The 106,895-nt window shown below is 39.0% G+C and overlaps 9 protein-coding genes and 1 long non-coding RNA gene across 23 annotated transcripts; 6 read left to right on the top strand and 4 right to left on the bottom strand.

Annotated features, from left to right (window-relative positions):
* The first annotated feature begins 1,744 nt into the window (after positions 1–1,744).
* On the top strand, positions 1,745–4,415 carry LOC135616566 (serine/threonine-protein kinase RIPK-like). Its single transcript, XM_065115887.1, has 5 exons — positions 1,745–2,213; positions 2,340–2,475; positions 3,052–3,188; positions 3,528–3,651; positions 3,738–4,415. Exons 1-5 carry the CDS (start codon positions 1,839–1,841, stop codon positions 4,289–4,291), a joined length of 1,326 nt encoding a protein of 441 aa, XP_064971959.1. The 5' UTR covers positions 1,745–1,838; the 3' UTR covers positions 4,292–4,415.
* A 6,276-nt stretch (positions 4,416–10,691) lies between these two features.
* Positions 10,692–14,635, top strand: LOC135616565 (probable GTP diphosphokinase RSH2, chloroplastic). The gene is made up of 6 exons (XM_065115886.1): positions 10,692–11,706; positions 11,834–12,019; positions 12,823–13,283; positions 13,426–13,584; positions 13,656–14,010; positions 14,088–14,635. The coding sequence occupies exons 1-6, from the start codon at positions 10,969–10,971 to the stop codon at positions 14,364–14,366; spliced, it is 2,178 nt and encodes a 725-aa protein (XP_064971958.1). The 5' UTR covers positions 10,692–10,968; the 3' UTR covers positions 14,367–14,635.
* A 3,617-nt stretch (positions 14,636–18,252) lies between these two features.
* On the top strand, positions 18,253–25,637 carry LOC108953320 (uncharacterized). The gene is made up of 3 exons (XR_010488389.1): positions 18,253–19,038; positions 19,738–24,275; positions 25,508–25,637. It is a non-coding gene; the product is annotated as an uncharacterized LOC108953320 (long non-coding RNA).
* A 1-nt stretch (position 25,638) lies between these two features.
* Positions 25,639–27,508, bottom strand: LOC135616564 (growth-regulating factor 1-like). 2 transcript variants are annotated; one of them, XM_065115885.1, is made up of 4 exons: positions 26,928–27,508; positions 26,452–26,839; positions 25,990–26,393; positions 25,639–25,866 (listed from the first exon to the last, which is right to left on the bottom strand). In XM_065115885.1, the coding sequence occupies exons 1-4, from the start codon at positions 27,205–27,207 to the stop codon at positions 25,856–25,858; spliced, it is 1,083 nt and encodes a 360-aa protein (XP_064971957.1). In that variant the 5' UTR covers positions 27,208–27,508; the 3' UTR covers positions 25,639–25,855. The 2 variants fall into 2 exon arrangements, with proteins under 2 accessions (XP_064971957.1, XP_064971956.1); XM_065115884.1 differs by having other exon boundaries at positions 25,640–26,393.
* Positions 27,509–30,338: 2,830 nt separating this feature from the next.
* On the bottom strand, positions 30,339–58,562 carry LOC135585304 (uncharacterized). Of its 10 annotated transcripts, XM_065115876.1 has the most exons (20): positions 58,406–58,515; positions 58,239–58,283; positions 53,016–53,315; positions 49,321–49,506; positions 48,989–49,072; positions 47,658–47,717; positions 47,481–47,525; positions 46,236–46,441; positions 43,787–44,233; positions 42,584–42,710; positions 42,272–42,469; positions 42,050–42,139; positions 40,840–40,902; positions 40,023–40,097; positions 39,884–39,934; positions 39,003–39,080; positions 36,511–36,645; positions 33,522–33,629; positions 31,241–31,306; positions 30,339–30,615 (listed from the first exon to the last, which is right to left on the bottom strand). In XM_065115876.1, exons 3-20 carry the CDS (start codon positions 53,313–53,315, stop codon positions 30,547–30,549), a joined length of 2,388 nt encoding a protein of 795 aa, XP_064971948.1. In that variant the 5' UTR covers positions 58,239–58,283; positions 58,406–58,515; the 3' UTR covers positions 30,339–30,546. The 10 variants fall into 10 exon arrangements, with proteins under 10 accessions (XP_064971948.1, XP_064971946.1, XP_064971950.1 ...); XM_065115874.1 differs by lacking the exon at positions 58,239–58,283 and having other exon boundaries at positions 58,406–58,562; XM_065115878.1 differs by lacking the exon at positions 58,239–58,283 and having other exon boundaries at positions 46,236–46,435; positions 58,406–58,562.
* A 2,270-nt stretch (positions 58,563–60,832) lies between these two features.
* LOC103990853 (12-oxophytodienoate reductase 7) lies at positions 60,833–66,113 on the top strand. Its single transcript, XM_009410136.3, has 5 exons — positions 60,833–60,992; positions 61,234–61,374; positions 61,875–62,005; positions 63,203–63,388; positions 65,156–66,113. Exons 1-5 carry the CDS (start codon positions 60,931–60,933, stop codon positions 65,809–65,811), a joined length of 1,176 nt encoding a protein of 391 aa, XP_009408411.2. The 5' UTR covers positions 60,833–60,930; the 3' UTR covers positions 65,812–66,113.
* A 1,129-nt stretch (positions 66,114–67,242) lies between these two features.
* Positions 67,243–68,820, top strand: LOC103991139 (clathrin coat assembly protein AP180-like). The gene has a single exon (XM_009410498.2). It carries the CDS (start codon positions 67,243–67,245, stop codon positions 68,818–68,820), a length of 1,578 nt encoding a protein of 525 aa, XP_009408773.2.
* A 4,304-nt stretch (positions 68,821–73,124) lies between these two features.
* Positions 73,125–82,185, top strand: LOC103990855 (LRR receptor-like serine/threonine-protein kinase ER1). Of its 4 annotated transcripts, none has more exons than XM_009410137.3 (27): positions 73,125–73,732; positions 74,700–74,838; positions 74,993–75,064; positions 75,236–75,307; positions 75,550–75,621; positions 75,718–75,789; positions 75,863–75,934; positions 76,080–76,151; positions 76,234–76,305; positions 76,389–76,457; positions 76,595–76,666; positions 76,831–76,902; positions 77,366–77,437; positions 77,516–77,587; positions 77,665–77,736; positions 77,816–77,887; positions 78,494–78,565; positions 78,655–78,726; positions 78,795–78,866; positions 78,951–79,022; positions 79,129–79,197; positions 79,284–79,355; positions 79,553–79,626; positions 79,824–79,952; positions 80,256–80,603; positions 80,938–81,308; positions 81,602–82,185. In XM_009410137.3, the coding sequence occupies exons 1-27, from the start codon at positions 73,654–73,656 to the stop codon at positions 81,968–81,970; spliced, it is 2,943 nt and encodes a 980-aa protein (XP_009408412.1). In that variant the 5' UTR covers positions 73,125–73,653; the 3' UTR covers positions 81,971–82,185. The 4 variants fall into 4 exon arrangements, with proteins under 4 accessions (XP_009408412.1, XP_018684790.1, XP_018684789.1 ...); XM_018829245.2 differs by having other exon boundaries at positions 79,821–79,952; XM_018829244.2 differs by having other exon boundaries at positions 73,126–73,732; positions 80,929–81,308.
* Positions 82,186–82,627: 442 nt separating this feature from the next.
* Positions 82,628–92,901, bottom strand: LOC103990856 (uncharacterized). Its single transcript, XM_009410138.3, has 4 exons — positions 92,569–92,901; positions 91,125–91,277; positions 83,343–83,518; positions 82,628–83,141 (listed from the first exon to the last, which is right to left on the bottom strand). Exons 1-4 carry the CDS (start codon positions 92,722–92,724, stop codon positions 83,048–83,050), a joined length of 579 nt encoding a protein of 192 aa, XP_009408413.2. The 5' UTR covers positions 92,725–92,901; the 3' UTR covers positions 82,628–83,047.
* Positions 92,902–98,091: 5,190 nt separating this feature from the next.
* LOC135616563 (cytokinin dehydrogenase 11-like) lies at positions 98,092–101,151 on the bottom strand. Its single transcript, XM_065115872.1, has 4 exons — positions 100,390–101,151; positions 99,979–100,254; positions 99,258–99,520; positions 98,092–99,058 (listed from the first exon to the last, which is right to left on the bottom strand). The coding sequence occupies exons 1-4, from the start codon at positions 101,092–101,094 to the stop codon at positions 98,719–98,721; spliced, it is 1,584 nt and encodes a 527-aa protein (XP_064971944.1). The 5' UTR covers positions 101,095–101,151; the 3' UTR covers positions 98,092–98,718.
* Between the last annotated feature and the right edge of the window lie 5,744 nt (positions 101,152–106,895).

Here is a 106,895-nt window from a genome sequence, read left to right as displayed (position 1 = left end):
CGGGCGGCATTTCTTATCCCTTGCCCAAGAAAGAAGTACGGGCAACTTCCATGAGCTACACGTTGTCTGGTGCACCATCACACGACAAGGGTAGGAATTGGAGGACGTAATATTTGTATTTCAAAATCGACGTATCCTCATCAATCATTTTGGCGTCCAGTTATGATTGACAGTGAATAAGATACGCTGGGCCAAACACATGTACTCAATAAAATTCAACCAATTGTTATATCTGATTGATCTCGGTTATCGTTAAAAAAATATTTATGAGTATCAGCACAGCTCAATCTTATCCTAAAGCATAAGATCGTCGAGATGACTCTCCTAATGATTAGGGTGAGAAATTCAATAATGAGTTATTCAGAGTGGTTCCAATGTAATCTTTGAATGTTTAAGATCGTTTTAGGGCTAAGCTAGGGTAGGCTTCGGTCTCTTGGGGGTTTTGCACTAAAGGTTGAAGTCGAGGATATTCCGATCCGATCCTTTCAACGGTCAAAATAATTTTCTGAAGTAGTAGAAATAGTGAGGATTTATGAGTCTAGGGTCTAGTTTTTTTTCAAGCATCGAGGATTAATTTTTATACCTAGGAAGTAGAGGAGAGATCATGGTTGATGGGCAACTGATCCGTATATCCTTCATTCTATGGCTCCCTTTTATGTGGATGACTGATTCGTATGACCCCTTGTGATATGTTGTTAGCAAAGAATGATAGAAGGGACATCATCTGTCAGCTATGATAGTTGACCAGGTTAAATCGAATGGCTCTTTGCAAGCTCCCCCCTGCAGCAGCACAGCAGACGAAGGGGCGGCATCGATCATTCCAATCGCCCGAGGACCACTACCCTTGGTGGTTGGCTCATATCGCTTTCCGTGGGTTACGATCTATGATGGTCAATGGGTTGTTGCCTTACTATTCATCGTGAGGGATGACTTGGATCTTATGTCATCTACATCAGCTCCTCGATGGTGATCTATTGACGAGTTGTGACTTGCACCGAAATATTCTCCCATCACTAATGTAAATAGGCACAAAACAAATACAAAGTTTTCAATTCTTCCGTTTCTAAATGACAAGAAACTGGTCATATTAGATTTCCTCCTCGATTATGAGGACGATGAACGTAATCTAAATCCAAAATTTTTGGCCTCAGCCAAACGGTGACGAGGACAAAGCCGTAGAATCTCGTCATTCTTACGTCCTCGCTGCCGTATGAACAACCAGATAAGGGGACCGGAGGAGGTAAGATTGAGACGGCGATGACTACTGCGTCGGGACGATTCAAATTAAGCATCGGCGAGCGATCACCTCGGATCACATCTTGTAACATTTGTCAAGATGTCATAAGGTCAGACAGTATCTGTAGAAACCGGGCACCTTGAGAAAGTCGAAGCTACATGGTTTTCTTGCTTGCCATCTCAGACATCAGCTTCCCTTTTACTTGTAGTATGTTGCCAATCCGAAGTCATGTCAGCAAGATTGCTTTACTGGGGGCGATCCACCACACAAAACCAGAAGCAGAGAGGAAGCCCTGCAAGTACAGGTTCAAACGTGCGCCAATATAAAAAACAGGGTAGAGGAAGAGGGCGAGCCCCCCAAAGCATACCATTCCAACCGCTTTCGGAGGTTTCCCTAAGACTTTCCAGACCATTGACCAAATCAAGGGACAGTTCTGTCATTTCACGTCATCGATAATGGCCACAACTGCTCTTTATAATGATACCAAGAGATCCAATGCGAGGATAGGACTGAACGTTCTCTTCTTCTGCTTCTTCCTTCTTCCGTCTCCGCGTCACGTTCATCGCCTTCATCACGATCCAGCTGAAATCCCTTCTCCAAGATGCCCGAGAACTCGTGGATGTTTTTCTTCTCAAGCTGCTGCGGGAAGGGCAGCGACAGCTCCGCAACGCTGCCCGGGAAGGCACAGTGCAGTTCAGGTTCCCCGGGGGGGTTGTCGTCCTCCGACACAAGCAACTCGTTCTCGCAGGAGGACCTGTCGTTGACGCTTGCGGGGTCGAACCTGCACGCCTTCACCATCGCGGAGCTGAGAGCCGTCACCAGGAACTTCTCCATGACCAACTTCATCGGATCGGGCGGGTTCGGCCCGGTCTACAAGGGATTCATTGACGACAAGCTGCGGCCGGGGCTCAAGGCGCAGCAGGTGGCGGTGAAGTCCCTGGACTTGGACGGCCAGCAGGGCCACAGGGAGTGGCTGGTGAGAGAACAAGCGCCATGGCTTTTGGCCCTCTTTAGTTACACAATTTAGCTCAAGGGTTGATTGGGGTTTTCCGAGGTTCCTCTGTTCCTGACCCTCTTCTTCCCGTTGCTGTTGCGATTGCAGGCGGAGGTGATCTTTCTTGGGCAACTACGCCACCCTCATCTCGTTAAACTGATCGGGTACTGCTGCGAAGACGAACACAGGATGCTCGTTTACGAGTTTGTGCCTCGAGGAAGCTTGGAAAACCATCTCTTCAAGAGTAAGTCCAATTTGCTATTAGCTCGAAGATTAGATGTTTCTTTCCCTTTCTTTCGTGTTTTTAATTGCTAGATTAGTCAACTAATAAGTAGTCATCAGAGGGCAGTACGTGTGAGTTTGGCTTTTGAGATGAGTTGCAGGTAGATTGTCGCTCTAACCAAAGCCTATCCGTATCTCATGCAATTACTGGCCCCCCCCAATCCCCTCATATTATATATAATACGTCACAAGCACTACGGCTTCTTCCTTTATTGCCACCTTATTAAATACTTCACTGATCTGATATCACATCAGTCATGACCGAAGTACTTCGGGACGCATAGTGACTCATAAATCTAACCATACAAATGCTTTCTTGCTACGGTGGTCTCGTAGACAAATGCAAATTTTGCAAGCAATATGAAATTAGTTTCTTAGGATGAGCATCGACTCTGTCACCGTTGTCGTGCTTGAGACTCTTCGCTTGGAGCCATCTGGAATGGTTCCATCGACTTGCAACGCTTTTGACTTTTCTAAACCCAGTTTAGATGATGAAGCGAATGAAAGATTAAGCTGTTTCTGGTCTGCATATGGGCAGGGTTGGTTTCTTCGTTGCCGTGGTCAACACGGTTAAAGATAGCAGTCGGAGCCGCCAAGGGGTTGGCCTTCCTCCATGAAGCGGAGAAGCCGGTCATCTACCGCGATTTCAAAGCGTCAAACATACTCATCGACACGGTAAGTTTCTTCTCCCATCTACGTTATATCAGTATGCATTTGAGTCAGTCCGTTGACCACACTCACACGCAGCACAGTCAACTTACCAGCAAAGGTACTTTGACGTTGTACATGAGACCGGCAACCTCTCTAAGTCTGGTCACACTTGATGTTGGAAGTAGAACTACGCTTTGCTTGTGTGAAGCGAATGAGCATGATGAATTCGCCACTGCTTGTATCACCGTTGACTACGGCCTTCCCCCTCTGATCTCTTGTCCTTCCTCGGTTGCATTGTCACTTGCAAGCTTGCTTCGTTTGGTTGTTCATGAGCTTGATGGAAGCGTTTACTTCGACCCACAGGATCACACGGCGAAGCTGGCGGATTTTGGGCTCGCAAAGGATGGTCCCCAAGGGGACAACACTCACGTGACCACACGTGTCATGGGTACCCATGGGTATGCGGCGCCCGAGTACGTGTTGACCGGTAAGACTTCCTCCATTTCCAATTCGGTGTCTTAAGGTCGAATGGCACGATGGCAGCTGACTCACCGGCGATTCCATCCAACGCAGGTCATCTCACGGCGAAGAGCGACGTGTACAGCTTCGGGGTGGTGTTGCTGGAACTGCTTGCAGGGAGACGATGCGTCGACAAGAACCGACCCAACAGGCAGAAGAACCTCGTCGACTGGGCTCGGCCTTACCTCACCAACGCCGACAAGCTCCGGCGAGTCATGGACCCCGGCCTCGACGGACTCTACTCCACCAAAGGAGCCCAGAAGGCCGCGGCGATTGCCTACAAATGCTTGAGCCACAACCCCAAGTCGAGGCCGGAGATGAGAACCGTCGTGGAGATGTTGGAGCCGCTTCTCAACCTCAACGACGTCCCCTTCGGTGGTGCCTTCGTGTACGTCGCTCCAAAGGAGGAAGAGGAGGAGAAGGAGAAGGAGAAGGAGAAGGTGGAGATCCAAGAGAAGAATCACAACAATCACGACGAGAGACACAAGCAACGATTCCCCAACTCAGTGATCCATTCCGAGGTCTCCCTGCACAAGGATGGCAAGAGTTTGTACAGGAACTCCCACTTCCGGAAATCGCAGAGGCAGAACCAGGAACGTGGAGCATGAGCTGACACATACAACGTTAGTGCAATCATACTGTACATAGTCTACAGTGAACAGATACCGAATTGTGTTTGTTTGTGGAATTATTTCTTCAAATAATGTGAAATTTGAAGGAGGTTTTGATATAGATTCTTCTTTTTCTTTTTTTTTTCTTTTTCTTTTGTGATGATTATTATTCAGTACGTATACTCGAGAACTAATCATCCATCAGCTTGCAAATTGAATGGCTCCACATTGAACAACTCATGTTGAGCATTTTGTCTCTTTTGCTCAGAAGAACAACAAAAAAACAAGTTCGAGAAGACAGTATAAATCATTAGAACCCTAAGGCAGCAGGAGCGCAGATAAATCCTTGTGGTTTTATTTCCTTGTTCTACAGTCGGTTCACGTTGTTGGATTATGGGATTTACGATTACCAGATCAAAATCTTTATCATGTGTTTGTCACTCTTTATTTTTATCTTATATTTAATTAAAGGTATTTATGTAACAGTTCTTCTTTCGTACTTACGTCATACACTAAGATTTTTCGTTCAAATGTCAAATCTATGTCGATCTAGAATCAATTGGTCACGAGAAAAGTGAGAGGGGGAAGACAGTCGTAGGTGGGGATACTAGCGTTTGCTGTCTCTGCCCACGTTTTCATCGATGCATGTACATTTATAGAGACTTGCCAAAACTCCTGCACCGGGGAGCATGCGTCAAATTCCAACCTCAGGAACGAGGACCTGTGGTCGCTATCTTAGGTGGAGGAAGGATGAAGAAGAAGAAGAAGAAGAAGAAGGTAAGAGAGCAATGCTGTTCCCATGGCAGATTTGAACCTCTGCAAACCAAAATTAGACTTGAGAAAGGTACGTCAGCGTCACGCATGGCCTGCCCCACATATATTTACTGCATCACGTCCGTCGTGGAGAAATGCATTCGATTAGTGGTCAGTCTAGAGAAATATGATTTGTAGTTGTCACCCATTCAATGGTTTTCTGCCTTATTAGGTAGTACGATCACGTCATATGAAAGCTCACGTTTCTCTTACCGAATGGTGAGCGAGAGAGAGAGAGAGAGAGAGAGAGTGAGTGAGTTGTAGACCTCCAAGTTATCTCATCCTACTTATCCTTTTCCCTCGATGATTTCCAAGGCATGAAAAAGGAGTTTCATATAATTCTTATTATCTTATCCTTTTCCTTAGATGATTTCCGAGGCATGAAAAGGAAGTTTCATATAATTCTTATTATCTTAAGTCCATGCACAATAAGGTTTGATTAGATATCTAACTGCTCTTGTGTTTTCAGCGTGGACTTTGTACCCTAGAGAGACATCTTGTTATTGAGTTGTCTTGATGATTATTCAATTTCTCATATATTTGTTGTTGATTTTGTTTATTATTAAACTCGTATGTGTAATTATTCGGTTTCTCCCAACTCTAAAAATATTATTCAAAATAATTTTTAAATCAAGCAAGAGATCGAGCCTAAAATCAAGTGGATGACAAACTTAATTTTCAATGATAAGATGATTGTATCAAAAATTAGATATCAAACCAGAGAATTGGTTGATGTGTTAAAGAATGGATTTTACACTAAGAGTTTAAATATTACGTTGAAAGGTTGAATATCATGAAAAAATTGATTAGACGATATAACGAAAGATAGGGTGATATATTGAATGATCAGATGAAATACTAAAAGATCAGACAACATACCAAAAAATTAATAATATGCCAAAAGCTTGTCGGATGAGTTATTGATTTTTAAAGTCATGATCGAGGTGATCTATGGGCCAACTTAAAGCTCAAGCTTACAATAGCCTTTGGGCTTAAGTCTACACTAGAATTAGACCCATTAGAAGGCAAAGCAAGTGGCCTAATAATGGCTTGGGTAGTGGCACACTAAGCCCAAGCAATGATATTTACTTATTAACAACCACTTTACTCGCAACTCTTACTGGCACTCAATATTTGGTATATCATGTTTCCAATATATGCTTTACTAGAACATAAATTCAAACCCTCCTTTTAGTATCAATAAGATCATAATATAATTTGATCATATGCACATCAACTCAATATAAAATCTCGAAGGAATGCTTTGCCCATATTATAGAATATTCTTCATGGTGAAACCCATAAAGTTACAGTAATCAATGTTAGTTATTGTTTATTCGAAACTATTATTTTTCATCCTAGGATTAACTAAAGTATAAGAGGGATCTCGTCAAAACTTGATCTTCATATAAATCATTCATCAAGCAAACACTCGATCCTCTCATTAAACCACATCGAATTTCCTACGCAAAAGAATTCAAATAGAGTTGGAATAATATGAACTTCACGAGTATCCATCAAATCAGAATTAATTCATTTCTTATATATGCAAAAAAAAATCCAATTACATAAAAAAAAATTCTTCAAGGAGAAATTAAAGAAAGATCTTTAGGTGAATTATGATTCTTAAAAGTGGATTTGGAGTTAGAATCATCTTAAGAAGAAATGACAAACTTAATCTTCATGGATGGATCGAGAAGTTACTACTTCAACGAGAAGTTTTCTTTTCGATGAATTATACGACATGTGATATAGGAAAAGTATTACAGTGTAATCCTCCAAAAATGATAAAACTAATTATATTATTGTTTTTAATTGAAAGCTACGAATTATTGAATTATATATGTATTAGTTTATAAGACAGACAATGTATTTTTTTCTTAGGAAAAGTAAATTACCACATTGTTTATAAAATGCAAAACCGATAACATGATGCGATTTTATGGCACGAGTTCTCCATCCAAGTGGTGGAGCTCAAATGTTTTCTTCTTCTTAAAGCTCCAAGGCAAATAAATTCAATCATAGCATCTCCATCAACCAGTATTACAAAACGTCTAATCAATAAGTTAGGAATAGAAAATTAGAAGTCAATTAGAATAACCATTAGCATATTAAGAGGCAACAGCAAGTGGCTTCTGACTCATATGAGAAGGCCATCACCAGAAGCTAAGCAATATTAAGGAATGATCAAAAGTTGTCCTTATCATACTATTAAACTATATATGACGTTTAAGCATGCTTGGGAGCTAAGTATCAATGGAACCTATCTATAAGATAACACATGATGTACTTGCAACATGTTGTTAGATACCTTGAAGCTACCACATCAGTAAGGACTACAGCGTCCTCTGTGGATATTTTGACCTAGTAATATATATCGATGTTGACTCTGTTGGATATAACGTAGATCGCAAAGCCTCAAATGAAATATGCTAATTAATTTCTTATCTTTTCGGTCATCCAACAATCAAAGATGTTTACTGACTTGTGACACGAACTCTGAAAGGACGCCATGGCGTTGAGGCTTATGTCGCGGAGAGGACGACATGAGACATATATTAGAGTAAATAAATGAAATATTAAAAGATGTATGAGTCATTGATTTTTGAAAATCATGATCGACGTGATTCATGGACTAATTTACATCATTGTTAAGCTAAATTAGAGCCCAAGCTTATAGTAATCATCAGACTTAGGTTTAGGTCACAATTGAGTCCATACCAAGCATGTGGCGTAACGATGTCTTAGGTAGTGGTATCATCATGTCCAAGCAATGATATCACCTAAATTAATCGATAATACTATTTTGTGTTACTAACAATGACGATAGTAATACCATCTAGAGTGGTGGTAGTACAATCTAATATTTAAAAATTATGATGTTGGTATCACTAGTGCCTAGAATAGTAGCATCAAAAGTTACGATGATAGTATCGTCTAATACTAACAATAGTACCATTCGTATTATAAAATTTTTAAAGATTTAAATTTTGAGTCTATTTTTGAAGTCTTTTGGGATATATAAGCTCGTGAGTTAATATGAGTGTCATTTTTCATTTTTCATCTTGGAAACTATTATTTTTCATCTTGGGATTAATGTGAGTGTTAAAAGAATCTCATCGAAAACCCTATCCGATCTCAATCTTCATACAAGTCATTCATCAAACGAACAATTGATCCTCCCATTCGATCACATCAAACTTTCTATGTAGACGGACTCGAACCGAGTTGGAATAATATGAACTCCACCTAATTAAAATCAATTTATTTATTATAAATACAAAAAATCCAATTCATCAAGTGAACACTCAATCCTCTCGTTCAACTATATCGGACTTTCTACGTGGATGGACTCGAACTAAGTTGGAGCAATACAAATTTCATCAATATCCATCTAACCAAAATCAATTCGTAGATAAATACAAAAAAAAATCCAATGACATAAAATATGAGTGTTTTGAAGAAATTATGGAGAAATTAAAGGAAAATCTTTAAGTGAATTATGATTCTTAAAGTCGATTTGGAGTTAGAATAATCTATAGTGTAATCCTTGGAAAATGATAAAACTAATGATATTATTGTTTTTAATTGACAACTACGAATTATTGAATTATATATATACGTATAAGGTTATAAGACAAATGTATTTTTTCTTAAGAAAAGTTAAATACCACATTGTTTATAAAATGCAAAAACGACACCATGATGCGAAGTTCTCCAAGTGGTGGAGCTCAAATGTTTTCTTTCTTCTTAAGCTCCAAGGCAAATAAATTCAATCATAGCATCTCCATCAACCAAACAAAGTATTACAAAACGCCCAATCAATAAGTTAGGAATAGAACATTAGAAGTCAATTAGAATAACCATTAGCATATTAAGAGGCAACAACAAATGGCTTCTGACTCATGAGAAGGCCATCAAGGAATGATCAAAAGCTTTCCTTATCATACTATTAAACGAGATATGACGTTTAGAGCATGCTTGGGAGCTAAATATCTATCGAATCTATCTATACGATAGCACATGATGTACTTACAACATGTTGTTTGATAGCTACCACATCAGTCAGGACTGTAGCGTCTTCTGTGCATATTTTGACCTAGTAATATATATCAATGTTGACTCTCTTGGATATAACGTAGATCACAAAACCTCAAGCGAAATATGCTAATTAATTTCTTCGTCATATCTCTTATCTTTTCCATCATCTAACAAGCATAGATGTATGTCGACTATGACTCGAAATTAGGCATTGTGCCGAGTGCTGATGCGTGCTAAAAGGACGATGCCATGGTCGAGGTTTGAGAGTGAGATATAGCGGGAGGTGAAAGATATAGAGGAGGAAGGAGTAAGAAAGAAGCTTAACTCTATGGCGATGTTTGATGGCAGTTCTTTTTCATTAATTAATTTTAATTTAAAATCATGATTATTTTTACATATTAGCAATGACTAATATCGAAATTTATCTAAAGTACCGTGTCGAGTATATATTAATTGATATTGAAGATCAAATTTTTAGAATAGAAAGTCTTGATTTAAGTACTCCGCGACACATGTCAATAGCAAAATTTGACACTAATAATAATTAATTTAGTTATTAATATATATGATATAAAAAAAACAACGTAACTTACAATATTAATATAATTTTTAAAAATTAATATTTATTCGAGTGGTTTTTTATTTTTGAAACAATTAAAATGGGAAAAAAATGTCACCAACCGACGATGTCCGAGGGGGTTTGACCACGAGCGCCGGGGCGGGCGGCACGTGCCGGCCGAGGGGGTCGGCATGGAAGACGGAGCACGTAACTGTGGCTACACGACAGCCTCCACGTGTGCGGACTCCCGTTGCTTGCTTCCGACGCGTGCTCGCTTCTCATGGCTCGTGGGAAACGCCGTCGCCCGTGCCACCATCCGTCCCCGTTACCCGTTAACCGGACCGTCTTTGCCGTCCCTTTGACCGATATACCCTTCCTTGCATCAACAACGTCCTTCTAATTAACCACCGTCATCGCACGCGCTTATCCAACCATGCTGTCGATATGATCGATCGTGTTAGGCAAATGCCAGCTTTTGTAGATATCCAATCATGTTCCTAAATTTTTATTCCAAGAAATAGTCAACATCGGGACCCCACATAGTTGACAAACTGTCACATCTAACTCCTTTATTTTCTTCCACGAGAAAAATATTATGATATGATTTTTTTTCAACAAATATTAAGAAAACAGTCGAATAGATCCCACCGTTGACCCATCCAAAAAGAGGAAAATTGGCTAAAACACTCTTAACAGATATATCTATTTATTTAGTTATGATAAATGAGCGAACCACCTTAAATGATCTGTTAACGTGTTTACCGGTTAAACTAATTAATATTTTTTTTAAAAAAAAAATATATATATATATATTCGTGCTGTACTAATTCCTAATTAAGGCGAAGAAGAGGTAATGACGCAACCTTATTATTGCATTTGAAGGGTAATTCGGTCATTTTACCGTTCGATGACCAGTGGCGTTGAACTGTGCTTATCACGGATACCCGCGCGTGACAGATTCTTCTTCTCAGGCACAAGAAATCGACGAATCATCCCCGCCTCTTTTGACTCCTCGCTTATTTCTTTCCTCCTTTCTGCGTCCCTCCGCCTGCAAACCAGGGTATCTTTGATCTCTCTATATTTAGGTCTCCCATTTCGCCCATCTCCCGATCCCAACCCCGCTGCCTCCTTCCCCACCGAAACCCTTATTTCTCCGCCCAATTCTCGCCGGAATTTGGCTTCCCGATCTCCAATTCGAGGCATAGAAAGGCGGAAAGGAAGGGTTTTGGAAAACAGGTAGCTTTTTTTATCCAAAGGCTCCATGTCCGTGCCGACGATCGCCCTCTACGCGAGCCCTCCCACCGGCGTCTGCTCGACCGCCCACCACTCCTGCCAGATCGCCGTCTCCCATGGCTCCACCGATTTCGACCTCAACCCCCGGGCCTCCGCCTCCTCCGCCTCCGCTCCCTCTTCCTCCTCCTCCGCTGTCTCCCAGAAGACGATCGTCGGTGGCCTGTCCCTCATCTTCTCGTCCCCCGCCGCTGCCGCTGCCACGCGCCACGTCTCATCTTCGTGCTTCGCTGGCGGTGACGAGATTGGATCTTTCCGGCATGATAGGTCGGACGAGCTCGGAAGCTCGTATTCCTATTCGTCATCGCCCTTCAAGTGCCGAGAACACAGCCCCGTCTCGGTGTTCCAGGGCCCGGTGTCGTGCAGCGGGAGCGGCTCTTCCAAAAGCCCGCCTTCGGTGAGAACTTCACGGGAGTGGAGGGGAGGTGATTGGAGGACGGGAAAAGATCGGCTCTTTAAGGGGTTCATTCGGAACGCGCTCAATCCATGCCTGGATTATAATCCCGCGAGCTTACCTATGCCGAGCGGCAGCACATTCTGTGACGAAGTGTTTCCTTTTGGTTTGGATGAGCGTTTGATCGACATGGCGCCTGCCTGTCAGCCGCACTCCAAAGAATTGCTCGTCGGGGCTCAGTCAAGGCACAAAATTTTTTATGAGGACATCGTTGTCAAGGCTTTTCATGAAGCCGAAAAGGCTCACAGGGGGCAGGTGACTATAAATTTTCTAGCTTCAGTGAATTGAATTGTCACAACAATAATCCTGATATGTGAGTTTTCTGAGTATAAATTTGAAATAAGTTTTCGGTTGATCTGAATCTTCTTGTTCTTTATGATAGATGAGGGCAAGTGGAGATCCATATCTTCAGCACTGTGTCGAGACGGCAGTATTGTTGGCGAAGGTCGGAGCCAATGCTACTGTAGTTGCTGCAGGGCTCCTACACGATACATTAGATGATTCTTTCTTTGATTATGATCATATTTTTCATATGTTTGGAGCTGGAGTTGCTGATCTAGTTGAAGGGGTATGTTCTTCTTCTACATTTAGATGACGCTTACCATCTATAATATTTGTTTGCTTATGAAGCTATTTTTAGTTGTAGGCGTATTCTTTTATGTGTCAAAGCATCATTATACAAGTCAGGTTGAATTGTTCTTATACATATACTTATTTGTGATGGTGATATCTTTGTTTAATCTGTCATTCAATATCTTCATTAGTCAAATGCTAGTAGAAGTTTATATAAAAAACTTTGCTATGTCAATCTGCTGGCCTTGCATTCCTTCCTGCTTAACTCTATGATGCAGTGTTGATATGTTTGGAATAAGAATTTTCAACGGAATCTTGATTATTAGTCTAGTTATTTGATAGTTAGTCAGTAAAGTTTATTAATCCAACATAAGCATTGCAATTAACCTAGCTCTCATATTTTTTGTTATTGCAAATATAAGTTTGGTTGAAGCTTGTATGACCTTGTATTGCATTCTATATGAATGTGGTGAGATATTGAAAAAAATTCAACTCCAATCAGAGAGTCAAAATTGTTCATATACATACTGTTGTTGTAGATGAAAAGGATGGCTCAAGTATTAAAAGAGAGGTGAAATTAATACCATATACTGATTATCCATGCATATAGATGTAAAGTGATAAATTGGGGGAAACAAAATGATATGCTGCGGTCATGTTTGTATATTCATAGAACACTGCATCAATAATTTTTTCATCAAAATATGTTAGCTTGTTGATGACAAAGTGAATCATGAGATGGCTTGTACAAGTTGCAACAGAAGGCTAGATAACAAGTGACCTCTTCTATTCTTGCAGGTCTCTAAATTAAGCCACTTGAGCAAGCTTGCTCGTGATAGTAACACCGCTAGCAGAACTGTTGAGGCAGATCGTTTGCACACGATGTTTCTCGCAATGGCAGATGCTAGGGCAGTGCTTGTAAAGCTAGCAGACAGACTTCATAACATGATGACTTTGGAGGCATTACCCATGGTCAAACAACAGAGATTTGCAAAGGAGACCCTGGAGATCTTTTCTCCCCTAGCTAGTAGATTAGGAATCTCAACTTGGAAGGAACAGTTAGAGAACTTGTGCTTCAAACATCTTTATCCAGAACAGCACAAAGATTTGTCTTTGCAGCTTCTAAATTCCTTTGATGAAGCACTGGTTGCTTCTGCCATACAGAAATTAGGAAAAGCTCTGACAGATGAAGGTGTTTCCTATCATTTCCTGTCTGGGAGGCATAAAAGCTTGTACAGCATTTACTCCAAAATGCTAAAGTATGCCATTCAAATCTCTACTTATCATTCTTTTACAAGTAGATTTAGGTATCTACAAAAATTTTGTTGATGTACCAATAGTTTTATGCCACCTCTATATTTAAACATGGATCAAATCTAACTTAGTATTGCATATTTCCAGGAAGAAGTTAAACATGGATCAAATCCACGACATCCATGGTTTACGTTTAATAGTTGAGAAGGAGGAAGATTGTTACAGAGCCCTGGACATTGTTCATCGAGTATGGCCCGAAGTTATTGGAAGATTTAAGGACTACATTACTCATCCCAAATTTAATGGGTGAGTTACTGATGATAATAAACTAGTTAGTAATCTTGGTATCTTAACTTGATGCTATGCGTTACTTCCAGGTATCAGTCAATGCACACTGTTGTACTGAGTGAAGGGATGCTTCCTCTGGAGGTCCAAATTCGAACAAAAGAAATGCATTTGCAGGCCGAATATGGTTTTGCTGCCCATTGGAGGTATAAAGAAGGAAACAGTAGGCACTCCTCATTTGTACTTCAAATGGTGGAATGGGCGAGATGGGTCTTGACTTGGCATTGCGAGACAATGAATAATGAACAGTGCAGAACGTCTGGGGACACAAACTTGATCAGGCCACCATGCCCGTTTCCTTCTCATGCCAATGACTGCCCTTATTCCTACACTCAGCAGTGTGGCCATGATGGACCCATTTATGTCATAATGCTGGAAAACGATAAGGTGAGTTTCTCTTTTGGTTCCATCTCCCAAACCAACAGCTTGTTGATAACTAACCCGGTGTTTATGCTTGATTCCAGATGTCAGTGCAGGAGTTCCCCGCGGAGTCCACCGTTTTCGACTTGATGGAAAGTGTCAAAGAAGGTAGCTCAAGTGTATCCCCTTTCAGATTCCCTGTAAAGTTAGATTTAAGGCCGAGACTGAACCATGAGCCGGTGAGCGACCCGAGTCAAAAGCTCAAGATGGGGGATGTGGTGGAGCTGATGCCGGCCCTCCCCGGCAAGTCACTGACGGAGTATAGGGAAGAAATACAGCGGATGTATGAACGAGGACTGACACTCTCTAGCCGGCATGGCTAAGGAAAAAGATCATCCTGAAGCTTAAGGATTCGTTATTACTGCAACCTGTTGTATGATTTGATTTATTTGTTGTAAATATGAACTAATTGAATACAAAGCTTAAGGCCATTGGGGTTGTGGACATGTGGGTCAATGGGGATTGCGTGTGGAGACGCTTACTTGCAAGGGAAGCGATTAGTCGCTTGTGCTCAACATGTAATGCGTTGTGGGTGTTGTTGTTGCGAACCTTTGGCATCACTCAAGCAATTGCATTATAGTATCTTCCTTCACATCCTTTTCATACATGTGGTGTTTTGACTTGTTGGTTTGCTTTAGCAAGTGGTCCTCTGCAAACTTGTGGTGTTTGTATCATGACGACTTCATTGGAATTTTTGGTGGCTGGAATCAATTTTGTGGTCTGTGTGTCAATGATCGATTCGGTAGTGAATGAGATGTTGATTTGTGCTTCACTACAATCAGCTGAGCTGGACGAGAAATGTTCCCGTTGATTTTACATGCTGGAGTACAGTGTATCTGTTCTTGGATTGACACAGTCGCAGGGTATGTGGTTTGGTGTCTCGTCTTTGACAAGTGGACGCATCGTTTCCGTGTGTTCAAAGGCATACTAATAGAATATTTGACAGCTGCTTCATTGTCAAAGAACATCTTTAATGGGCATTTGATCGTCAACATATCGTATCCAAATTGTCTGTGAAGTAGTCACATAACAGGCCATTCCGAATTGTTTACCCTTATCTATCTTTAAAGGTGGTTGTTTTTGCTTTGCGTGTCTTCCATCTTGATTTGATACATTTTGTGGGTGACTATTAAACTTCCTTTTTTTACTTAAGAGGAAAGAAGGTATAGTAAGAGAGATTAGACAAATAAATTAGAGAGAGAGAGAGAGAGAGAGAGAGAGAGAGAGAGGACTTTCAAAGATTTAAAAGGAGGATTTGCAGATTTTAGGGTGAAAATAGTACATCAAGTTTTAGTATTGTAATGCATTATACAATACAAGTTATTTCGTTCATTCATTATATAAATTATTTTGCTGAAAAATATTGCGATGAAGTTTCTTAAAACTTTAGGCCTAGAGGGAGAGGAGGATAGGAGAGGAAGCAAAAGCTCTAGCATATAAACTATTGAAGCCCTCCTATTTATAGAGATCCATTGTCAACTTAACCCTAATGGATCATCCCCTATTGGGTATTGGATCTTCATCTAACTATCTAAGCCTCTTAGATTAGTGGATCTCTATCCAAGAATCTCTTATGAGCTCTTATTGGATCTCATCCATGGGATCCAATAATTCAGAGGCTTATTGAATATCCAATAAGATAGGGGCTTTGGTTGATCTCTCATATCTGAACCTATACTCATCGCAATACCTACCATATGCATGTGACCCTCTAGGCCCAATATCAAGCTTGCCGTGAGTCATACCTATCAAAACTCCTTCTGGCTCAATGAATTATTATCTTCATAATAATTCACTCGACTCATTGACTACGGACGTACTAGACCACTACGCCGCAGTTCCTAGATGATACAGGAGAATTCAATCCATTAGACCTATCTATCCTCAGTTACTATGTACCTATACTCTTTCATCTATCTAATATCCCAGAGATCGTATACCGTGCTATCAGACCCATATGGTTTTTACTCGAGTCTCGCTCTAATCAGATTCTCCCAGAGAACTCATTCTTTCTCAATCCGAATGACCTTAGTAATGGATTTGTTTGAGCAAGAACATATGAGACATTCCTTTTATGACACCGAGAGTGGATGATCCTTTATCGACACTCAATAGCCCTCGTAAGGTTGACTACCACTCCCGATGACTAGTTGTGCTAGATCTGGGACATCCAAACCTATAAGTCTGGTATCAAAAAGTGGATCACTCATATAGGACATCCTTGGTATTTCAAGTATGAGGACCAGATACACCACTGGGACTACAGAATCGATGTTTGACAATAAGGCATCATCAACCATTCAGCATTCCGTAAGCGGATCAATCAGTGAACTCATTCCTCAATGAGCACTTGTATTGTATCCCTAGTGTTCCCACACGAGCAACTATGAGACTAGCTGCATCTATCATATGGACAGGTATACAACACACCACTCTATCCGGTTATATCAATGTTTCTCTCGAGTAATCTATGATTGGGATTATTTAGGATCTGTGTATAAAGGTGAATCGATCTCATTATCATGGTCTCATCATGATTCGATTGTCATTGCACAGATCCAAAGACATCACCATATATATATATATATATATAAAGTGATAAATGCCAAAATATAATAAGCAAAAAGACTGCATGTCAAGTCACACGTGATATCACTCACGTGATTGGCTTGCATGACACATATGACTAGCAATTGGTTCTTCCGGCGTTTCGTCTGATCCTTCGGCACATAGTTCTCTTCTTTGGCGTATTGCCCAATTAGCATATTGTCTTCTCGCAACATATGATCTCCTTAGTGTAATGTCCAAACTTCTTGGCACGATGCCCGAATTTAGGGACTGAAGCCTTCTGCCAACACGTCGACCGATCCTCCGGCCCGACGTCCAATCTTTTGACATGTTTGCTCCGGCCCAATGTTTGATTCCTCCTACTTTAATCGATTTACCTTTTCTGATTGAAGCTAGTCATGTGTCACTCAAACACACATTAGATAACAAACACATCAATTGATTTCATCATCAAAATCCGAGATTCAACAATAAAGTCATCGCTTTCTTACGTAATTAATCAGTGTCCTCATTGGTTGTCATGTCGTGCCATGTCGCCGTACTCATGTGTGACTGTTCTCACCACACACGAGTTTCTCATGGGCAGAATGCCTCCGCAACCATGCGGTGTCGATTAAGTGTCCCCGACAGTCATCCCACTATATAAGTATGCCCACACGTCCACTCGATCACGACTGTTCTTGTCTGCTACCCAACCGTTAGGAACCGTGGCCTTCGACATCCAACAAAGACTATCATATAAGCATTACTATAGTTGCTAGTCAAAGGCGACGCTGTGGTCATTTCAAGTAGCGTCACTATTGCAATTGTTTTTGACCAAGGTAGGCCGACTACTACAAGGTTATTGCACATAAGTAACAATGCATGCAATCGTTATCGGTTGTTGCACCTTACCATGCTTTCACCCTGTACAATAGCACCTATACGTAATTGTTGCTCGTGATTGAGCTAACAATACAATATTATTGTCGATAACAAACTATAATCAAACACGAGAATCTCACATCGTTTGCAAGCAGGTGATAAAATGGACTAGATAAAAAAGTAGATTGATAATATAGATAGATCGTTTAAGTATTGTAAATCAAAATTGAATAACATTTTTTCGCAAGTGAATTATGCTAATAAATAAATTTAAGATATTTAATTCAAAATATAACTCCGCATAAAAATAATAATTATGCTCCTATTATATAGAAAACCTTAATGTTAAAAGTTGAAATCAAGGATGTATCAAATTACCTTTTATGATATTTAGAAAATATTTATCTGATCTACAAATGCACCATCATCCAATTTGAAAATCATAATGATATCAATCTATTAAAAAAATCAAAAAAAAATTTCCTCTTTTTAATTTTTTAATAATTATAAATTTTTAATAAAATTTTGTCGAGATAAAAAAAATGTAATCTCTCAATAATATCACGTCACATCGTATTATATTATATTATATTTTTTTATTTATTTATATACTAGTGTAAAAAGGTATAAAATAATTAATTAAAAAAGTTTCTCCTATCAAAATTATTTATTAATTTTTTTTATCATAATTAAAAAAATTAAATGATAACCATAATTAAAATTTAATTCTATATATAATATACTTAGCCACGGAATCTAACAATACTTCCCAGTCACATCTCCAATTCTCTTTAGTCTCTCCGATTGCTCCCATCCCTCTTCATGTGAGCGACACAGAAAGACAGATCGGGGAGCTACTATTCACCTTTGACCGGCGGCGACCGCCACCGATGACCACAAATCTTGACGCTGGCCGGAAACTTCCTATGGAGCTTCGATCTCTGGCCATGGCCCTGCTCCTTGCGTTCCTCCTCCTCTCCCAAGTCGCCTCCGTGGCCGTGTCCTTCACTTCTCCGTCCCCCTCTCCGTCGCCGGCACCTGCCTCGCACCGTACGCTGCCTAAGCAGTTGGACCGGGACCTCGACGGCGTGCCGCGCCGGCCCCCGGGGATTCCCTCCCTGCGCGCGCCGCCTGATCTGATGAAGCACGGACACCACCAAGGCAGAAATCCGGTGCCGGCGAGCACTGGGAAGCCGAAGCTTAATTATGGGGAAAAGATCGGGCTGGCGTTTGCTGGCGTCGCCGCCGGGTTGCAGGTGGCGCTGGGGGGTGTCCTCGTTCTCAAAAGATGGCAGTTGAAGAAAGTGGAGCGCGATGATCGAGGAACGGCGGTCTCTTCCTCCAACCCTCATCCTTGATTCGCCTACCTCTTCAAAATGATGATCTTTTCCCTCCCCAAATGAAAAAGGTTAAATCGAAGCTCTTCCCGTTTAATGTGCAATGGACGAAATCTGGATTGTTAAGTGGGTACAAGGCAGAATGCGGATGTTGCTTACTCGAAGATGACTGAGCATTCCATGATCCGTGGATGGATCCGATCAAACCTCATCCTGTACAAATAGGGTAAATTCGATTTACGATTTCCCTGCTTTTTGTTGCTATAGTTATTTTTTCCCCTGTAATGTTGGCTGTACAAAAACCAGCGTGTGAACTTTCTTTCTTTCTTCCCTTTGTTGATAACATCTTCTTCTAATTCCATTAATCCGCATATTGTGGTAATTATTCCTGTCTTTTTATAAACTCAGTCTCTTGTATTAATTGGAGTAGAATTATTTTTCATTCTTTTTTCGTGTTTCAGTTCAGCACTTTCTTTTACCATTCCAGTAGTTGTATAAGAGTTGTGAGTTTGAAGTTTATTTATTTGACATTCATTATGATAGTTATTCTGATCATAGTCTTGCAAACACTGCAAGAATATAAGATTGAGATCCAGTATTATCAATATTGTGATACTGTTAATAGCCATTACATGATAATATGCAGATATACTAGGTGAACTTAACATTAAATGTGAAATTCTTATCAGACTTGGTGTCCTATATAAAATATGAGACTCTACTGCTAAGAAGACTTACGTACAGATATAATTTGCAATTTCTTGGTGAACTTAGTATTTAATATGAAATGATTCACAGAATTTAAATGTAATGTAAAACAGCAGCTTGTCCAGACCTGCATTTATAGGGCACAAAAATCACTCGCCGGTGGTGATGTTTGTCTATGATTGGCTACTTAAAAGTTTATTATTATGCAAATGTCCAGCAAGCAAACAGGGCCTTTGACTCCAACATGCAAGGAAGAAGAACTGCCTTTCCGGGAAAGGGAAAGGGGTTGACGAGGCTGACCAAGCATAGGTTCTGGGCAGTCGAATATAATTGCTGGGCGACTCAAGGCAAAAATTGGGGCTTCGATGGGCTTGTGACCAAGGATCAGCAGCCAATATGCACCAATTGCAGGTTGATATCTTTGTGAATGCTTATTGTAGTTTGTATAGAATTTGATCAAGTTTTGTCAACATTTGACAAGTTAATTGGATAAACTTAATTAAAATTGTGATAAGACTTATCCGGCTCGATTTTTCTATTTTGAATTAGTCTTAACTTATCTGAAACTCATGAAAGGGGATTCTTAAACAACTGTAAAGCAGGGAAATTTTCTTGAAGAGGAGGTAAGCACATGCCTTTAACTTTATTCAAGAAGTATTACCAAGTGGCAACATCTTATACCATGTGGATTTTTAGGGTGGAACATTACTTTGACTGCATCAAGACCCTTGAAAAAAAAAAATTTCACTCGACCAGGTACCGGAATGGAATATCAGATAGCTTTTGAAAAATTAAATAATATGCTTGTACAAATTCCTCAAGAATCCCTATTTGGAATTTTTGTAGGTTGTAAGCCTTACCCATAAACTGAAGTACCATGTGATAATCCAGTGTCTCTTCAAAGCTTTCTTGTAAGCTAATGTTGCTAAGAAAAATTCCAATAATGATGATTGCTGAGATAATTAATCCCTAGGCTCAACATTTTTGAACTCAGGTTGGTTAGGAATCTCGGAGTTCAAATGTCTTGAATATTTCCCAAATCCCTACTAAAACTTCAAACTTGCATCATGAGACTAGTTGAGATGATTTATGTACAAGTTGTCCGACAAAAATATTTGTAGCCAGTTATTCTCAGCCTTTACAAAATTGTTTTGTGCCTATATTGTCTATATATCTCATATCTAAGGATTGAGGAATGGCATTGGCACAAGAAATTGTAATGATTCTAACATTATTTTCGAAGATTCTAAACCTCTCCTTTGATGCTTTTAACAATGTATGTGTCCACCTCTCTTATTGCTGAAGCTCTTTGGGTAATCGACTCGGAAAAAATTATCTTTGGTGTCCTCTTAGGATGTCCAAACCCTACTTTTTATCTTAGAGGAAGCTTTGGGAGTGGAAAGTGAAGGATTAAAGTTGATGTTATGGTATATAAATGAGTTTTTCAATTGAAAAGTGAAAAAGAAGGGATGCCTAGCAATTTGTTTTTCAGTGGGTTCCTTTTAAGTTGAATTTTATGATTGTAGAGGACGTTTCTTTTTTTAACACGTGACAAACTAAAGGTCGGTTTATAGTTGTACGTGCCTCACTTAAGTAAACCTCTTGGATTGTATGGTCAATAAGATAAAAAAAGCTGATACATGGTTTGATTTATTTGATTTGTAAAAAATCCAGAGATCCTTTTAGATATTGATTTTAATATGATATTTGGATCAATAAGTCTTATTTTGATCATTGTGCCTTGGGCGATCCTGGTAACATTAGATATATTGATATGTCTAGAGGTCAGTCCATTTGAGATTGCATTGAGACTATACTTATAGATCAAAATCATAGCATCTCCCACCAAAGGTGACTATGATATCATGGCCAAACTAGTTCAAAAGTGTACTTTTGTAGTCATACCTTCGAATGATACTGCCCGTACTGGGCGGTATCAACCTGGCTGCGACGAGAGAAGAAAAAGCATTAAGGGAGAAGAGGGAGAAGGCGCTCGAAGAAGAGGGAGAATCGGGAGAACCTCGATGCTTTCCGATCTGACGTCGCCCTCCCTTGACGATCCTGATCCAGGAGGTAACGGAGAGGCGACGGCTCGGCTTCTTCTTCGCCGAAGGCCGAAGATGTCTGCGGCCTTCAACGTCTTCGCCAAACACCGCAAATGAGGAGAAGACCGCACTCTTCTCCTCGTCTAACACGATAAGGAGAAGAAAAGGAGGCGATGTCGTTGAGGCAACATACGCCTCCTTTTTTTTTATTATTATTATATTATATATATGTGTGTGTGTTTTATATTTATTATATTATATGTGTGTGTGTGTCTTCGTCGAAGATGTCTGCGACCTTCGACGTCTTCGCCGAACGCCACAAATGAGGAGAAGACCGTGTTCTTCTCCTTGTCTGACATGATGAGGAGAAGAAAAGGAGGCGATGTTGTTGAGGCAACGTACGCCTCCTTTTTCTATATTTATTATATTATATATATATGTGTGTGTGTGTTTTATATTTATTATATTATATATGTGTGTGTGTAGCAGTACACCCTAGCATACCACTCCGTATGCTCGTACCGTACCGTACCGAGCAAAGCTCGATACGTTGGTCGATACGAAATTACAAACCTTGAGTCATACTCCTTTGCTAATTATTTGAATTGGGGACAAGGCTGGTGATTATTTTTCAGAGGCATAAATTGATTAATTGTTCTGATTTTATTCCTTTCCTTGATCTGAAGCGTGCATAGTATGTTTTGATACTTAGCCCATCCCATTCTAGATGTTCCCTTTGACTTGTCCTCTGCAGAGAAATTCTTTTTCATCTGTTATTAGGTGGTGCTATGGAAAGCTATTACAAGAAGCTTGGGTGCTATATACTTGATATAAGAACACAGCTGGTTTGAAATCTCAAAAATCAGCAACTTCCAACTTTCCTTCATGATCTATATTTTTGTCCTGTTTTAAATTTTGTGACTCGGAGGTGAAGCCTGAGGATAAACATAAATTTGCACTTGCAGAGGGCTCCAAGTTGAAGATGAGGATCCTGATTCTTGCCTTTTAAGAACAGTATTTTTATAATTAGTTTAATGCTTTTATTACTTTTAGTTTTTCCAACAGTGCATCGCATGATTTTCTGTTTTATTTTTGGTAATTCCTTTGGAAGGTCAAATAAGTAATGTTGGGTCCGGTAAGAGCCTTCATTGGCAAGTCATTTTCCTGTTAGTTCAAACTCAGTTTAGGCTCCATCCTATGATCAGGGCAGTTATATTTTTCAGTTATGATTGTTTGTTGAACAATAAGGCATTTGTCAGAATTTTAATTTGAAAATGAAGTTGGCTAGTAGTGATAGGAAGCTACATGACGAATTGATATTTTGCTTGTTTAGAAGTTTGAATTCTAGTGTGATTTGGAAGTTGGTACAAGGTTCTATTTGTTAGGTATGTCTTCGAAATAAGATATATGTTATCTTTCGAAATTATTTGTGTTTCTAATCTTTGTTTTCCTGCTGCTTCTGTCTCTCTTTCTCTCTTTTATTTTCTTCTTCCTTTGCTGTAATAGCAAAGCTGCTGGTTTACCTCTCTTGGTAGTGATTTTGTTTTTATCCGCTAGAGCTGTTGCTATCTTTTAATTTGTAGCTTGAGAACAGCCAGATCTGATCCGGATAATTTTATATCTGTCACCTCTAGCATATTTGTTTACACTGTACTCATATGGACATATGTAAAATGTGCTCCATCAATGCAGCATCACTCTCTTTCCCTGTATTTCTTTCCTGTTAAAACTTTCGTAGCTGCAAAAGTATCAGGAGTCTTCAAAACATTTTTGTATGAATTGACAATTGATATCAAGGTGGTTAGTGCTTTATAACATGATTACATTTGGAATAAATACTTCTTAAGGCAACTAAGTACTGTGCTTCTTGGAGCATGATGTTGGACAACAAATATTTGAGCACTTGGTTCAGCAAATAGATGGGTGTCTCCATGGGGATTTCTTGGTCTTTTGAAGTGACTAAAGTGTCATGATATCACTATAGATATGGCAACTTCTAAAGGTTTCCTAATTTTACATGCTTAAGGTAGACTGAATATAGAGATTATCCTTTGAGTTAAAGAGGCTGATAAATAAAAATTAAAAGGGCACTTCAGGAAGTCTATTTAGAAGCTGAGTGCTGGATGCTACCAAGCAATTTTGGTGAACCATGCTCAATACTGTGCAGTAATGAAGATCTGTGTTTATGATTCACTTGGCAGATTCATGATTGTTTAGATCTTTTCATTTGTTCCATCTTTTTTGCTTTACTGTCTTATTGCTAATTATTGTGTATAAGATGCATTTTAAGCCATTAGGTGTGGTTTAAGAGGTCTTGGAGCTAACTGTTGGAGATACTATTGCTTTACTCCATTAGCTTGAATTTCCAGTGATGATAAGGAAATTGAACAACCAAGTTCATATGTGGTGAGTCACACAGATACACATCTCCATGAAGGGTTCCAATGGCTTGGATATGCCATCAGTAATCAGGACACGCATATGAACTGTGGTCCAAATTGCAGTCCAAGTGCAGTAAGAATCATGTCAGAGCTATAGCAGCAGTCTTTACAAATCTGTGTTCTTGTTGGGACCGCTGTAATGGTAAAAGGGACCAAGCCTGAGCTGGACATTGGAAGCATCCAAATGTTGCTGAGTGGCCACTGGGTGCAGTTTTAGCTGCTAGTGAAGAACATTAGGTGTATCCATCTCTGGGTTACATTTTCCCCTGGTACTCTCTGTTTTGATCAGTTCCAGCTTGTCTTTATTTATTTGAGGTGGAACTGCCGAAGTAATATGTAGGATCATTTGCACAACTGAGCTTAAACCCAAGAAAATAATAACATATACTATGAAAACTACTTACAAACCAACAGTGATCATTGACAGCTTTAGATATGTATGAATAGATGCTTAAGTTAATACCTACTCAGGTCTGCCAATTCAATATCTGGGATGAAAGGAGTGGGAGAAGGGATTCTTTGAGGCTTTAGATCTCATTTTCCTTTTAAGCTTTTGGTTACAAGACAAAGCAATTGTTGGATATGAAAGAAAGACTATGAATATGCCCTTCTCCAGACTTACATTGGCCAAAATTATATGTTATGGTGATCAATGTTAATTTTTAAGATTTTGTTTCATTATGATTCATTGATTCTTTGTATCTTTTATGATTTACTAGCATTTAGACCACAGGATTGATCTGTCATATTAAGATTGTGGAATCACATGGTTTAACAATCTTTGTATCTGTTGTTACCTTGAAATAGCAATATCACTGTGTTATTACTTGGTAATAGTAACAATTAGTCTAAACAATGGGTATCACTGTGTTATTGCCTTGAAATAGCAATATCATTGTATTCTGCTGTCAAGTGATTGCAGCTGCTATAGGTGTAGTACATAAAGGTCTAGACACTGGTGACAAAGCTGGGATCAGTCAGTCTACACTGTCTAGAATTTAAATGCTGAAACCAGAAACATCTGTAGTGTTGTAACTTTTATGGTAGTTGTCCAGTATAAAGTTCTCAAAAATATTCCACTCTGGATGCCATATTGAGCAAGACAACACCATATACAATGAACTTTTGCATGTCACATCAGCAAACTAGTCATCTCCTACTTTTCCAATTATTACTGACTGATGTGTATTTTATCAGCCTAAGTTCTTAGTCTTGGCATGGTGTAATAGATCTTGCTCACCAAGAATTACTCGTAAAGCTGCTTGTGGAAAAAAAAATAAATTGTGCAAATTCTACATGATCCTGTGGATTATACTCTTTAGTGATTTTTACTAGAGCATGTTATGCCTTATTCAAATAACTTCATTTGGATTGGAATATTTGTCGAATGTACTATATAATAGTGCAGTAAGCATAGTTTATCTTTGTCTATTTTTTGTTAGATGTATGCTGACTTCATTTTGACCCATAAGCAACTCACAGATTTGGCTTCTTTCTCCAGCAAAATAGATCCCATCCCATGTTGGTAGCCTATTCAGAAATATGGATGGACAGCAGGGTTTATTGACTCCAAAATGAGTACCTGCGAATTAGTTCCAACCGGAGTTCATAGTGATCACAGTTTATGCAAGCTTGAAAGTGACAGATGAAGTTCTATAGCGTTCTCAGTCGGCTGCCTCTTTGGTTCTTCATATAGTTGAAGAAGCTGTTCTAAGGATACATCGTAGACAAACCAAAGACGCCGTAGTAATTAATATTTATGGATCAAACACGAAACAGTGATCAGAACACAAGAAACATGGTGCTTTGATGAGCTCTTGAGATACCCAACTTGCAGGACGAGGGGCTATCAGGTCCATTCTGCAACACAGTGAATTTAAAAAGAGTGATGATGATGATGATGATGGTAAGAGAGGCAAATGACTCGAAGAACAATGATACGACGGATAGAAGAACAGTTTTAGCAGTGGCAAGTGCGTGCACCTCTGTTGAATCCAGATTTGAAGGCCGGGAAGTCATGATAGGCCACTGGGATGGAGATGGAAAGCTGGGTCTTGGAATGATCTGCCTTGGAATCCAAGCACAAGGTGTTGCTCGTCGTAGGCCGCTCATCCAAGAAATGGAGAAGGGGCTTCTGTTTGGCCTCCACTGTTGCAGGTTTCTCCAGCTTGAGGTCAGTACCCAAAACGAAGCAATGTTGTGGTTTTTCTTCCCTTGGAAGATCTATTCTGGAGTGGGAGGAAGTGCTTTGCTGAGGAACGAAGGCCATGTGTCCTTTTCCAACCAAAGAATTCATTCCCAGCGGCCTAAATCGCGAAGAATTCTTCCTTTCACCTCCTGCAGCTTCTGAGAAGTGTTCATCAACGCTCTTCATTCCGTGCTGGTACCTGTCGTTGCAGTTGTTAGAGACATACTGAGTGAAGAGAGAGAGGAGCGAGTGCAAACCTGTAGGCATTGTCAGCTGAGTTGTAGGTTGGTGTGTTATGCTGAGATTTTGAAGAGGGACACGTCTGGAAACTGGAAACTTCTGGTGCCGGGACAGGGAGATGATAAGGATGGTGATGACAGGGGGTATTGGAGGTGGAGGATTTGGTGGTGGTGGAGGAGAAGGAGGAAGGCGGCTGGGCAGTGGTGGAGAGGTTGTCGGCCAAAGACATCTCGACTGGCTTTCTTGAGCGGTTCTTGCCTCTGTGCATGTGCTTCTCACAGTACTTGGAGCCTGGGAAGGCCTCCTTAGAGCACCTCCACTTCTTCCCATCTGTTCTTCTGCACCTCCCTGGTTCTGTATCCTCTCCTTCCCTGCCAACGCCCAGTCGAACTCTGCCCCAACACACTGCCACAGACACACACAGATCCCTTCCATTTTCTACATGAATATAAGCCTGAAAACCAAAAAGGAAAGCGAAGCATAAGAAGCTCACAGTGAAGGTGGGGAGGGTAGGCTACTGTTGGTGAGATCATGGTGGTGGGTTCCAACAAGAAGCTCCTCCTGATCCGAAGGCTGAGATCCCAAGGGTTGGGGATGCCCGAGACCATGTATCTGTAGAAGAGTCTCTGCTGCTCCAGCTCCTGCCATTGAGATGGAGTGAAGGGGTAACTACTGCTCATGCCACTCATGATCACAGGAAACCTAACAGAAGCTTCAAGAGATGGTTCCCGCAGGCCGAGTCTTTCATATTGGGGTTGCAACGGCGGATGCATGAAGCATGCGGAGGAGACATGAGCTGCATTGCATTCCCATGCATGTCATCTGGGCGCAGAGCGCCATAAGTTGGATGCAGGTGGTGTCAGAGACCTGTGTGTGTGTGTCACTGCCAATTGTCGATGGTGATGTTGTCAGAAGGATGCATGTGAGATGCTGGCACGCAACCTGGGGACAGAGGTCTCTTCCCTTTCTTACTAGTAAGACTGCTGCAGGTGTAGGTGTGGCCAGAGAGCAGAGCTCTTCTGTGTCTCTATCACTGGAGCAAGCTGCTGTCCTCTGCACCCTCTTTAGCTGCTGTCTCTACCAGCTTCGTCAAAAATTCACAAACAAATTGGCTGTAGTGAGATTGAAACGTGGAGGATCAAATGCAACAGTGCGAGGATGACTGAGAGAGAACAAGGGGAGTTTGGGAAAACAAGCCTTAAAAAGATCACTCCCGTTGCCTACTGCTGTGGTTTTCGGTTATCTTCTTGTCATTGTCATGCCCAGGCAAAATAGAGAAGAGACAAGAAGACAGATGAAAGACGGATAAGATAGAAGAGAGATGGATTCGATCGTGTTGGTAGCCCACCATGATCGGCATGAGAGAGAAGTCATTGGCGTGGATTGGCGTGGCTATGGTGCAGGGATGAGTTTAAATATCGGGTTAAATCCACAGCCTTTTCCTCTACTCGATAATGACTGTGGTCGACTTTGATCGGTGAATTAATTAACCAAATTAGTTCGTTATTTGTGATGGGGTATCATATGATCGATCCCTTCATCTATTTCATGTATACCTCGTACGTTTCTTCGCGTTTCGAACGGAAAATTAATAGAACCTCTTCCTCCTCTTCCAAGAAAATTACGTCCCTTGTTCGATTGTCTTTTGTGGTGGATGATTTAGATCGTCAATCATTTTTTGAGATTTATGTTGAGAATTATAAATTTATAAAAAAAATTATATTGAGAACATATCCAACAAAATCTTTCGATGCTTAAGTTAGTAAATATATCTAAAGGATTCAATCGAATATTTCTTATTATGAGATGATAGGGCTTTTTACACTATGCTGAACAAAAGTGAGACTCAAAGATGTAGTTAGATATCGAGGGTGGCTACATGTATCATTCGGTCATTAATTTAATTCATTGAATTTAAGAATCACGAGGCTATGGTTATATTTGTCCCCCATTATGCTTTAACATACAAAATAGGATTGAGATACAATGGAGCTCTTTTGAGCCATTGACCCTGTTTAAATAAAAAAATAATTATTGTTTGATTCAACTATGTCTTGATTGTTAGAATGCCATTTTGGGTCAACTCGATTGTGCTATTTTGGACCGATTATGTTATATTGACATCAAAAATAGTATTTCGGGATCACACTAGTATCGAAGATTACGTTTTAGGTTTATTCAGCTACGCTTGTGTCTAAGATAACGCTTTGAATCAATTTGATTATGTTCATATTAAAAATAGTGTTTTGGATCGATTCAATCGTTTTGGCATAAAAAATAGTGTTGTTTTGGGTTGATTCGATTGTATCGGTGTCGAAGATTAATGCTTGGACCCATTCCACCATATTAGCGTTGAAAAATAAAGTTTTAGACCGATTTGACTGTACTGTATCAAGGTTGGTTCCTCTCCCTCGAAGGATCAGTCATCTTTGTGGGTTCTCATGCCGCACAACCACAAGCACGTCATATCAATGGCTGCATCAGATCAGATGAGATATGATACCTACCATGCCATAACAATTACTTGTATGTGGCCCAATCGAGGAGCTGAATCATCTTTAGCCTATGAGATATTATCTCACTTTGTTAATTCAAATAAATTATTAGGTAATCGAATGGTTTAACAGTGGTATCGCAAGGGTCAGTCAGCCCTTGTAAATAGAATCATCCCTTCAATCATTCTCCCCCCGCCTTCTGATGGTTTTGCAGCATTTAGATTTATTGAGCATTTAGATTTATTCTCCCCCTCTCCATCAATCATTCTCCCCCCGCCTTCAATCAACTCAGAGGCCAACTTAGTGAACCATTCATTCTCTAGATGAGAGAATTCCTCCCGGATGAAGGTCATAATAATATATAATGATAGATCAGAGTCTCCAGCATGAATTCCTCTCGGATGCTTTGGATGAGAGGAGACCGACTGCACATAAGATACTGTGTCGTTTGATTTCTCGCTTGTTCTCCAATTACGGTGCATAGATTCTACTACATCGAGGGGAGGGGGCGTTCGACAAAGCTCATCTGATGCTTAACTTAATAAATCGATTCGAACGAATACCGAACCTATTAAGAATGAATAATAATATTATAAGAGTTTTAGATATACCAGTTTCAATAACTCTCCTAGTAAGTGAAAGGCAATCAAATCGCCTACAACATTATTTGTTCTTCCCTCTATCAACAAGTAAAACGTGCTCCCCAAGAACAAAGTTAACCCATTTATATGGTACTTTTTCTTACAACAGAGTCTTAATATTAATCGACTTATTTTATTTATATCATCTTAAATAACATTTTAATTATTTTATCATTTATAAAAGCTACACTTAATTGTTCTCAAATAAAAATTTTAAACATCCATGTTTGTTCTCTCGTTTATACTTCGCTAATTCTTTTACATGTTTTCGAACATCTATACAATAATAATCGCCATGCTCGATTACAAAATTGACGACAAGGATAACATAAAACAATTAACCCTTCAATCACATAATCTTTTACTCTCGAGACTAATATCTTCGTTAATTTTTCATTTCACCTCGAATAATAGATGGAAAAAAAAATTACTTTGAACTTTGTTTACACAACACTAGTTGTTTGTCCATCTTTTACTCTATGACTTCATCTTTTTTGTTAGTTAATATCACTCGATTACATTTTATATAATCAATCTTTGTTGAACTCAATATATAAAACTTAAAACCTTTAATTACTACAATTTGTCTCCATAACTCGAATTTAGAATTTTATCTTAACATCGATTAAAATAATATCACAAATATCATATATCATGAGGTCTTCCACATTTACATCCACACACATCCATCTTCCTATCTAAAGCAACAACAATCTGAATGATGTCGCTATCTAATAAAAATTCCTGAGTGTATCTATCTCAATCAGATCAACTAAACTAGTGTTATACTGCAAAGTACTTTTAAAAATAGAAACAGCATTTTATGCCCAAAATCAACAGTTACTTTACAACAGAAAGAGTAAGATAAATAAATTTTGATAATGACCTTCTTGGGAACAAGATTACATATGTGAAACGGGAAAATTACATGAATTCTTTCGCCATATTTCCTTCTTCACTTCAGCCAACAAAATCTCTAATCCTTCTGGTAAAAGGAGAGAACAAAGTCCGTATGTACAGAGAAGAGTTGGGTATCCACAAAAAGCTGATCCAACAAGTCGAAGGAAAAAAAAAACAAATACAATGATCAAACACAATTTGACCAATTCAATACACCATGATGGAGTTAAAAGAGTCTAGCTTTATACATTTTATCCTAAATTCTTAAGCATGTCCGTAATGATCAGATTCAAATACCAACAAAAATTATAACAGGAACACATTTAAGCAAATAACCAATTCAATACTCCATGATGGAGTTAAATGTCTAGCTTCATACATTATTTCCTAAATTTTAAGCATGTACGTAATGATCAGATTCAAATACATAATAAGGTATTGATTTGGTCTAGCTTAATACATTATATCCTAAATTCTTATGCATGTCCGTGATGATCAGATTCAAACACATCAAGCAAACTGAGTATATCAACAAAACCATGTAAAATTAACAGTTGGAAATTTAAAGACAAACTTGACTAGATGAAACAATTTCTCTCGTGCAAATGTGCAAAGGAACCAATTTTAATGCAAATGATCAATGATTGATGATGATGGATTAGAAGCCATGGAATGCAAAATAATATTTTTAAATTAACCACAAAGGAACTTATTATATTAGCAAAACCAAACACTCTCCAGTGCAAAGGAATAAGATGTCCAATGTGTACCTTCATAAAAGACCTGTCCCTATATGGAAAAGAATCAATATAACTGTCTTTCAGCAGCACCGAAACCTAGATATTTAGCACAAAACAAAAGTAGGTTAGGACTTGTGCCACTAATGAAACAACAATTTGAGTACAACATGAAGAACCTTTAACTAATTTAAAACAACAAAATAAGTAGTAAAAGGTTCCGAGTTGCCCTTAATTTTTCAGCCTGCAACTAGAAATCTACTTCTTATCTTATTTGCAATGGATTTGGTTTGGAAATATGGCCAAGAGGCAAGGCAGGGGCCTGCAATGATCGGTGTTAGGATCAACAAAAGATTTGACATTCTTCTGCTCATTTAACTCAACATATTCTGTTCCAAGCCAACGCATGATAATAGTAACAGCTCCACCACATAAATTAGTGGAACAGTATATATATATATATATATATACCGAACGGTATAACGAGCGGTATACTGCTCGGTATACAGTACCGTATCATACCAAGAGAGTGTCGAAACTTCAGTACGATACGATATTTCAATCCTTGGTACTAAGTACTAACCAAGAATTGAAATATCATGCCGTACCGGAGTTTCAACATTCGCTCGGTACGGTACGATACTACATATACCGCTCGATGTGTGTGTGTATATATATATATATATATATTTATAAAAGGTGACGTTGCTGGGGCAACGTGACGTCACCTCGCTTATATATATATATATATATATATATATATATATATATATATATATATATATATATATATATATATATATATATCAAGGTTTGCCATACCGGACTGTACCGCCCGGTACGGGCGGTACGTACCGGTCCGACAGACCAGTGGTACGCGGACCGCACTGTACCGTACCGACACTGTAGCGATACTGTAGCACACTGTAGCGCTACTGTAGCACACTGTAGCTACACTGTAGCTGGGTGTACCGCTCGGTACACCTGTGTGTACCGCTCGGTACACCGTACCGTACCGGTACCGAGCCCGGGTCGAAACACCGGTACGGTACGATACGGCGAACCTTGATATATATATATATATATATATATATATATATATATATATATATATATATATATATATATATATATATATATATATATATATATATATATATATATATATATATTCCGTCCTATTCGGTAACGGGCAATCCGTGTATTAGTCAGCTGACGGACCGGTACATACCACCCGGTACGGGCGATATTATTTGAAACTGTATACCTTGGTACTAACTACTAAACAAGTGTAGCATTGGCACACTGGCATGCCAGGTCCGCTATATAGATCAGTATGTCCAGCACTGGAATCCTTGTTGACAATGGTTTATCAGTAAATCCACAAGAATAAGAGCATAAGTAAATCTGAAAAACATGTTTTGTACAGTTCAGCTAGTTCTACGATGAATTCTTAGAACTATAACAAAAGAAAATAACAGACGTATACTTCATGTGACCATGCCACTTATGAGTTGGTAATATTATCACTTAAAAAACCTTATCACACTAGCAGAAATAAACAAAGTCATGACTCATGAAGAGGGTTTAAGTTCCAACTCAATGAGATAAACACCATAGCAAAGTTGACCCAGCTAACAGTCCTTTGTTTGAGACACTACTTGGTAGGCCTAAAACAGATCAAATCAAAAGCAACAGGCTGAGTGAGATATTTGACTGAGATTAACAAGTTCATATAACTAAACAATGTCTACAAAGAGCATAGGATACAAAACAATGTAAAGGTCTGAAATTATCTTTGGGTCTGATATGGTGAAGAAACTGAAAAGATATTCCTGCAACTATCTGCATGCAAAAAATTAAAGTCTCCCAAGTCCTATTCTTAATATATGGGTTAAGCCTCATTTGAAAGAAAAAATGAACTACTAAAGAACTAAATGTGAAGAGAATTTTATTTATCAATTATCAAACATTGCTTTACACCCTGTGACTCCCATGTTTAATGCATGAGAGTCTACCAAATAATCTGTGTCACATGGGAAGAGAGGTTATGCTTTGGCTGGTTTTCCACACTTGGTGGGAAGAAGCCATTATAGAAAGTTCATATAACCCTTGACTCTGGATGGTGGTCATGCATCTGAAAGGCATCTTAGATATAGTTGTTTCAACATAGCAGTTGCTTTTGAACTTTCCAACAAATTCAGGTTATCATAAAAGGTCCCAACATCATAATAAAGATCTTGGAAACTGAAAAGAAAGAACATCATAATCTATCTTTTAGCAGAAAAGCCAAATGTCAGACTCAAAAACAAACCTTGTCATTGTTGCATTGCACATTTGTGATCGTATGGGATCGCAGATTGGAGCAAAAAGAGTCTAGATACGATCTGAGAATTGCCAAGAAACCTTTAGCGGCTTCAATCTGTAAACACAAGAAAAAAAATTAATACGCATTTCAAAAAATTCTTAGTACCATGGTTTGCAGTACCGGTCCGTACCGCCCGGTACGGGCGGTACGTATCGGTCCGTCAGACTTCCGGTACGCGGACCATATGTTACCGTTCCGACACTGTAGCAGTACTGCGGCACGCCTGAATATACCGCTCGGTACACCTGGGTGTACCGAGCGGTATACCGTACTGTACCGGTACCGAGCCCAGGTCGAAACTCCGGTACGGTACGGTATTGCGAACCTTGCTTAGTACTATAAAAAGATTTATATGTGAAGAAAAAATTAACCTTCTGAGTGTCAATAAGAATTATGCATATTTTACAAGAAAAACATAATAAGAATGCAAAACAGTGCCATGATTAAGTAACTTCAAAACAGTGTTTGCAGTTCTGGGTACCAGTACTAAACTGGTCAGGCATTGGAACAGTATGGGTTCATACCGATTTACCAAGTGTTGGTACACTGGTGAATTCTGGATTTTGAGAAATACATTAAACTATTACCAGAAATCTAGGAATAACCACGTTTATCCTTATTTTCTCCCCTTTTTTAGTTATATACAATCAAATTAGACAGCTATAAATTGATTTAGATCTATAAAATTATAAATAAGATGTAAAACAAATAACAGGCTACCAAAAAACACGCTGCCATGACTAAATTATGTGTTAATGGAATAATAATAAACACTTAATTAGTCATTATTAATCTAGCAACAAAAAACACACTGCAATGAGGACTAAATTACCACTAACTAACCCTTAATTATAGGTTAATGGAATAATCAAATTAGCCATTCATTTCTTAATCTACCAACATTAAACATACTAGAGCAAGCCCATAATTACCTCTAGCTAACCCTTAATTATATGTAAATGGAAAAATAAACCCTTGATTCATGGATAATTTCCTAATTAAGCAAGAATAAACATGCTACAATTAGCCCTTAATTAGGTGTACATTGAAGAATAATATCTTAAGTATGAATATACATGCTCCAATGACCCCTTAATTACCTCTAATTAGCCTTCATTAAGTGTATATGAAAGAATAAGACCTTCATTATCCCTTAATTGCCTAATCACACAAGAATAAACATTTATGAAACCTAATTACATGAAATATCAGGGATCAAATTTCAGATTAACTTGATCTCAAGACAAGTAGGATCATATCATGAGATTTAAGCCTCTTTGAATGCAAACCAACCTTCCCTAATTCACACAAGAATAAACATTTATGAAACCTAATTACATGAAATATCAGGGATCAAATTTCAGATTAACTTGATCTCAAGACAAGTAGGATCATATCATGAGATTTAAGCCTCTTTGAATGCAAACCAACCTTCCCTAATTGTTTTTTTAAGGCAATCAGAGAAGATCTAAACCTTTCGCCCAAGAAAACAAGAGATTGAGGTTGAGAATGAGATTGCGAAAGAGAGTGAGGGTGAAATAGGAGAGGAGGGTGAAAGGGGTGTATTTAAACAAATAAAGAGGGGCTCCAGCGGTCGGATGGATTTAAATGACACAAATTTGGCTGTTACCATCACCTACAGGTCAGTACTAATCAAATTTTGACTGGGTATTGCTGGTAAAGCATATGTATTACCCAGTACATCTCAAATACCGACTGGTATGTTTGTACCAGCCTTGAACCAACTAATATGTCACTGGTCTGAGAACTGATCAGTGGTCAGATCGGTGAATACAGAACCTACCACACTGAACTGGTCGAACTTACGAACCTTGCTTCAAAATAATCTTCATCATAGTGAAACTCCCATGTCAAGATTGGATTATTTGCTATGCCATTCAAGCATGCTGCGAAATTAGATTGCACAATACCAGGCTAAAGACCTTGACAATTATGAAAATAAAATTTCTCAAAGCAAAACCAAGTTCAGTACAGACTGTTGAGCAGACTATATCTAGTTTACACTCAAGAAAATTATTGTTCTACCTGAATTAGAATGAAAAATCTTGATTTCAAGTTAAAGTTATTGAGTTATAGATATAAAACTATAAAAATTTCTTACTTTGTCCTCATGAAACAAACATAAGCTAATTTTTTTTGGTTCCAATAATAAGTTCATAGAACTAATTCAGCAAATTCTGACCTCCCTTTAGTGATGATGGATAAATTGTGTGTAGGACCGGAATCTCGCTTGACATAGAACACAAGGCAGATGTGGAGAACTGTTTTGTAAGTCCTAAATAAAGACAAGGTAAATGTAGAAAACTGCAAATGAAATTCTCTTTAATGGAGTAAGGTATGACATGAGGATGCAAGATTCAGTCAAGAACTGACTTAACATCAAATCCCCAAGAATTGTTGTTAATCACTGTTTAAAGCTTCTCCAAAATGGAGAAGATTTAGTGCTTGGACTGGTATTTGTGCAAATACTGTAAATGGAATCACATCTCATCTGTCACAGAAGTTAGCATATCCTGGATTTCCTAAGCTTTTCTTTTTTTAGTTACCATTTTTGAAAAATATCAAAAAATCACAACAAAAAAATTGAGTTGCATAAATTAGAAGTACTGTAGGAATAGAAATATTATGAAATAAATTTGATCATCGTAACTCCATTGAAAGATAGCAGTGGTTTTGCTACTACCCTTCGGATAACAAATTTCAATCACGTTAACTTTTTTTTAAGAAAATTAGCAAAAATCAAAATTTCAGTATAAACTACACTTAAGAATGCAAACTATGGCACAGCTCAACATAATAGAATTTTTTTTTATAAATAATGTATCTACTTGGTTCATTAGCTTCCATAGCGAAACACTTGCACAAAGTTCAGAAAGAAGGAATAAAGGATACATGAGCTAGGATTAGAGCTTGCCTGTACATCAGTGCACTCATAAACCGGCCTTCTTCTAGCTAGGTAGCTTTCACCAACAAGTTTTGCATAGTATGGACTTAGAAATGAGAATAATTCTTTATGTTGTGGCAATTGTGGCATTGAGGGCAATTTAACCTACATGGTCCAATTTGATGATGATTATGAGAAATAAAAAGTAGACAAAGAACATTAGAAATTCAACTTCAACAAAACAACTAAACAAGAACAGAAACCAAAATCCAATATATTTCAGAAAGAAATTACAACTAGCAAATATTTGAGAGATCATCTGTAATTATAAAGTAACAAGAAAAATATCTTGTACAAAATTGCCATATGCAAAAACCCTCATGTTTATTATGTGATGTCAATAGTCATTATACATATCCAAGTCATGTATGTACTATATATTAACTCTAATATTAAGCAACAGAGGAACATATTAACCACAAGTTAAATCATGACCACAATTATGAGCTTGTCAGGGATCATCAAACTAGTTCAGATTTGTTAGCAAATCTCAAAACTGTTCATTTATTCATTATCTCAAAAACTACAAACACCTCAGCTGTGTACAAACTACAAACCAAGATAACTAAACTGCTTCTCCAAAGGCATTATTAGGCAACACAAATGTACGCCTATATAGCATGAACATAGCAGTCTATCATGTCATACCGGACAAATGATACAGATACAAGTTGGACTCAGTCTGCAAAATTGTTCTTAGGATCTACTTGGGATGTTACAACCAATCTTGGTGGCATGGATAAGATAGAATTGACAAAATAGAATCGCCAAAACAATATTTCAACAAAATAGTAAAAGATATCAAAACTGGAGAAAATGTAATATTCTAAAGAATTTAATTACCTTCATGTTTTACAAAATTTCTTACTTCCCAAAAGGGCATCAAATCAAAATTGTAAATTATAAAAAAATCAGGGCATAATTATCATATCATACAATGATATCAATGTAGTAAATAACTTATAAATATGTCATACAAAAGATTCAAACTTATTCACATAACCTATAAATATATTGAATGGATCCCATTATAGCCCCAACTGTTTCAAATTACCATGAAAGTGAAAGTGTCAGGTAATTGCAAATAAAAAAAATGTGTCAGTTAGTGCAAACAAAAGTAACCTTCATGCAACCATATTGCCACGTACTTTAAAAATAATCTCATGACATTTTTATTTTTCATTATCTATCACAGAATACGTATTTCCTTAACAAGTGTAGGCTACATATCGTCCTCTCTTCTTTCATGATATTCTTTCTTCTTCACTTTATCAATGATGGGTGAACAATGCAATCATACTTTAAAATGTACTGACATACTGGTCTAACCGAGAAACAATACCAGCCCAAACCTCGGTGTAGCTCTCAGTATACCTTTCATTCTTTTCAGTGATACCGGATGGTGTATGCCACTTTACTGCTCAATATCTCGACGCTATATCAGTCTGATAAGTTGTCAAACGTGATTCTTGGAATTTAAAACCTTAAGTATAATATTAGTTGTGACAATATCTACTATGGCAACAATCCGGTTGCTTTAAATAATAAACAAAATAGCAGCAGTGACTGTCCCAAACTCCCAATCATAGGATAGGTTTCTTTTTGCCCTTTCTTCCTCTATTTCCCTCTTCTTATCCTTCCTTCCCATGCACTCTTCTTTAACTCTCTTAGGTTCTCAAATTGTTTGACCAAAATTGGCCAACTCCAGTCAAGATCAATTAACTCTTAACGGATTTGAAATTTTTTTAAGGCCAAAAAATTAGTCAAAATTGGATAGGTTTTAGGTAATGCCAATATGAATGGGGCATATTGTATCGGAACAGACTTGTCAATACATAATACCAATCAAGATTTTAATACCAATCCACAACCGGTATCAGGCATGCACAGTATTAATATACCAAGTGTTATTTAGCTGACCAGTACTGACTTATATAGTCTGGCACCATTTTTAGTTGGACTGACTGATTCGTACACATCGGTATGTATCAATTCAACCGGCTCAACTGATATTTAGAGTTTTGAACTAATATCACTGGAAAATGGATTAAGTCACCTTAGGCTACCAAATTATTGGAGTGTCTAGCAATGAATTTTGTCAATTTGATAAATTAAAGATTTAATAAAGATTACTATCCAAAGACTGTACAACCATTTCTCAAGAAGTTGGGAATGAAATTCTACATGGCAGAAAGAAATAACTTTAATACATAAAAAGAATGACAGATAACAGCCAACAGTGTAAGATGGGATGTTGCCTGATTTATCAGACAACTTCAACTACAAAATTCTGCAAATAAACTAATAAAAAGTCAAGACACAATGATCAGCAATATTATTTGCCGTAAGCATTCGAGTTGTAGAGGAAGAAGATCAAGGCAAAGAAACACTAATGTATTGATGCTAAGCTGATGACCAACACATGCGTAATAACAATAGACATTCGAAGTTGCCTTGCCTACCTGGTTCTTGTCAGCATCAACAAGTATGACATTAGCCAACTTTGATTGTATGTCAGCTGTTTTGTTCTTTATTCCCACCTGCAAATGCACAAAATTTCCAAGAGAAATAAAAGTAAGCTTTAAAAAAACTACAAATGACAAAAGGAACTAGGAGATGGATCAAAGATGCAAATGAAGTCTTTCAACTTGGTTGATGGTCTTTTTTTTGTTGGGTTACATCATTCAACTTTGTGACTGATCTGTAATGTATTAGATCTCCTTCATTTTCCTTGTCCCATAATAGACAGAATTTTGTATTTGTTTATCTTAATAATGGATTATCTTAAGCATCCATCTCACAAAGATACACAGGTTGGTTTCATAGACCTACGCTGATGAAGAATATTAATCCAGAATAACTTAAGACCGACAGGTTATTGTAAATTCCTCCTGAGATTTGCCAGCAAGGAGTTATATCAAAGATTCCAAATTGTCATCCAAACAATCTATAAACAAATCAAGCCAATTTTTGCATAGATAAACAATAGTTACTTGAGTGATTTTAAATGAGTATTTTTGATAAAACAATGATGGTGTTGAAACTTGAAACAGAAAACCTTGACTACGGCTTTTAAACAATTTCAAGCTACATGTTTGTCAATATAATGCATCTCAGTAGTCTTCTTCTGAAATTCATTAAGCTAGATGTCAGAGCAGACCACACAGACACAAAGGGAACCAAACTAAATCATATGAATCTTCAAGAAGACTGAAGATTTGGTTAACTACAAAAATGACAGTTCTAAGGACTCCTGCAATTGACAGTCTTTTATGTCACTGCATGAAGATAAAATCAGATATTACAAGTTCAATAAATGGAGTTGTGGTATATAGAAACTTACAATGTATGGTACTGGTGCATCCACAAAGTCCAGCATATCATTTGGCAAAACCTAATTTTCCAGATATAAGCACACCGAATGTACAATTGCATGTAAAACCCTTTTATTGCAGTAGGTTAAAATTATTGAGGTTACATACTGGCATTAGTAGGCTATGCCACTGATAGGGGCGTATCAGCGGAACTACTGATAAAACTGAAGCTGATAAAACACCCTGCACATCAAATGTTGATTTAATAAATTGTAGAAATATCAGCCTTCACACTTGGAAGAGAATGCAAAGATTACTAACCAACAATTATCATTTATTTCATCGAACTTATGGCAAAAGCATGCCTATAGGCAATTCATGATCAATCTTGAGAAGATAAGGAACAATGTAGTCCCCAAATTCATTCGCTAGAATTACAAAAGATCACTAGCATGAACTTGGACATCCTCCAGCATATATGGATGCCTCCAACGATGCCACAATCATGATAAGATTATAAGGGATTCTTTATTTTAGAATTATTTAGTGTAAACCAAGGTTCGCAATACCGTACCGTACCGGTATTTCGACCTGGGCTCGGTACCGGTACGGTATACCGAGCGGTACACCCGGTTGTACCGAGTACTGTAGCATTGCTACAGTGCTACAGTAAGTGCTACAGTGCTCGGACCGGTAACAGTCGGTCCGCGTACCGAAAATCTGTCGGACCGGTACATACCGCCCGTACCGGGCGGTACAGCTCGGTATGACAAACCCTGGTGTAAACAAACAATTATGTTACCTGCTTTACATATCAATGCTGCAATAATATGTAATCATGATGAGATCAAGAATTCTGAATATAGGATAATAACACTAGACTAAATAAGGGGAAGTTAGGGACACTAAATTTACATTATTTAGAACAACATCTTGCGCAAAAACAAGAATCGTAAAATAAAAGAAGAAAGGAAATGCACCTTACCAAGTTTGAGCAAATGACAACGATTTGTTTCTCTAAAAGTGCACCAGCAAGCATCACCAGTATCTGACAAGTGGAAAACAAAACAAGGACGTAGATGCAATGATCCAGTGTTACGTGTAGAGAATTCTCAAAAGGCACGAATATGATAACAACACATCCATATATCTGGGTTTTGGTCTCTAAGGAGACAGCTAGATCAAGTGCATTGTTTGTGGTGTCAAGAGGTCAGGGCTTCCAGTCTCACAGCTACCAAAATATACATCTATAGACTTTTACCATTAGCGGATGAGCAGTACACTTAAAGCCTAGGCACCAATTCGCACATGATTATCTGCAGCTATAATTTCTGCAATTCATCACAGAACTAATGCACTACGAATACTCGCAGCACACATGCATCAAGTGCCCACCTTACGGCACCTCCCTCCATCTCTTATTCTCCCCTCTTCTATCTGTCTCTCTCTCCCCTTCCCTCCTGCTCCACCTACTCCCCCCTCCTCCTCCCCTCTTCTCTCACTCTCTTACTCTCTCCCTCTCTGGTCCAAGTGATACTGACTGGTACCAAAGCTATAATGAGGTAAGAAACGTCAGACCATACAGGTACCATACTGATTCAACAACAGACTGGTTTTAGTACTGTATCAAGACATTAATCTATGCTAAGATAAGGCATAGGGAAAGGCTACCATTTATTAACCATCAAGATTTTTAACCATTTTCAGTATTGCATCAAGATTTTAACCATCATTTATATTTAGGGTTTTAGGTAAAGGCTACCATTTTTGAGAAACTTTTGGGGTCATATTCTTAGTGAAAGCTCCTCACCAACATTGTCTGTTGATGAAGGCCCATAGGCCAAACTATGTAAAGTTGTAAACATTGTGTATTGTCATGTGATTGTCACTCTCTTCTCGTATCTTTTTCCTCCCTATTCTGTGCTATCTTCCCTATAAAGGCCTCTTGGCAACAACACTAAGTAATTACAAAATCATGCCCATTGTGATTTTACATCAAAATGTAGCTGTCTACAGAATCACCATAAACAATCGAATAAGTTCATCTATGCATGGTACAATGTCAAAATAAGAAACTTTTTATTCTTTAACATTTTAGGGACCTTTGGGGAAGACAGGAGATTAAAATATTAACAAAAGGTTTGACATCTGAAAGGAGCTTCTGCATGTCAGTTTATAATAATGATAACACTTACATGTTCAAGCCTCAAGCATCCACAAATGGTTGCAACTGTCCATACAGACAGAGCAGTTGCCTCCTCTTCTGCCAAGAGAGAAGTACGTACCTATAATAAGGGCAGCACATAAACAAATATAAAACCTTTGTCAAGCTTGTTCATTCAAGCAGTCTAAAGCTATCATGGATATAGCAACCAGATAGCAAACTGAAGCTGAAACTAGGATTAGCAGAAATGTACCTCAGCCATCTCTAAGTTTGTGCCATTAGATCTTAGATCAATAGTGGAGCCAGCAATATGAAGAACTGTCTCACCAGGTCTATGAAACTCCAAAGGATGCAAGTGCTCCAAAGGCTGAAAAGTGAGTGTTGAACCTCTAGCAGGGCACTGTAATTCATAGTACTCACAAATGATCTGTAAGGATCCCTTGCAGTTTGCCTGAAATTAAATGGGAGCAGTAGATGAACTATTAGGGAGTTCATGAAATGTGGAAATTTCAGAATCCAGGATTTATTATACTTGTACCAAACTCCAGTAAAACTACTTTCAAACCTTGGCCCAATCAAGAATTTTATTTTGACGACCCAAATCTTCTTGACCTGATGAAGATGGCTCTTCCAGTTCTGCATTATCGATATTACTCCTAAGGTCTCTGTCTTCACATGGAGAACCCTGTAAACTGAACAGGCAGGGTAAAGATTTCCTTTACTAACTCAGTCATCATAGTTGCTACATTTTATCTTCATTTTATGCAATTAATTTAACTCTATGCATAAAAATGTTAAACCAGCCTAGAGATTATCATAGACCATTCTCTTCATAGAACACTCAGATGTAGTCATCAATCACTTGTACCATTTTGGAGTTGTGACATTAATTAAATCACTTCTGAAGGTGAAGATAATCTAAAATCATAATTTTATATGTAAAAATATCCCCTTAGGCCCATTTATGAGGTGACAACCATCTTTAAACAAAGTTTTGATTTAATAGAAAAATAATATTGAAAACCAAACATTAATCTAATCAATCAAATTACACATATGATACAGTTTTGCACACTTGCCAAAAAACATGATCTGAAGATGGTAACAACTGTCACTAACATGATCGCATCGCTGCTATGCACCTAAAAAGCTTGATGCCAAGTGCAACAGAAGAATTTGATGCAGATTTTACAAGTAATAAGAACATAGATATGTTTACTATCAAAGTGAAAACATGTTCGTTGGATATAGTATAATTATTTGAGAAATATATTCAACAATCAAATTTCCAGTTCGACCTATTTCACAATGATCCCTGTTCAAAGTCTTTTGAGGATGTAATCATGACAAGAAGAATGACAAGTAATCTTGTCTACACTTGACTAAACATTAACATGAACAAATCATAAAATTCATGTGCAACAAAAAAAAATGTGTAAAGAAAAGAAAATTGCAATTCAATCACTAGGAAATTTTCAATGAACAAAAAACAAAGTTCAGAAAATAGTCTGATTATGGCTCATGTCTAATTGCAAAATTGATGCCACAAAATTAGGACTAACTTGTAAAAATTATTCCAAGCATACAGATGGCAATTATAGAATTGTTTGAAACATAGCAGACGAGAAACGACTAAAGGTTGTCTCAGTCACACTGAGGTTTGCTTCAGGACAAGCATGTTCATAAGAGAAAAACAGATTAAATATGCTGCAACAATGGCATAATTTTCCAATATCATACTGGCATGATCATGGAAGATGATTTCTACCTGCCAGAAGATTCTGAGCTTTCATATACTTGACACCCTAAAAGTGGCAAAACAGCATCCATAACATGCCTCTCATGTTGCTTCTTTCCATTGATATTATTAATAGAATGATCAAGATTTCCTTCACTACAGACTCCATTTTCTTTTCCAGTTTGAGGGTCTCTTGCTCCTTGATTAACTTCCAAATTTACATTATTTTGGATGAAAATTTTAGGCTCTAAGACACTGATGGGATCCCTGTCGCAAGAAACTTCCTCAGGAGTAGTTTCTGAAGTTAAATCAGAACCTCTTGCTGGGCTTAATCCTTCCTCCACAGCATATTCTACCCTCAAATTACTGTCAATGTTATTGTGCACTCGGTCTTCCTCAGCTGTTTCTTCTGGCGATAGCAAATTTAGCATGTCAGTGCCTTTTGTAAGGTGCTCCAATCTTTCTTCAATAAGGATACTACAGCAAAGAGAAGAATGTAAAAATTGTGACACCAACATAAACTAACACACACAAATGCAATGATTAAAGGAGAAAAAGCCTTCATAAAATTAAAGAATCATCAACAATGCAAAAGTAAAAATTTACTTATTGATAAAATTAAGCACGTAAAATAAAGGGCCAGGAGAGAATAGCAAAACACAAAATAATGGATAATTGATTTACATTGTATAAAACACAAAATTATAATTGCAAATTAATTATATTAGAGATATGGCTTTGATGATTCTTCAAGATACATCAGAAAAAAATTGTCTAGTTCTCAAAACAATAACAGGTAGAAAATAGTAATCTTCTTCAACTAAGGGCCAAGAGAGAAACGGTGATGGCAGTTTATAGGTAACATAACACAAATGAAGAAAGCCACACTACTGAGCATCGTAAAATCATAGGAAAATTAAGTATATAGAATACAAATGAAGAAAACCACACTAATAAGTGTCATGATATCATAGGAAACTAAGCTAACCAACAAAGTCCAACACTGAACCACAAGCAAGCATGTCTTATCGTGGAAGAGAAGATGCCGTTCTAGAAGTCCTATAACGTGTAGAGCATTAACAATCATGTTTTCACTGCTCAAGCATTGACCTTGGACCGGTTATTTTGACTCAGTTTATTTTTGCTGTTAAGGATAATTGAAGTAAAATATCCTTATATAGAGCTGACTTAGATGAGGAAATTCTAAAGACATTCCTTGAAAGGTTTAGTTTGAATCCAAGACTGCGTTTTTGAATGTTCAAAAATATCTTCAGTCAAAGGAAGATTTTAGCTTCCTTAAAGGGGTTAGAAATATAACCGAGTCAGGCCAATCAAGTACATTTTGTCAGAAAAAGTACTGATTAAACACAAGACTCAGAGGATTGATTGGAAAAATTAGTAGTCCTGAACCAGTGTTGGAGGATCAGCAGATCAGTAGGATCACATTTGCAAATTAGGTCAGGCCAATTACAAAATGTTCAACTCAAGAAAAATTAAATAATTGAATAAAAGTGAAAAACTAATATAAGCTTAAAATGTTTTAATTTACTTCATTATTTAAAAAAATCAAAAATCTGAACCAAAGAATTTCAGCGCTCATTCACCTGACTACATAGCCCAACCCTCCCCTTATTTACTGCTTTCCATCTTCTCCCCCGTATCTCACCCTCCCACCTTCCACACAACCAACACCCTTTTTTCAGTGTCACTTGGGTGGCAAAGTGGTGGTTTGGCAACAAGCCCAGGCAGCTTATACAGCGTGTGATGAAAGACAATGAGAGATGTGGGTGCACTATGTGGTGGCAAGAAATGGAAGGGGGAGGTCACTAGGGAGGAAGTAATCAAGGGCCTGAGGAAGAGGATGGCAGCATGCAGCATAAGGATTAAGTAGTAATCTTCATGCTAAGCATTGGAAAGATCTAAACATTCTTAAAACTTAAAAGAAATAAAAGGATAGATAGAACTCAAGATACTTGAATCAGATAAGGAAAAGGTTTAAGTTTGGTGGTTGTGCTCAAAGAAAGTCAGAACTGGTGATTAAGTAGTAATCTTCATGCTAAGCATTCTACAAACACCACCTTCCTCATCTCGAGATAAATAACATCAGTAGCACTTCTCTCACTTCAACAATCTTAGGTGTACCCTCTTAGGAAACTAAGAGACTACAGAAGGTGCAAATGCAAGATGAAACCAGATTGACAAAAATAAGAAAAATTCTCTTTAAAGGGACATCAAACATATCGATAGGATTTTCTTTAGAAAAAACAGCCATAAAGTGGATGGATCCATAATCAGGTATTAGTAAGTAACAAATTGTATGATAAATGAAACTGTTAAAAGTCAAACATCATATTGTAATCATTATTTCTAAATTGAGTACACTGCTAAGCTTTTGCAGTGATGTTTTCAGCGAGCAAAATACAAAACTAAAAGGCAATAAGAAGGTTGAAAGCATTATCAACTTATATAGATGTATTACCTTTTCAGTATGCCAAAATGCATATCAAAAAATGGAAGCCTTGATAGAATGCAGTAACAACGTGATGTAGTTAATATATGACGGCTTAAGCGTGATGAGCATTGTTTCTCTCCTATAGGCAATGAAACCAAGTTTGAAGGTTTTTGCACAGGTTCTTCGACCAAGACACAGCATCCATACAAGGTTGAATCATCAGCAGCCTGTGACTTTGAAAATATTAAGAAATACTAAATTTATTGCAACAACAAGTCATATACTTAACTGACAGCACTAATAGGAAAAAGAAACAATGTCCTATCTTATAGATCAACATGGTTATATACCATATTAATTGGCTGAATAAGAAGCACCGGTTTATTAAAATCCAGATCTCATAATTATCTGGTACTCTGTCAAAGCTAGAATCGTTACATCACAGTATCACATTCTCAGCACTTAATCAGTTATGGTTCTGAAGAAGTGGTAAATTTAATAACAAAGCCATAAACATCAACTATTTGGTGGTTCTTCTGAAAGACTGTTACAGAGGAGATAGTGGAATTCCACAAAGAAAGCACAAGTATCATTTCACAATAAGAAGCCAAAGATTCCCACATTTTGAAGTTGGCTCTGTGGATCTTGTCTAACATCGAACCCCTACCAAAGGCAATACCACAAATCAAAAACCCTTTATTTTACCCAAAAGTCTTCCACCAGGCCTAGTTGCTCAATAAGAAAAAGTGTTGGATTTCTTTTATTTTTGCTCTACCTAATTTCATAAGAGCTCTCAAGTCTCAACCATCACTGTGAGAGAGACTATATTCGATAAGAACATTTAAGAATCACTATAACAGAGTATATAGTACATAGATTCTCAAGTATTATAGTTTTTTTAGAATGAGGACAATAAAGATCAATTTAAGGCTTTGCTACCACATAGATAATGAAAAAGATGTGACATTCAATGATAAGTAGGAAATGATTCTAATAGTTTATATGATACAAACGTAAAATTACAAACCTCTCGAAACAATAAGACATCTGTATATCATAGACAGTGGTACTTGGGAGTGGGGATTGTAATATATTCTTCAAGTTTTTCAAATTTTCACTCTATATTAGTTCTATTGCTCAAGATTAGCTAAAATTTCACATAAATCCTATTTTGCTGGCATTGCCTGGAACAAAATTTCTGTTCGATGCAAATCAACAGCTAAAACTAATAACACAGGAAATTAACAAAAAATATTAGACAGGTTTTATTACCTTTAAACGAAAAACAAATGACTGATTGCTTTGCTTAAGCTGTTCCTGCAAAACATAGCAGCTTGTAGTGACAGGAAAACAGACACCAATCTCGACAAAGCAGGTGAATAAACCAATGGAATTTTTAATGTCCAGGAGAGCATTTCAAAGCAGATAACTTAGTTTATGAAGACTCACCTGCCCTAGTATTATTTCATTCAGCTCACTCAATGAAGGAGTTCTTTCTACAGCATGAACCTAGAACGAAAAATCCAAGTGTTGAAATCACAAAGACGTAACCGTGCCAATCCAACCTATGAATGCAGAAGGGAACAGAACAGGTGTAGAGAACGGAACTCATATAAAGGTAACAACTGTCTAAATAAAAGCATACATATAGTATTTAAAATTTACAACAGTTTAGATAATTAGTCTAAAAGTGGAGTCTATTACAATGCAAAATAGTATGAAGCAGTCTAAATAGATCAAAGCCTTATGTCAAGAAAATGATATCTCCCTCCCTCCTCCTCCTCTCATCTGGCAGTGCAAGGCCCCCTTCTACAGCTCCCAATTCTCTCTGCCACCTCCCCCTTCTCTCCTAGCAGTGCAAGCGCTCCCCCCTTCCCCACACTCGAGTCTCTGTCTCAGCCATGTGAGGGCACCCATCCCCTACCTCTTCGCATGTATTATCTAATTAGTAATGATATTTTGAATATAAATGATATGAAACTCATGTATTATCTAATTTTGTTTAATGATTGTCTTTATCCTTAATTATATATTTTTATAATTTTTATATTGGTGAGTGTCTCGCTTCACTCAGGCGAGCGCCTAGAGTAAACATTTTGGAACCTTAGAGTCCTTTAGCGCCTCGAGCCTTTGCCAGTATTAACAAAGATGAAAATGGGAGAGACAAGCAAATAACATGGTTTTGTAGATGAAAATGGGAGAGACAAGCAAATAACATGGTTTTGTTAGGCCACGTATATTATACCAAGAATGCAAGAGAGAGACAGAGAGAAGAGAATTAGCAATCTAGAGGAAAAGGATGTTGAAGCATTAGCTCTGAAGATCCTGGTTTCATATTAAAAAATATCCAGTATGTTGTAGATTATTTCTGAGGTCAAGAGCATTTTGGCTGCCAAAATTCTCTTGATAAATGCAACAGGGAAGTTGAACAAACACGGGAAGTCGAGTGAAGAACAAGTACAACTCAAAAATATCTAAACCCAACAAAAGAGAAGAATCCAGCATCTGCTTTTGGATCTCTATGCAGATAATTGAAGTGGCCTAGCAGAAGTCTAACTAGCATATTCCTTTTCTACATATTACATGACTAGCAATCGATCTAATAGAAATGGTGACGAGTGAAATACACTAAATGTAAAGATTTTAATTTATGAAGTATCAACTACATTCACCAGAAGGTATGTATCCACTCTAATACACATTTAAGTCTTCAGAAAACATATGGAAAAAAGATAACATTAGAGAAACCCAAGAAATAACATGGTTTAAAAGTACTAAACCTCCAAGCCTCCAGGAAAGCAAAATGAGAGAAGATCCTTATACTTGAGGGGTAGCTGTTTCTCAGGCGGATAGACAAACAGAACCTAACAGAAGGAAGAGTTTAAGAGTTCAGCCTGCATGTAAAGCAGCTAATCTGATGTTGTAAATGGTAGGAAAAGACCAGAAACTAGGAGGCATAAAGTTGCAAAGCAAGATGCAGCAGACCTTTTAGAGTTTAGAATAAGAATACTAATAAAAACATATCTCCAAACATGCATGAAAGTCTATCCATAAACAACATTAGACATATAATTATAACATTTATAATAATGCATGCAGATAGGATAAGAACCTGTGGTTCAAGATTTGATTCAGCATTAACTTGATAATTGTAATTCAGTAAGTTTCTTCTCTTTGAGTAATCATTGTTATGATCCAAAACCAGCTTATGAAGTGCTTGGACATCAACACTAGGATGAAGTCCAACAACCACCATGCTCTCAAAAAATTTTGTTGGCTCCTTCACAGATCGCTGATCCTGCTTGGAAAATTTTGAAGGCATATGCTACAACTTAAAATGCATGATATAAGTTGGGAAATAAATTTGAAACACGACAGACATGTCAGATTATCAAGGCAAGCAAAAAGAGACTGCAATTACAAACTCATGATACCTTTTTTCAGTAAGTGTTCAGAATTAAAAGCATATGATTCATATGACATAATATATGCTTTAAAGTTTAAACAGTCCATGATGTTCCTCCAATTTACAAAACAAAGATAAATTGACAAATTGTTTCATCCACAGGTCTCCAATTAACCTGAAGAATTTAGAAGTCATATAATACCAGAGAAAAAGGAATTCAGAATACACAATATGTTGCTGCTCCAGAAAAACAAGACTGGACAAACCCAACAGACCACTGGCTCAGTTCCCTAAGCAAACAGAACATACGACACAATTTATATATAATATACATATAAGATAAGCCAATGCAGCTGCACAAGAAATTCTCAAATGCATTGTGGTTGTCTGATTTGCTTTTTATGGCAAATGTCCTTAAAATGTTGAATTATGCAAAGAATAAAGTGTCATTTAACTCTTCTCAGATATCAATCACATGATAGACTGTACTCAAATATCTTAAAAGCCTTCAAAGTAGTTAATTAAGTGTTTAAAATGTAAGCTTTTAGGTGGCTGTTTGAGACTATTACTAATCTTAGATGATGTATGGTCAATCATGCTGACTGCACTTAAACCAGCATAGCCAAACAAGCATCAGGGGAATACAGAATCAAGTGTCCATAGGCTGTGCTGGTGCACAGGGTCAACATTTATACAAGTGTTTTCTCTGGCTGCCTGTAAGTTCTTGTAGTATTGTTTCATCATTTATTTCAAAACAAGAAAATGAAGGCTTCTTCCATCTTCCAAGGTTCACGATGACTTCTCCCTTTTTTTCCCCTTTCCTCGTCTCTTGGAATATCTACTTCTCTTCTCTTCTTACTGTTTTCTCTAGCTTTCCTATGTTTGCAGAAATTAAAAATAGCTATTGTTGCAATTCAAAAATAATAATTTTTTTCTTTAAGTAAAAACTTTAGATATCATATATCAATTACTCAATAAAATAGAGAGATCGACGAGGATATAATTCATAGAGTAAAAACATGATGGCTAAAATGACGAAAGGCGTCAGGAGTCTTCTGTGATCATCAAATACCTTTGAGATTAAAAAGAAAATTTTATAAGATTATTGTGACTTGTAAGACCAACAATGCTTTATGAATCTGAGTATTGGACAGTTGAAAAACAATATATACAAAAAGTTTGTGTTGTCCAGATGAGATTATTGAGATGAATGTGTGGAGTTACTAGGAAAGATAGGAAAAGATATATTTTTATTCATAGACAACCAGATATCGCTTCGATAGATAATACGATGAAAGAAAATCGTTTAAGATGGCATGGACAAATGCTTAGGAGACTTCTAGATGCAGTAGTCAAAAGAGATGAAATGAATAATATTAATGATATGAGAAGAGGTAGAGGAAAACCTAAAAAAACTTTAATAAAAACTATAAATAAATATTTAAGCACTCTGAACTTAACTAAACATATGGCCTTTTATAAATCTCAATAGCGATAAAAGATCCATGTAACCGACCCTAAATAGTTGGGACTTCCGGCTTTGTTGTTGTTCTTGTTGTTGTATTATATGTTCTGTAAGCAATAAACAACAATTTCAATTGTTTTTGGAAGTTCATAACCTCATACTTCTTATTGAATATGTTATGAACCATATTACTAGCTCAACATGACATAATGTAGAAGTTATATTTCCTTTGAAAGAAACAATTTGTGCACCAAATTGACTACTTGTGTGCATATGATACTCTTACACAATATTCTGATCAGAATAAACAAGCACTTTTAGAAAATGAAGACCGGTTATACATGACTATGCAAACAACAACCAAACATCTTATAGGCATGAGGTCATAAATTTTTGAAAATCCAAACTGGGTTCAGGATAAGCCATTCACAAAATTTGGGATTGAAATCAATCAGATTAGGGATTATAGCTGACAGATTAGGTCTTGGTCATCACATAATTAAACATTACTTCAGAAATAGAAAGTACAATACATCCAAAAAAACTTAAATCTACTAATTAAATTTTTTTAAGATTTTAAAATTTGTCCTTTAGTAAATTATTTGAAAATTTTAGAAAAATTCCTGAAAAAGCCTGGGATCATCTTTTTCATTTTATCCCCAGCCAAGACCAGCTTTAAAGGGAATGGACACAATGTTCTTCCTTAAATAAACAACTACCAACAGCTTTCCTTTATAATGTGATATTTTCTCTGTGTCCTCTCTCCCTCTCATTTTCTCTCTTATCAACAAAAATCAGCAGTTATTTTTTCCTCTTCATCTTCCACCATCACACCATAGTCACAGCCTCCCCCTCTCTCTCCTTAACCAAAAAAAGTAACTAAACTTATGTTTTCCTTTTTCATCTTTCTCCTCCTCCTCTTCTTCCACCTCTTCGGCTAACAAACCACTGCTAATGTTATTTATGCACCAGCCTCCTCTCTCCCTTCTCCCTTCTCAACAAAAAAAAAAAAAAGAGACAGAAACTATTCACTTCTTCATCTTACACACCAGACGTTGCAACAATGATTTCAGTCTCCTTCATTCTCTTCCTCAGCACAACAAAAAAATGCGTAATGTTATTTCTGCACCAGCCTTCTCTCTCCCTTCTCCCTTCTCAACCAACAAAAAAAGAGAGAGAAACTCTTCTTCATTTCTTCATCTTACACACCAGACATTGCAACAATGATTTCAGTCTCCTTCTTCATTCTCTTCCTCAGCACAACAAAAAAATGTGTACTTCTTTAATAACCATTGTCGTTGTTATGGCAATTGCCTCAACCTTTCCATCATTTAGTGTCCGTTATATATAATATAAAAACTTCACGCTTATAAGGCCGATGCAAATTGGGTGTTCTCTTCCACAAACATGCTACCACCTTTTGAACAGTATGGACATGAGCAGTTACTTGTATATATTGTATGCAATTGACAAAATTCACCACATCAGCCTTACTATAAAGTATAAACTACTAATATCTTTCCATAATAGTAAACAAGACATCACATTGGCAAATCTAATGCCCAAAGACTAACTCAAACAAAAATTTGTGGAGGAGCTACTCTGACTATTCAACTATAGAAAAGGGACCATTTATGATATTAACCCTATGTGAAACTAATGGAAAGCCACCTAAATTGATTGATCAAAGACAAGTATTTTGAAGGCAAAGGTCAAACCCCAAGAATGTTTGTTTAGTTTAATTATATGAATTGATCATTGTTGATGTAGAAAAGAAAGAATATATACTTATCAGTAATCTACTATGTCAGACACGATTATCCAAAATAAGATTCAGAAATATTTCCCCACTAAAATGACACGAGAAGAATACCTAAATGAAAAAAACATGCCTTAACCCCTTCAAAAGAACAAGAAAAAGAAAACAAATTGTTACCAATGATTGCACCTGAAACCTAGCCCACTGGCGCTTTTGACTTGTAAGGATTTCTGGATTGTAAGATCCCTTCACTTCTGGTGTAGCTGATAAACCCTTCAACATTCTTGAAACATGACGTCGAAATTTTTGAATTTGGCTATCACCATTATCATCCGTGGATGAGAATACAACAGATGGGTGTGGTGATCGAACAGTTGCAGCTGAAGTAGCAGCAAGGAAAGCCCTGGCAACATCTTCCGTTTGCATGAATAATGAAGCACCCCATCCTGGGCTACCAGAGTCTTCATTCTTATCCATCTGACTTAAATGAAAAATAACAGGTCACATTCAAATGATGTGGCATATATATCTCAACAGAAACACTAGTGTTTTTTCTGAGGAAAGATTGAAGAAAAAGTGTCTTTCAAATGAAATTACAAACAAAGAAATAATCAATAGTTATAATCATGAAATTTAGTGACAACCGAAATTATAATAAATAGCACTTTCTATCATTTTCTAATCAAAAAATAAAAAATAAAAAACATGCAGTTAACGTAGAACAGGTCTGTGTCACAGAAGCATGGACAGCAAATATTCGCCCTCCTACCAGCTGAAAGGTTCGTGGGCCAGGTGTAATACAGTACACCCACTACTAGAGCCATCAAATTTAGAAACTTCGAGAAAGCATTACACTAGGAACTAACACTAACAAAGCAGAATTAATGAAAATGAACACTGTAGGGTAGCTTGAAGATGCAACCAAACTCCTTATCGTTCCAACGTACTAATGTTGTTACTAACAGTCAGTAGGAAAAGCATCCAACAAATTGCATACTTATCTGATTATGGTTCAAATATCAAACAAAAAATTTGGAGATGTACAAAGTACTAGATACAAACTTTAGAGAAATACATAGTACTAGATACAAACTTTAGTGTATAAGAGTGTGATAGTTATTCTTGTAAATGAGGACTTTAAGTAATATGTTACTGACTTATAAAGAATTTGTATTATGATTTAGTATAAAAATTTATGTTGAAGACGCAATCATAACGGATCATAGACCACAATACATCTTGGTATATTGCCTCCTTTATTTATTTGTTATTTTATTCGATTATACTGGGCAATATAATGTTGGTATACCGCTTGGCATCTTGGAACTATGCAGTCAGATACATTAGTGTCAAATCAGTATTCGAAACATTACAACAACAACAACAATAACAAAGCCATAAGTCCCAACAGTAATTGAAACATAGTTAATGATATATATGTATGAAAATAATTAACAAAAGATAAAGAGCAAAGGGAGTGTTATAAGGATGAGTAAAAGACTTACAAGGAGGAAAAAGACCGTGGTAAGGAAGATGTGTCACATCCCGGATTTTTGTTTTTTTTTTTCAGGATCACATCTTTCCACACATTTAGAGCCAAGTATATTAACATCACTTTATTCACAATTTACAAACATTTATTATAATTTATTTATTCATCAAATCACAAGTGGAAAAATAAACATAGTAATGTTAACTCGATAAATCATCCAAGTGGCTAGGTTACCTAGCGGTAGAGGAAGGTCCGCTCTCCACTAGAATCTGATTTAGTAGTAGTGGGACTGTGGGAGACTCCTTTGAAAATCAAAACAAAGAAAATTCAACAACGTTGAGTAGGAACCCTAAAAGTTACTTTAAAATAAATACATGATCAAAAATCAATCATCTCATTAGCGTATATCAAATACCCGAAAGAACACTCCCCCAACAATGGATGGAAAGGCTTTATCCTACGGGATGAGTTTGTGTTCTCCCAACAGTGGATGAAGGCAAACTCATATCGCACTCCCAACAGTAAATAGAGTAGCGTCCCTCACCCATCAAAGTGGGGACACATTCCTCCCAACAGTAGATGGAGGAACCGTCCAGACACCACATCTAACGACCCACTAATCCCTGAAGGGAATCGCCCTACCTAGTCTCAGCAAGGTAATAACAATATCTCATACTAATCATGTCTATGTCGAGATAAAATAACATATCAAAAACATCTCTTTTAAACGTCATTCATGTTAAATACTACTAATTAGCCCTCAATTAACTTAAACCCTAGTTTAATCGTTTACATTAAACTTGATTTAACAAGAACCTAGTTGAACCGATTTCTAATCCTCATTTAACTAGCCTGGAACCACTATAAACTAGTATAATTTGGACTAAATTAGATTTAAATTTTGTAAAACTGACTTGAATAAGTCAATAAATTCGAAATCACCCTGAATCGATCTAAGACTAATCAAGCCTAGTTTAGTTCAATCAATGTTTGGGCTCAAATCTAACAATAATATTGGGTTAGGTTAGCCCAGCCCTGGCTCATAGACTGCTCATGTGCATCCCATGTGATCGCCCATGATGGGTGGGCTGGGTTAGCCTACGGGCTAGGGCTTGACTCGCGGTTGGGCTTGGCCTACGGGCTAGGCCTGGTCCGCTGAATAGCCCTGGCCAGTGGGCTATGACCTGACCTATGGGTTGGGCTTAAGCCTGCAGACGATTTCAACCCAATTCCTATCCAATTTCATACAAAAACATATATTCAGTGACAATTATATATATATATATATATATATATATATATATATATATATATATATATATATATATATATATAACATTAAAAGATAAGATTGGGAGATAAGCTTTAATACAAGAAAATAACCTTCTAAATTCAACAAGAATTAGAAATCATACTTTCAACACATGTATAAGTTTAACATAATTTAGTCAAATAAATTTTAAACCATTCAGAATAACACATTTTAAATTTCAGATCAAAGAATATCAAAAATTTTAGATAACATATTTAATCTAACAAGAAAATTTTAATTTAAATAAGATTAAAGGTAAACTATAATATCATGAAATATCATATATTTATTATATAAAACATGTAAATTTTTAGCATGTTTAAATAAAAACCTTAAGCAGCGATCCAAGTAAATATAAAAAAAATCAATTGATAGATTTTAATTGCAACAATAAAAATTTTGACATTTAAAGGATTGATAAATATTTTCGAACTATAAAACTTTCAACATTTAAATAATCAAAATAAAAACTTTTATTTTTCAAGAAATTTAGGGAAACCTACATCTCCTCGGTAGGATATAACTCCTCGTTCCTCCGGTTGTTGGGCTCGGCTAGGTGAGGAACGAAGGAGAGAAATCCCTCCCCTTAAATAGGAGGAGGTGAGCCTCCATTAAAGGAAATTTTTCTTAATTTTCGTATTTATTTAATATAAATTATTTTTATTTAATATACTAACAAATATGATATCACCATATTTGAAATGCTTAATAGTCATTTTCTAATTCGCAATGACAAACAAGGAAATAAGATTAATATTTCTTAAATTATAATGGCAAGTAAGGAAATAAAAATTGATTCCTAAATTAAATATTTGATTTGATTACAAGACGAGGGTTAGATGGATGGATCTAATAAGAGATAGCAAAGAAGGAAAATCAAGGCTATGAAGACAGAAAGAAACTCACAGTTCCATTAAGAAAACATCATAACTCAATACATCATCAAAGACTCCCAACTAAACTCCAAGTTATAATGACACGTTAACAAAAGGAATATCTCTGGAAAAGTAAAAAATGAAAACAAATATTAGATCAACTGATTCCACTTTCTTGTTTCTCCCTTCCTTTTTACTTGATCAGAATCTTCAATATTATATGGGATTATAATTTTGATGTGGAACTGTTGTCATGTTTCTCCGGCTAAGTAAGGTGATCTGTTTCTATATAACAATCAAATGATCATATACCACATTTCTAATCCTGACAGCTTACCAAATATTAAGATAACATTAGACTCCTAACCATAACTAATATAGACCCAAATCTGATAAAAAAAATATTTACTCTGTTGAAAATCATATGCTAATGTACAAATAGAGACCTAGGAAGTAGAAAAAAAAAATCCTATAACTCAAACTACTCCTAGGAAGTTACCATACAAATAAATAAATAAAGTACATAGAACATTAGAAATGTATGCTAAAACTTCCCAGACTCAATCAAAACCTAATTAGACAAAATGTTAGCTTTAAGCTCACACTGATCTTCATCATTCTGCACAACATCACACTTTTCATAATGAAGTGTTGTAGATGTGAGGACTTATAGGAATAAGACTTAAAGACCAAAATCAAATATATAGTGAGTAACTTTAGAAATGTTAAGAAAAAACTTAAAGAGTATAGTTAAGATGAGAGGAAAAGGAGTTCTTGCAATAAAATATTTTATATATCTTTTATGAATCATTCAGCAGGAAGAAGAAGAAAAACAGAGCAATCAGTCAACACAGGATGATTAAAATTGAAAGTGGTTTCATTAGCTCAATGTAGTTGTTGTATGTCCCCGTGGTTAAAAGGTAAATTTACAAGATTGTAAAGTCTGCAATGTCTTACAATCTGGAATGTTGGGCATTAGAAAACAAGAAAAAAAAGGTAATATCGGTAAGACGAGGACATAGAGTTGGATATGTGAGGTTACCAAAAAAGAGAGACTGAAAATTGTTTACCTTCAAAAACAACTAGATATAGCTCTGACAGATAAAGGAAAACAACATTTAAGATGGCATCGATATGTCAAAAACATATTATGAAGTGAATTGATTAAGGATGTTAGTGCAACGAAAAGTAGAAAACTTCATCAGAAACAATAAAAAGAGATTTTAATCCACGCAGTTGGCCCAAATTAGCTGGAAAATGACAGTTTGCTGCTCTTGTTGACACGTCAACTAATCATCCAATTCACTCACCTTTCCTAAATCTGAAAAAGTTGTATGGGCCTTCTTTCACATCCCAAAATAAGAAAGGAAGGCTTGGCAACCTTCAGAAACCAAATTAATCGCCACCAAAATAAACTGCACTCGTGCAGCTTCACCAGAGAGACTTTTTTAAAAAAAATAGCATTTCCGCCGCTACCATAGAGCAGATGTACCCATTTGACCGCAAGAACCGCATCGCATCTTAAACGACCGTTCGATTGATAATGAACACTTCATAAAATTATTCAAATTCAGCATGATTTCAACAAAAACTCAAAAAAATATTACTTTTCAACGGATTTGACAACCACACTCCAGAAAAAACTCAGACAAACAAAAAGTTGCACCTTATAAGAAATTTTTTATTACGAAAAGATGAGACCATCAACAAAGATCACTTACCGCAGAAGATCCTTTTCTCAGAAGCTGCTCCTGATTCGGAAGGAACTAAGATTGCTCACGTATTATTTGGCGATACACAAGGGAATCGAACAAGCAATTAAAGGAAAAGGGGAAGAACCGGAGAATCTGAGAGGAGGAAACAGGATAAAAGGATCGAAATCGACTACCTAGGAAGATCCGATGGATTGAAGTGCAAGTGCGCCGGCCGCCGAGGGCTCCCTCGCTCCTTTCCTTTTCCGAATATATCGTGAGAGAAGAAACCAAGACGCTGCAATTTGGCTTGGACTAAAGAAGTTATAAATGCACCGAACACCAAACCGAAACCTCTACCGTGCAAAGATGGCACGACGCGTCAGCCAATTAAGTGGAGCGCTCCTTAAAGTGTTCCAAACTCTCTACGTGGCAGCTCGTGGAGCCCATTCTAACTTGATGTTTTCGAGTTCCTTTGTGCACCTGTCGTTCCCTTGGCTCGGTGCAAAATAATGAATTATTGTCCAAAACTGTAGCGAATCTGGTCACAGCCGGTACGGTTACCGTCCGGCTGCTCTTCTCCTCTTCTCTCTCTCTCTCTCTCTCCCCCGCTTTATTAACGTGGCGTCCTTTTCGGACACGTAAGCAAGTCACGATTAACGCTACATCATACACGAGTGGATGCATCTCGAACAAGGATAGCTCACGAACAGCATACGAGTACACGCATCAAATACACACACAGGAACTTTGCACACATAAAGTTCCTTTTGTGCATAGTTTTTGGGGAATCAAGTGGAGTAATTATGTCTCTATTTCTTTTTATTATTTTATAGAAATATATGGTTTACAGATTGATTACACATTGGCAAACCTCACCAACGTGAAGGGTCTTATCTTTGTTTGGATTGGCAGGCTGCCATAGTGGTGGTTGTAGCTAAGCAGATCGATCCCTCATGAAGAAGAGTCACGGAGAACGACAAATCCAAGCCGAGGTCAGAGAAGATGTCTTTGTCAAAAGAAAGATAATTGAATTGTCGATTATTCTAGATAGGTTCCCCAATGTTTTATGCCATGTAAGGTGGTATGAAACCTCCATAAAGATTCCCTTTCGTTAAATGTATTCTATTATGCGATGATATCGACTTGTGTTTGATTCGATCTATATTGGTCCTATGTCTAGTTGTGTTTGATTCGATCCATATTGGTCCTATGTCTAGTTTTAACTATAAAAGAGAAAGTTTGATTAAATTGGATTTCAACCTTGTCAAAATCATAAGAGATTGATGTTTCATGTGATTAAGTCGAGTCGATCTGATTTACTTTTAAAAATTATCTGAGTGTTCAAAATTGAATTTATGAATAATCTTAGAATACTATTCTCTCAAAATAAATTGTATATGAATTTTACTTGACTAAAGATTCAATATAAGGGTTGAAAATAGAGTTCCACAGTTGACATCAATCTTTTTTTCTTTTTTATTATAAATTCACTATATGATAATTTTATAAAAAGAATATAGACATACTCTTAAATAAGAAAATCGAGAACGGTGAAGTCTACTATTCACCTCGTAGTAGAATTTATTGATCGAACTTTCAAAAATCATATCGTAAGTTTAAATAAATATTTCTTCTTTCGTATTCGAAAGAATTTAGTAAGAAATATCAAATAGCTTATATGGAATAAATACTAGCTATAGTTTTTAATAAAATTTATTTTTATTTATTAAGCAATCAAATAAATCTTAATTTTAGCTTTTTTTTTGTAAAAGAAATTATCGAGAGGGCTATTCCTCTCTGTAAAAAAGAAGATAAAGATGATTGAAATCAATAAAGCATGTATTATAATTAATAAAAATAACTATTCACGATAATAACTTACAATTTTCAGAGCTCTGGATCACTCAGTATCTTTTGGTTCTATCTATCTCATTTATCCATTTTCCTTCCTTTTTTTTCATTTTCAGATTGCGTTAACTAATCAAAGCATTACAGAAGGATTGGAAAACCGAGTAAGAAAGCCAAATGACAGTAACTTAATAAGCTTTACAAGATCATGGCAACTTAGATTTTGTTGGTACGTAACTCCGATCTAGAAAGGCAAATTAGCAGGAAAATACTATGGCGCGACACCAAAGACAATAAGAAACACGTGATGAGGACCGACTTCCCCGCCAAAGTTGACCGCCGCACTGATTGGAAAGAGACGCGCACCGACCCCACGACGGTGGTTTCCCTGTCTCGCACGAGCCACCGAACACGTGAATAAGAGCTCCGGTTGGTGGCAGTTGCGGGCCCCACGTGAAGTCTCCGTTGTGGAAGTTGGATGGTATCAAGCCGAGGACGGGAAAAAGGTGTCCATGTGGCTCGACTGGGACTGGGAGTTGGGCCCTCCACCGCCGACGCCACGAGGTCGAGTCGGGGTCGCGCTTCCTGTGTCGCGGCCGAGCTACCGTCATAGCAGAAGAATGCCCCCATTAGACAGCAGCCACCGGCCCCACGAGCATGTTCTTTGTGGCCACCAATGGGATCACTTGATCCCGCGTTTCGTCCGGTGGACGGCCCCAGTATCGGGCCCGATCGAGTCCATTTCGCCGTCCTCTCCACTTGCAGCTTCCAATGTTCTATTTATCTCCCCTCGCTCTTTCCCCACTGAAGAGAACTCCCGCTGCCTTTTCCGGTTCTTCTCCTCTCTCACCAGCTTTGGATATCCGGACCGATGACTCAACGACCGTCGCTCTTCTCACCTCACCAGATGGGCCGATTCCGTCTCTCCCACAGGTCAGCTCATCTCTCTCTGTCGCTCTCCCTCTCTCGATCAGAGTTCTCTTCCTGTAAAGTACCGGCAATGTTTCTCGAGGGGACGGGGGTAGTTATGTAAATTTGATGCGAGGTTTCGGAGCTTACCTCAACCTGAGAGGAGGGAGAGAGCGGGGCCTTCTTCTGTTTACCGATATCGCCCTCGTCCCTTGGAAATATTGACATCGTTTCTATTTCTTTTTGTTGTTTGCCTCGGCCGCAGAGTGGTGTTGGCTCCGGTAACTAGGTGCCGGGCGATCGATGGGATCCCGCTGCCCGCCCACGTCGAGTATTACACGCAGAGGGCCACCGACGGAGGTTTCCTCATCACGGAGGGCACCGTAATTTCCCCCACCGGCGCAGGGTATTTTCGTCACCGGAACCCCTTTTACAGTTCAATTTAAACTTATATTAAATTGAGCCTTTTCTTTCGTTCAGTCACAACTATTACACTGGGGAGATTAGGGAATTCATGTGCATAGGTTCTTGATTTCTTCGCTTGGTGGTTGCCCTGATTATTCCTCAAAGGAAAAAGAAATCGCCTTTTTTTTTTTTGACAACAATAGAATGCATTAATTAGTATAAATTCAAAATGTCTCATTATAATAGCGTAATTACTGTCTTAGTTTCGGTCTATGCCTCCATCTTGAAAGATGTCATTTTGCTTTAGAATGAAAGGTGGTAATTCGGTGACACAACTTGATTCTCATACTCAAAGATATACGACGTTGGTACTCCCAAAGTTGCGCCAGCTAGAATATGAGGATAGAGTAGAATTTTAGTATATCCTCAGCTGTGACCGGCCACATGCTGCAACCTTGTTTAATCATGAATGTTGTTGACATTCTTGTAATGTTGTCGAAGGTTCCCACGTTGCCCTGGAATATATACAAGGGAGCAGATAGATGCATGGAAGAAAGTTGTCGATGCTGTTCATGCCAAGGGAAGCATCATCTTTTGCCAGTTGTGGCATGTTGGTCGAGCATCCAATCAAAGTATGTATATGTCATTCTATCTCAAGTCTCGCTAACCAAGGATAGCAATCAAGATGAACCAAGTTACACTATCTCTTTTGTTTGTTAAAACATTGATCAATCATATTATATATATATATATATATATATATATATATATATATAATATCTCTTGAAAGATTTACAGTTCATGTGACAATAGTGTTTTCAAGTAATATGCCATATCAAGTACGGTACGAGTGCATACTTCTTATTTTTGTAAAACGGAAAATTTAATTCATAAACTAAACGAGGTTAACAACAGGCACCACTCAGATCATAGTTACAAATCTGGGTGGCTCAGAAGGTAGAGATTCAATATTTGGCTAACCAAACAGTAACATGTTTAGCTTCCTCATAAATGGGCAATATCTTATAAGACTCCAAATTCTTTGGTGACAATTAAGAACCACTCCCTCCCTCTACAACATAGAGACAAATGAGCCATCAGTATTCATTTTAACCCAATGATGGAATGGAGGGTCCAATTTGTCCCACTCTTTTGGTTGCAGTACTGTTAATCTCTGATTATTTGCATGAGTTGCTTAAGTTGAGATTAGTTAAAGTTGTCTTGCACTTGCTAACCCACCTATTCATATGATAAATGCTGCAGATATTTTCCTGAAATGCAAATGAAAATTGTTTTTACTTCTGGAAGGCTTTAGAATTGTTATTATGGAAGGAGCTCTCACTAAGTCTGATTTTAGAAATTATAATGTAAAACACAATATGGTGTATGTTTGTTTGCTCCTGAAAACCATGCATATAAACATTATCTTGAACTCTGTTGAAGTACTAACAAAATAAATGTGAACATGCTTAGTGATGCACATGTTTTTCTAAGGTATAAAATTTTCCTGATTAACCAAATTAATGATACAAGCACATTTGTAGTTTTTATTTCCTATACCAAAAAGTACCTTTAAGCTTGTCTCAGTATCTTGTTTTTGAGTTGTCAATTCTTTTCATCATTGCACTGAAGAGAATTCAGATAATTTGTCTGCTCGATAGATGATAGTGGCGAGATGTAGTATATTGAAGCCATCAACATCAAACTATAAACGTCTTAGGTTCCTGTATAGCTATGTTTTTTCCATGCGGATTGATACAGGAAAATAAATCCAGTTGAACTCATCCTTCTTTTTCTGCCTGAATACTGATAGAATTTCCTTCTCACAGTATACCAACCAGGAGGTACTGCAGCTCCTATATCCTCCACTGATAAGCCAGTATCAGGGAGGTGGAAGATACTGATGCCTGATGGGAAATACGGTAGCTATGCCAGGCCCCGGAGGCTTGCCATTTCAGAGATACCAGTAATAGTGCAACACTATCGGCAAGCAGCCCTGAATGCAATTGAAGCAGGTATGTGACCAACCGCCCCACATTTCTGTAATGAATCTTTCCATAAATTAAAATCATTTTATTGATATGGTTTTCTGTCAATTAACTGTTGTCATGGCATGTTTCAATTTTTTTTAAAGAATTTATGATTTTTGTAAATCTAACATCTTTTAGGAAATAATATTTTTTAATAAATTTTACACTGAATTCAGCATGCTTTTTGGAGCAAGGTTTTCTAGTTTTTTAAGTAGAGATAAAGCAAGTTATTAACACAGAGAGTTAAAATATTAGGATTTAAGACTAGCACTAGGGTTTTTTATTTCTGAAAAAGGTCAAACTTAAATCCAGATCCATTCAATACAAAACATCCAAGCAACTTAATTCACTGCAAAAATACTCAGCCTTCTAACCATCTAAATTATATATGGGTTTGCTACAATTCAAGACAATTACTAAATATTCCCCTGGAAATTTTAAAATGAACAGCTTCAACTGTACATCTTTTTCTTTCAAATAAATTATCTCAACACATTCCGTCAAGTGTAATATATGGCATTAGCAAATACACATTTCCTCCGTCTTTAGTGACTTCTTTCCCTAATGATCAACATTTGACTTCCATTGGAAGAGGTATGTAAATATGCAGCTGAAAAAGATATGTCCTCTGCATTCTCACAACTTTCATTGCAACATACTCATGGAAGTGGTAAAGTATTCTTTCTCCTCCAAAAACATTCCCTGTCAACAGGGAATGTTTTGGAGGAGAAATTCTGCACAACCAACCATAGGAAAATGGCACGTTTAAGCAACTGTCGAGGATACCAAACCATTTTATGCCACAACACATGCCAGCTAAATAAAGACTTTTATGTTTTCTAGTCCTTAATCTATTAGACTACCTCACAATTCCCAAAACATAAGGTTTTCTTCTCCATAACCATGTATCGAAAGGAAATTATAGCCTTCTTCAATTGTAAGTCCATATTCTTCTAGATTTCTGTGCAATTCCTGTAATTTAAGTGTTTTTCCCCCTATCCAGCTACTGTCAAAGGGGGTTTTTAATGCTCAAGATATTTTTCCTATGCAATTTCATTGCATGAATCAATTCAGGATCACTTTGTTTCACTGAAACTGAAAATTGGCACTGATGTAGTTTTGCAAAGTCAAATTCCTTGATCTTTGGCATTATTATTATTTTTTTTTTGCTGTTTGAAAGCTATTGAAGCAGAGTTTCCGAAGCCAAAACACACAACCATCTTCCCTTCCCATTTTGATTGCTCTCAGCCAAAACCCACTTGCTCCAAATTAAAGATTTTTGGATCACCAATTCCAAGTTAAAATTTATATCCCATTAGCTAAACACAGAAGCTTAAGGTCACTTTCGTAAAGTCCACTTTGATGGTCTTTTGGTGAAACAAATGAACCCAATGCATGATGACTGTAACCCCGAGCCACTTTTTAAGCTTTACATGCTACCTCGGAGCACTAATCCTCTATTTTTCGGTTTTTTTCAACTTCTAAAAGAAAATTTTCATTAGTAATTATAACCTTCTTTGGAAGCACAAGTAATATTTACTCCTTTTTATTATGTAATTGTGATGCCTCCAGTTCTTTTCTGCACTGATAAATTATTGTCGTATTTCTTTGAGGAGTCCTATTTCTGAGACAGCTTTGTCCAGTCTGACCACTATATTCTAAACATGCACAGCTTTTAAAGCAATGCTTAGCTGTTGCGATGGAATACTTCGTCTCCATGTACTAACGTTTGCTCCATCAACGTATGCATAGGGTTCGATGGCGTCGAGATCCACGGGGCGCACGGTTACCTGATCGACCAGTTCCTCAAAGACGGCATCAACGACCGAACCGACGCCTACGGCGGCTCGCTCCAGAACCGGTGCCGGTTCCTTGTGGAAGTGACCCGGGCGGTGACCTCCGCCGTAGGGCCAGAGCGGGTGGCCGTCCGCATCTCGCCCGCCATCGACCACCTCGACGCGTACGACTCGGACCCGCTCCGGCTGGGGCTGACCGTGATCGAGCAGCTCAACGCGCTTCAGCGGGAGTCCGGGGAGCGGCTCGCGTACCTGCACGTGACCCAGCCGCGGTACGTCGCGTACGGGCAGACGGAGTCGGGGCTGCAAGGTAGTGCGGAGGAGGAGAACCAGATGATGCGGGCGTTGCGGGAGGCGTACAACGGGAGCTTCATGTGCAGCGGGGGATTCACGCGGGAGCTGGCGGTGGCGGCGGTGGAGCAAGGCGACGCCGATCTGGTGTCCTTGGGCAGGCTCTTCATATCCAACCCGGACCTGGTGGAGCGGTTCAAGCTGGGCGCTCCCCTCAACAGGTACGTGAGGGCCACCTTCTACACTGCGGACCCCGTCGTGGGCTACACCGACTACCCCTTCCTCGGTCAGCAGCAGCACCAGCAGCGGTCGAAGCTGTGATACGGAGGCTCATCATCTTAATATATAATTAATGGAACGCTGTGGGGGGAGGAGGTGAAGTGCAGCAATGTATTATTCCGGGCATTCTATATCTGTTTGTACTGCAGCGAAGCAGATGATGTCACGTATAAGGGCGTGTGATCGTAGAGTTTCCCCTCCATCGGAGTTCAAGCAGAGCCGTCGTCAGCACTCAAATAAGACTGCCATTTGTGTACTACGTTGATTCGTAGAATAATCGTGTTGTTATGTGTACTTCACATGATCGTTTACTATGCATTTCAAATTTAGCTCTTCGGTTATCAGTCTGTTCTTGTCATCAGCTTGAATTCGAAGCCATCGATTCATTGGAGGGTCCAAATTAAAATGTAGTAATAGTATGTTTTAGGAGGTGATGAGGGTAATAACGACGACAAGATTCAGGTTGACGTCAGTTGCCTCATATAACACCTCGGTTGACCTGACACCACCTGATCAAATGGATCTGAACGTCGATCGAGGCATATTAAACATCCTGCTCAGACTCGATCCTTTATGCCACGCCAACACCACGCTACCAGCCTGTCCCCTGCAAGCGGGCACATCAGAAAACAGTAAGCTTCCCTATAAATACCCTCGTATTTTGAATGGAGGAGAGAGTAGGAAAGAGCACCCCCTAGCTACAGAATTCCCCTACCACTATCTTCTAACTTGATCGTCGGAGGAGTTGGGTCGAGTTTTCCGACCCGACCTTTGTGCAGGTGCGAAGCCAAAGGTCCCCACGGGACGCGCAAACGAGGAGCTCTTACCCGGAGGAAACGGTGACCCCGTCCCAATCGGACCACTGTAATCGACCATCTCTGCGGACTCGAAGGCCATCCCGGGAAGATCCCCTGTCATCCGAACTCGAACCGAGTCGCATCGGCCCCAAAACCACGGCTCAAGGTTGTTTCCCACAACAGGAGGCATATACTTTAGCAAAAAGCTATGTTGGTCTTAATCTACTTGGCAACTAATATCTTTAGTATGTACCTTAGCATATAATTTCCTTGTTGCTGTTTTGCTTAGGATGTTTGAGTTAAGCCTAAAAACAATTCAAAACAACAAATTAGTTTGAGATACGAAATTTTATCTTCAATATAATAAATAAAAAGAAAGAAAGATAATACGAAAACAAATTGTCATGATCCTCAGCAACCTTTTCGTTCACAACCTCTCCTACGATTTAGTCTGTCTCAGGAAAGATTGACCTCCGCATAAACTCTTCTTTCTTTAGAGTTTATTGACTCATCACCTCCTCCGTCTCATTACGTAACTCTCCCCGCACCAACCAAAGTTTTAGTAAACGGGTTGCGAGCCGTTCCAAGACTGCTCAAAGCTTGGTGGCCCCCTTCCTCACCATCGAGAAAGAAATAGCTTGAACGCGAACTTGCCCGCCCGGGCTTCATACTCCCCATGGCCAGGGGTGAAGGAGAGAGTTCCGACGGGCAATCGTCTGCTGCCACCATGTCGAGCGTTTTCCGACAGGCCATCGGCGCCATCAAGGACCAGACCAGCATCAGCCTCGCCAAGTTCTCCGCGGGTTCCTCCGACATCGAGGTCGCCATCCTCAAGGCCACCTCCCACGACGAGGTCCCCATCGACGAGCGCAACCTAGCCGACGTCCTCCTCCTCTCGGCAGCCTCCCCGTCCTCAGCTGCCACCTGCTTGCAGATCCTCTCCCGCCGTATCTCGCGCACCAGCAACTGGGTAGTCGCCCTCAAGTCCCTCGTCATCGTGTTTCGCTTGCTCTGCAACGGCGGCTCCCAGTTCATCCACGAAGCCCTCGCGGCTGGCGCCATCTCCCGCCGCCTTCTCGACCTCTCCGCCTTCCGCGACCACTCCGCCGCCTCCAGTCCCTGGGACTACTCCGCCTTCGTCCGCACCTTCGCGGTCTACCTCGATGCCCGCCTCGAGTCGGATCTCCTCGGCAAGCTCAGCAACCTCGGGCGCCGTCCCTTCATGCCCGCCGACGTCTTCGCCAACATGAGGACCCCGTTTATCTTCGGACACATCGAACACTGGCAAAGGCTTCTTGACCGCGCGGTGGGCACACGACCGACCGGCCCCGCCAAGACCAACCGCCTGGTCCAGATCGCGCTCTTCTTGGTCGTCCGTGAGACGTTCAGCCTCTACCACGACATTTCCAACGGGCTGTCGATGTTGCTCGACAATTTCTTCCATCTGCAGCCTGAATCACGTCTCCAGACGTTGCATGCATGCATGAAGGCACGTAAGCAATTCGAAGAGCTCGATTCCTTCTACGATCTCTGCAAAAAGATCGGGGTCGGGAGGATGTCCGAGTACCCCTGCGTCCAAAAAATCTCAGTATCCCTGCTGAAAGCATTGGAAGATTTCCTCGAGAACGCGGCCCCGAATTCGCTCGGGACGTCTCCGATCACCAAGCCAAAGAATCCTCTCGAGCTGAAGCAGAAGTCGAAGGATCAGCAATCGGATATGACGGGAGGTGGCAGCGCATCGACGGGGGAGACGATAAGCGACGGGGAAACAGCAATGTCCGACCACCAAGACTGGCAGATTCAAGCGACCTCAACCAGCAGCAGCAGCAGCAGCAGCAGCAATGGAGAAATTTGCGTGGTTAACCGTCTACACCTGCTGGATGATAAACCAAAGACATCAAACGACTCGTCTGTCACGATAGCCAGCGTTAATCCTGTCCAAGGACCACGGCCCGTGATGCCATCAAAGAGCTCGCTCAGCTGGGACAATGCAGGTCAACCTGAGAGCTTTCACAATCCATTTCTCCATAGTGATGACGATAGAGGCTTAGTGATGAAATCGCCATCACCACCAACCTTGCTTCCACCTCCAAAGTTTTGCGGGAACAAAGCAAACAAAGAATTAGTATGTGAAGAGAAGGACGGTGCCCAGCCGTCAACTTCAGCGGCGCAGGGAACAGATGCTTCGATGAGGCAGCAACATATGTGGATGCAGCAGCAGAGCAATTCCATTTCCAACAGATTGTCATGTTAAATAGGAATATATTTATTCTGTTCTTAGGCCAGCAGCATATGATTGCTGTTCGCTATAGAGTAATAGGTGTTCTTGAGCGTCACGGATAGCATTTTAATGCATCAAACATGCGAAATAATTTGCAGTGATGATTCAAGTCAAGGGCAGATGTATCTTTTGTTTTTAGAAATTGTTTGGAAAATGCCGAGAACAAAGAAATGTTAGGAAGCGGAGGCGACTACGTGAAACAATTCTGGAATTTAGATCACTACAAAAATTGGTCGACATCCATTTATTCTGATGTTTATTTTCGACAGCAAAAGGATTTTATCAAAAATTAAAATATAAATGCATTTCGATTGACAAAGATTTTGGTGTGGAAAATAGAAGGTCGACTGCATTCTCTGAAATGAGACGAGTTGTGGGTCAAAAAACATTCTATAAATTTGATAGTTATCTTATAGATGCTGTTAAATGCGCAAATCAAAATCATCCGAATGATAGAATTAACTGATGCGATTACAAATCGCTTCATCATTTCTTAACTAAAACTTTGATCTGATAACTTGTTGCTCTCTCATCATCTTATCCTACGTTCGATCCTTATCTTTGCAGTGGACAAAGTGAGCTTCACATGATGAACGCAACCAAAGGTGATATCTTCATACTTCTTTCTAATCTCCATCCTGAGGATAAAGCGGCATTCTATACATTCTAATGCAAAGTTTAGTCCAGCATTAGAACGCCTTTATGATCATTCTGACGAAATTGTAATTTGGTAAAAATTTCTTTCTCATGCTTATGATTTTTATACTTTCAATTAGCTTATATCATCGAATTTAGGTATTCAGAAAAAAACAAAAAAAGGGTACCAGATTGCTCATGTACTCACCATTATGGCCATGGATTATTGCATTTGTCTGTATCTTTCCCAGTGTTCATCAGACAAATCAAGCAAAAGACTAACTCTATATGCTTCTTGAGACTGTTTATAACTATAGCACTGATATGAGTGTAGCTTTTCTCCTGCTGCATGAGCATCAACTTGTAAGTTCACTGGACTGCTACTGCAAACTCAAAGCTAAAGCTCTTTAATTATGAGATTACACAAAACTATGTGATCTTGACTACCAAAATATAATACCCAAAGCCAAATCTTCCATAGACACACATAAGCACCATCTCACCACCGCTAATAACAGCGTTCTACAACCCAAGAAATAGATTCTGGGTCCTTCCATGAATCAGAAAACTACATGTAGATGCTAGGGTTTCTTTCCTTCATAGCTGAATGACTCATCAACTTCTTTTTATGCTTAGGCCATCTGCCTGAACAACAGCAAAAACTGCAAGGTGACCACTGTTCTGTATCACTGGATCAGGTCCATTCAGTAGCTCTACCACAGAAATGGTGTCGTTTGACCCGCAAGGCGACAAACTCTGACACACAAGAAAACGAATCCAGCATAAAATTTAACCCGCATCTGACATGCGTCAATGGCATACAACAAAACATGATTCCTGGCACTCCTACTGGAAAGAAGTCACAATTAGCCATTTGGTATCTTTATCGACCGCTAACAAATATGAACATATAATATATATATGCTAACTGTGGATAACTTCAAATGTTTAGTGACAGGTTGATACATATCATTGGAGGAAACTATTCTTTTATCAAAAGACAACACTTGACATTGGCCATTCTCTGAAGTACTTAATCATAATTCTGTCGTGAGAGTTAGGAACGAGGATAACATTATTGGAAGGTCCACGATGATTAATGTCGATGGTTCGGACCGGAATGACATTTGATAAACAGCAAACAAACAACTACAGCGTGTTTTGGACAGTCATGAGATCATGTTCTTATCATGCCAAGAGAAGATAAAGCTTATTCCAATGTTACTAGCTAGAAGAAAAATGTATATGTATATATAGACGCCATCTCGGATCCAGAGGATCGCCTTCCTTCACGGGTTATCGTCCGACCATTTGGTTCGATCGAATGCTGCCTGCTTGCGTTTCTGACGCACCAATTCTATCATCACACTTGACAATGGACTTCTGTGCTCCTATACTGTGACGAACAGTGCACGAAAAAGATGATAAGGTTGGGTTAGTTCTCTGAGGCAGCGATAACAAACCTTTCTACTGAACTGTTGGATCCTGTTTGTGTGGGTGGCGTCCTTCGCAGATTATTGTCCTCTGGGCATGCACCAACCGATTCTAAGACTGTGTCGATGCGACCTCAACCAGCTAATCCGAAGATGGAACAGTTGAGATGTCGCCTCGCACGTCGGCATGCATGCACACAAGTTCTTAGAATGGCTTTACAGTGTTACATTTCATGATCCACGGAAAATAATTAGCACAGCAACACTTCAACTACAAAGTTCATGGCTTGCCCGTCGACCTACCTGACTTGCGTGGGGCCGTCGACCCAGGCAATCACTGTACAGGTAGCCGCGAAGGGTATAGTATATCTGAATTTAATCGGCCAAATAACATTATGATTAGTGAGAATGTTGTGTACTTTTCCTCACCTACTTACGGCACATAGACCTAGCTGTCGGGCCAACGCTGCATCCAATCGAGAGAGAGAGAGGCGCCCTTGGTTTAAACGAGCTGACAAAACCTAAAATTGGGCGAAGAAGAGTTACAGAGGCGAGAAAAGAGAGAGAAGAGGAGGGAAGAGAGATGGGGGTAAAAGAAGACATTAATGTTAGGCGGTGGCGGACCTCAATGTGGGTGTCAGACTGAAAAGGACTTTGTACTACCAAAGCGCTGCTTTCGGACCCAAAACCAAAGCGCACAGAGAGAGAGAGAGAGAGAGAGAGGGAGAGAGATGGGGGAAGGCATCATCGGCTCAGAGTCTGAGCTCTTGCTGATGCCATGCAAAAAAGATAACTGCTATCAGACACCCAATATTATTACACCCCCCTCCCCGTCGCTGCCACCCTCTGCCTCCGGTAATAATGGATTCTTGTCAGAAGTCGAGCTGGGCGAGGACCCCACCTCCTAGTCCATGACGTCAGATAAAGCTGGCCGGGGATCGGAGCTGTCCTTTTACCATACCTCTCTTAGGTTCACCCAGAATCGTACCTTCATCTTCGTTGGCCATATCTATGAGGAGCCTCACCGTGTTCCTCCCTGCCGGCGCTGGGTAATTCGTGTACGAGTGGGTGGAAGTAAGTTCGCTGTGTCGATTGATGCGGATCGCTGCGGATTTACCCGAGAAGGGTAGGGAGCGCAGTAACGGTGGGAAACACTTTGCGGTCCTGTTAAAGAAAACAGGAAACATTCCTCGGGCAACAACACATCCACGAAGAGGACCCGTAGCTTTCTTCCCTGTTTCTTTTTCTTTGTTTCTTCGCTCTCGAGTTCCAGTTCTATAAGATTCTTATCGGTGAAAAAAATACAAAAAGAAACACAATAATAGAGAATAAATGTCAACCGCGTGAAGTTGCCGTATATGATTCTTGCATTGTATGGCTTAAAATCATTTCACAGAAGTTGAGAAGTTGCTTTTAATTATGGAAACAATATTTTTTTGATTGATTGGTTTTTATTTTAAAATGTTTTTCAAGGTTATATGCTTTATCCAATAAATGCCATAATTATAAAAAAAAATAAAAGAATATTTTTTTATTTTTATAATATATTCTATGATCATCTATCAAAATAAATTTATGATAAATATAAATTATAAATATTTTGTCAAGATTAATTAGGTATAAGAATTATATATTAAATTAAATTAAAAAGTATGTATATATTATGAACAACAAACACCTCATGGAAAAAAAGAAATGTGTCATGAGAAGATTAGTAAATCATTGATTGCATGGACATGGTCTGAGATGGGTGTCAGGGGGCTGCATGTGAGGCCACTCCAATGATCAAACTGGAAGCAAAAATATCATGCATGATCATACAATTGGACAGGAGAAATTACTGCAAAGATCATATTAAAAAAAATATATATTTTTTATCATCCTAAATGGAGTTCTCTAAGTTCAAATTTTTAGATATTTAATGTATAATTTTACGGCTACAATATCTCACTTGGGTTTGCATTATTGTGTTGATCGAAACTGCACATCACATGGCACCCCAGACAATGGACTGAACCAGTAGGGATAAGAGGGGAAGAGAGAGAGAGAGAGAGAGAGAGAGAGACAGAGAGAGGAACATAATTGTACCATCAAATAATATAAATGGTCATAAAAATCACAAGAAAAATGGAGGTAAAAGGAGCTCCTCTGTCACCTCTGCTGCCCTCTCCATATGCCTTCACGAACCTTTATCTCTCTCTCTCACTCTTTCTCTCTCTGGTACTCTCATTTCTCTCTCTTCCCTCATTTTTCTCTTATCACTAGAGTGACAGATAGAGAGAGAGAGAGAGAGAGAGAGAGAGAGAGAGAGAGGTGAACTGCATTTAGAGACGCTGCAAGAATGATGTGACCCATCGAGCTACCACTTCGTGATCCACATCTCTCTCTATCTCTCTGATATGAAATCCCCCTCTCGCTCCTTCACTCTCTAAGTTTCTCTCTGTGGCAGTAAGTAGGGGAGACTGCATCACATTTCACTATGATGGAATAGAAGGAGAACCAAAAAGAACAGCTCCTCCACCTCCCTTCCCCCCTCTCCCCCCTCCTCCTCCTCCTCCTCCTCCTTGTCTCACTTCCATTGCACTTCGTAACTTCCCGTCGCCTGTAGCGCAGCTTCTGGCACGAAAGATCAGATCTTGGATTCTCCCTCGCGGAGGTGTCGGGTGGCCGATGAGTTCTTTTGGGTGTCTGGCTTTCTTTCGAGCGTCACAAGGCAGCGAGTAAGCGGGCGGTGGCCATGGCCGTGTGGTGGAGAGGGATTGTGAGCTTGGTTCTCCTTGGATCTTTGAGCTGCGTCTGTGGCGACACGAGCGAAGGTAACCTGACGACCCGACTAAAGTTGGGATTTTTATATTTATGTGTGTGTATATATATATATATATCCAAGAGAAGGAATGAGATGAGGGCTATCCATCTTTGGTTCTCGCGCATCCGCTCCTATTTTTCTATTCTGTGCTCTGTTCAAGGATAGATTAGCTTCTCTTGATATTTTATTGTGACGAAAGTACACTTTTTGGCTCTATAGCTTCTTATATCTGCTTCTTGTTCCACTTCAATTGTTTATGGTGCCAAGAATCCTGTTCTTTTAACCGTCATCTCCCACGCTTTTGCTTCCTAGGTTCTGTTCTCATACTCTGTTCAGCCTAGATTTGGTTTCGTGGTTTTAAAGAGGAAAAAAAGTCCTCTTCTTCAAATAAATATTGTTCTTCTTCCATATTTGTCCTTTCACTTCCTTTTTCTGCATCCGGTTCTTCCAATCCAATGATCTCCATCAGCTAACACCGTATCTCACCTCATTAGTATTGGGGAAAAAAACTCTTTCTTGCATAAAGTTTTTAGGTTCTTTTGAGCTGAAATTTTCTTATCTTTCTTGATTGTGTCGTCTTTCCATCCTCACATATATCCCACTTTTGTTCTCTTTCCCACTTATTTTTGTTGCGAGTTCACTTCTACTACATTTTTCACTCACTTTCTCCATTGGGCATGCAAGAATGGCTACAGATTTGGAGATCCTGAAACCAGCAGCAGAAGCATATTGATCTGCTAGCATAGCATTCTTTTAGAAACACAGTTAATGAAGCAAAGAGATTCTCTTTCATATACTATATCATAGCATATTTTATATTGTTTGTTTTCTGGGGTTCATCGTTTTTGTCACTGTTGTAACATCCGTGCATTTTTCACTCTATTTCTGGTCTAACGTTTGTGAGCAGAATGGTGGGAAGTTAGAACTATAAGCGAGTTGAGATGATTGTCTTCACCATTCCATTTCTTTCTCTTAAGGTGCGACATTGGTGGAGATCAAGAAGTCATTTCGCAATGTGGACAATGTTTTATATGATTGGGCGGATGATCCATCTTCCGACCACTGCTCATGGCGAGGGGTCATCTGCGACAACGTGACCTTCAGTGTAGTTGCACTGTAAGATCGTTGCTTTGCTGAATATAAGCTCACATTTTGTCACACACCTCGTTGGCCACAAGGGTTCAGATTCTAGTTCTTTCCTAAGTCATGGCATTTGATGGATTTTTCTTTTCTTTTGTCCTTTTATTTCATTTGTGCTGCGGAAGTTCAGTAATCTATCAGGGTTAAATCTTGATGGGGAGATATCTCCAGCGATCGGAAATCTGAAGGCCCTTGTTTCCATGTAAGATCATAGGCCCCTCTTTTTTTCATTGTCGGTTTACTATTTCTGTATGTGATATGAACGCAGATGTGGATAATGTGTGGACATCTGTCACTTTCACATGTTTTTGGTGCTTATCTCTTGATATCCTGTAAGTTTGCTGATCTTTTTTCCTTGATGGTGGTTGGACAGCGACTTGAAGGCAAATCGATTGTCTGGACAGATCCCAGATGAAATTGGTGCTTGTTCTTCATTGAAAACACTGTAAGTCTGATTTATAAAGTAATCTTTTTGTCCATGTTTTATGAATGTAAGCCATAATGAAGCTTAATCAGGTTGTCAATGACGTTATGACTGCATTTTAGAAGGCAAGGACATAGCAATGGTTGGTGTAATCATTAACACCAAGTTGTTCTAGTGTGAACTGTATTTAGGGTGAACTGTTGGTTAGTAATAATCAAATAGCTTCATAGTGCTAAACATTCTTGTTTTTGAATGATTACCAGGGACTTATCCTACAACAGTATCTATGGGGACATACCTTTTTCGGTATCAAAGTTGAAGCAATTGGAAAACTTGTACGTCCTGTTTGAAGCTAAAATAATGTTCTAAAGCACATCAATGATTACTGTACTAACAATTCCTGTGCCAATAATTACTGCTTCATCTTTCAGGATCTTGAAAAACAATCAGTTGATTGGGCCTATTCCTTCAACACTATCACAAATTCCAAACTTGAAGATACTGTGAGCACTGTCACTAAATTATTTTCCTTTCTTTATCAACTAATTTTATTTGTATCACTGTTTGCATACCCAGGGACCTCGCACAAAATAAGTTGAGTGGGGAGATACCTAGGCTCATATACTGGAATGAAGTATTACAGTACTTGTAAGTTATCTCAGCCTTTGTATTTTCTGGAAACAAGTTTTGTTTCTCGATAGATTTAGCGAAATGTCATACTAGTAATCAAGGCATGCAGTTAATTTTTTTAAAGAAATTGTACTCATAAATCTTCGTTAACCTTTGTTATTAGGGGTTTACGGGGGAATAACTTGGAGGGGAATTTATCTCCAGACATGTGCCAGCTGACTGGATTGTGGTTCTTGTAAGTCTCCTCTTTCATTTTCAATGGTGTGTTTGGGTATTTGTTTACATGCTTAGGCCTAATGAACAATGTGCTCCCACAGTGATGTGAAGAACAATAGCTTGACTGGCAACATACCTGAGAATATTGGAAACTGTACCAGTTTTCAGGTTTTGTACGTACAGGAGCCATTCTTGTGTATAATGCAGCAAACTTGTCGTTTGATATTTCTTTCTGACTACTGATGTTCATTTTCAGGGATTTATCGTACAATCAGCTTACTGGAGAAATTCCTTTCAATATTGGATTTTTGCAAGTTGCTACATTGTAAGTGGCAAGAATCTTTTTAATTTTAAATTTTTTATGATGATGATATACACCGACTTTAGCAATTTGTCTAGAACCTTCAACTTTGCTTTAATTTCAATCTTTAGCAAGAGTGTTCTCTTTTTCATGCATTTCAGGTCCTTGCAAGGGAACAAGTTTTCTGGGCCTATTCCACCTGTGATTGGTTTGATGCAAGCCCTTGCAGTGTTGTATGTTAATTCATGAACAACTTCTCTACTTGCCTTTTGTTTTATGTCAACATTAGTATGAGACTGTTACCATGTTTTATTGGAATCATGCTGTTTCTGGGGTAAATATAACTGTTAATAACCAAAGAGAACAGGGTTTTATCATTTTTGCTCTTATGCTGCAGAGATTTGAGTTGTAATCTTCTCAGTGGGCCAATTCCTCCGATTTTGGGCAACTTGACGTATACTGAGAAATTGTAAGTCTGTAATGCATAAGTGGTTTGATTTGCTAGATACAAAATTGCTTTATTTTATGAGTTGCTTTTACTGTGTCATGCTAAACTAGGTTGCTGTTTGCTACAACATTGTTGTTTGTTGGTAATAAACTCTCTTTGCCTCCTCTTTTATAGTATTTTTCCTAAGTCAGAAGGAACATGTCATGAGAACCCAAACAAATGACGACTATAATGGCATCTGACTGAATTTTAAAATCCTTTTGAAGTGATTAAACTGCAGGGTGGTTTTTAAGATTTTAAAAAATGCTTTACTATTAGGTCAGAGGGATGTTCTGATCAATGGCATTTGATTAAAAGTGCTTATACAAAGCATATTGGCCTAACATGGTTAAAAGCATATGGTTAAAAATTTATTTCTATGTTGTTTCAGTATCATTGTTCTTTTAAGTCTTGTCATATGAAACTATTAATATCTGTTTCATAGGTATCTGCAAGGGAACAAGTTGACAGGATCCATCCCACCAGAGCTTGGTAACATGACAAGGCTTCACTATTTGTAAGAGGCGATCTTCTCTATTTGTTTTTACTTTTGGAATATATGCTACTTCAACATCTTACCAAAAGTTTTATGCAGGGAGTTGAATGATAATCAGCTCTCTGGTCTCATTCCACCAGAACTTGGGAAACTCACAGACTTGTTTGATCTGTATGCATTTTCTGAAATTATAGGCTATTCTTGTCCTTTAAGGATGCGATGCTTATGGTCATTCCAATTTCTTGCAGAAACATAGCAAACAACAACTTTGAAGGGCCTATTCCAGAAAACCTGAGCTCATGTGTGAATCTCAACAGTTTGTAAGAACGATTAACTGCTGCTTGTCCATAATCGACTATTGTCGTTAATGATGTTGCTCATTCATTGATCCATCTGCAGCAATGCACATGGAAATAAGTTAAATGGAACCATTCCACTTGCTTTCAAGAAGCTCGAGAGCATGACATACCTGTAAGTTGTCATTACTTTCTGATGCGTATAGGCCTTCCTGCGATGCTGTTCGTGTGCATTTGTAGTAATGTGAGCTGACTTTTATCAGCCTTTGTGAGTTACAGAATCTTTACAAATTTATTTGTATTCATATCGACTTTGTTGAATGCTTTATTTAACATAGTTGACTCACATGGAATAGGTGCCTTGTGATTATGAACTCAAGCAGGACATCATATATACCGACCAAGAAAGAGTAATTAATGCATACAACACGATTTAGTTTGTTACTCCATATCTAAAGATACTCTGCACACTCATCTCAACATGTCATCTATTTTGACAAATTTGTAGTTAACACCTCATTTGTTGATGCCATGCTTATATTCCAAGTACTTTCTTTTTTGTCCTTGCAATTCTCTAGGCACACTCCACCCTGTAAAACATTAATTGATTATATGGCCCTTAGGTTGTTCTATGGTAACCTGCTTTGTGGAACTTTCTACTTCTTGGAGCTTTTTGAATTGGCATTGAATTGGTTTTAATTTGATTTTGTGTATATTATTCAACCAACTAATAATGGACTATCAGGGCTTCTCATGATTGAGTGCCTCTTTTTTTATGCAGGAATCTCTCATCAAACAGATTAAAGGGATCTATCCCTATCGAGTTATCAAGAATTAGTAATCTGGACACTCTGTATGTTTACTCATAAAAGCCTCAATAATGTTTTTTGCATGCTACTTTTTGAATTTCTATCATAAAAAGATTAAACAATTATTCTGCAGTGATATATCATGCAATGAAATCAACGGCCCTATTCCTTCCTCTGTTGGTGGTTTAGAACACCTTTTGAAACTGTGAGTTCTACCATCATTAGCATTTCTCATCTTTCTTTTTGTCTGACTTTCTTGTCAATATATTCTAGAAATCTTAGCAACAATAAACTTGTTGGTAACATACCTGCTGAATTTGGAAACCTGAGGAGTATCATGGAGATGTAAGATTCTGTAACTTAGTGTTGAAAATATATTGATAAGAGTATCAGCACTACAATAAACTCTACTAAACTTGTGAATTTCAGTGATTTGTCGAGCAATGACCTCTCAGGTCCGATTCCTCAGGAACTTGGACTGCTTCAAAATCTGATCACATTGTAAGACTCTGCTCAAGTAATTAAGTTGATGTTACTCATGCCAAATTTTGACGATAAGCAAGTTAACCTTTTCTTTTGTCACTCCTGAATGTTAACCTTCTTGCAGAAAATTGGAAAGCAACAATTTATCGGGTGACATAACGACTCTCACTAGCTGCTTTAGTCTTGTTATACTGTAAGTTGATTTATGAACCGAGTTTCCAATTAGTTTTAACTGAAAATAGTTGTTTAACATTACAATGACTCTGCAATGCCAAACAGGAATGTATCCTACAACAGTTTTGCTGGTGATGTTCCAACTAGCAACAACTTTTCACGATTTTCTCCTGACAGGTGTGGAGCTAAACACCACCAACATTTATTATCAATACTTTGTGCTTAGCAAACGACACATCTATTGCAAGAAACCATGTTTATCAAATCTATTTAGATTATTTTACTTGTGCATATTAAACAAAGATCCTCCAGTCTATACTTGCTTTGTAATAACTATGCTACTTGTGTTCTGAATTTGTCCTTTTCTTGTACAGTTTCGTAGGAAATCCTAGTCTTTGTGGCTATTGGCTAAGCTCTCAATGTCATTCCTCCCATTCACCACAGAGAGGTATCACTTGGCTTCTGCTATCTTCTTGCTGGTTGTTTTGACTGGGTTCTATATTGCTGTTACCCTTTCAGACCTTTGTAAATACATATTACTTGGCCTTGCTACGTAGTTCTATCATTAGTGTTAAATGAAACTATTTTCTAGATAAGTTGATACAAGGAAATTATCATAGTTTTTCACTGTCTTGTGTGCAGCAGCTTCAGTTTCTAAAGCTGCCATTTGGGGCATTGCCTTGGGCGCTCTCTTAATCCTTTTGGTGGTCTTAGTGGCAGCTTGTCGACCACATAAACCTCCTCCCTTTCCAGATGGCTCAATAAACAAACCAGGTAGTCCATGAGACATCTAGTAAAACTTGCGGTAATATTGTTTGCTTTCTGTGGCCTTTTTCTTGCGGAAACCTACTCTTGACGTAAAAAAATTGCATGTATTAATTCTAGTTTATGCTCATTTATATGCTAACTAGGTAGCATTTTTGATCAATTTTTAGTCTTTTTGATGACAACTGGATTTTAGTAAAACATATGTTGATAGATAAATATTTGCAGAACTTATTTTCTGGCATAGTTTCCTTTTTCTGTTTTGTTGTAGCAGGTTGCTCCTTTTCTGATGACCTTCACATGATGTTGCAGTTAACAATATCTCACCGAAGCTGGTGATCCTTCATATGAACATGGCTCTTCATGTATATGAAGACATTATGAGAATGACTGAAAATCTTAGTGAGAAGTACATTATTGGTTATGGAGCATCGAGCACTGTATACAAATGTGTGTTGAAGAACTGCAAGCCGGTGGCTATCAAGAGGCTTTATTCTCACTATCCGCATAACTTGAAGGAATTCGAGACTGAGCTGGAGACTGTAGGGAGCATCAAACATCGAAATCTGGTTAGCCTCCAAGGATACTCCTTGTCCCCATTTGGCAACCTCCTTTTCTATGACTACATGGAGAATGGCAGCCTATGGGATCTTCTACATGGTACGCTTGCCTCAAGAAACCTGCCTCAGCTTTTAATGAAATTCTTATTATTAGAAATGCCTCCTGTTGGATGTTGAAGGGTTCTCATATTCATATATATTAGTAAATCATTTTTTAATCAAAGTTTAACATGCCCAAAGGAAACATCCTGCAATGTTTCTCCTTGTGTTTGCATGTTAGTCGCTGGGGGGAAGACAATCATGTCTGCAGTTTATGCATGTAATAATTTCTCCATAGGCTTTTCAGACTGCAGTAAAATATTATGCTGCTGCATCGTAGTCTTATCGGATGCCACTTCTAAATTCTTAGAAAGTTGCTTTATTAGCTGCTACAGGCCCTACAAAAAAGAAAAAGCTGGAATGGGATGCACGACTGCGGATTGCACTTGGTGCAGCACAAGGACTGGCCTACCTTCACCATGATTGCAGTCCTCGCATCATTCACAGGGATGTTAAGTCTTCAAACATACTGTTGGACAAAGATTATGAGGCCCATCTCACAGATTTTGGCATTGCAAAGAGCCTATGTGTCTCCAAGACCCATACCTCCACCTATGTCATGGGTACTATCGGATACATCGATCCTGAGTATGCCCGAACTTCCCGATTGAATGAGAAGTCTGATGTTTACAGCTTTGGCATTGTCCTGCTTGAGCTCCTGACCGGAAGGAAACCGGTGGATAACGAGTCCAATCTTCATCAGCTGGTAACTTACTGATGCTTGCGCCTTATTAAACTGCATACTTATGTAGTGACCTGCTTGAAGCCAACTCATGCTAATGACTTAATTTGTCACTTTGTGATATTTCAATGTATACTTAACATGTAGGACCTCTCTGGGACCAGAAGCTAGCCTTTATCCCTTTTTTGTTGCATGCAAATGATGAAGTCTATATTCATTGCTAATGGTTGCTAAATATACAAGTGTTAGTTTTCGGTAGCAATAGTATAATGCTGCGATAAACAAGCAATTGTTGATATGGATCAACTTTGTGACAGATCCTATCGAAGGCTGCAAACAATGCTGTCATGGAGACAGTGGATCCAGAAATCTCTTCCACATGTAAAGATCTTGGGGATGTAAAGAAGGTATTCCAGCTGGCCCTCCTCTGCACAAAGAGGCAGCCGTCGGATCGTCCGACCATGCACGAGGTGAGCCGCGTGCTGGGATGCCTCGTCCAACCTAGCCCGACGCCAAAGCAGCCACAGCCGCATGGTTTGACGCAGCCCCCCTCAGTGCCCAGCTACATCGACGAGTACGCCAACCTCAAGAACCCCAACATGCTGGACTGTGCCACCTCGCTCAGCACGTCGGACGGCCAACTCTTCCTCAAGTTTGGCGAGGTGATATCGCAGAACTCCGAGTAAACTTTGTAGACACCGTATTTTGACACAGGCAGCAGCCTCAATTCAGGTGTTCTAAAGAGCTCAAAGAGAGTGTTGCCGTGGAAAATGTAGATGTGATGCTTTGTTTTGTCAGCAGTGGATCATGTGAACTGTCTTGATGAGTTCTGGATACAGTGGCAGTTGTTGCTGCTGCATTAGAAGATGAGGCAATCAATCAAGTGTGGTGTGGTGGGCCATGTGTTGTGTGTGCCTTAGCTCTCTACGGTACGAGTTGTTGGTCCCCTCGTTGTGGTGGGAAAAGATTGTTGTCATCTGTGTAAGAGAGAGGAAGGGAGAATATTCACTGAGCCAAAATGGGGTAGGCATGAGCTGTATCTGAGCGTTTGGTTGCGAGGATGAGCAGATTGATCGGGTATGTTATGGGTGGGGTCTCTGATATGCTCTCATGCGTCAGTGTCGGTATGGGCTCTCGTGACGCATGACGCTATCCATCCATCCATCTCTATGTTGGGGATGGAATGGTTGAGGAATAGTTAAAGCCGAGCACTAAATGTGTCGCCTGGCGAATGGCTTTGATGTTTGTGCCGACACTGAAAACGAGGCTGCGAGACAGCTTTTGTGCTTCAAATAGATTGAGACATCACAGTCAACAAGAAAATATTTGAATGAACATCACAGTCAACAAGAAAATATTTGAATGAATTTTTACGACGCATAGCCAATCAAATTTCTAGAATAGATGGGTATTCTGATACATACCGTCCTTTGTAACATCTGCGTTTGTGTACATGGCACACAGATAGATAGTGTTAAGTAGTTTAGTTGGTAAGCAACAAATCAATGATCCAACCAAAACCATCTAAAAACTTGAAAGAAAGATGAACGAGAGACATGTTTATCTTATTTTTCCAGCCTATTTACTCTTTTGAGGGAACACTCTGTAAGGTAATGACAAAGCTGACGCACTATGGCAAATCACATCTGGAGTAGCCGCTTCTTGCTAGGATGGTTGTTTGCCGCTGGCCGAGCATAGCAACAACGAGGTTGCCTTCTGTGCTTTGGTTTAACTAAACCGAGTACGAACGCCCTAACGAAGAGTTAACCTTGAGTTATTATTGCCTCCACTCGATCTATCGACGCTTGCAGGCGACCATAATTCATATTAAACATTGGTTCTCCGGTGCCGACAGCCCTGTCAAGTGTCGAAACAAGCTTCGTTGAGCATTACTTGCAAAAGAGGATCTATCACTAGGAGAAATAATGGAATGACGAGATTCACGGGTACAAACTCTTCCTACGTGAACAAGTCCATAGATTTGGACTCGACATGGTAAAATATGCACTGAAGAAGCATTATATGAGTTGACTATGGTGAGCACAAGGCTTTACGTACCCGTGAATCTCGGGAAGGATATATTCAGCCCTCCAACCAATCCTCAGATCAACTCCTGGGCATAAGCCAACTGATGTTTTATTTCTAATCTGGGAAACACCATCTCCACCCAAGCATGTAGAAAGCTTCCACTTCCACCCAGTTGCATTTAGTTGAAAATTATGGCCAATCCCGACCTGCAATTTGGGAATGATCACCCATTATGGTCATTAACTATCATGAAATATTCTACGTAGGATGCATCATCTCTTGATAAATAAAAACATGCATCATAAATTGCATTAGATTTCAGCTACTGAGGACTACCAAGACTGACCCAAGCAAGATTCCTCTTCGTTACTAGCCATCATACAAGCAACAAGTATATGAAGAATGCAAACTTTTCTTCAGCATATAGGTATGATAAAGATGATGCACTATTGAAAGGTATTTGATGGTAGATACACATCACTATTTCCACCTAACCAGCATGAAGGAACATATTATTAGTGAAAGGATATGCTTACATATGCAAGTTAGCCTAATAACTAGGGATGACATTTTTTAAATTCTTTGTTTCTATTTTATTCTACTTCAAGGCATCTCAAAACTTATAGGAACACCAGTTAAAAACCCTATTTAACCAAAAAATCACAAGCAATTCCCCTTAACTTTCATTGCCATATGTACTCATGATGGATCCTTTGGTCACTAAAAAGAGTCACAAGATGTGGTGATGTTCTAATCAAAAGTAAATATGACACTCAACACACTTTGAGAAAAATTGTGAAATCAGAGTTTTTTTTACTCGGGAAATATCATCGTTTATGTAAATCCAAGGGCTCATAATCATGCAATCCCTCAAACATGGTTTCTCTATTGTCACTATCCCATGATTTTTTGTATATGACTATTGTCCTGGTACCTAGGTAATATAAAAATTTCCAGGACCTAAAAAAGCTAATTTCTGATACAGTATGAGAAAGGATACTTGTGAAGTAGCAAGCATAGCACTATGGCATTATGCTTTTTCTATTTTGTGTTATCAAAACAATTGGTTTTCCCACTCACCATCTTCATCATCCGCATCAAAAGACTAAACCAACTTAACATCTCTTAAGCCACAATACAACAACAAATCTAAGCCATATTCTCTTTTGATTTCATCTCATGTTCTCATCACTTGTTACACCTGGTTTAATCCACATTAGAAGTAGGCTAAAATTTAGATTGACTTATAAAGGTGGTGTACTACAGTTAACTTGCATTTTGGATCACCGGTTCAGGCTTGACAAAGTTGGTGTACCATCAGTAACTAGGGCTTAGGTATTTAAAGCCAATTGTTCGGACTTAATGAAGTTAATGAGTCAATTATCCCTTCAGATCGTGTTGTGACATAAATACTCTAAACCTAGATCCAACAGATTGCGTGCATCCAATACAGGAATGTATAAATTCTAAACCAAGATCCAATGCCAACCGATACAAATTGGCAATTCACCTAGTCTGATTTCATATCAGGCATAGAATGTGGTAAACGTCAGTACTGTGCTATACTATGCAGTAATCAATTCCCATTCATTTTCTCCTATCCCACATTGACAAATACAAACTACTTTCCCTCCCAATCCTTCGAAACAATGGGTCCCAACTTCGAGTCTTTCCTCATCTGTTAGTGTAAACAACTTTAAGTCGTGGCCTCGGGACCGACGCAGCTTGGTTCGGGTCCGGATGATAGGGGATCTCCCTGGGACGTTTCCCGAGACTGCTGAGGCGGCCGACTGCGTGGATCCGATCGGGACGGGGTAGCCGTTTCCACAGGGGGAGGACTTCTCGCCTGCGCGTTCCGTGGGGACCTTCGGCTTCACACCTGCACAAAGGTCGGGTCGGAGAGCTCGGCCCGACCCCTCCGACGATCAAGTTAGTGAGTGGTCGTGGGGGGTTTGCTCTTTTTTAGCCAAGTTGTCTCTGCTTCTTCTTTTCTCCCTATTTCTCGGAGCGCCAGGGTTTTTATAGTGAGAATTACCGTTATATAATGTGCTTGCTCGTAGGGAGCAGGATCGTACTTCTGGTAGCATCTGACATTGCCGTTGGCGTGACGTGAGGGATCGAGCCTGAGCAGGGTGTTAATGTGCCTCGGCAGGCGTTCCGGTCCGCGTTGACCGGATGCCTCATCAAGTTGACAGAGGCGTGATGCGTCACCTGATGCAGCTGATGTCATGTGAGTCTTGTCGTAATTATTACCCTCATCATATTCCCCCCCGGAAGGAAGCTATGCGTCGGTGCTGTAAGGGGGGTCCGATGAATGGCTTCGGCTTCGAGAGATTGTTCCTGTCGGGCATTTGCCGGTCCGTTGCCAGGGGTGCGGGGATCGTGGGGCTTAGTAATCAAGGAGGGTTGCGTGCGCAACGGTGACCCTGGGTAGTGTGCGACCGAGGAGCACCACTCGATCGAACAGGCCGAGCAGAGGCTGTGATCTTGAGCGACGCGTGACTGAGGAGCACGGCTCAGGCAGGCCGGCCGCGTAGAGGCAGTGGTCTCGGGCAACATGGAGCCGAGGAGCACGACGCAGGTGGGTAAGCCACGCAGGTGTGGTCTCGAGAAGCATGGAGCGGAGGAGCACGACGTAGGCGGGCAAGCCGCGCAGGTGTGGTCTCGAGCAGCATGGAGCCGAGGAGCACGACGCAGGTGGGTAAGCCGCGCAGGTGTGGTCTCGAGGAGCATGGAGCGGAGGAGCACGACGTAGGCGGGCAAGCCGCGCGGGTGTGGTCTCGAGCAGCATGGAGCCGAGGAGCACAACGCAGACGGGCGGGCCGCGCAGGTGTGGTCTCGGGTAGCATGGAGCCGAGGAGCATGATGCAGGCGGGCAGGTCGCGCAGGTGTGGTCTCGGGCAGCATGGAGCTGAGGAGCACGACGCAGGCGGGCAAGCCGCGCAGGTGTGGTCTCGGGCAGCATGGAGTCGAGGAGCACGACGCAGGCGGGCAGGCCGCGCAGGTGTGGTCTCGGGCAGCATGGAGCTGAGGAGCACGACGCAGGCGGGCAAGCCGCACAGGTGTGGTCTCGAGCAACATGCGATCGAGGAGTACGATGCGGGCGGGCTGGCCGCGCAAGCGTAGTCTCGGGCACTCTTCGCTCGGAAGAGACTGAGGCAGGGCCTAGATTTCTTTTCACGAGGACTACATCGGATAGCCACTGCGGGTGCTTGACCTCTTCTATGGAGCCCGCTGCCCAAAGTCGTCCCTTCTCCTCACAGCCACCCAGGCCTCCGCCACGATGTACTGGTTAGCCCGTTGGAGCATATCTGGTACCGTGGTGGGGGGTCGCTCCACGAGGGACCAGAGGAATCTGGAAGGTCGCAGGCCTATCATAAACGCCTTCATTAACAAAGAGGGATGAGCGTCCGACAACCCCCGGATTTGTGTTGTAAAGCGATTCACAAAATGGGAGAGGGGCTCGTCCTCCCTCTGGTTGAGTCCGAGGAGAAGCACCACGGAAGGCTTCGGCTGTGCATAGGCCACGAAGTGGAGCTCGAAGTCCTTGATGAGCTGGTCGAAGGAAGCGATCGTTCCGGTCTTCAAGCCGCTGTACCACGTGTGGGCTGGCCCCCTCAGAGTGGTGGGAAACGCTTTGCACATCAGAGCATTAGAGGTTCCGTATAGCGCCATCTGGGCGCGAAAAGCAGCTACATGGTCCGCTGGGTCGGTGGAGCCGTCGTAAGCGTCCAGGGAGGGGAGCCGAAAGTTCGGGGGGACTGTCTGGTCCTGAATCTCGGGTGTGAACGGAGATCCCTGGTGTGCGTCCTCCCCCGGCTCTCCCTTCGACCTGCGAACCTCCTTCTGCACCTCGTCCAGTCGCTGGCTGACGAAGCACAACTGGGCTCGAAGGGAGTCGGTAGGATCTGAAGATAGTGCATCGGGTTCCGGGTGGCCCCTCGGGTTCGCCGTCACTCGATCCCCGAATGGGGCCGATGGGACTCGAGGTGAAGTGGGAAGCTCTCGAGGTGGTGTGCGGGCTTGAACGGGTGGCAACTGTTGCCGCAGTGGTCGGACAGCCGGCGGATGCAGCGGACGAGCGACAAGTGGGATAATGGATTGCACCATATCGGTCAGAGTTCGAACTTGATGGGTGAGGTCGTGAAAGGCCTCGGATGACATGGGCGATGGGTCGGCGGGGGCGCCGTCGGGCGGCGACAAGCCCGGGTCTTTGAATATCTGCCAATAGCGCTCTGAGGTTGTGGCGGGGTGTTCGTCACGAAAATCTTCGTGCGGGGGATGTTCCCCTGAAGCTCCAATCGGATGTGACCCCTCAGCCGCAAGTTCGTTTGAGCCAATCGGGTGATCCCTCGACATTCCGACCCTCCTTCTAGCGCCAAATATGTTAGTGTAAATAACTTTAAGCCGTGGCCTCGGGACCGACGTGGCTTGGTTTGGGTCCGGATGATAGGGGATCTCCCTGGGACGTTTCCCGAGACTGCTGAGGCGGCCGACTGCGTGGATCCGATCGGGACGGGGTAGCCGTTTCCACCGGGGGAGGACTCCTCGCCTGCGCGTTCCGTGGGTACCTTCGGCTTCACACCTGCACAAAGGTCGGGTCGGGGAGCTCGGCCCGACCCCTCCAACGATCAAGTTAGTGAGTAGTCGTGGGGGGTTTGCTCTTTTTTAGCCAAGTTGTCTCTGCTTCTTCTTTTCTCCCTATTTCTCGGAGCGCCAGGGTTTTTATAATGAGAATTACCGTTGTATAATGTGCCTGCCCGCAGGGAGCAGGACCATACTTCTGGTAGCGTCTGACATTGCCGTTGGCGTGGCGTGAGGGATCGAGCCTGAGCAGGGTGTTAATGTGCCTCGGCATGCGTTCCGGTCCGCGTTGACCGGGTGCCTCATCAAGTTGACAGAGGCGTGATGCGTCACCTGGTGCAGCTGATGTCATGTGAGTCTTGTCGCAATTATTACCCTCATCACCATCCTCTCTTACAAGATGTCTTGCCTGCCCAAGAATGCCTCCTCAATTTCTACCAAACCCTCAAACAACCTCCTTCATTTGATCCATCCATCCAGCACCATGATAATGATACTGATGTCAATCTGTGCAGCAACTACCTGCTTTCAGCTCTCAGTTCTCCTTGCTACAATGGCCTTCGTGGTCTCTTAAGTTGCCCAAATCCACTCCATCCTATATATCCTCAAGGATTGTCCCTACTACCAGGCAGTTGATGCCGCCCATGCTGTCTCAGCAAGATTGAGTCAGCCTCTTCCAGTGACTCAAGGAGATTGCGTAGGCCTTACGCCCTGAGGAGGTTGACCAAGTCTAGTGACGGGCAGAGCAGGCAAAGTGAGCGGAGTGCCAAGCAAAGGCCGTGAAGGAGAAGTTTGCATAGCAAACCACTGTTTAGCTGGTCGTGGTCATGATGCATGCTAGAGGCTACTAACAGAAGCTTGTAATAGAAGTCAGAAGTCAGATCTACTCATCCACAGTTGAGGGCGGTAATGTGGATGATGGTAAGCAGGATTTTACGATGGGCAAGAGGATGGGAAGTGATTGGAGCCCTACATGGACGAACAAGGTTAGTGCTTGGAGAAGGTTGACATCTAAGATATCTTCCAGAGGCATTAGGGAAGTTACAAGGCTTGTTGCACGTCATGTTGTTCAACAATCAGTTACAGGTACATTATTCCCTTCTCTATAGGTGAGAATTTTCTTGGGAAGTTTCATTGTGGGAGTAGAGGACATAACCTTGTTTCATGTCTTGATTTTTTTTTTTACTGAACTCCATGCTTTACTGGGTGTTGAACCAGTATTGGCTGGTCCAGAAGAAACCAATTGGTATTGGATCATGCCATATCTGTATGGTACGATACTGTTGCTGTACCCAATCTAACCAATGATTAGTATCAGTACAAGACAAAAATTTGAGTTTTTGTTATAAACACATTTCCTGAATCCTCACCATTTTATATAGGAATCACAAGCATCATAATAAGCCTGTTGTAAGTCTCAATTGAAAACATAAGAAACTGGCAGTTAACTTTAAGCTGTAATAGTATTACTGTTTCCAGAACTCCAAATCTCACCAAAATGAGCTGAAAGTTAGTAATTAATTTCTTTGATACCTTGTATACTCAAAATTATCACATGTTCATTAAATTCATGCCAAACGTAGATCTAGCAAATCAAATCCTTCAACTTTGCAACTACAATAATTTTTTTTCACAAAAAAATCCAAGGCAAAACCAACTACTTCTAATATTTTGCAACTCAAAGCAAGCATTGTTACGAACAATGAAGTTTAATAATCCTAACCATTCTGCAATGTGGACTCTTACCTAAACAAATAGTATAAAGGGACAACTATGTTCACAAATAAACAAAAAAAAAGTCAACTATGGGGAAGCAATGAGATAACCTTCTGGAGGTTAAGAAATAATAGCACAAAAGTTAAGTAGCTTTTGAATATTACGTATTCCTCAAGCATGATTTCTACAGCTTCACTTTGTCTATGAATGAACGAATAGTAAATAAGTTCCACTCAAGCACCTGGGTAGTGCCAGATTCCAGTAGACTTATAAATTAGAACAAACAAATTTCCATTTAGGATAATAATGGAGATTCAGTTATAAAGCTTGTGGCACAACTTCCTAACATGTTTTGCAACTCAAGGTCCTTGGTTTTTTTAATCTCTGTTCCATTAGTTAGTATCAACAATATCTCATTAATACGTGATGTGAACTTGTAATCCTGAGCAAGGAATGCAATTATGCCTGGATCAGTATGCATTGGCTGATATTTACTGGTCCAGGAACCAACCTGCATGCAGACCGCCCAATTTTGGGCAGTCCACATGCAGCAAAAGGGCTTATCACCTGATAATCAAGCTTACTGTCTGATTCTTTTCTTTTTATATTTTAACGTCAAAAACCCTAATTTAAAATTTTTTAGAAATACATCAACCATGCTATTCAGTCAAGAGGCATTCATTTGGTTAATAGGTTTTAACATCTTTATCCTTTTTGCATACCTTGAAAGTGTTCTTTATTCCTTATTATTCCAGAGTTACCTCAAAATACAGAATAAATGATATGACAACTGCTGAATAAGCACTGAGACTAGATGAAAACTCGTCTACTACATCATACCACAATGACTTGATTTAATCAAACTAGGACTCAAGTTAGAGATCATTTAACATAGTCATGATTTAAAACTAGAATACATCAACCATGCTATTTGGTCATCCTACCATTCATATGATTAAAAAGTCTTACCATCTCTAACTTCTTTGTAGACCTTGAAAGTGCCCTTTATTCCTTTGTTTCTTTTTAGGTAATTCTCTTTAATGACTAAATTTTCAATGTAGATTCTAGTTATCTTAACCAAGAAAAATCTAGTACAAGGCTAAAATGGACCTGATAATCATCACGTAGCCCCTGGATTGTAACATAGTAAGTCAGTGATTTATCTGTCAACTAATAAGCATGATTAACTCATATAAGCAATTTAAGACATATAGATCATCAAATCATATAAAAGATCACCCCTCCTAGCTAGTTATTGGCTGACCATATAGAAAAGCGCCCATGGCTGCATGGTATGCTTAAATACCTAAAAAATTAAAAAAGAAAGAAAACAATGAACTGACACACAAGCATTTAAAATGTAAATTTTATTACTTTACTTCTACACAATACAACATGGAAACTAAATTGTATATGCATTCCAAATAAGCTAATAATACGTTGTGATTCTGTGAAAGCGTTCATGCATATACAGTTCAAGACTTGTGAAGCCTTAAGATAAAATAAGAAAACCTGAAGATTCAGATATTTAGAAAGAGGTATCTTCTTTGAAAGCAGCCGAATATCTCCATGCAAGGGCTCATAAATGAACTTCCACCTCCTATCAGCAGCAGTGGGCTTAAGAACTAACTTTGCATGGAACTCATTAGCTGGCAAATTGAAAAACTGGAACAAGAAAAGAGAATGAATTATCTGGTTGCAATGGAAAAAATGACCTACGAAGACATTAAAATAACAAATCTCACAGAATAACAGTAGCAGAAAAGTGATCTGCATTATAGAAGATGGAAGAGTAATAATATGCATGAAAACAAGCAAGAGGATAGAATTATTAAGAAAAATAATCTGGTAATAACTACAACAACATTTGAAAGATATACACAGAAAAAATTAGGAAAGAAATAAGACATTCTTTTTCCAAATTTGGGAGCTGAGATCCAGGAAATTAATGTGCGCTTCCTTCTCCAGTAAACCAATTTTAGACAAGTTGAAATCCAGCAAATTAACCCTCAAATTTCTGTCTTCTTTCTTCAAAAACCATAAGCAAACAAAGGTAGAAGCTCTGTAGGATTGAATGTCACAAATTAAAATGACATACTGGAAATTGATTGAGGAATAACTACAGGTATTAAGAATATAATCTTCTACTGGTACTCTTGAATGGTCAGATAAAGGAAATTTATACTAGTCAGTGCAGAGAAGAGTACACTTTTAGCAAGAAAATATCCTCAAATATATGGTATGTAGGACAAATAACTAAAATGCAATAATATATATCAGTGAACTGTACATTTTAGCAAGAAACTGTCTTTCAAACGTATATGCAAGATATTGAAATTCTTCCTTATTATTGCATATCCTAATGAATGGATTTTTCTCGTATGATAGACCCTATTTGATTTTAAAAGTCACTAATGCCTTAGATTTTCTCTTGGCAGAAATCTTCTAGAAATTTCTCATGAGGTAAATATTGCGTCTTTCCAACCACTTGCTATCATTAAAAAAGATATTTTCCTTTATACATATACGTTCCCATACATCAAGAAAATTTCAAACACTTGACTGTTGGCACATGACGCTCTCGTGGCATCTCACACCAAATAGAATGGCCATTTCTTGTGTAGCTCTGCAAAGGTTGAAAGAGAGATGAAAAGAGATAATAATAGAAAGTACACCAACGTTCTACGCATCACGTATTTTTCCATATCAAGAATATGGACCAAAGACTCTTTGCATAAAGAAAATTGCAAATTTGAGCGGCTGCTGTCCCTTTATGTCGTATATCCAATTATACAAAGGCAAAGAAAGCAACAAGAAATTAAAGCAACAATAAATTAACCTAGATTTAATTCAATGTAGATGAATGCAACGTAAAGGACAAGAAAAGATGTAAATTTAATGAAAAACTCGATCAACAGAAAACAGAAAATGAGCGCGGAGAAAAGCAAGTGAGGACCTCGAGATTGGCGCCGACGCGGAAACCCTCGATTTGCTTGCGGAACTTGAAGAAGAGCTCCGAGGGGACGACGTTGATGTTGTAGAGCTCGTCCAGGGAGGCCAGCTCGTCGTCTTCTGGCCGTGCGTGCCCCAAATCAGAGCTCGAAGACGCCATCGAGGAGAGTGTGTTAGGGAGAAAGATCACGGAAGAGGGAGAAAAAGGAACCCTAAAAGGAGAGGTGAGTATTATAAGATGGGAAATCGGCGGAAGGAGACGGAATCCGGCGGATGTTTTGGGGAGGTACCCATCGGTGGGTTTTGGAGTGGCCGGTGTTCAGGAAGCAAAAGGAGTGGAGATGGCTATTAATGGATCGGATTTGTCCCAACGCGAACCGAAATCCACTACTTAGGGTTGGGTACGGGTGGTAGATGATCCGTATCGACCCACGCCCGCATCCTAATCCGCTCCGATCTAAAATATTCGATTCCTACATATCCATATACTAAATAGGAAAAAATTAATATATATCTATATATAAATAATTTTGATCGATTGACTATTAGAGAAAGAACGTTATTATTTTCATTAACATTTGGAGGTTATGATGCCAAGACTATAATGTGGTGCACACCATACATTTTCCGATATATATATATATATATATATATATATATATATATATATATATATATATATATATATAATTTAAACTTGACATATGAACCCACACCCGTATACTGTCCTTCATCTTTGAACTCAAACAAAAAATTTCAATCTTATTTCACTTACAATGAATCAATTATACAATATTTATTTGAACTTCTAATGATACCGTCGATAACATGACACTTGATCATGTGATCGACACTTGATCAAGTGTAGGGTATCATGTGATCGATACCGTCGATAAATAAATCGATAATATTTATTTAAACTCAAACAAAGAATAGGGTATCATGTGATCGACACTTGATCAATACAATATTATCGTTTCGATAACATGATAATTGAATTCAACTAACCATTATACCCTATTCTTTAGATTCACATAGTACCAAAGGAAGTAGATAACTATTCTTGATATTTAACCATGATCTTGACTACAATAATCATAAGTCTCATCGTAAAAAAGCCCCTTAAGTATGTTTTCAGAGACCAAGCTCTTTTAGTGCATTTGCTCTCTTACATACTTGATATTTAGCAAACTCTTCTAAACTAATTTAAGGGTTTTGTTAGAGATCTTATTTCTTATCATCAATTTATTATGGGGTAGGCGTAGAGTAAGATCTTGATTGGTTTTGAATTAATATTTTGATCAAACATTCATAATCTACATTAGCAATCACAAATCATACTAATTGGATTATCTTGAAGATCTCACATTTAAGATAGTTGATGATTCATTTAAACAAAATCCAAGTCAATTAGTAATCAAAGATATAAGTCAACACTTTGACTAAGTCAACTAATTTTTTGAATATTAAAAAAATTTATTATTTAGGGGATGAATTTGATAGTTTTAATCCATTTGTATTTTGCATCCGTTGAGTTCATTATTTGCTTGGTTTTTAGGTAAGTTCTCTATTCTTATTTTGCTAATCTTCAAATTTTGATCATGAATTATCTTGATGGCAGTTAATTTCATTAATCATAAGTTAAACTCATCATCATTGAAACATAAAGATATACAATCATTACTCAATAATATATTCCGTTTTAGAATTCCTTCCTATCTTTCCTTTCTCTTTCTCTTTAAATTATAAATAATTTTTTCCCTCTATTTTTTTTCCTATGATGGAATTGATTAACACAAAAATCTCGAAGATATGCAAATGAATTATAGATGCTGAGCTTTAGTTCATTCCGCATTAGAATCCTAAATATATGACTCTACTTTATTTAAATATCTAATGAGTATATTATAATTAACTTGAGTTTAAGCATCTAGCATTAATGACCAGAGCTTATATCTTGGATCAATTATCTTATCAAATTGAATTACGATAAATGATAGTTTAATCAATCTGGAGAATACGTCTTCGATCAATGGTTTAGACCGAATAAAGTTGATGATGTACGAATTATCGGATGGGTCATTGATTAGATCAATCCGGGTGAGGCCCAATATGACCCAAAAGATAAGCCCAAAGCCTATTTAAACTGGTTGGAGAAGAGAATGCCATTCCAAGTTTCACTCCACCATGGATTTAGCTGAGGCAGTCGTCCTCCCTGGCTGGGCCACTAAACTTTTCCTGGTCTAAAGTTGATGCTCAAAAGAAGCTCCCAACACCAGAGATTCTGCTTGTACCTAAACGTAGCCAAGCATGCCAAATCCATCCCCCCCATTACTTTTAACACCACCAAGCAAGCCTGGTTGATATCAGGTAAAGCCTAAAGATCCCAGCGGTGACCCTCCTTTTCTTAAACAAATCTACTTCGGTACTTGTGAGAATTCTCAATAGGCTCCACAGCAGCGACAGAGAGAGAGAGAGAGATGTGTGTGGGGAGAGTTTGAAGTGGTTACCATGCACTCGGCACGAAACTCAAAGATCTATCGCCTTTGGCTCTGCATTGGAAGCTTGCATGCATGCAATACAGAAATGCAAGATCCCCCTCGTGCAGCGTGCAGCTGCTGAAGCCTAAGCATGGGAGCCGCGGAGAGAGGTGGTAGCTTTGGAGTGCGTTAAAGAAGCCGAGTGAATGTTGGGAAGAGGAATCATGGGGCTATTATTGCGTGGGGAGGTGAGAATTCCAGTGCAGCTTGTTCCTGCTTTTGAGGGACGGATCAGTAGGCGGAGGATTGTAAAGAGAGAACACAGCTTGACAAGGCTCCAAGTCCAAGTAGATCTGCCATGGCGAAGGAATCAGATGCCCTCGCTGTAAAACTCCGCACCTTTTCATGAAGGAAGACAACCATGTAGCTCAGTGAATGGGTTGACATAAATTGCCTTCTCACGGCAGCTACAGGCCACTGCAGTTTTTACTGCAAGTTGATGATGGCCTGTGGAACCATTTTTTTATTCTTCTTCTCTCATTCTAACAGGCTGATGAGAGAGACATCCTTCCATCATGGTTTCAAGTGTTGGAGTTTGGGAGAGATGAGGATGTGTGTGTGTTTGGTAGGAATCTTGCTTTATGGAAAAGCTGCAAATTTTGCATGGAAAAGGAAGATCAGGTAGGTTTGGTACTAGAAAAAGTGGACTGTGTTGGATGCCTTTGCTGAGGGTTTTCTTGCTTTTGCACATGTTATTTGACCCCCTCCCCCATCTTGTAGGTGGAATGTGCTTAGAGAGAAATAAGAAATTGGGTACAGTCATCCTCCATCTGGATGCAAAGCCATCACATCCTTCATTCATTGGTCGGATGGCTCGGTGACGTGGCCGGATTGTCGGTTCCATGTAAAATATTTTTTTAAACAATGAGTTATACATTTTAAAAAATATAGTATTTCTATCGTTCGCCTTTTCGATTAACTCGCTTTCTTTCTATCGTATTTTTATACGTTTTAATGAACATAATATTTTTATGGTTCGCCTTTTCGATTAACTCGCTTTCTTTCTATCGTATTTTTATTGATTTAAAAAATAATATTTTTATCGTTCACCTTTTTCATTATCTCGTTTTCTTCCTTGACATAAATATAGTATTTTTATCATTCGTGGCTTAAAAGAAAATTATTATAACTAGGTTGACCTTTGTTTCTTTTTTAGCATATATATATATTAGAAAATTCTTTTAAGAAAAGATCTTACTGTTTCAATTACATGTTTGTTAGTTCACATACAATGCGTAAGATAAAATATTCAATATTCACATGTAAGACTTGAAATCCTAGAAATATATATCATATTCAATGCATTGGATATACACTCAATTGCTATTGTTTCTATTGGTTTGATGAACAAGGAGTCATCATCATCATGTTCTTCTTGTGTCCATGGAGAGCAACAATCTTCCTCTCCTTAATTTATCTACTGGTTTTGTCCGACTACTAGGCTTTTTATCACTGTTCTTGTTTAGATAGAGGGAACATAAAAAAGACAAATCAAAGTGTTCCTATTAGGGATTTCCTATCATAATCCTATAAAGTTTAGCCTCACACTTTAACCAAACCACAGTACATTCTTGTCACCAAGTTGGCCTTTTGAAGTTAATCCATGTGACATTCCATTGTTCGTATACTTAGAAAAGAATCAATGCCCTTTATAGAACAAAGGGCAAGTTGCTCGGCCGATGCACAACCATAACTCAAAAGACACAAATGTTGGCACGGACAATATTTGCAAGCAAATCGAGGAAATCTCAACTCAAACTATGTTCGATAATGACGATTCTTAATGAGCACACCGTAATTTTGGTTAGTAAGCTAAATTAAATATTGAATGAAAAAACTATAGTAAGATTGATGCTCGATTCAGCATATATCCGTGAAGAATTCCCATCATACTCCCATTTTGGAATTATTTGTTGTGAAAGAACAACTAAGAGTGCTGAATTTTATGTGAAAAATAACATAATATAAAATGCTTAGAACATATTTCCATGCACTATTGATTTTAGAGCCTATTAGTGGCTTTTTAATTAAAAAAATATCGTTTGAAAATGATTTTTTTTACCTAAATGGCATATTTTATAAAGTAAAACATGAATTTGAAATTTCAATTGTGTGTGTGTGTGTGTGTGTGTGTGTATATATATATATATATATATATATATATATATATATATATATATATATATATATATATATATATATATATATATATATAATTTGAATTGAAATTAAAATATGATTATTGTTTGTTGTATCATGCTTAAAGCAAAATAGGTATAGTCTTGCTTTTTTGTGATATAGTGTGTATATTTTAGAATCATGATTTGGAACCAAATGACTGTAAATGATTGATATGAATGAAAAATTCATGTATTCATGAACTTTGCATTGGTGATTTGGAGGATGGTTAAACTTTAAAGTAAAATATATTGAGTGAGTCAACTAATGAAATAATGTACCAAATATTCATCATAAATTAACTAGAATAAAAAAATATACATGCCTAAGCCACTAGTCTATTAGTAATGTCCCCATTCTTTTTTTTTTAATCATCAATCTCAATCGATATATTTTTTAAATATTAATTATCCTAGTCGATAAAGTCCGATAAATCGGTTTAAGTCGCTTTCACGATTTATCTTTGGTTAAAAAAATGTTCATCATATAAATTTTATATTTAAATAATAATTATTATAATAATGATGTATAGGTACACTTGGTAATCGATTTGATCGATCGAGGCATTGCTTTTATATTTTTAATGCAAATAAATAACCAAGTATCATCTCCTTAAAATAACCTAATATCTTGTAACAAGTCCAGCCTTTTGGCGACAGCATCAAAAGAGACAATAGCCATTGGTGCAGTTCCCAAACTCTAGATTCTAGCAGTACTTTTAGCTTGGAGCTATCTTAATGCATTACGAGCCATGACATGGATGCAATCACGGATCAAAGACACCTTCTATCGAAGAAGAACAAGATACAAAAGATCAATGATACACCGCGTAGAGACCATACCTAATCCGACGCAAAAGGTCACACATGCTCACCAGTGTGTTTCTCAGTGGAGAAGATGATTGGGTGAGTGAGTGCCCACGAGGCACATCAATCATCAGGTAAGTAGGTTAGGAGAAGGAAAGCGAGGTTGGCCAATGGACAAGTGCGACGTCTGCAACTTGGATTTGGAGGATCTCCGCCCATCCAGAACCCGTCCCTCCACTTGAGGGTGATGGAAGAAGGCATGCATTGTTGACGAGTTCATGGCGTCAGAACACGCCCACATGGATCGATCTCATGATCGCGGCGAGCCAATCGCTTACAGAGATATAGAACTTGCGCTTCGGCCATGTATAAAGAGCCGTAAGAAGAAAAAGATGGGAAAAAGAAAACATCACCCTGTGACAGGCCACCACTAGTACTTTTCCCACCACCACCACCACCACCACCACCACCTTCACCACCACCCATCTCTTCTTTCTCTCTCTTTCACCGGACCCAGACCTTTTATTTTAGCTTTTCTTTATCACGTTCTTTTTCAGATCATCATCATTGATGACTGTGCACGCCGGGCCACTTCCGTCAGCGTCGTGGATCGAGATGGCCATCTCTGCTTCAGGAGGCGGATGCTGCGACGGCGGCGGGAGGTCGGGCCCGGGAGAAGATGGTCTGTCCCGGGGAAAGAATGGCCATTGGATCGTACCGCCTCTTGCGCTCGATGAACCGGGTCCAGTCCCCGTCGAAGTGCCGCGCCCAGTCGGCCTCGCTCTCGTAGTGGGGTATGTACACCTTGAAGTCGTAGCCCTTGTTCCGACAGTGGCTTAAGATCTCCTGGTTCTGTGCCACCGCCTCCTTCACCGCCGCCTCCCCCGCCTGCGGCGTGACGAAACGCAGTAGCGCCACCAGGTAGAACAACTCGCCGTCAGGCACCGCCACCGACATTCGCTTGTCCCACCTTCGCCACCACCAACAGGAAGAAGTTAAACGAAAGGGAATCAAGCTGAAAAAGACTCTGTATGATACGTCAGGGCGAGAGCAGCAAATCTACCATACCGGAAATGGCAACTGGGATCTCTGTACTCACCTATAGTCCCCATATCTACCATGCCGGTCACGAAAAGAAAGGACGAAGAAAGGATATTGCATGCACTCACTTGCTCCGGCGAAGCGGGTACACGAGCATGGGCCCGCCGATGCCCCTGCTGAGAACGCGCTTGAAGACGGTGCGGTCGAAGTCAGCGATGTCCGACGAAGAGACGAGGAGGTTGAGCCAGGGATGTGGCGTCGCCCACGTTCCGCTCGCGCGCGCCTCCTCCTCCACGCGTCCGACTCGCGACAGAAACTCCACGTAGCTCACGTCCGCCGCGAACTCAAGCCCCCTCAGGTACCTCAGCGGCCGCAACATCTCCTTCGCCCGCTGCCAAAACAAAAGTCATCAACACGCAAACAAACAGAGGAGCAATTAAGCGAGGGGGTTCACCGCGGCGCGGATGAATGAATGATTCCGGACGGGGACAAACAATCGGATACCGCTCACGGGTGGGCCGGAGCGTGTCAGTGTCATTTAAATCTCTTTGCTGTACGCACGATATCGCGCGAGATTATTCGTGTGCGGCTTTATTACCAAAGACGAGTCGAGGGAGATCAATAGTTTTGGCTTCGGTGGAGGGCGTCGGCGTGAGAAAGCAGCGGGTCAGGAGATCCAACGCGACAAAGGCGCTACAGGACAAAGGGGCTTTCGTCGTCGGGAAGAAGAAAACGTACAACAGACAACTCGCTATTAGTGATGGTGTTTCCATACGTCGACGACAGAAGAGAGGTGTGTCCGTAGTGACGACGATGGATATTGGGCGGTTGTGCAGAATTATTGCTTACCTCGTCCACGTTGTCGGCCTGTATGTGGTCGTAGTGGAGCGCGAGCTCGAGGCAGTAAAGAATGGGGCTCGAGTCGGCCGGGATTCTGGCCGGGTCGAAGGCCGAGCCGGGCGGGATGGGCACCGAGCTCCACCCGCTCACTGGGTCCGAGGCGTCGTTCCGAAACACGAACCCCTCCACGTAGTCGAACGCGGCCGAGTCGTCCCGAGTCACCAGCCACTCGGCGTCCCGAGCGTACTCGTCGAAAGCCCCGTAGACCACCCTTATCCATCTCACCTGCGTCGACAGAGTAACAATCGATGGGTATATGTAAGAAAAATCAGAAGAAAATGAAAATTAGCACAGGAAAGAGAGACGATTGGTTTCTGAGAGGCGGATGAAAGGATGGGGGGTGGGCGAACGGCATCTCACCATTTTAGGCGCCGGGACAAGGGGAATACGAGCGCGGGTGATGAAGCCAAACTGGCCGAGCCCGCCCAGGACAGCAAAGAAGAGGTCGGAGGCCGAGGACGGCGAGCAGACGAGCCGCTCGCCGTCGCCGGTTACCACCTCTAGCTCCGTCACGTTGGCCACCTGAGGCCCATGACGGAAGGCCTGGCCGCTGATCCCGCCGTTGGACAGAGTGCCGCCGACCGTGAGACCCAGGTAGTCCGTCCACGACACCGGCGCCATCCCGTGGTTTCGGACAGCCCAACTCAGGACCTCCGCCCACAGCGCACCGGCGGGGACGTCAACGGCCGCGGCGGTGCCTCCGCACCGGACGATCTCCATGGCCGGGCCGAGGGTGCGCATGTCGAGGACGATGCCACCATCGGCCATGGCCTGCCCGCACACGGAGTGACCGTTTCCGCGAGCTGCGACGGTGAGGCGGGAGGACCGCGAGGCGAGAACGACGGCGCCGGCGACGTCATCGGCAGTGGAGGGCCTGAGAAACCGGGCAGGCTGCAAGAAAACCATCCCGCCGAAGTCCCTGGCGGCGGCGGCAGCGACGACGTCTCCGGTGGCATCGCTATCGAGTGCGCGGAGGATAGAATGGTCGGGGTCGAGCTCGACATCGCCGTCGGGGACGAGTCGCTGCTGCTGCTGCTGCCGCTCGAGATAAGCTATCATCATCATGTCGTGGTACGTATCGTATCCTATGGTTGCTTCGCTCGTCTTTATTAAAGAGTTATAGGGGGATGGGGTGGGGGACTTTATATAGAGATAACGGCGGCTTTCATGGGACTTTATATGGATCACGCACAGCTAACGGCGACGTCAAGAAGGACGTCATCTAATTTTCTGTGAATATTCCAAATATGGCGGTCATTATTTATTTTTTTGCCATTATAACCAAAATCTTCAACGGTAATTTCCAAAAAATAGAGACATCATCAAAATAATTGTTTGGCTATGCGTAATTTAAAGTCTCCAAATTGGTTAGCATGTTTAATCTATTCGACAAAGGATTCAGCTGGAAATTAATCGTAAAAGATGGAAATACGTAGCGATAAATAATTATGGCGATGCATAATTTAAGGCTCCAAATTGCAAACGTATCTGATATTGTCGGATACTGAACGGGTGTGACTGACTTTTAGGGCGTGTAGGATATTGGTTTAGGTGGGAGATGACCACAAACCGATGTTAGTATATTTGGATGGGAACAGACATGAGAATAAACAATGGTTTGAGGGAAGGGACAAATCATTCACGTATATATATTGTACATATATAAAATGATTCAGATCTCACACCACATTCGACGTCACAAAGCACGATCGAATGGACAATCGTTTCCTTTTTCTTTTGAACATCATATGTTGTATGATATTTTTCTTTTCGATAGTAAATCGATAGTACTCGTGATAGATAGATACATCATCATCAGCAGCAGCTACAACAATTTCAATATTAGAAACATGAAATCAATAGTGAGTTCCAGGATGTGTCCTTGTATCATCCATCCATCACCAATTGTTGTTTCGATGTTAAGTTAGACGAATCCTTGGCCTCGATCTTTTTCGTGCTTCGTGACGTTGATAATAATATTAACATTTGTAAATGATCAAAGTATTTGAAACTAAATAAGAAAAATGAGTTATTATGTTTGGAATTGATCGTTCCGATTCATTATGGTATTATAATTATACTGATTAATGTGTGTATGTATGTACGTACGTATGTAATGAAATATGTAACATATAAAAGCATAAAGAGTTCATTTCTTTTTGTGTTTTTATTTCTTTAGATAAACTTAAAAGTTTCTTCTTTTTTTTTTTGGTGTTTTCTTTCTCAATTTTTGTTGCTGCTTGTTGTCATCTTCCTCCTTTCTTTTTTTTTTTTTGGTCCAGTGAAGAAATGCATGTGGGAATGGACGTCTGTCTGGGAATCAATAATTCAAGCAAGTTGGGGATGGCAACGTCGATATCTGCCACCAACAGATAACAATTCCTCTTCCTCCTCCTCTCCTCTCATCTTCTTTTCAATGTTGGTGGTGGTGGCCATCTGCGATGGATGATATAACATGATGGAGATGAGCCACATCAACCCATAAAGTCTTTAAGTGATCAATATTTGTGGCAATAAAATTATATGTGCCATCCAATCCAAAATTATAGTGAAGAATTTTTATTTTTATTTTTACTATTTGTATATAGACTTTTGCTAGGATTTCTATGTACTTGTTGGATAAAATTTTCTACTTATGCTTCTTAAATATAGCCATAGACATATCCTTTCAAAAAAGATATAATAATTATATGGGTCAATTAAATAGGATAGTTGTAGATAGATGAATGGATCTATAAGAGAGATAATTAAAATGGTAGGAGTTGAGTTGATGTGAGAGGTGAGATGTAGTATGTGGAGTGTATATTGAGTGAAACAAAGAAGATTATCTCTTCCATACTATACTCCTTCATCTTATTAACATACATTTCTCTCCCTATCCCTTGGATGACACCATGAACAATTATTTTATTGGGGTTGAAAGAACAGAATTTTTTTTTTTTTTTACCTAATTCTTCTCCTCTAATCTATTGGAGAAACCATGCTATCAAATTGAAGAATCACAAGTCTCCCTTGAGTCAAATCAAATGTAGAACACAGCAGACTAATCTCAGTGGAATGGTTGACACCTAAAGGTGGGAGTTCTTAGCACAACCTGCACTCTCCTCTATTTATGTATGTTTGGGTGATGAGCAGATGATATCATCATCACTTGTGTAGATTGGTAAGAGTTTGGAGTAAGGCACCTAACTCTGCTGATCTCATAGATAGATAAACTTGTTTACTGATCCAGATAAACTTTAATAAGAAGACAGATCAATGCCAAACATGTCCAAGTTGCCATTGTTATGTTTTTAGTGTTCCTAAAAGGAGCTAAATCTTGCTTGCTAATTTAATTTCAGTTGTGTTGTATGTAATTAAGAAGAATAAGCCCCTCACATCCAAGTAACAAAGAACATTATACGAGCATGTTTAAGGCTCCTACAATCCTCAAACATAGTAGAATTCATGCTTTAGCTGATTTATCTTGTATACATCAAGAAGGATAGTATTAATACAAGGGTTTGAAAAGGATTAATGTAAATAGTGTCAAACTATGAATTAATTTATCTTCGTGGCCATGATGGAAATATAATGGCCTTGGTTTAATTTTATTTTCCTTTGATGTTGCTCTAATTAGAAAACCTAAAATCTTAATTTTTATAGAGGACAAATAATATCTTGCTTTTTGATTGGATGGTTGGTTATTATCGAATATTTTATTTTCTCAAGGAGAAAAGCCAAAGAAAAAGAGAGACAAAGATCAATTCTATAGTTGAATTATACTAATATGTTCATGTATAGTTAATGAATTATACTAATAAGTTCATATAGTTGATGATGGTGGGTTCTAAGTGGAATAGTAAATATAAATAAGAAAGGAAAAAAAAGACTTGAGGTGGAAGAAGGAAGCAATTAAGGTCTATCCTAAAAGATAGACCTTTAAGATTTATCCTTTTCCTCATAAATATTTTTTAAGGTCTATTCGAAAAGATAAAATCATATAAGATTAAGTATGACGGAATTTTTTTTGGTAAGTATCAACTATGATGGATGATCGAACGTATATTGATTTTTTAAAACATATTTGACATGATAAGTTTTGATTGTCCGACTTAGAGGATGATGAGGATCCAATCATAATCTTTTTTCTCAAGAATGTCACTGACGTAATTGGGTGAAGCATCGAAATCATCCACTTGGGGCTTACAAAATTACGACTGGGATATTTCCAATCAAAACTAAGTTTAAATTTAGATTGAAAATAAGTGGTGCATATCTCTCTATAATAGCATACGTAAGACATTTTATTATGTGATAGAGAATGACATAATTAGGTGAAGCATCAAAATCATCCACTTGGGACTTACAAAATTATGACAAGACATGTCCAATCAAAACTAAGTTTAAATTTAGACTGAAAATAAGTAATCCGAAGGTGCATATCTCTCTATAATAGCATATATAAGACCTTTTATAATGTGATAGAAAATCATAGATGATTAATTAGGTAAGAGAGAATTAAAAGAATAATTATGAATCTAAAAATATTTATTTGTTTGGGAATCAAAATAATTAATACAAGGGTTTGAAAAGGATTAATGTAAATAGAGTCAAATTACGAATTAATTTATCTTCATGGCCATAATAGAAATATAATGGCCTCGGTTTAATTTTATTTTTCTTTGATGTTGCTCGAATTAGAAAACCTAAAATCTTAATTTTTCATATGTCCATTTGGAATGAGTGTTCCATCCATAGAGGACAAATAATATCTAACTTTTTGATTAGATGATTGGTTATTATCGAGTATTTTATTTTTTTAAAGAGAAAAAGTCAAAGAAAAAGAGAGTTCGAACACCAATACTATAGTTGGATTATGCTAATAAGTTCAATGATGGAAGAAGGAAGCAATTAATGTCTATCCCAAAAGATAGACCTTTAAGGTCAATCTTTATCCTCATAAATATTTTTTAAGGTCTATTCGAAAAGATAAAATCATATAAGATCAACTACGATGGATGATTGACAAGTATATTGATTTTTAGAAACATAATTCGACACGATAAGTTTTGATTGTCCGACTTAGAGGATGATGAGGATCAAATCATTATCTTTCTTGGGTGAAACATCGAAATCATTCAATTGGGACCTATAAAATTACGACAGGAGCATGTCCAATCAAAATCAAGCTTAAATTTAGATTGAAAATAAGTAATCCGATGGTGCTATCTCTCTCTAAGAGCATACGTAAGACTTTTATTGTGTGATAGAGAATATGATGTGATAGAGAATCATAGATGATTAATAAGGTCCAAGAGAATTAAAAACATCATTATGAATTTAAGAATATTTATTTATTTGGGAATCAAAATATCAATCTTAATATTCTTTTTTTTGTTACAAAGATATTAATCCATCAACCGTCAGTCTACCCATATCAATGGACAGTTAAACGTTTTATGGCATAATTTGTCAGTGAGATAAGAATAAGCTGAATAATAAAATTATTATTATTTCTTCAAAAAAACATTAACTAGTTGAATATATTATTATGTAAAACAAGGAAGAAACGTGTGAGTCGAGTAAGTCTTAATGCCACACTCAACCCTCACGTAATCTCATGTTGTTCGATGTCAAATCTAACTTTTTTCTTTCCTTTCTAGTTTAAATATGGTCGGTCATACGGAGCTTTCGAGAAAGAAGTCTCGAGTCATAATCCACACCATTTCCGGTCACAAAGAAAAGAGATAGATCGACATCATACCACACTCTCTTCCTCCTTCCACCCAAAGTTGTGGACATATGTGTGCATCGACGTGTCGTCGTACTCATGCATTCTCGTTGTGTCGAGTTTACGGCTTTCTCATCATATTGTATCCAACAACCAATCAATCATGATGGATCCGAATTAAAATAGTATATTTTTTATAGGAAAAAATATATTTATTTTAATCTTGATTCAATGCATGATGGCATACTTAACAAGAATAAAATAGACCATTTTATTGAGGTAAACACACTATTATACTTAGATGTATATAAAATATATACATCTAATATAAAAATATATAAAGTCATCAATCCAATATAAAATATATATTAAAAATATATTTTACTTAGATGTATCGTAAAATATTTTATGGAGTTAAACACACTATTATAAAAAGGTATTATAATAATTAAGATCGATCAAGTATTTGAGCCTTTTCTTTCTAACATTTTAAGACTTTCTTTCTATGCGTACGAGATCAAACTAAATCAATCTTATTAGAAATTATTGACATCCACCGTATGCATCATCAACTTTGATTGTCGAGCATTTATTTAGAAAACTATTACTAGCATTATTACATCATCTAAACTTGAACAGATGAGTTTGCTTGAGAAAGATATATCTTGTTTCCATGGAAAAGATCAAAAGATGATATCGATGGGATGAGTCAAAAACTGATCAAGAGGTCAAAGATGCTCACCAAATTAATTTTCTAGTATTCCTCTATTTTTATTTCTCTTTGTCATATCTTTCTTATATATATATATATATATATTCTCTTTCTTGGAGGATAATTTTTTTTCCCTTTATTAAGTGCCTTGTAAAATTAGATTTCCAAATTGCAACCTCTGTTCATCAACATTTGGTAGTTTAATAAGAATTTTTGAATTTAAAAAAGATTATTCCCATGAATGCTTAGTTGGACAAAATCAGCATATCAAATTTAGGCTCAATCATATGTCATTATCATGAAGATTGATTGAGCAAACAAAAAAAAAAGCATTCCTTCAACCACAAAAAAAAAAAGAAAAAATCTAATTTCAAGCTGAATATTTGAAAGATATGATGATGTGTATGATGAAAAAGATCCCACATCAAACTAGAATATATA

Source organism: Musa acuminata, chromosome BXJ2-7, assembly GCF_036884655.1.
Source record: "Musa acuminata AAA Group cultivar baxijiao chromosome BXJ2-7, Cavendish_Baxijiao_AAA, whole genome shotgun sequence".
Classification (NCBI taxonomy): domain Eukaryota; kingdom Viridiplantae; phylum Streptophyta; class Magnoliopsida; order Zingiberales; family Musaceae; genus Musa; species Musa acuminata.
Note: the sequence above shows the minus strand (reverse complement) of the source record. Positions and strands in the feature narration are given on the sequence as shown.

Excerpts from the sequence above, each read along its gene's own strand:
- LOC103990856 (XM_009410138.3), bottom strand. The coding sequence starts at position 92,724 with ATGGCGTCTTCGAGCTCTGATTTGGGGCACGCACGGCCAGAAGACGAC. Across the intron at positions 91,278-92,568 it reads GCGTCGGCGCCAATCTCGAG|TTTTTCAATTTGCCAGCTAA; the intron begins GTCCTCACTTGC and ends TTCTTGTTCCAG. Across the intron at positions 83,142-83,342 it reads ATCCTTCCCGAGATTCACGG|GGCTGTCGGCACCGGAGAAC; the intron begins GTACGTAAAGCC and ends GACACTTGACAG.
- LOC103991139 (XM_009410498.2), top strand. The coding sequence starts at position 67,243 with ATGGCCAGGGGTGAAGGAGAGAGTTCCGACGGGCAATCGTCTGCTGCC.
- LOC103990855 (XM_018829243.2), top strand. The coding sequence starts at position 73,654 with ATGGCCGTGTGGTGGAGAGGGATTGTGAGCTTGGTTCTCCTTGGATCT. Across the intron at positions 75,935-76,079 it reads AATGAAGTATTACAGTACTT|GGGTTTACGGGGGAATAACT; the intron begins GTAAGTTATCTC and ends CTTTGTTATTAG. Across the intron at positions 78,566-78,654 it reads ATTAGTAATCTGGACACTCT|TGATATATCATGCAATGAAA; the intron begins GTATGTTTACTC and ends ATTATTCTGCAG.
- LOC135616565 (XM_065115886.1), top strand. The coding sequence starts at position 10,969 with ATGTCCGTGCCGACGATCGCCCTCTACGCGAGCCCTCCCACCGGCGTC. Across the intron at positions 11,707-11,833 it reads AAAAGGCTCACAGGGGGCAG|ATGAGGGCAAGTGGAGATCC; the intron begins GTGACTATAAAT and ends TCTTTATGATAG. Across the intron at positions 13,284-13,425 it reads ATTTACTCCAAAATGCTAAA|GAAGAAGTTAAACATGGATC; the intron begins GTATGCCATTCA and ends GCATATTTCCAG.
- LOC103990853 (XM_009410136.3), top strand. The coding sequence starts at position 60,931 with ATGACTCAACGACCGTCGCTCTTCTCACCTCACCAGATGGGCCGATTC. Across the intron at positions 62,006-63,202 it reads TGGTCGAGCATCCAATCAAA|TATACCAACCAGGAGGTACT; the intron begins GTATGTATATGT and ends TCCTTCTCACAG. Across the intron at positions 63,389-65,155 it reads CCTGAATGCAATTGAAGCAG|GGTTCGATGGCGTCGAGATC; the intron begins GTATGTGACCAA and ends ACGTATGCATAG.
- LOC135616563 (XM_065115872.1), bottom strand. The coding sequence starts at position 101,094 with ATGATGATGATAGCTTATCTCGAGCGGCAGCAGCAGCAGCAGCGACTC. Across the intron at positions 99,521-99,978 it reads AGGCCGACAACGTGGACGAG|CGGGCGAAGGAGATGTTGCG; the intron begins GTAAGCAATAAT and ends TTGTTTTGGCAG. Across the intron at positions 99,059-99,257 it reads TACCCGCTTCGCCGGAGCAA|GTGGGACAAGCGAATGTCGG; the intron begins GTGAGTGCATGC and ends GTGGTGGCGAAG.
- LOC135585304 (XM_065115874.1), bottom strand. The coding sequence starts at position 53,315 with ATGGATAAGAATGAAGACTCTGGTAGCCCAGGATGGGGTGCTTCATTA. Across the intron at positions 42,470-42,583 it reads AAATTCTTGATTGGGCCAAG|GCAAACTGCAAGGGATCCTT; the intron begins GTTTGAAAGTAG and ends ATTTAATTTCAG. Across the intron at positions 39,935-40,022 it reads GGCATAGCCTACTAATGCCA|GTTTTGCCAAATGATATGCT; the intron begins GTATGTAACCTC and ends CTGGAAAATTAG.
- LOC135616566 (XM_065115887.1), top strand. The coding sequence starts at position 1,839 with ATGCCCGAGAACTCGTGGATGTTTTTCTTCTCAAGCTGCTGCGGGAAG. Across the intron at positions 2,214-2,339 it reads AGGGCCACAGGGAGTGGCTG|GCGGAGGTGATCTTTCTTGG; the intron begins GTGAGAGAACAA and ends TTGCGATTGCAG. Across the intron at positions 3,189-3,527 it reads CAAACATACTCATCGACACG|GATCACACGGCGAAGCTGGC; the intron begins GTAAGTTTCTTC and ends TTCGACCCACAG.
- LOC135616564 (XM_065115884.1), bottom strand. The coding sequence starts at position 27,207 with ATGCATCCGCCGTTGCAACCCCAATATGAAAGACTCGGCCTGCGGGAA. Across the intron at positions 26,840-26,927 it reads CTACCCTCCCCACCTTCACT|TGTGTTGGGGCAGAGTTCGA; the intron begins GTGAGCTTCTTA and ends TGTCTGTGGCAG. Across the intron at positions 26,394-26,451 it reads TCAGCTGACAATGCCTACAG|GTACCAGCACGGAATGAAGA; the intron begins GTTTGCACTCGC and ends CTGCAACGACAG.